The following is a 144,179-nucleotide window of genomic DNA, read 5'->3' as shown; positions in this document are numbered from 1 at the left end:
GAGAATTTAATCCCTGTGCATTGATAGACATGAATTTAAGTGGCATCAAAATAGAATACCTCCATACCACCCATAATAAGACTCCCTTCCAGATAATTCTCCTTCCTTTGAACCTCTAGCACGAAAACTTGACAACACAAACAATCACACCCACATAAAACAATCAACCTCTTCATGCCATGTCGGGGAAACAGTTTCTCCGTCATTGGCATAAAATAAACTTCCTGAACCATCTAGGAAAAAAAAGAAAATAAGAGGTTCAAGTCAACAGGCCGATGGGTGGAGGGAAAGCAACAAAAACAAAAAAAAATAAATAAAAAAAAGAAAATTTAAATACATAAATAGATAAGTAGGTAAAGCTTTTCCAGAATAGCTAACACCCCTAGAGTTAGAAAGGGGAATTTCTAAGAAAAGAAGTTCTCCATGTGTAAACTGAACGCCTGCCTCAGGAACCACAATTAAACTAGATTATGCATAAATTACTGAAAAAGTTACGGCTCCCCAGTGGGAAAAAGTTGTCAAGACTACTGACATTTCAAGGGTGCTTCTTCTATATAATACTCTACATACTTTGGTACAAACCTCTGCTAAGTTTTATATATAACATACATAGTAAATTAGTACTAGCATACTTAAAACGCACCCCATATCAGACAGCTTTTCATGTGACTTGTTGAAACTGGCGATTACCCTTGACCCTGCATTGAGAATCAATCTGTAGAGCTTGGTTCAAGTTCTGCTGTGTCTTCTCCTGATGTGTGATTGAATGAACACCAAACACTCTCTGTGAATAATAAATGGTAAACTATATTTAGCGGTATCTGAATAGGGCAAATTGACACAGGTTTCTGTTTATCCATTTTTTATTGGTGGTGTTCCACCTAAAATTAAAATAAAATCACAATGATTTTCTGATGAGGTGATAATGACCCAACGTGTCTTGTGTCTGGTTTGTGTTATTACATAATGAAGAGTTTGCTAACAGGTGAAGTGACTGGAGAAGGAATTGTCTTGGCTTCATTTGTACTTGGAACAAGGCCAGCATCGCATCAATATGGTATTATAACCACAAGAAATCTGTCATAGCAGGAACGGGTATGTTTTTTCTCTGTTAGGAGGTGAGCATTCATGTGATATCATATAATTAAGTTATGTGTCAAATATGTAGAGTGTGTCTTAAGAGGTCTTTTACATCTGCTTGGGGTATCTACACAATAAATGCTAAACATGGCTGCTGACCTTAGCACACACGAGTGCATACAAATTACGGCACTAGACTGACAACGAGTTAATGTGAAAATATTCAAATGTTATTTGCAATCATCAGCTCATCACTTATGTTGGCTAATTTCATCTGTCCTAAATAGTAGAGACCAAACGTCTGGTTCATGATGACTAATGGATAAGGTAAATGGAACATTCTCTGTATTTGATAAAAAAATAAGACCCCTTACTACTACTGCATTACCACTACATAGTTTTTCCATGAGGAACACTGTAACACTCTTTTGACATTGGCAGTACTTGACAAACTTTAGCTTTAGTATACAATTGCAAAAAAAAGGTCCTGGGAGTGTTTAAAGTAAACTGGTGCCAGTGCATTTGCAGTAGCAAACACACTGCTATCCTGAGTGAACAGAATTAAAAGGGAACTTTATAGCTGTTAGTATAACAAAATCAATTTATTAAAACTGCACGTAGCTTGTGCCTTTAGATTGTTTATCAGTGTAATTGGAGATAAGACAGAAAATTTGTTGTTATGTGACAGATACACTTTAATGACAGAACCTGAGATAGCAGAAAGCAGCCACCAGGCTGAATCTAATGCAAATGTGGATGCTGCAGATGAATCAGGACAGTAAAGCAAACATATTGTAACCAGTTCCTTAAATATTTTTGTTCCTTAACTGCTTTTTGATCCCTCAGCCCTCCAATCTGCCTTCAATGTACTGGCAAGTAATACTAAAGCTGCAAGGCAAGCGCTATTTGTTAGACATCAGGCTCCTATTAGGAATGCAGTAATGTGATAAATGTTTTAGTGCATTCACTTTAGCGGGTAGAGATCTCTAGCTTCTCTGCCACCTTGCTAAATCAATATACTAATGTGATATAGGCAGTTATAGCCTGACAATATTGACAACCTAGAAAACTGCAAAGGGCACCAAAATGAAACTTGGTGAATAAATCACTGAATCAAATTTAGCTCTAAGTAATACAAGTGATTGCTTTTTCAGTATAAACACATTGCACCTAGATCATACTTTACCCAGAACAACAAGAACATTTGAGCTGACACTGGATAGAGGATTTATCAAGGGAGGCAAGGGGAGGCAAGTAAAGCCAAGTTCCGCCAATAACTACGGTCCTCTGGTCATCCTGGGCCCTGGGCTCCCACCTGTCCTTCTCCCTGGTGCACTGGTAACAGAGGCGCTCAGCAGGATCATGCGTGTTAAGTGTCCATGCAGTAGAAGCATGGCATGTGAGAGAATATGCATGTGTATAGTGCTAGACAGTGTGTGAGTGTGTGGTGTTAAAGTCAGTGTGTGAGTCTATGGTATTAGTGTGTTTTAGTGTATGGTATTAGTGTGTGCATATCAGCATATGCATATAGTATTAGAGTGTGTGTATGTTAGTATATGGTGTTAGTTTTAGTCTGTGTGTGGTTGTTAGTGTTAGCATAAGTGTGTGTGTGACAACATATGATGTTTGGTGACAGTAGTGAGTGTAGGGTTACTGGGAAAGAAGAGGAGAGAGGGAGAGGAGGGAAAGGAGATGTGGGAATCGTTGTGTATGTAAGTGTATGGCATTATGTTAACTGTGTGGATATTAGAGAGAGTATGTATAGCTGAAGTGAGTGTTAGTGTATGGTGTAGAGTGAGGGTCTTTTAGAACAAAAAGGTCAATAATTTGTAGGTGGGACATTTTACTGCCCATTCTAGCTGCACAGGATACTGCAGAGATAGGGACACCACCTGGGAACTCCCGCTCATAATACAAGTGTCACTATTTTGAAATAAGGAGGGATACCATAAGCATGAAAATACATTTTAAAGCAGCTGGGTTACTCTGTATTGGCCATAGGAACTATTTCTTTCTTCTGCTTTTATTTTAGTCATTTCTAATATAATATTTGTTGACATCTACTATTAGATGAATATAGACAGAAGAAAAGAGACTTACATGTCTAATATATATATATATATATATATATATATATATATATATATATATATATATATATATGTCATATATAGTGTCATATATATATGACACTGTAAAACCCAAGGAGAGGATCAGTTTGGCATTTGGGTGCAGGTGCTATGCAGATCATACATATGGGTCCCTGGGGTGGAGCAATGTGAGAGCAGGGTGGGCCAATGTTCTGTCCCCCCGTTCAGTGGAAATTCCATGCCGGCTTTTCCAAGAGGTTAGAGTTCTGCAGGATCCGGAATTGTGACAGTGTGGGTGATTTGGTATGTTAGTACATGTGTGTGTCTAGGTATATTAGTGTGGTGACTGTGTTTGCCTGGGTATGTTAATGTGTGTCTGGGTTTGTTAGTTTTTGTGCTTGTTAGGGTATGTGTCTGTGTCTGCTTATATGTGTGTGTCTGGGTATATTAGTATGTGTGAGTGTGTGTGTGGGAGTATGTTAATGGATGTGGTTATCTGTGTGTTGTGTGTATGTCAAGTTGGTGTGTGTCTGGGTGGGTGTGTTAGTGCGAGTGGCTGGGTGCGTATCCTACTGTAAGTGTCTGTGTATCTGGATATGTTAATGTGTGCATATGGGCATGTTAGTGTGTGTATGTGCATGTGTGTTAATTTTGAGTGTCTGGTTGTGTTAATGTCAGTGTCTGTGTGCACGTGAGTAAATATGTCTGGTTGTGTTAGTGTCTGCTAGTGTTTCTTAGTGTATCGTTGTGCTAGTGTGTGTCAGTGTGAGGTGCCCCTCCTGAGATCAGGCTCTGGATCCCCCTGATTGTAATATTAATAATACTACAAAAACCAGCGTTGAAAGATCTAGTTAGAAAGATATATTTCTGTATGATGTGTGATGCAATTTCTTAATGTATGGGAGAAAGACTCGAATGTCTGTAGATCTAGTTATTGTGATGCTGCATACATCACCGATGCAGTAAAACCTCAGCCAGCATAACGAAGGCCAGCCTGGGGAGGTCACAGAGAGCACAGTTTGTTTTGCCAGGAAGAAGTAGTGTCAGGGAACTGAGGAGCCGTATGGATGATCTAGGGATTAGTTACTTGGTACAGCTGTGTCACTCCGGTTCTGATTCATACAAAGAATGCAGAATTATTCCTCAGCTTACACTTCTGCTGGGCTGGAGGGTCACCCAAATCACTCCCTCTTTTTATTTAAGAGTACATCCAGACAGTGGATAATATATTAATTTGCGGTTTGGAATCTGGCACCCAATGATTGCATGACCCTGTATTAACTATGTATAAAGTTTGAATAAAGGATTTTTAAAGAGTTTATTGTGGGACGTATAGAATTTTGCCCTTATGGTACTGGACAACTCTTTACATAAACTGGAAGCTACTTAACAGTGGCGTCTCCAGCTTTCATATTTAGGGGGGGCACATGGGGGGCCAGGGAACAAAATAGGGGGGCCAATTATAAAACGGTACATAATATATATATATATATATATATATGCGTTAGACGTGCATTTTTAACTACATCATATGTACTTATCTCTTTGAAGTGATTAAAATATGATTTTAAAATAACAGCTGAACTGGCAGTTATTTTTCATTCTTTAATATTAGCCCCTGCTGCCAATATATATATATATATATATATATTAGACCCTGCTGCCGATATATAGAAATATTACACCCTGCTTCCGATATATATTAATATTAGCCCCTGCTGCGGATATATATTATTATTAGCCCCTGCTGCGGATATATACTTATATTATACCCTGCTGCCGATATATATTAATATTAGACCCTGCTGCCAATATATAAATATTAAACCATGCTGCCTATATATATAAATATTAAACCCTGCTGCCAAAACATATATACATATTTGCCCCTGCTGCCAATAAAAATATTTGCCCGTGCTGCCAATATATATATATATATATATAAATATTAGACCCTGTTGCCAATATATTTTATAGTGAAAAAATTGGACCCTACCCAAGCATTTCCTTGGGCCCCGCTCAATGCTCCCTTGCATGCAATCACTCCCTCCGCTACCATACCAAAAAAATATATGTGCCACACTGACTGCAGATCAGGAGAAGACAGTGAGAGTCAGTCCTTCTGACTGCACCATGACATTGAGAGGTCCTCTCCCCTGTAATCATCCCTTTGTCCCCTCATTCACTAAACCATACCGCTCTTTTACTTACACCCTGTAGTTCAGGTATAGATCAAATGAACAACACAACAGAATAAGAAATACAAACCCTGTATTTGCAGGTGTACATAAATAATGTATGGAAACATAGCATAGCAGATATGGATCTACAGAATAACACAAAAGCCCAGCTTTGCAGGTAAAGATCAATTGGAATTCACATAAAAACACGGCATTAAAGGTATATTTAAAACCCCCTAAATTACAGGGATAGATCACAGGTTGCACACCCCAAAGCCAGCCCTGGCGTCCACACTGCCCACATAGAACCTGGCCAGCACCCAGATTACACACATGAGATTTGCAATCTGTGTCCCCAAATAGCCCAGCACAAGTCAACTTTGTCCCCAAACAGTCCAGCCAGTGCCATCTTTGTCCCATATACACCCTGCCTGTGCCATCTTGGTCCCCAAGGCTCAAACCTCCTGCTAGTGCCATCTTTGCCCTTCCACAATTATACATCTATGATACACAAACACTTTTACTGTCACTCACTAATTCACACTTTAATTCAGATAACTCATCCACACATTAACTCATGCACTCCCTCATTCACTCAATGCATCCACACATTAACTCATGCTCTCCCTCATTCAGACAATTCATCCACACATTAACTCATGCTCTCCCTCATTCACTCAATGCATCCACACATTAACTCATGCTCTCCCTCATTCACTCAATGCATCCACACATTAACTCATGCTCTCCCTCATCCACACATTAATGCACACTCTTTACTTATATCTACCCCCTCTCCCTCCCCTATCACTTTTTAACCCCCTCCCTCATCACTTTTTAACCCCCTCCCTCATCACTTTTTAACTCCCTCCCTCATCACTTTTTAACTCCCTCCCTCATCACTTTTTAACCCCCTCCCTCATCACTTTTTAACCCCCTCCCTCATTCATCGCTTTTTAACCCCCTCCCTCATTCATCGCTTTTTAACCCCCTCCGTCATTCATCACTTTTTAACCCCCTCCGTCATTCATCACTTTTTAACCCCCTCCCTCATCACTTTTTAACTCCCTCCCTCATCACTTTTTAACTCCCTCCCTCATCACTTTTTAACTCCCTCCCTCATCACTTTTTAACTCCCTCCCTCATCACTTTTTAACTCCCTCCCTCATCACTTTCTAACCCCCCTCTCTCACCTTGAAGTCCAGCGACGGGAGCACGATGCTGCTGTCTTCCTGCACCGCTCGCTGGTGCCCGCTGCTTCACTGTTGAGCGCCGTAATATGACGTCATATTTCGGCGCCCACCAGTGAAGCAGCGGACACCAGCGAGCGGCTTTAAAGCGCTGTCTTCTTTTTTTTGATGCGGGGGAGAACGAGGGGCGCCGAGCGGTTGCTAGGCGCCCCTCTCTCTCCTCCGCATCAGTGTTTAAAAGCCGCTCGCTGGTGCCGGCATTTCATGCAGAGCGCCGCAATATGCCGGCATATTGCGGCGCTCTGCATGAAATGCCGGCACCGGGACGGGAGTAGAGGGCTCGTGGAGGAGAATGAGGGGCGCCGAGCGGTTGCTAGGCGCCCCTCTCTCTCCTCCGCATTAAAAAAAAAAAATGCCGGTGAGCGGCATTTAAAAGCCGCTCACCGGCGCCCCCCTAGAGATGGCGCCCATGGCACGTGGCATGGCTGCCATACCCTATATACGCCTCTGCGCGCGGCCGTTTAATGTACTGCCTCCGCGAAAAAAAAAAAAAAAGACGGCGTTTCAATTGGGGGGGCACACTGGGGGGCACAGCATGCTGTAGGGGGGGCCATGGCCCCCTCTGGCCCCCCCCTGCCGACGCCACTGCTACTTAATGCTTATATAACAATGAGATATATGTGGAACTCTGGATCTATATCAAGATGCCCATCAGAAAAAACACTCACAGTTTTGTCAGACATAGGTTATGTCACTTGAACTAATAAGCTGTTTTCCTGGTCTCTGGTGTCTGCATTTTCTAATTTACTACCCCAGAGGAAAAAGACTGTCTTGTTTCTTAGAAGTTTAATGAAAAGGAATGAGTTTGTCACCGACTGTGTTTGGATGGCACAACGTGGACAGGGGTAGTTTGCCCAGCTGTGACCCATCAAAATATAACACCTTCCTGTGTTTGTGACATCATTTCCTGCTACGGTCATGGAATCCCTTCCCTGACACTTAGATTTCATTCTAATAAACTGGCTGGGGTCTAAGCTTGGGACGTTAGTATGTTCTAATATTATGTTCTAATAAATTCTTATATGGTAGTAAAAACATGATATTCTGAAGCCAGAGATTATACACATGCCTTTGGCTAGAATGGCCATATACCAGTAATAATAAAATACAATATACTGAAGGACAAAAATTAGAAAAAAGTAATATTGCGTAAACAGATAAACAGGTTTGCTCATGTGTAAATAAAACGGCTCAGAATACTACTGTACAAATATTTTCAAAGTACAAAAAAAATTAAAAATCATTATTCTTGATAATGACTTATATATGTGATGAAGGTGAATATCAAAATGTAATTGATTTGCTTGTGTGCAACAACTTTAGATTTTACTTGATCCTCTGGCATAATATCATAATGAAGAGAAAACTTACAGATTTTTTATACTGTAAAATATAAGACAGAGAAGGAAACAGGTTTAAAGCTTTGTAAAAATATTAAAAACTACAAACTTTTGAGGGAATTACATTTAAATAAACTCAAACACAAAAGTGAATGAAGTTAGAGAAAGTCTAATGAGCTTGGGCTGAATTGCTCCATGAAGACTTGTGTACCTGGATCTTAACTTCATGATGATGGATGCTGATTTAACAAGAGGATCTTAAGCCTACCTAATTACACACATCTATCAAATAGCAATCCCTATTCCACTGCCTACTGTCTTATAAATTGGCTGCCCCCATTTCTTATACAAATGTATCATTTTATAATGATTATGAATCATTTATTAGTGCAATCTGGAAAAATTTTAACTTGTCCAACCAGAATCACTTTACGTTTAAAGTAAAATTGGCTCACGTATATGTCTAGATCTTCCATTACAGTTTCTGTAACTTTTAAATGTAATTCTAAATATATATTTTTATATACAGTCTTTTAGCACAAAGTATGATTGATAGCTAAAGTGTTGCCATCCCGTAGTGATTGCGTGCAACTCGTTCTGGAAAGAGCCCTATTCATTGAAACAATGGACATCTGGAATAAAGCTTTAGTAAGATGAAGCAAGGAAATACTGACAGCATCATTGATTGTACAGTACTCAAACACCAGCAAATATTACTACACCATTGCTAGGTTGAGTTAATTCATGTTTAGTTCAAGTTTGATTGTTAAATATTCTCAAAGTTCCTTACAAGCAACCCATGTGCTGCAACTACTGCTACAGTTGCAGGTTTCTAATCATAACGGAAGTAATCAAAAAAATGGAAAACGACATACTATACAACAGTTGACTAACTAATGTAGGATTAAAAGCTTTGACACTGTGGTCACTACGCTTAAACAAACATGTTTGTGTGTACGCAAGTTGTAAATACCGTGTCTATTTTCAACCTAATGGTGTCCACGGTGCCAATGGCATAGTTTGCCACACGTGTGCAAAACAGGTAAGGATGTGTGTGGATTCCAAATGAAGCAAGCGGGGAAGATTTCTGTATAGACATACGGAATCTGTTGGTGCTCTATAAACAAAATGTAACATAATGTAACTTGAGATGATTGCGATGGTAAAATCATTGGAAAAGCTAGAGACATAACACAAAATGTACTGAATATTTTCATAACAGATGGTGATTTTGAAGACGTGCACTAATTATCTAGATACTTTCCTACAAGTTGTTCCTCAGTTTGTTTATTAATTTGCTCCATGTTTAGCATCCTTTTCTTTTTCCTCTGCTCCTTCCACAAAAAATCTAGCCAAAGTGGTCTGGAGGACTTCCAGTGGAAACTTCACAGGCACCACAACACACACGTTCTACACGTGTTTATTTAACATGAGACGTTTTCCTCAAGCAACATTTTTCCAGAGAGGGATAAAAGTAAGGTGCTAAGCTAAAATATTGGAGTCTGCCAGCTACTAGATGGGTACATGCACATTCTACAGGTAAGATATATGCAGAGTCATAGAACATATTGGGTTCAGACTTTCTCTGTTTACGCCACACCAATTTGATAAATTATTACTATTAAAACCATTTTTATCAAGACCATACTGCAATATCCTAAGTTTGTAGACTGGTGGACAAGTGTAAACAACGGTCCCTGGAATAGTATGCAGAATTAGGTGTACTGACATTTAGTTTTAGATTATTTTTTAAGAATATCAGTGAACTGTCTGTGTGTGGTCTGGAGGTCCCATTTATAGCCTTCTGGTCAGCCTTTCACACCAAGGTGGGCGATGTAGCATATGGTTTTGTCCACCATACAACCACGTATGCCCACACCCTGGACAATTCCTTGTGTTTTTGGTATCAACCCTGTGCATGGCTGGCCCTTCCTCTCCAACTAAGTCCTGCTCCCACTTACCTATCTAAAGGCGTTTAATGCTAGCTTTTTTCTCCTCTTAGTTAGGTAGAAGGGTGGGGCAGATGACCTTTTTTTGCAATGACCAGAATACAGTACTAAAATCTAATGATATTTTAAGGATCTTTCTGTTGGTTTGGTTTTGAGCAGAGTAATCCTCTGAAACTGTAAGCAGGTAGAAACAAAGATTGATATTTTTACATGCTTGAAGGAAATAAACATTATTACTGTGATGCACCTTACCTTATTAACTTTGGTTACTTCATGTGCAGAAATTGGGGTTTGAGTTTCAGAGACAGAGACAAATAATACATTGGATGTATTCAGGAAGACCTGGTCAATGTAGTTGATACCAGGAAGTGGGAGAAGACAGAAGAAGAGGCAAGAGAAGAAGTGTCACTGTGACAGAGATGCAGAAGAGTTCCACAGAGAAGGTAGGGAGACTAAGAAAAAGAGTGTGAGAGCGTGAGAGAGTGTAAGAAAGTGTAAGAGTGTGAACGTTTGTGAGACAGGGTAAAAGTGAATGAGAGTATCAGTGTGAGAGTGCATGAGAGAGTGTGTGATAAAGGTGAGACTAAAAAACTAATGAAATGGAAATGAAAATGATGATGAGAAATGGGAGTTATGCTATATCACAGTCAATGTCTGACTCAGTGTATATTGATGAGTCACTCTCTACCACCATCAGTGTTTTTCTCAGTATATAGTGATGGGAGTTATGCTGTACCACCCTCTGTGTCCGGCTTGCTATATAATGAAAGTTGTCATGCTTTACTATTGTCTGGAGCACTATATAATCATAGCAGTTAATCTGTACCACTGTCTGTGTCTGTATCACTGCATAATGATATGAGCCATGCAGTACCACCATCTGTGTCTGCATCATTACATAATGATAGGGGTTATATTGTACCATCCTCAGTGTCTGGATCAATATAAAATGATGGGAGTCATGCTTTACCACCATGTCTGTGGCAATGCATTTATGAAAGTATAAGAGAAACTAAGACTAGGCATCCTAATTAATTGTAATTTACTGAAATTTGTTGCGTGAGAAGTTTTGGGATTATGTTGCAGGAAAGGAGACTTGAAAAGTCATAATTACTTTTTATTTTGTCTACCTGTCTCTACATTTTTTGTCTCTTGTGTATACACTGCTAATAACACTTAAGCTGTAGTGTGTTTCTGGTGGATAGGGGACACTCTCATACTCTATTCCAAAGAGCTTTCCTAAATAAATACATGTTTCCATCAGACAGACAATGAGGGACTGCTGCTTTTCTGATGGCTTCTTCAGATGTTAAACAGAAGCTCTTTAAACGAATAACAATTCTACTGCATGCAAATGTCTACTTAATACCACAAAGCTGTCAACGACCTGTGTGTTTGTGATGCATGAAAGCACTTAGAGTTCCTGTGAAAGGAAAGGAACTGGATCACCATGTCTAACTTGTTCATATACATGGAACAATCAGTCTTAACCCCTGCAGGTATACCATTTGTTAAAACCCTTCTGCGTTTAGATTTGCCTGTCACAGGCGTGAAATTTGCTGCACATGTGGAATAATTTACAAGCATGGGTTGTTAATTTCTGTCCCTTTACAATTGTTTTTTATATATTTTATTGGGGTTTGCCATCTTTTAAGTGATTCTTTTTTTATTAGAATAGTCACCATTTAAATACCTCTCAAGCATCCCTTTGATTTTGAAATAGTTTTATAGGATATTTAGTGCCCTGTAAAATGTCTAAGATATATATCCAGCATGTTTTGATTTCAAGTTATTTTGTGATGTTTTGTAATTTTGTTTCAAATTCTAATTGCAATATTGTTGTAATATTCTAGAGAATGAAAGAAATTGTGTAAATTAAATATTCAAATTACTAGTTAACATTGTTTGGAGCTCTTTGTCATAATCAGACCCATGAGTTACTTAGGCAGTGTAGAAATTCCTGGCATTTGATAATATATTCTGTTACACACTTGTTTGTTTTTGTATATATATATATATATGTATATATATACACTGAATATATAAAATGATGGCGGCTTAATGTAATCCTTTGAGTGCCTAGGACAGGACAGATTTTTCCTTGCCTTAGGACAGTCCAGTTTTGTGTAGTTTTGCTATTGTTTAGGTGACTTTATCTACATTCATGAAGTTTGCACAAAGTCCATGTAGGTGGACAATGTATAAAATAGTAATGCCACAACATACAGTGTATGTGGTTAAAATTCTGAACCTAGTTTGCCAGCTACATACGAGGTAAGTTGATGCCATGGAGATTTTGAGCGAAAAAAGATTATACTTTAGAGGTTGTAGGCTACTATCTTCTGAGAGACAATAGCTGCCTGCTTATAAACAGTAACAGAATTGCCAGTAATCACTCATATTATGTTACCTGTATTGTAGTGTCTTCCAAAGAAGACCCTACCTGCCCTGAAAAAACAAGGTATAATTCATGTGGTTACGCCAAACATGGAAATGGGAAATCGTGACTGAACAAACAGATGGAAAAAATGGCAAACATAGACTCATGGTACCCTAGTATTAGAGATTCATAAACAGATATTAAGTATAATATACTCACCTTCTCTGCATGCATAACTTGGAGGTATGGAGAAGAAATAAATATCACGGCTTTAGAAATCTTTGAGAGGAGAACACAGTAGTTCCTTAGCTAAGCCAGGAAATTAGTGGGAGACAGCTGATCTGTTCAGTTTAGTTCATGAATCTAGTTCTTGGAACCAGTTGTCAAAAACTAAAATAATTGAGATTATAATAAATGTGATTTGGGGAAAAACAAGTTGTCTTCCCATCTGTCAACCAAAACGTAAATTATTTTGGAGGTTATTATATTTATTGACAGAGGTATAAACATTGTTATCCATAAGGGGTGGATGATCAGGAAATCGGATTAATAACATAATAATGGCCTAAAGTTCACAGAGGTGTGTGAAGTGCTATTATTTAAGCAGTGGCCAGGGTGGAATGGCAAAGGAAAAAGGCAAAGACCAAAGGAAACCTTTAAAAGTGTATCTGTTAGGGCTGTGAACTGACGAATGCTGGAGGAACTGACCCACTGGGAGGAATGTTCATCTGTCTGTGTTTGCAGAATGGATACTGTAAAGTGTAATGCCTGTCTACCAACTAAGACTGTGCTAAGTAGTTTAACATACTTCATGTTTCATGGCTGACATTGATACTGGTGACTCTATGCAGAAATGTCTATTGAGTTTATTCTGTGATTGTCCAGGAAGCCGATACTCTGAGACAGAGAAGCGTGTGCCAGGATTGCAATGAGGTCATTTAGACATACCTCATTGCACAAATCACATGCTTCAAACTTCAGAAATGGCAAGGGAGTTGCAGATATTTAGGGGGTCTTATTCTAAGTGACATGCTCACAGATTTAAACGAGTTCTCTAGAAACAGGAGGCCGATTGATTACAGGGCGCAATAACACAAGGTGTCATACCGGTCATATCATATTCTCCCCTTGCCATTACAATTTAAAAACATACCTTTGTGTGTACTCAGTGAGTTACTATAACTTTACAGTCATATAAACCTCAATGTAGTTGTATCAAACTTCAATACTTCCCTATTCTTAGTAGGTCAAAAGTGGAAGCAAAGAATTTGGCAGCAGAAATTGTTTTTCCAGTATTAAAACCTCCAAAGGCACGGTCCTGTCTTATGTTCAGGAGAACCTTATGGCTATTCCATGCATGTTTAAATTAACCTGTACCACTTCTGCTGTTCCATGTATCTACAGTGAAGCAAAAGGTTTTCAGCTGTTGGCAAATTACAACATAAAAATATAACATGTAGCCACTAGACTTGGGCACCAGGGGGCTCTTCGTGTTCGTCTTCGTGCTCGTCTTCGGGGAAAAAAAAATCTTCGTATTCCGCGAATATTCGCCCGTTCCTGTCTTCTCTTCGGGCGAATATTCGCGGACATTCTTCGTGCTCGTTTAATCTTCGTTTTCTTCCTGGTTGCCTAGCAGGGGTTAATACGGGGTTAATAACACATCACAGCAGCAGCAGCTGCCGTGAAGGTACGTGTGTGCAGCTCTATTGGTCGTTTCGGCAGGGGGCTGGTCTGGCATCAACGAGTGAATTGCAGAACTGCAGAATGCACTTCATTCGTTGATGGCAGGCGAGCCCCCTGCCGAAACGACCAATAGAGTTGCACACACATACCGAGGTGTACTGTCCATAGATGTTTAATAAAAGAATAGGGAATATTTTACATTTTTAAATTGATTTTGGACCACTTTACATGCCTAACATTTGCTACCTATTTACAATGGCATACTTTGCAACAACCCAACTTACTTATTGGACAGGACTGGAAAATAGCAGGACTGTCCACCAAAATCTTGGGTGTGTTGGCAGGTATGCTGATGGAAAAATGTTGGACAAGAACTAAAAAATAGCTTAGGGTTAATGTACGGTTATGTTTAAGATTAGTAGCAGTGCACTGGTTTGGTTAAAGATGGATTATGTCTAAATAATAATTTAATTTTAATGTTTTTTTTTTTAAAAAAAATAGGGGTTTATTTAAATTTATTTTAAAGTTAGATTTATTATTTAGTACTTGATTATATTTATTAAATGTTTATAGTAGCGTTACCTACCGAGCTATACCTACCTATGTGTATTTGCATTTTGCATACCTAGTTTAGCTAAATTAGATGGGACAGGACTGGAAAAAAGCAGGACTGTCCCTGAAAAAGTTGGGTCTGTTGGCAGGTATGTGGATGGAAAAATGTTATAGGGTGAAGTGTGAGTTATAGTGTTAATGTAATGCTATTAGTGAGTGAAGGCCAGGGCAAATAACAAGGAAAAGGTCCTTGTGTTTTGTGCATTGTAAGTGTGTGTGTATGTGTGTTATGTGTGATGTCACTGTGTGTTATATGTGTTATATGTGTTATTGTGTGTGTTATGTTTGGTTGGTTGTGTATCAGAAGGAAAATAATGAAATGGAAAAGGAAATGGGAAAGGCAAATGAGTGGGCAATTGGCGACCCGCTCACCTGTTTCACCCCAGGGCAAAGCACCCAAACACTGTCAGTCTTAGACGTTTGGCAGCAGACTTCCAGAGCTCAGACACAAGGCCCTAGCGTAAGCTGGCCACTCCGGCGGAGGTAGCAGGCGTTGCCACACCGCAAACAGAGGCAGCCAGGGGGGAGAAACTGCCCTTACCATTAGGGACATTTTGGGCATGACTCTAGCCAGGAAGCGAACTGGCAGAGAAGAGATGCTGGCACCACCACCAGCAGCAGCATTGAAAAATGGGAAAGGCGAATGAGTGGGCAATTGGCGACCCACTCACCTGTTTCACCCCAGGGCAAAGCACCCAAACACTGTCAGTCTTAGACGTTTGGCAGCAGACTTCCAGAGCTCAGACACAAGGCCCTAGCGTAAGCTGGCCACTCCGGCGGAGGTAGCAGGCGTTGCCACACCGCAAACAGAGGCAGCCAGGGGGGAGAAACTGCCCTTACCATTAGGGACATTTTGGGCATGACTCTAGCCAGGAAGCGAACTGGCAGAGAAGAGATGCTGGCACCACCACCAGCAGCAGCATTGAAAACTGAAAAGGCGAATGAGTGGGCAATTGGCGACCCACTCACCTGTTTCACCCCAGGGCAAAGCACCCAAACACTGTCAGTCTTAAACGTTTGGCAGCAGACTTCCAGAGCTCAGACACAAGGCCCTAGCGTAAGCTGGCCACTCCGGCGGAGGTAGCAGGCGTTGCCACACCGCAGACAGAGGCAGCCAGGGGGGAGAAACTGCCCTTACCATTAGGGACATTTGATTCATGACACTAGCCAGGAAGCGAACTGGCATCGAAGAGACACTGGCACCACCACCAGCAGCAGCAGCAGAATTGGGAAAGGCGAATGAGTGGGCAATTGGCGACCCACTCACCTGTTTCACCCCAGGGCAAAGCACCCAAACACTGTCAGTCTTAAACGTTTGGCAGCAGACTTCCAGAGCTCAGACACAAGGCCCTAGCGTAAGCTGGCCACTCCGGCGGAGGTAGCAGGCGTTGCCACACCGCAGACAGAGGCAGCCAGGGGGGAGAAACTGCCCTTACCATTAGGGACATTTGATTCATGACACTAGCCAGGAAGCGAACTGGCAGAGAAGAGACACTGGCACCACCACCAGCAGCAGCAGCAGAATTGGGAAAGGCGAATGAGTGGGCAATTGGCGACCCACTCACCTGTTTCACCCCAGGGCAAAGCACCCAAACACTGTCAGTCTTAGACGTTTGGCAGCAGACTTCCAGAGCTCAGACACAAGGCCCTAGCGTAAGCTGGCCACTCCGGCGGAGGTAGCAGGCGTTGCCACACCGCAGACAGAGGCAGCCAGGGGGGAGAAACTGCCCTTACAATTAGGGACATTTTGGGCATGACTCTAGCCAGGAAGCGAACTGGCAGAGAAGAGATGCTGGCACCACCACCACCACCACCACCACCAGCAGCATTGAAAAATTGGAAAGGCGAATGAGTGGGCAATTGGCGACCCACTCACCTGTTTCACCCCAGGGCAAAGCACCCAAACACTGTCAGTCTTAGACGTTTGGCAGCAGACTTCCAGAGCTCAGACACTAGGCCCTAGCGTAAGCTGGCCACTCCGGCGGAGGTAGCAGGCGTTGCCACACCGCAGACAGAGGCAGCCAGGGGGGAGAAACTGCCCTTACCATTAGGGACATTTGATTCATGACACTAGCCAGGAAGCGAACTGGCATCGAAGAGACACTGGCACCACCACCAGCAGCAGCAGCAGCAGCAGAATTGGGAAAGGCGAATGAGTGGGCAATTGGCGACCCACTCACCTGTTTCACCCCAGGGCAAAGCACCCAAACACTGTCAGTCTTAGACGTTTGGCAGCAGACTTCCAGAGCTCAGACACTAGGCCCTAGCGTAAGCTGGCCACTCCGGCGGAGGTAGCAGGCGTTGCCACACCGCAGACAGAGGCAGCCAGGGGGGAGAAACTGCCCTTACCATTAGGGACATTTGATTCATGACACTAGCCAGGAAGCGAACTGGCATCGAAGAGACACTGGCACCACCACCAGCAGCAGCAGCAGCAGCAGAATTGGGAAAGGCGAATGAGTGGGCAATTGGCGACCCACTCACCTGTTTCACCCCAGGGCAAAGCACCCAAACACTGTCAGTCTTAGACGTTTGGCAGCAGACTTCCAGAGCTCAGACACTAGGCCCTAGCGTAAGCTGGCCACTCCGGCGGAGGTAGCAGGCGTTGCCACACCGCAGACAGAGGCAGCCAGGGGGGAGAAACTGCCCTTACCATTAGGGACATTTGATTCATGACACTAGCCAGGAAGCGAACTGGCATCGAAGAGACACTGGCACCACCACCAGCAGCAGCAGCAGCAGCAGAATTGGGAAAGGCGAATGAGTGGGCAATTGGCGACCCACTCACCTGTTTCACCCCAGGGCAAAGCACCCAAACACTGTCAGTCTTAGACGTTTGGCAGCAGACTTCCAGAGCTCAGACACTAGGCCCTAGCGTAAGCTGGCCACTCCGGCGGAGGTAGCAGGCGTTGCCACACCGCAGACAGAGGCAGCCAGGGGGGAGAAACTGCCCTTACCATTAGGGACATTTGATTCATGACACTAGCCAGGAAGCGAACTGGCATCGAAGAGACACTGGCACCACCACCAGCAGCAGCAGCAGAATTGGGAAAGGCGAATGAGTGGGCAATTGGCGACCCACTCACCTGTTTCACCCCAGGGCAAAGCACCCAAACACTGTCAGTCTTAGACGTTTGGCAGCAGACTTCCAGAGCTCAGACACTAGGCCCTAGCGTAAGCTGGCCACTCCGGCGGAGGTAGCAGGCGTTGCCACACCGCAGACAGAGGCAGCCAGGGGGGAGAAACTGCCCTTACCATTAGGGACATTTGATTCATGACACTAGCCAGGAAGCGAACTGGCATCGAAGAGACACTGGCACCACCACCAGCAGCAGCAGCAGAATTGGGAAAGGCGAATGAGTGGGCAATTGGCGACCCACTCACCTGTTTCACCCCAGGGCAAAGCACCCAAACACTGTCAGTCTTAGACGTTTGGCAGCAGACTTCCAGAGCTCAGACACTAGGCCCTAGCGTAAGCTGGCCACTCCGGCGGAGGTAGCAGGCGTTGCCACACCGCAGACAGAGGCAGCCAGGGGGGAGAAACTGCCCTTACCATTAGGGACATTTGATTCATGACACTAGCCAGGAAGCGAACTGGCATCGAAGAGACACTGGCACCACCACCAGCAGCAGCAGCAGAATTGGGAAAGGCGAATGAGTGGGCAATTGGCGACCCACTCACCTGTTTCACCCCAGGGCAAAGCACCCAAACACTGTCAGTCTTAGACGTTTGGCAGCAGACTTCCAGAGCTCAGACACTAGGCCCTAGCGTAAGCTGGCCACTCCGGCGGAGGTAGCAGGCGTTGCCACACCGCAGACAGACGCAGCCAGAGGGGAGAAACTGCCCTTACCACTAGGGACATTTTGGGCATGACTCTAGCCAGGAAGCGAACTGGCAGAGAAGAGATGCTGGCACCACCACCAGCAGCAGCATTGAAAAGGCGAATGAGTGGGCAATTGGCGACCCACTCACCTGTTTCACCCCAGGGCAAAGCATCCAAACACTGTCAGTCCTTGGCGTTTGGGAGCGGACTTCCAGAGCTCAGACACAAGGCCCTAGCGTAAGCTGGCTACATTGGCGGAGGTAGCAGGCGTTGCCACACCGCAGCAAGTGCAACCAGGGGGGAGAAACTACCCTCACCATCAGGGACATTCGAGGCATGACACTAGCCAGGAAGCGAACTGGCATTGAAGAGAGACACTGGCACCACCACCAGCAGCAGCAGAATTGGGAAAGGCGAATGAGTGGGCAATTGACGACCCGCTCACCTGTTTCACCCCAGGGCAAAGCATCCAAACACTGTCAGTCCTTGGCGTTTGGGAGCGGACTTCCAGAGCTCAGACACAAGGCCCTAGCGTAAGCTGGCTACATTGGCGGAGGTAGCAGGCGTTGCCACACCGCAGCAAGTGCAACCAGGGGGGAGAAACTACCCTCACCATCAGGGACATTCGAGGCATGACACTAGCCAGGAAGCGAACTGGCATTGAAGAGAGACACTGGCACCACCACCAGCAGCAGCAGAATTGGGAAAGGCGAATGAGTGGGCAATTGACGACCCGCTCACCTGTTTCACCCCAGGGCAAAGCATCCAAACACTGTCAGTCCTTGGCGTTTGGGAGCGGACTTCCAGAGCTCAGACACAAGGCCCTAGCGTAAGCTGGCTACATTGGCGGAGGTAGCAGGCGTTGCCACACCGCAGCAAGTGCAACCAGGGGGGAGAAACTACCCTCACCATCAGGGACATTCGAGGCATGACACTAGCCAGGAAGCGAACTGGCATTGAAGAGAGACACTGGCACCACCACCAGCAGCAGCAGAATTGGGAAAGGCGAATGAGTGGGCAATTGACGACCCGCTCACCTGTTTCACCCCAGGGCAAAGCATCCAAGCACTGTCAGTCCTTGGCGTTTGGGAGCAGACCTACAGAACTCAGACACAAGGCCCTAGCATAAGCTAGCTACACCGGCGGAGGTAGCAGGCGTTGCCACACCGCAGCAAGTGCAACCAGGGGGGAGAAACTACCCTTTCCATTAGGGACATCTGAGGCATGATTTCAGCCAGGAAGCGAACTGGCAAAAGATACTGGCACCACCACCAGCAGCAGCGTTGGAAACGGAAAAAGGTGAATGAGTGGGCAATTGACGACCCACTCACCTGTTTCACCCCAGGGCAAAGCATCCAAAGACTGTCAGTCCTAGGCGTTTGGGAGCGGACTTACAGAGCTCAGACACTAGGCCCTAGCGTAAATTGGCTACACCAGCGGAGGTAGCAGGCATTGCCACACCGCAGCAAGTGCAACCAGGGGGAGAAACTACCTTAAACATTAGAGAGAAAAAATTTAACTTTCCAAGCTAAGAGCTGGGTAACCCAATTTGGGCAGATTGAATTTAAGAAAGGCAATCTGCTCCATGAGATGAGGTGCCATGCGTGAGCGCTGTGGACTCAGTATGTTTCCAGTCATAGAAAACACGCGCTCACTTTGAACAGTGGTTGGCGGACATGATAGAAGCTGCTGCGCAACCCATGAGAGTGCAGGCCACACACTCTTCTTTTCATCCCAGTAGCTAAGAGGATCAACATTAGGAGCAGAAGGAACTTCACAGAGGTAAAGTTTGACCATTTCAGCAGCACTACTCTCCTTTCTGCTGCTAGCTCTGTCAGATGGTCCAACTATACTGCCAAGTGCCTCTTCCCAAAACGCAGCTGCTCCACTCAGCTGTGTTGTGCTGCTTGTGGCACTGCTGCTGATGCTGCTGCTAGGGGTAGCAGACCACATCATCTCTTCCTCCTCCTGCACCTCACCCTCCTCGGACAGCATTCCCATTTTACGCTGCCAGTCACGCACCTTGTTGACCAATTGCTCCCGGTAGCTACTGAGAACATTGAATTTCAAAGCTAGCTTTCCCTTAATTCTTGGATCACAAAGGCACGCTAGCATCATTTCGGGACTCTCTTCCATTCGCTTGCGAAGGTGTACTTTTAGCAGATCCTTCAGCTTCCTGACTATGGCTGCTACGTCAGGATGTAGAGTGCCACCTTGAACAGCCTCACGGTTTCCAAGGAACACATCCATCTTGCTGCCTAGATGGGAGAACACTGGGATTACCTGGGCCAGACTGGCAGTGTTTGAGCTTAAATTTTCTGTGGCATCCCTGAATGGTTTAAGGACTGCCACTAGCTGGGCGATCACTGTCCAATCCTCCCTATTCAATGGAGAGGTAATCCCTATATTGTGCTCTGAGGCAAGATTATGGATTGCCCTCTGCTGCTCCAAAATCCTCTCTAGCATGTCTAACGTGGAGTTCCACCGTGTACTGACATCCTGACGTAGGCAGTGTACGGGAAGACCTGACCTCTCTTGCTCTTCCCTCAAAAGTTGGCTAGCCTTAACACTATGGTGAAAGTGCCCAGCGATCTTTCTGCAGCGGGACAGAACTACTGCTGCCACATTAGTTCCTTCTGACATTGCTGCCTTCACTACAAGATGGATGATGTGGGCTGCACAGCGCACACCAACAATATGACCATCTCGCAGCGCTTTCACCATATTGGCACCTCCGTCAGTTACCACAAAACCAACTTCAACATTGGTGCCCGCCTCTGCTCCCACCCAAAGGCTAAACATTTTCCTAATCGCATGCAGAATATTTTGGGAAGTGTGCTTTTCATCCATCACTTCTGCATGGAGAAGGAATGATCGGTAGCCTGCTGCAGCAACTTCCTTAGACACACCGGGCTGCCACCAGTGTGCTGTCAAAGAAAGAAAGGCATGCTGGGCGCTAGGTGCACTCCACAAATCTGTAGTGAAATGAACACACTGACCAGCAGCCTTGGAAAGCTCCTCTTTCACTGCTGCAACACAGGACCGATACAGCGAGGGGACAATGTTCCTGCTGAAAGTGGAACGTGACGGAACTGTGTATTGTGGAGCCACAGCCGCCATCAATTGTTTGAAAGGCTCCCCTTCAATCATGGAGAAGGATGCCCCTCCAACAGCAATGAACTGACCAATAAGTCGCGTTACTTTATTGGCCTGCTGTTTGGGCATCGTTCTCTTGGAGTGGAATGCCCCAAATTCTTCCAGGGTGGGCTGGGCATGCAGTGCTCCAACCTGCCTTGGTCTCTGGCTGCCAGCACTAGTTGCTGCTGCTGCTGCTGCTGCTGCTGCTATTGGCTCAGAAGAAGAAGCTGTTGGGGTTTTTCCACGGCCACCAGCTATGCTGCCTGCACTAAGTTTTACCTCTGCATCTTTCCCCAATAGCACAGCGTTGTGTTGAGTGCTGAGGTGATGCTTCATGCTAGCACTGGTAAAATGGCCAGACACTTTCCCTCTGCTTATTAGCTTCCCACAATGTTTGCACTTTCCATAGCGCCCTTCTTCAACATTTTCAAAGTGCTCCCAAATTGGGGCGCGCATAGCCTTGGAGTGTGCCTTGGGTGCTGCTCTTACTGCTCGGGGTGGATGAACAGAGGCAGAACTAGTGGTGGTGGGACTGGTGGTAACAGTACTGGCCATAGTGGGACTGCTAATTGCTTTAGATTTGCTAGGTTTTGCTGCTGCTGCTGGTGGTGGTGATGGTGATGATCGTAGCGGAGAAGGTGGAGGCTCAGGGGAAAATTGTGCACTAGTCATTTGGACACTGCTCCCTGAGGAATCTGATTCCTGACCACTCATCTCCTCTACTTCCTCTGGCTCATAGTCTAGCTCTTCATTAGCCAGATCGAATGGAATTCCTGCTAGGCTGGAGCTAAGACTGATATCGTCGTGAGACTCGTGACTAGTAGTAGTGCGAGCAGGAAGAATAGACTCTGCACTTGGCCTCTCAGTCTCAGGCTCCTCTGCTACCTCGCTAGGTGGAGTTCCACTATGTGTAGCCCTCTCTCTAACTGTCTTTACAAAAATTTTGTAAGGACTTGGTGGCTTGCTAGAGGTACTAGGAGGACATGGCGTGGCGGTACCAGTGGGAACAGTAGGCGCAGCACTAGTGGTGGTAGAGGCGGTAGAGGTGGGGGTGGTGGTGGTGGTTTTCCCTACAAAGGAATGAGATCGCTTTGGTTTGGGACCCCTCTGAGTCTTGCTGCTAATTTGGCTCTGCTTGGTACCTTGCATGCTGCTGGTGGATGGGGAAGATGCTGCTTGGGGCAAAAGGCACTTCTTTTTAGTCACTGGGCTGGTACTACTTGTGCTACCCTTTAACTTTGAACGTGCTTCTGGTGCTTTAGGCTTTCCGTAAAAAACCATAGAGCTTGTGGGCCTAGCCGCACTACTACTGCCTGCTTTTGGTGCCTTTCCTTTACTTGATGATCCTTCAAGCAATGCTTCCCCAAATGATAAGCGAGAGCTTGGCCTACTTGGCCGACTAGACTGACGCAAAGGCTGCATCTTAGAACTGGTGGTGGTGCTGGTGGTGGTGCTGGTGGTGGTGGTGGTGGTGGTAGATGGAGCTTGTCCCTCCTTAGTCCCAAAAGGAGGATCCATTTCAAATTTTGTGTTGTGTGTGTAGTGTAGTGTAGTGTAGTGTAGTGTAGTGTTTAAAAAACTATAAAAAAAAAATAAAAAAATAAAAATAAAAAAAAGGAAAAACGAATTAAAGACAAAAAAATTAGAGGAAGTTCTCTTCAGTGCTACTGCTTAAAAAGTAAAACTATGCACTACTGCACTGTGCTGTGTGCAATCTGCCAAAATCCTAAAGTTATTTAAATTATTAACTCAAGATTAACTATTTAATAACTAGCAGTATTTTATTTTTAATTTGAATTTACACGGGCCTAAGAGCTTAGCCTACTACTATGCTAGCCTAAAGCTATATTTCCTTACTATAAGTCTACCTCTAGGCAGACGCTCTCAAACCCACTAAGCTAAAGTGAGGTTAAATCAGATTCAGTATATGATTTATTAATTAATATTAAGTTATATAATATTAATAGATTAGAACTAATTTACTTATATATTATGTATTATAGATAGAAGAATATAGATTATGAATTAGAATTTAGAATTAGAATTACTTATATTATAGATTATGAATTAGAATATTATTATTTATAATATATTATAGATTAAGATTAAAGAAGATTAGAATTATTTTAGTACTACAGCTAGTAGCTTGAAGCTTTGCTTAGTACAGCTCGTCACAGTCAATTTTTCTTGAAAAGAATTAGAAATAAAATAAAATGTCACAGCAAAACAGTTATCTTCACTGCTTGCTGCACTCACTAGCCCAACAAGTTCACTTCACTGATGGACTGAGGTGAGCAAAACACTAAGGGTACTTTTAATAAAATTGAAATAAAATGTAAAATAAATGAGAAAATCTTTGCAAAACAGTTAACGTCACTGCTTGCTGATCAAAAAAAAACAGCACTTATGCGGCTGCACTCACTAGCCCAACAAGTTCACTTCACTGATGGACTGAGGTGAGCAAAACAAATGAAATAAAATGAAAGATTAATTAAGAAAAATTGACTTGGTCTCTTACTGTTGCTAAAACAAAGCACAAACTATAGAGCTGCAGCACCAGTACTAATAAGATTAGCTGAACTATACGCTAGTAGTAATTAATTAATATTATTACTTTTATTTATAGCTAATTTAATTAACTATTAAGATAAGAAAGAATTAGAGAATTATTGATATTACTGATTTTAGATTAGACACTAGTAGATGTTCTGAATGTCTACAGTACACTCTACACTAGTATACTATTACTAACTATAACTGACAAATATATATATTTTATAATGAATTCAATTATTAATTATATTAATTAATATTACTGATTTTAAATTAGACACTAGTAGATGAATGTCTACAGTACACTCTACACTAGTATACTATAGTATATATATATATATGACTGACAAATATATATATATATATAATATTATAATGAACTATTAAATTATAGATTCTATTAAATTGTAATTTATAAATTCTATTTAATTTATTTAAGCAGGACAGGCAATAGGCACTAGTGCCAGCCCAGGGCAAGGGCACCCCAGTGCCACTGAGGCACTGGGTGCACTGTCAACTCAACAGCACTTACACTAAAGTTGATGACAAATTAATTTTAAAAAAATTAAATTAATCAAATTATTATTATTAAATATATTAATTAAGTAGCACTGAAGTGAGGATGAAGTACACAGTGAGAAATGGCAGGCTAAGGCTTACCAGTCTCACACAGAACAGAACAATCTCTCTCTGTAACGCTCGGATGCAGCACAGCAGTGTTGCCAAAGCAGTCACAGCGAAAAATGAATGGATCTCTCAGGCAAGCTCTGGTCTTATAAAGGCGCCTTCAGAATTCAAAAAACAGCAGCACAGGCATTGGACGAGACCCTTAGCGTTACGTCACAAGAGTGAGCTGATTGGACAGACGAGGATCAGCTCACTCCTGTTTGAAATTTTGGCGGTTGCGCGGCAAAAACGAAGACGATCACGAAGAATCTTCGATTCTTCGTGATTGTGAGTCTTCGTCTTCGCCTACGGTTTGCCGGCACTGTATTCTGTTCTACGTTCCTTCGGAACGAACAAAAAAACGGCCTCTTCGTGCTCGTTTTCATGTTCGCCCGAAGACGAATGCACAAGTCTAGTAGCCACACACATCCAGCCGGCGGCTTCACTTGTGTAATCAGACGGTCGCTGGCCTTAAAGTGCCAAAGATGCTTGATCATCCTTAGTCCAGACCTGGGCCCATTTGTTTGAACAAAGAATGTTCTCTCTAATGCTAAATTAATCACTTAAGACAGTCTTGTCATATTGCATATTCACAGTACGTGCATACATTGCTTAATTAAATGGGTTTTGATGTAGCAGAAAGTAGAATTTATTAACATGGCTCAGAGCCACATTGAACTGAATGTTTTTAACATAACATCAGTAATTTTAACAGCTGAATTTTATCAAAAATATGAAATGCTAATAAGTAGGGTCAGCAATAGCCATGTTTAAAATACGTTATTCAGCAAGACATAGCACTGTATAGAGATCATGCATCCCAAATTTTCAAATCAACAACCCTGCCAAGCTAATTACTAGTTATAATTAATATATTAACAAGCATTTGGTATTTATCTCATGTGTCATTTTCTGATTAGTTGCTAACATCTAAAAGACTTGCATTCTTGTTTCAATGGTCAATGAAACAGCAATTACGGCATGTACGTATACTCAGCTATTATGAAATATAGGCACCAAGTCTGAGTGGTTTCTTAATCAATATCCAGGCAGCTAAATGAAACAATCAGAATGTCAGACAGGAGTGAAAAACATACTACCCCTGGGACCAGTAGCAGACCAAGAATTAATTACAACACACAATTAAACACTAAGATGATTTGATTGGTTAATTAGATAAATCCCCAAAGTCTATTTCAGCCTATCATCAGATCTTTAAAAATGTAAACCTCTGATCTGCAGCGTAACAGAAGGGTTCATTTATGAAAAATTGTATGATATAACTCAGCAGCAACTGGTGGCAAACATTGTCATCTAGACAATTCACTAAGGACACAATTGTTTGAGTTCCCTTGGAATGTATTTGTTCGCTTGGAGTGATAAGAAGGCAACTGCGTTCTATGCATCTCTACCTCATAAATTACTTTTGTATGACAGGGGTTTTAAGTTGGCTTCCTTTCTGATGTAAAGCAAATTGCACCGAAAGCTCTGGATTTTTTAAAATCAAAAGTAACCAAGTTCTTCTATTTTATGCAACTTGACCAACCTCATTATAAAGGACACACTCAAGTATGGTGAAATAACCCCACAACATAGGGAGACATTCTGTCATTTCTGTACCTGCTAGGTCCCGGTCTCCAATTTACAAACATGTCCTGTTTTACCACCCGCTAAAGAGAAGCATCCTGCCTAAACGCACCTCCATGTATAATTAGTCTTACATACACCAGCAGTGGCGTCGGCAGGGGGGGGCCAGAGGGGGCCATGGCCCCCCCTACAGCATGCTGTGCCCCCCAGTGTGCCCCCCCAATTGAAACGCCGTCTTTTTTTTTTTTTTTCGCGGAGGCAGTACATTAAACGGCCGCGCGCAGAGGCGTATATAGGGTATGGCAGCCATGCCACGTGCCATGGGCGCCATCTCTAGGGGGGCGCCGGTGAGCGGCTTTTAAATGCCGCTCACCGGCATTTTTTTTTTTTAATGCGGAGGAGAGAGAGGGGCGCCTAGCAACCGCTCGGCGCCCCTCATTCTCCTCCACGAGCCCTCTACTCCCGTCCCGGTGCCGGCATTTCATGCAGAGCGCCGCAATATGCCGGCATATTGCGGCGCTCTGCATGAAATGCCGGCACCAGCGAGCGGCTTTTAAACACTGATGCGGAGGAGAGAGAGGGGCGCCTAGCAACCGCTCGGCGCCCCTCGTTCTCCCCCGCATCAAAAAAAAGAAGACAGCGCTTTAAAGCCGCTCGCTGGTGTCCGCTGCTTCACTGGTGGGCGCCGAAATATGACGTCATATTACGGCGCTCAACAGTGAAGCAGCGGGCACCAGCGAGCGGTGCAGGAAGACAGCAGCATCGTGCTCCCGTCGCTGGACTTCAAGGTGAGAGAGGGGGGTTAGAAAGTGATGAGGGAGGGAGTTAAAAAGTGATGAGGGAGGGAGTTAAAAAGTGATGAGGGAGGGAGTTAAAAAGTGATGAGGGAGGGAGTTAAAAAGTGATGAGGGAGGGAGTTAAAAAGTGATGAGGGAGGGGGTTAAAAAGTGATGAATGACGGAGGGGGTTAAAAAGTGATGAATGACGGAGGGGGTTAAAAAGCGATGAATGAGGGAGGGGGTTAAAAAGCGATGAATGAGGGAGGGGGTTAAAAAGTGATGAGGGAGGGGGTTAAAAAGTGATGAGGGAGGGAGTTAAAAAGTGATGAGGGAGGGAGTTAAAAAGTGATGAGGGAGGGGGTTAAAAAGTGATGAGGGAGGGGGTTAAAAAGTGATAGGGGAGGGAGAGGGGGTAGATATAAGTAAAGAGTGTGCATTAATGTGTGGATGAGGGAGAGCATGAGTTAATGTGTGGATGCATTGAGTGAATGAGGGAGAGCATGAGTTAATGTGTGGATGCATTGAGTGAATGAGGGAGAGCATGAGTTAATGTGTGGATGAATTGTCTGAATGAGGGAGAGCATGAGTTAATGTGTGGATGCATTGAGTGAATGAGGGAGTGCATGAGTTAATGTGTGGATGAGTTATCTGAATTAAAGTGTGAATTAGTGAGTGACAGTAAAAGTGTTTGTGTATCATAGATGTATAATTGTGGAAGGGCAAAGATGGCACTAGCAGGAGGTTTGAGCCTTGGGGACCAAGATGGCACAGGCAGGGTGTATATGGGACAAAGATGGCACTGGCTGGACTGTTTGGGGACAAAGTTGACTTGTGCTGGGCTATTTGGGGACACAGATTGCAAATCTCATGTGTGTAATCTGGGTGCTGGCCAGGTTCTATGTGGGCAGTGTGGACGCCAGGGCTGGCTTTGGGGTGTGCAACCTGTGATCTATCCCTGTAATTTAGGGGGTTTTAAATATACCTTTAATGCCGTGTTTTTATGTGAATTCCAATTGATCTTTACCTGCAAAGCTGGGCTTTTGTGTTATTCTGTAGATCCATATCTGCTATGCTATGTTTCCATACATTATTTATGTACACCTGCAAATACAGGGTTTGTATTTCTTATTCTGTTGTGTTGTTCATTTGATCTATACCTGAACTACAGGGTGTAAGTAAAAGAGCGGTATGGTTTAGTGAATGAGGGGACAAAGGGATGATTACAGGGGAGAGGACCTCTCAATGTCATGGTGCAGTCAGAAGGACTGACTCTCACTGTCTTCTCCTGATCTGCAGTCAGTGTGGCACATATATTTTTTTGGTATGGTAGCGGAGGGAGTGATTGCATGCAAGGGAGCATTGAGCGGGGCCCAAGGAAATGCTTGGGTAGGGTCCAATTTTTTCACTATAAAATATATTGGCAACAGGGTCTAATATTTATATATATATATATATATATTGGCAGCACGGGCAAATATTTTTATTGGCAGCAGGGGCAAATATGTATATATGTTTTGGCAGCAGGGTTTAATATTTATATATATAGGCAGCATGGTTTAATATTTATATATTGGCAGCAGGGTCTAATATTAATATATATCGGCAGCAGGGTATAATATAAGTATATATCCGCAGCAGGGGCTAATAATAATATATATCCGCAGCAGGGGCTAATATTAATATATATCGGAAGCAGGGTGTAATATTTCTATATATCGGCAGCAGGGTCTAATATATATATATATATATATATATTGGCAGCAGGGGCTAATATTAAAGAATGAAAAATAACTGCCAGTTCAGCTGTTATTTTAAAATCATATTTTAATCACTTCAAAGAGATAAGTACATATGATGTAGTTAAAAATGCACGTCTAACGCATATATATATATATATATATATATTATGTACCGTTTTATAATTGGCCCCCCTATTTTGTTCCCTGGCCCCCCATGTGCCCCCCCTAAATATGAAAGCTGGAGACGCCACTGTACACCAGTTATATTGGATGTGTAATTGCTGCCTTTGAGCCACTGGTCTAATCTTATGACAAACCATTACACCAAATCTAACGGTAACCTTACTACCCATTCTATGAGCTCTGTACTCTATGGTATGGTATTATAAGGTTGCATGGTAAATCTATTGCTGTCCCCAATCAATAATCGCAAATATCTTTGCATAAAGGCCATTAGAAGTAGTTTCATTAAAGTTCATTATTAAGTTATATTCACTCATTTGTAACAAAAAATAACAAAAAAATGCTACCCTGTATGACAGATTCTTCATAAACATTTTGCATGACATAAAATAACGCCTTACAACAGGTTGTCCTTAAACCCATTAAAGTCAATGCATTGTGAATCCGTACATGTACGAGCTTTGTCGTGAAGGGGATAATCTGTGCCCATTATAATTTCAAAAGTGTAATTTTAGTCTCTGTGAGGATACGTAATCAATATTGAATACTTATGCTGATCTGATATTAGTTTATAATCTAACATACATCCACACCTAGGGATAAGTATCCAAAGCATCCTACATTTTACAGCATGCAGCATATGCTATACAAATATTCCACCCCTTGTTTTCAATGAACAGGCCAAAACTGAGATCATGGTAGATTTGTGAGAGCTCACACCTAGACATGGAAGATTATCAAATCCAAGCATAGTTTGGTCATTGGATACCGGACATAACCTTATGGGATGCTGGAATAATGCCCAAGTGTTTGATGCACAACTTGCCCATTTATGTCAAAATGCCTGGGAAGGCAATAAACCGTGGAAATGTTCTGAACAGTTCTTCTACCTGGGAACCCAGAGGCTCTGCTTGCAGCTCTGCTTCTCCTGGCCTATGGGTCAGTTTCTTATTTATTTGGGCAGAATAAGGACATTTGGGCATACCTGTTCGCTTCTCAGCCACATATGGCTATCCCTGTCCCTTCCTGGAGCCACTCACCAGAAGAGGGAGAGCTCGAGGTAAGAGATGCTGCGAAGTCCTCAGGTTAGCAGATTCTTAGCCCCAGCTCACTTTGGAGGAACTAAATGAAGACTTTAACCATAAGGAGTATATACCTGTCTTGTAATAATTAAAAGAATAAGGCCTCCAATTAAACTATAATGCATCAGAAATCTGAACATGGACAACATTTGAGTTTCTCAAGCAGTCTTTGAAGAGATTGAGGTAGTTTAACCTTTATATTATGTTTAATTCACGATTAGATCATGCAAAATACACTATGAATTTCCCTCGAGCAAACCGCGAGCTAGACTGAAGATTTACAAATTCAGTGAATAACTTAACCTTTCATTTATTTTGATGAGGTGATGTAATGTGCACTTAAATGAATAGTTTGTTTGCCTAAATGTAAAGTATGTGTTCATTTTATGTGCTCCCCATGTTCCAGGATAATTACAAACATTTTACCCTGTTCACTTTATAGCTCACAGTATTAGTGTTGGCACCCAATCAGTGCATTATGTTATTACATTTTATTATACTTCTGCCAAAGCCTAAATTATTTTCATTATATAATATAGTGTTTCCATTTCATCTGTATTACAATGTTTGTTAATCTCTCCTTCTAAAGTGTTTGGTTTTTCAATCATCACGAGAACATTAGTAAGTGAATGGAAATGAAAAAGAGCACTGTTTGAGAAAAATGAACTGCTGTAAATGGGAAGCGGTTGTAATTGTCAGGGTTTCGGCCTACCTGCACTGGCTTTCCTCCTCATGGCTCTGTGTTTGTTAGGCCACGCCCCCTTCCTCTTCCAACTTTATGTCCAAGTTAACCCCTCCTCTTCCTGCAGGCTGTGACTATATTAACCAGCTAGTTCAGTTGCTGGTTGCCCTTTTGTGGTTCCGGACCTGTGAGTGTGCTTCCTTCTAGTGTTTGAGTCTTGTGTATGACCCGGCCTGTCTGACTCCCATTCTGGTGCTGACTCCTGCCTACTTTTGGACTACGTGGATTTCTGGACTCCTGACCTTGGCTCGTGTGACTACCCGTTCTGGCTCCTGACCTTGGCTTGTTCTACGACCACCCGCTTGTCTTATGTTTTGGATTCTTGTTATTATTTTATTTTAATAAACATTTTGACCAGTGCCTTTTTGCCTCCGTCCTGATTCACTGGTACCCTGATGGTAATATTTCAATCCAGTTGCAAGTAAATGGGTGATAAAATACAATGTAACTTTGTCATCACTGACTCAGATCTGAATTGCTGTAGAAAAGCCCACTGTTTTTTGTGTGCTTCTGGTGACTTTGGTGTTAATCTGTAGTGGATGGACTTGGACATTCCCTTTGTAATATTTTACGTGGCCCACAATAGTTATTTAAAAAAAAAATCATGCCAAGTAATTCTTTACTGACCTTCACCAGGCTTAATTACTTTCAAAATGTTATGTCTGTCTGGTGCTTACTGCTTCGAGAGAAACTTGCTGATTAGTAAAGTTATTATAATGTGGTCCATATCTTTATTCCCATTTTTAATGTCTTATTTCTCAGGATTTAGCAGAGCTTATCATACAGGTACCAAAGAAATAATTTTATATAAATGGTAAGGTCCCTCTATTCGTAATGAATAATTGAGGGTATAATAAAATAAAGGGACTTGAGAATTGTAAACTGAATTTTGTTTATTGAGTATATATATATATAATACAAACAATAATTAATGTGAATCCAAACATATATCTATAAAGCAGAGTTCATAAGTATAATGCTTGCCAATAAAAAAATAATAATTTGCAACATACCCATGAGATACAGTCTCTCAGTAAGCGCCCCCCAAAAACTTGCAATCTCGCCATCTTTATACTTTTGTCTTAGCCAAAAGTTGGCATTGCCCCATGGGATGACGTTGACTATGCCACTCAAAATTGTTTACCACGAACGGACACCTGCAAACTTGGATATGTCACTCAAAGTTGTTTACCATGAAACCCACCTATAAGATCGTGACACATAATATCTTAGTTTTATAAAAACAAAGCACAAAGCTCAAATGTAGACAGTTGATCATCGTACGTTATGACTGCCTGATATCTACTAGTATATACTTACAATATTATAAATGAAAGTGTGAGTACACTAAATCTTAATAGATAATTATATATTGCATTCATCTTATCATAAGCCATTACATTAATCATGGCAAAATTAAAAAGTAAATATTTTATCATAAGCCTATAACAAAGTAAGATCTTGTGCAACTCCCTGATGCTCCTACAGGTGGTCAACAGGTAACTATAAGCAATTGTTAATTCATGTAGATGTAACAGAAAGTTGATCTTCTTAATCTGGATCAGAGAATGATCAGTAAAAAGCAGACATTCCACATTCGAAACAGCCCCTGTAACTGAAGAGTATCAGGCTGTAATAGTCTTGCCCCGAGAGGATTGTATTATAAATATTGAACTGATATTAAACTGAAGCAAGCAAAGAATATGTCTTTCATATATAAAAGTCAGTATATAAAGTGCAAAGACAGGGAAAACACCTGTATGACACCCAGACATTGGTCATCTTGGATGGGGTGAATGGTAATATTGTAAACTGTAATGTAAAAGGAGATAGTTGTGCTCAGTGTGGCATCAATAGAAGTTCTGTCTTCACCATATAAATCCTTCTATGGCATAGGGCCATCCAACATGTAATTATGGATAAACAGTGATTTGGTTTGGCTTACCAAGCAGGAATGAGTTCATGGGCAGTAAGGTAAATGTGTATTTTGTGAGCTTACAAAGGTCATCTAAAACCAAAGGATGTTTAAGGTAACCTTTGGAAAGTAGAGTAAAAACACAGATTACTTCCTGGACTCATAATTGGCATACACCTGGAGTTATTTACAAAGAAATGTATCAGGCATCTAGTAGAGATATGAGCTTCTTAGACATCCCATTGTAAAACTAGCCCCTGCTCCCTTGCAGATAGAACAGCTTCCATTCTTCTGGAGAGCCGTGACAGTCCATCTGGTTACAGAGAGGGAGCTTGTTTGGGAACCTTCGTTTTAATACCAACCGGGGCTTACACAGCCGCGCATATGGAACTATCGCTCAGGGTCCTGCTGTCGGATCACGCCTCTTTTTGGACCATATAATTTTCGGAGCCTGAGCTTTCCATTGGTACCGCGGGATTGAGGGCGCTCCCTCTGAGTCAACCGAAATAGTGACTCTTTTTCAGATGGGCATGGCCATAGAATTGTATGGCGGAACCAAGCTGTCTGATGGTTGATGAGATTATACCCTTAATGCTATCATGTCTTGTGTATAAATATATGTGCTGACTTCAATAAACTCAATTTTGTTTTACCCCTACACTAAGTCTCGGCTAATACGAGATATGAAGGGTTAATCCCTTGAGCAATTGAGCATTCATGGCAAGGAGGATTTCTACTCAGTCCAAGTACGGGTATCCGCACAGGAGGGTTTCCACAAGATTGTGGAGCATGTCTGTGGAAATGTGTGCCCTTTCAGCCAAGAAAGCATTTTTTAAGTCAGGGACAGATGTAAGACAAGAAGGCCTGGGTTGCCATTGCCGTTCCAATTCATCCCAAATGTGTTAAACCATATCTTTATGGGCCTTGCTTTGTGGACAGTAATGCTGGAACCAAAAAAGGCCTGCTCCAAACCGGTGCCATAAAGTTGGAAGCATATAATTGCCTAATATTGCCGCATATAAAGGACTGTACTGTAGAACGCCTGGTCGAAGCTCTGGAGAGCGAAAGGCGTAGTGCTTTTTATTTGTATACAATTTTAAGAACAATCTTTTTAATCAACTTAATATCGAAATAAAATAAATATATATCTTTTTACCGTACTTGCCGTCCTCTCCGTTCAGAGTGTCTGTGGATTGGGGTCCGGTGGTGGTCGAGAGTCTCAGAAGGGATGCCATTGATGAGCCATTTTACACACAAAGATATCGATATATATATACAGGTCTTGCAACCATTTCATTTATATTCTGTCCCACAGTAGAGTTACACTGAGCGCACTTTATCACTTTTCTTTTTTATGTATGGTTTGTTGGGTTACTGGCATTGTATGTGGATGGGAATTTGGTGAACGTTGATAAGTAATGTTGAAGCTTAGACCTGATGTCAGTGTAAGCTGCCAAGAGAACCATATATCACTCTTTTCCCAAGTTGCATTCTACCGCTAGTGGGTTCCTTTCTCTTTGACCCATAAGGACCAGGTTTGTACAAATCTGGTTTACCCATAAGATCAGTGAACCATTGGAATGCTGGAGGCAGTCTTTTTCCCAAACAGAGGTGATGGTATGATTAAAAAATAACACAGACAGAAAGAGGCACAGTGAATCAATAAATGAGACACCATATGGTCACTTGGCCTGAAGAAGGAGACATTATCTTTTCATTATGCTTTTGTGCCATGCCTTTTAAATGTATGTTCTTTGTTTCTGCTGAAAATACTAAAAATATATATTAACAATAACACTTTTGGGCAGTATTTTTAAATATGGATTGTTATAATTATTATACCTTCATAAAAAACATCCCTCTATATTTATTGTGTATACGTAGTGTATGTTAGCTTCTTATAAATAAAATATAATAAGGAGTTAAGGTTGCTTTAGTAAATAGCCTCTCTGTGATGCCGTATGATTTCAGAAAGATCACTATATCTTGTTTTGTGTAATTTAGGTGTTGTCAAACCCTAGTTGCTTCAGAGTTAAGATACATAGTGTGATCTGATTGCATATGACTAAAATAATCCCTATAACTTTGAGAGAACTTGATACCACTGACTCTTTTTAAGAATGCCTTCCCCAATGTGCATGCTGTAAAATGCACTGCAGTCCATGCAAAATAAAGTCCAATTTGCATTAAAAATAATAATACCATTCTAGGCACTAGATTGTCCCTTCAATGTGAGAACTTGCATCCAGTGTAAAGACCAGTCAGTCCTATAAAGCTGTCAGAACCAGTAGGTTTAAAGTGATGTGTTCAAATGTACACAGTTTGGGGACTATGGACAAGTTCTTCTACAAAACACAGTAGAACATTGGATTACAATTCTCAGTAAGGCTAAAAGGAAAAAGGAAACCACTGTGGTATAGAGCAAAAGTGGTACATATATAAAAGGAGAAGAAAGTAGCATATAGAAACTATAAACGGACTAAGAATGTGGAAGGTAAATGCAAACCTAGGCAAAATCTGTTATTAGATGCAACAAAGCACACACAGAGTAATACAAAGAAATAGGTTTTGGATATATATATATGAAAGCAGAAAATTGAACAAAGTATAGTTATACTGATGACAAAAGAAAACAGTTATATAAATGATGATATAAGTCTAGCTAACTGGATAAATGCTCAGTTTTTACTGAGAAATTGAAAAGGACAAACAGTAAAAACAGATAAATCAATGGGATACACCCAAAGCTATTAAAAGAGCTGTGATGTGTTCTGGTAAAACAGTTACCAGAATTATTTAATCAGTCACTACTTACAGGAGTAGTTCCAGAACACTGGAGGCTGGCAATTGCACTCCCACTTCACAAAAAAAGAAGCAGCAATGACAGCCAACTACAGGTCTTTCAGTTGTGGTGAGAGTACTGGAGTGGAAACCATGTTAAAGGAAAATATTGTGTTGAAAGTATTATACCTGGATATAAATACCTGAAAATGTCATGTTTCTATGGAAAATGGGGAAGGAGTCTGCCAATAGGCTGCCCCACCCCACATGTTCTCATAGCAGAACCTTTTTTGTGTCAGTAACCTTTCCTTCAATTACCCCCTACTCCTCATCAGCACCTCTTCTCTTTATTTGTCTCCTTGACAGTCCACTTCTTCTTCTAGTCTCATCTAAGCAACACTTCACCTCCATCTCAATGTCCAACTCAATCCACTCAAAGGTCTCCATAGAGCAATGGGTGTTGAAAGCAAAAGTGACCTATTGTGGGCATGTGATGCATGAACACTTGGCAGCTGTCAGCTGTCGGTTCAAGACCTTGAGAGCAAAGCTGTAGTTGATTCTGGTGACTCCAATGTTTACAGCAAAAGTACCATGGACCATTGACATAATATGACCTACAGATCTATAGACTAGGCCCTAGGGGGTTAATTTAATCCTACTCGCAGGGGACCTCTGCTTCCTCATACAATGGTGAGAAAAAAAATAAAAGGTTTTCCAAGCTAAGCAAATCAGACATGGCACATTTCTTGTTAAGTCAAAGGAGACTAAACTTGAAGAAATTTGTGGAAGCCGTAAGTTATTATATTTATTATTATTATTACATTGTATTCATAAAGTGCCAGTAATTAGATAAATAATGGCGCATTTCCACGTGGTGCTCAAGAGCTTTTGCTGTTGTGCTGATTACATTCTAAGTTCTGGGCATTTTATGAGTCAAAAAAGATTCCCAAAGTTTGTTTACAGTCTTGATTTTTCATAAATATAAATATATCCTGTTTGGAACACAGACACTGTAAGTATGTAACTTAAGACATGCCAACTGCATTCTTCTAGTGAGTCAGGGTGTGAAGCCTGAAACATTAGCGACAGGCACAGGTGAAACCAACAATGTCTTGCATCACCAGCAATTTAAAACAGTCACTGGAGATGTTTGTCGGCTAGGGAAATGGTCCAACTATATCCACATGGTTTACAGTGTTGTTCCTTTCATCGCTGTCTCTGTCTTGGATGTAATGAGCTGAATGAAGTTGTTTGTATTATACAGCGATAAACAAATACTAGGAGTTTTTATGTTACCAAAGATTACATGACGTCCTATTTCTATTATTCTAACATGCTGTGACTGTGACTGTGTAATCAATACCAAATGATCCATTTAGGAAAAGTTTAATTTCAATGTGCATCATGATTACTCTATTCTACTCCATAAAAAGCCACATGTTCCTTTCAATGGTAGTGGCAGTTTGTCACTATTATACTTTTTTCAGACTAATTTTGTGAATAACAATACTGCAAACATTCTTACAGCAAACACATGAAAGCAGTAAAAGCCACTGAAATTCGTGGATATGAAGCTAGTCACATTCTCGGTAATAATGTACAATACAAAAAGGATGTCAGAGATCCCCAGTACAGAGGATAATGTGTAACCAAAGTCATCCGGAGGGTAGCACACTGAACTGCTTAGGGGATTTTTTTTAACGGGGACCATTTTTAATGTAACGCCAAAAAATATTTCTATATATATATATATATAGTAACTTCTTGCGGTCAACCTGAAAATAGGTAAGTCCCTTTTTCAATTTTCATTTGTGATGTGTGTTATCTGTGGTGTGATAAGTTAATGTGGCGAGGGTGAGCAGGGAAAAAGTTGGGTACTGTAACCTTAATATGGATTGGTGAACTGGGATGGGATTAAATATAACTATGATGAGATATACCCGTATGATATGAGAAAAATAAAAGTTATGTTGGGCCAGCTCACCCCCTCTTACTGGAGGAGACATGCTTGGTCCTTCACAAGGCATTAGCAACTTGGTGTATTCATATGATTAATTCATAAATACATAACACTAAAGTACCAAACACAGACACACACATTAGCATACACACAAACTAACATACCTAAACACATAATCACACACAGCTCACTAACCACAATGAAGCCTAAGCCTGTCATAGTGCAAACTGCCACACTACTACTGTGACCCCACTCAATCCTGCCTCCTCCTTGAAGTTAAGGGAAGTACATGCTGGTACAGGGTGGCTGTAAGTGATGTGCAGACCCCATATTGCTGGCAGCATCAATACACAAGGGGGCAGCTAGCTAGGTTTCAGCATGTACTGGCTGACTTAGCATGATAGGAGTGTGATTGCTAACAGCAATCACAGTCCCATCATGCCTAGGTTCCAGCATTTACACATCCATGCTATCACACACATACTCATTCATTCATATACTCATTCATTCACAGATTCATTCCCTCAATCACGCATACTCATTCAAACACCCTCCCCACCCCCTTACCTGCACTGCAGCTCCTCGATGCCGCTCACAGACTTCAGCAGGGGGCACGGCCTCCCTCTGCGTTCTCTGGTACTGCACAGAGGAAGCAGGACTGGAGCAGTCATGTGATGTCACGTGAACTCTGCTGGGTTCCGCTTCCTCTGTGCAGTACAGAAGACCCTCCCACAGGTAAGTAGCAGGGCTCTTGTTGTAGCAGGGCTCGAGGTACGTCCCGCGTAAGATCGGTTGCAGCGTTTCTATTGGGGGGGGGTTCCTACGGCCCTGGGGAGGATTTCTACATTATCGCCCCCCCCGCATGAGTTACTGGGGGGGATCTGTCCCCCCCGTCCCCCCGGTTCCTACGCCCATGCCTGCATATCCCTGTTCCTCTATATGCAGGGCCGGCCCTATAATGGGGCAGACTGGGGCAATTTTAAACTTCGCCCCAGGCGGCATTAAGTCTTCGGCCGGCCCTGTCTATATGGTGCTGACAGGAGTCTCGTAGTTATCATGCTCACTACTTGATACCCATAAGAATGTCAAGGTCATCATAAAATGCATATAAAAATGATGCCTTACTACTGAATTCAGTACATGTTTTTCTTGGCAATGCACACACACTGTAGGCTTCACGAAACATGCAAACTTCATCTAACAGGAGAAACCTATTAGTAGCAGTGACTGGTAGCTCATTTTAGTCTGTGACTTTACTGTTTATACGTCCATGCGCGAGCATTGGTCCTGTAATGTTACACTGACACACTAACATTGTTTATTTTTAAGAAAAAATCAGATCATCTGCAGAGTGAATGCATTTGTGTCATAGCAAAAATTGGAGAGCACTTCAAAATTAAATTTTTATTTTATATTGTTTCAGCTAGTAGCAAGCTGTTATCGGTGATTGAATGTGATGTACATACCTCAGGGCCAGATTGGAGATGATGAGACAGTGCTGGCACTTTAGGGCTGATGGCCACTAATGACATAAGTGCAGCCGCCGGCTGTACATACAAAGCTGCGTGTTATGTTTTTATGCTCACGTAGCGCGTGGCAGGTCAGATCCAGCCCGTGGCTGCACAGTGCAGCACCCAATCTTTGGTGGGTATTGGGCACTGTTGGCCAGCAGCCCACCAAGCATTTTTATACTGCAATACAAACAGTGCAGAATCTGTAATTTACAGAATTTAAGAGAAGTCTAGTCCCCATTTTTATGCATATTTTTCATGGATTCTAGTTCTTTTCCCATATGCAAATAGCTACATGCATTCTTTGGCTATTAGAGTTAAGTATTTCGATGACATCTTCTTGAGAATCATTTCTTAATACTTACAGTTTATTGCAAAATTTTGACAAGCAGTTGAAAATGTAAGATGTATTGGTATATAATAAATTAGACCACTTGTAAAAAAAATGCTTTTATGATGATCTGGAGGTAAGTCATGTGTTTTGCAAGAAGAAAATGCACAGGACACTTAAATAACTTAAGTTTTATAGCTTAGAGGAAGAAAGTCAATAAGAGGATTTTTACTTAAAAATAAATATCTTTGCCATCTGTAAGTCGGTGTAGGCAAAAAAGGATCTATTTCTTTTTCCCTGTCTTTTGGCTAAGATCGCGTGAGTACCTCTGAAAGAAGGAAAACTTGATCTTCTGACCTTAAGGTCAAGGGGTCCAACCTGGGCAAGTTCCATGGTTTTGGAACACTGCGTGATTACTCCAGACACTGGATGCGTTGAGTTTCCACCACTCACCTGCCCTGGCTAGTGAAGGTAGACTAGTTATAATGCAAATACACATCTTATTATACTATGTAATATTTTTTTGATATAGCTCCGAAATTCCACTTTTGCTTTTGTGCACCTTAAATGTGTTTGATCTTGAGGTTTTTTTACACTGGAAAACTCTGTTTTTTGGTGGAGAAAGAACAATGGCTTTTTGATCCCTTTTGGAAGACTTTAGTGGTTCTTCTCTTTGGTGGGTGACAAAGAAGATCCTGCTTTCCTACTGGTTTCCGCCATGGAGGGAATGAAGGGGCCGCATATTCCCAAGGGGATCCGCTGGGGCCTTTGCACTGGCACCTTTTCCTCAGTGATGATTAGGAGCATTGAACCTTGGGCCTTGGAAAGAAATGAAAAAACATCTACTTTCTTGTAGGATAAATTTGGGGCAACTCATGCTGCAGTGTTTTCTGGATGAGGACTAAGGCTGCATATTCAGCTGCCTGCAGAGAAAACTGATTTTTTTTTATTACTTTCATCTGCTGCTGCCACAGGCACAGTTGTTTTTTGCAGGGTCATTTTTAGGACAGCATACAACCTAAACACATAACTTTCTTAGGCCACCCATGAGATGACATATTCTGCAAAGTAGTTATGTAGCACATCTGAGTGAAATCCCTAAAGGACTAGGCTCTGGAGTATTACTCCAGAGATCTTTTCTCTAAAGACAGGGTTTAAGGAAGAATTGAACACTTCGACTTCTACTTCACGCTGCATTATCAAGGGTCAACCCCAGTATGCTTCTCCTGCAGAAGAATCTCACTGGAGGTTGCCCTTATAATGTATAATGATATCAAAGGGTTAATACATATGCCTTAAAACACTACGTTTCTTTAATGTCAATTTATGATGAATTTTCCCTAATTAAAAATGTCCTAACAAGTCAAATTAACTACATTTTTAATCTTACGAACACAGCTCAACCTGCTGGAACAGTTTAAATTGCTTCAACCAACAAAAATGTGAAGTTATGGCTGGAAATCTTAAACATAACATACAGATTTCACTAACTACAAATTTGTCTTTCCTCATGTAACCTATCCAATTTCATTAGCAATTTCGTTTTTTGAATTCGTAGTCACAACTTCCCCTGTGAGCAAATTCCTTAGTCTGATTACTGAGTTTTAAAAGAAAAAAAAATCTTTTTGTCATTAATATGGAATTCTCATTTTCCTCATGGCTGGCAGGCAGGAATCTGTGATATATCTACTATAAATAGGTTAGATTTCCACGTCATTTTCTACATTAAATACAAGATTGTGGATTGTATCCACAGTGTCTAGCTGGAAACATGCCTATGTCACTACAAGTGCTTCCATCATTTCTAGAGTTTACATCCAAAAACACAATATCTATTTGACATCAGTGCATCTGTATGTACAACGCAGAAAGGAATATTATTCCAAAAATATAAACAATTCTACATCATGCAGAACACAAAATGACCTTTAATCTTCTGCTATGCTCAAGCAACACCACATATTGGGAGGAACAGCATATTGATTGAAATGTCAGGGTGTTTTTCCCCAAATGCTGCTCCAGCCACCCAAATTCATCATTTTATTTTGAATGGAAACATCAAGCTATGCCAAAAAGACCTCTCACCACTCCACTCATATCCTTTCATATTGTGAATATGCTAATTTGGTAAACAATGTCAAATCTTTATCAGCCCTACTGGGTAGTCTTGGTGGTCAGCGAACTTGACTAAACTTGACTAAACTCTTCAAAACTCTTTAAAACAGTAGATATCAATGTCTCTGGAGTGCATTTACGATGAATTAATTTACGATTAATATGTCCCTTTAAGTAGTGTTGTGTGAAAAATATTACCTTCGCAATTTTTTGGTATATTTCCTTAAGCTTATCAGAGAAGATACCAGATTTTCATCCTGGTATGCAAGAGACTCACCATCTATATCAATGTATATTTAGTGTAAAAATAACTAAACTAAACTCACTGTAAATTGTACACAGCTATTTTAAAGTGAAAAAAATCTATATATTTTACCATTCTAGGTGATTGTTAGTGCATCCAACAGCTTGAGGATGTTAAGGGTGCAATGTGATCTTCAATATTCTATAACTTTTATAACTAATAACTGAGAACATTTGATTACTTGATGCACATAATAATATTGTTTTATTATATACGAAATCTTTAAATTATGCATTATGTTTTTCTCTTATAATCTAGTAATTTAATTAGCTGTCAACTAAACTATCAATATCTAAGGAAGCTCCTAATTTATCTTAGACCTGCATATAAATAACAGTGTGTTACAGTGCAGAGAGTATGCTGAACACATACATGAAAAAGACAACTCATAAGATAACAGCAGTAGTTGTTAAAGCTTAAAGGGAAACTCACCGCATTTTCAGCATATTTAACAGTAATTTTCCTCATTCTCATTTAAAGTCCTTACCCAAACTGTATATATTTGTCCACAAGTGGTGCTTTCTTTGTAAAACATACTTATATCAATACATTGTTGCACTGTTTACTCACTATAAATTGCACACAGCTACTGTAAGTGAAAAAAAATCAAGATATTTTAATTTACTCGTTCACATGCACATATTGGAAGGTTTGAATCACTTTTTGTGAGCTGGAATCTTGTTCCCCTACGCTAAAGGAAAGAGCTTTTTGTTGCTTTTCCCATTTACTTATTAAATTGATTGCTGCCCGTGCGGGAACACGTTTGCATACTCCTGTGCACCAGTGGCCCGCAAAGTAAAGAACCTCCACTTGAATAGGCCCCATAGAATCCAGTAGTGTTCATAGACTTGAATAGTTAATTTGAAAGCTGCCTTCTTTTTTAAACTATTCTTGTCAGTATTAATATTAGTGTGACTCCAAGTGAGACGTCCTCATGGCCACTTGCACAGGGTAAGGGAGAAGCACAATACTGCTGATAGCATAGCGAATGAATGGTGCTGGTCTGGCGAGTGACCTGAAAAGGAGTGCGAGTTGTGATTCCCTCCTTCACTGTACCAACTATGCTTTTGGTGGTGATTGCTTGAGTAAAGCTGATGTTAATAAGCAGAGGAAATGTTGTTTAAGGTGGCTTAAAATAAGTCAAAGGAAACCCTTATTCAGGACAATCTTTCACATTATAAGGTGCACCCCCCCCCAATTTAAAACTTTAAATTGAGGGTGTGGCCTATAATAGGTTTTTAGATATTCAGAATGGCGAGAGGTGCGTTTTTACCACTTCTATGTTGTTTTAGAGGTTACTTCCGCATAAGGGAGGGCCACGGCATAAGGGACAGGCTCTCCTCTGTTCCTCCAACGAAGGAAGCAGTGGCGGAACTACCGGGGTCGCAGGGATCGCGACTGCGACCGGGCCCTGGAGTTCTGCCAGTCAGGGGGGCCCAAGGGGTGCCGAGCGGTTGCTGAAAACAACCGCTCGGCAACTCTTGGGCCCCCCTGACTGACAGAAATCCAGGATGCCTCCGCTCCCCGCCGCTGCTGCCGCCGTCGCCGCTGCTGCCGCCGCCGCAGCCTGCCTCAGCCTGCCTCAGCGCTGCCCAGAGTGCAGTGTTGGGAGCGTGAGGCGTTTGTCTCGGGTGCCGGCGCTTCACGCTGAGCGCCGGCATATGACGTCATATGCCGGCGCTCAGCAGTGATGCGCCGGCACCCGAGACAAACGCCTCACGCTCCCAACACAGGAGTTGACGGTAAGTGACCTACAAAGGGGGGGTAGGGAGGGAGTGGGTAGATCGTGAGAAGGGGGGTAGGGAGGGAGTGGGTAGATCGTGAGAAGGGGGGTAGGGAGGGAGTGGGTAGATCGTGAGAAGGGGGGTAGGGAGGGAGTGGGTAGATCGTGAGAAGGGGGGGTAGGGAGGGAGTGGGTAGATCGTGAGAAGGGGGGTAGGGAGGGAGAGGGTAGATCGTGAGAAGGGGGGTAGGGAGGGAGAGGGTAGATCGTGAGAAGGGGGGGTAGGGAGGGAGAGGGTAGATCGTGAGAAGGGGGGGTAGGGAGGGAGAGGGTAGATCGTGAGAAAGGGATAGATGGGTTGGGGGTGGGGGGCCTTAACAGATTCTCGCACCGGGGCCCTGAGGTTTCTAGTTACGCCCCTGGAAGGAAGAGGATGTGTGCAGTGGTGCTGCCTTTTGAAGAAGCACTCCTGGAGGCCTGGTCAAAAGAGCTGATACTCTGAAGAAGCGGATGAAGAAAGAAGGCAAAAGTAGAAAAGAGGTTAGAGAAGAAGCAAAGCTGCAGAAAAGGAGACAAGGACACGGAAGCGGTCAGCAGAGAAGTTATGGAGACATTGACAGAGAGTGTGGATGAGTGTGAGAGAGAGAGAGAAATTGTGAGAGAGTGAGAAAATACTGTTTCTACCAATGTTTTTTCCCTTTAAAAATTAAATAGGTGGGGCCTAAAATCGGGACAATATGGTATTAATGGAGATGACAAATTTTAACATTACTATCATTTCCCTTACTTAAGTATCAGCACCTTTTTAAACAGATAACTCATTTATGATTAAAATATTTAATCTAATGCCCATAATCCTTTTAGTTGGATTACAATTTTAATGTGCAAAAAATATAACTGGAAGAATATTGATAAAGAAGTTAGAAAGTAAAAAAAAAGCCATAAGAAAACCATTATATTAGCCATTAATGCCTTAATAACAAAGCCCGTACATGTACGGGCTCAAAATGCTTTGTTTTCAATGGGTTTAGGGACCGCCCATTGTCCTTAAGGAGTTAAATAAAAAGCCATTATATTTCAATAATAACAAAACCCCCAAAACTAAGGGCCAAAATAACTACTCAATCTATTCTTCAAAAAGATAAATGGATATATTCAGGCACTGATGGTGGTATAACTTAACTTCAGTCACTATATACTAAGCTAGACATTGATGGTGGTACAGCATAAATCTCATCACTATATAGTGAGACAGACATTTACAATAGTGCAGCATAACCCCCTCACAATTTAACCCCCTCACAATAAAGTTTAAAAAAGTTAGCCAGGCACTGATGGTGGAACACTATAACCCCCATCACTTTATGTTGAATCAGGCACTGATTGTGGTATACCTTAACTCCCATCACTTTATTCCAAGTCAGGCACTGATGGCGGTACAGCATTACTCCCATTACACACTCACTCACATTCTCCCACACACTTACTAATTGTCAGGGTCCTGACCCTTCCCCCCGCTCCTACTTGCTTTCTGCTTAGTAAACAGGTACACACCTCTACTTGTTAATTAGCCAGCCTCTTTTTGCTATGTTCTGGCTATTTAAGCTGCTAACTTCAGTACCTTACTGCCCTTGTGTGGTTTCAGATCTTGTTGTGCATTCCTGCTGTTGCTGCTTTTAATTCTGTTGATTCCTGTGTATGACCCTGGCCTGCCTTACTGATTCTCCTGGTTTCTGTTCCTGACTCCGCTGCCTTTTGTGTACCTGATCCGTCTTGTCTGACTACCTGTTTTGGCTTTGACCCCTGGCTTGTATTTTTGTCTACGATTGTGCTTACATTTATTTTTGCAATTTTTCTATTATTTAATAAAAGGTGTTTTTATTAGCATCTCCTGTTTCTGTCTGGTTTTCTTGGTTCCCTGACACTAACACATTCTCACACTCCTTACCTTTTCTGTGTTCCTGACTCCTTTCCTGTAGCTCCCCTACAGTGCAGTGGGCATCATATCCTGGCACTCAGCACCAGTAGTCAGCATGCATCGCAGGTGAGCAGGATACAGATCTGTATGAACAGACCACTCACTCCCTTGTTTTTAGGTGGCTAGAAGAATGATCACTCCAACAGGCCTGCTCCTTCAGAGGCAGGCAGTATAGTCTTATACAACGCAACATTGGTGCCCTTCATCATAGATCCTTATTCCTTGTGACTCTACCACACATTGGTCGCCAGCCAATACCACTGCACTTTGTTTTGCTATCTGCCAAAACAATTGGCTCCATTTCAAACGCCCCGATATGCTAACACCTTCTGACAATCTGCACACTCAATATTTGCAACGACTATAGCATGGCCTCGATCTGCACTAAACATCTATATGGAACCTCATACGAAAAACCTGCTATGCTCCTTCACCAACCTCTTCTACACAAAAGAACCCCATTGCATGCTAGTGCATTCACACTCTGCTTAACAGCAGATGATTGGCACCTTTTGGCCTGGGAGGCAGGCAAATCCAAGAGGCACCTTACTCCCCCTCTACACTCTAACATGCAGACACACTTACACACTGTCACACCTACAAGCTCACACTAACATACATATACGCTCATGCTAACACACTTACAGATACTCACTCTAACACACACTCTAATATACACGGATGCCAACACACACTTCTCATACTTTCACATACACAGTAATGCTAGCACTGACATATACACCCATGCTAACACACAAACTCATACTAACATACACACTCATACTAATACACATACTCATTCTTTTACTTACACATTCAGTGCATACTCATGCTAACACACAATCTCTCTCACACATACACACTCATGCTAATACACCAACAATCATGCTAACACACATTTACACATGCATACTTATGCCAACTCACAGTCCCTCTCATAGTTACACAAACCCATGCTAACATGCACACACTCTGTAATACATACACGCGTAGCTCGCTTTTAACATGAAGTTATGCAGACACTTTCAGTCTGATCAGTGAATCCAATCAACAATTAGTCAGCTAAAATGTCACTAATCATTGATCAGATAATATGAATAGTGCTAAACAGCGCTCCTAATACTTTTTGGAGGAACAAACCATGTTTTGGCCCCAAATCCCCCCATCCCTGTTTCTTCTCCCGATGTCCCTCTTTTCTGCTTAAAATATTTGGTTGGTACCATTGTATCACAGCCTTCTACATCCCTAGAAGATACAATAATGCATTGAAAAATAAATTGTGTAAATAAAATACATTATTATTCTTCCAAATGACTTATTTGGTTACAATCACAAAGTCACAAAGTCACTTTTTGGCCATTTGAAATGTTGGAAAGTATGTACAAATAGACTTTGTTTGGCCCCATATAATGTATAGTACATAAAACTTCAGGAAAGTTGTCTTTTGTAAGAAAAATTGTCATACAGTAGCATATTCGAGCATCGGCTGACTCGGTTTAGGCCTACGGCAGGTCCATGAGGTCCAAGACAGCATGGATAGTTTTTGATAATGCATTGCAAAGTCATGAATCTCATACAAACCCCTTTTTAGTGACATTAGTCTACTGTGCCTTTCATTACGAGCTTTACAGTGTTGATAATGAAATGTGCTCCAAAAATCTTTTACTTGTTAGAACATTAATGAAAACTGCAGAACATATTTTTGTTCGCACATAGAGTTTTTACAATCTAACGATTGATGTAGAGATCTTACATGTGATAGATCCACTTAGACTAAAAAGCAAGAATGACCTAAACTTATAGAGAATACGAGTCAGTGAAACAATGGATCATAATGTGTCACTGATTAAATACAGGGAAATCTCATAAGGGGAGTCCCTTATCTTTCCAAAAACAACACATCGCACTAAGCATGACACAGAGTGCCCCTACACCTGTCCCTTTATTGTGACAGTGCTCGTGGAGATGCTCTGTGTCCCGAGCGAGCCCTTCTCACGCTGCAGTTTTACTTTCCTAGATCTGGTTTCCTCTGTCCTGTGGCTGCTTGCCACTCCCGGATTACAGGCTGTGCGTCTATAAAAGACCCCCGCACAGCTCAGCAGTGAGAACACAGCTCTGTGGGACTGTTGGAAACACATACGCTACATTGGTAAGACTGGGCATATGACTGGGGTAACAACAGATTGCTGGCATCGTATACTGACAGTAACTAGTGTGCTTCTTTACAATACCGATCACTGCCAAAATGATACAAGCAGACTTATAGATTTATTTTACTAGTTATTAGTTTACCTATAAATATGTATGTCATTATATATGCTTTGCTTAATGAGTTTCATTTAATTTAAAGTGAGGTATTTAATATGTATAAATCAGTGTTTTGTAAGCATGAGATGAGTTTAATTTGTTATTTTAAATATTTAAAAGTAGTAATGCAAAATATATTCTGGTCACTTTAACATAGCAGTAAACTATTGTAAGTAAACTGTATGTATGTATATATATATAAATATATATCTCAACACACATATATTTATATACATAACATCATTTGCCATACAATCTGTTTGTACTTATTTTTCGCCATTTTTCCCATTTTGTATTTATTTATGAACAAATGTCTTATTTGTAAGATGCAAGCATTTTCTGCAGTGCTGTACATCTTTAGTATCTATTTGCTTATACATTCACACAGTTTATTATACATGGTTAATATATATATTATGTATACATTTTTAATAATGATTTAATATCAGCAACAACAATTTGTAAGGTTGTTTTATATATGAACATACATACATATAAACATGTTACAAAATAATGGGTTGCGAACACGTTGATCTGCAATGAACGTTACACACAATACAATGATCATTTACAAATGTTGTAGGAAAGATTATAATATGATAAAGAAGGACAGCATATTTGCGCAGAAAGAAGGCCCCTGCTGTCAATTTGGGATATGGGGTAAAAGCATGAATCGCAATTTAGAAGAATACCTACAATATACAGATGTGCGAGCTAAAATCATAAATTAAGATCAAGATATACATTTCAGGAATGGACAAACTAGATGAGTTGACGGTATTATCTACTTATCTAGATAGACAGATATAATACATTTCAAGGTTTTCCCTCCAATCTCTGACTGAACAAGTTCATTCTCAGTGTTACACCGTCCGACCCATTTAGACTTTACAGCGACCTGATAATGGTTGGCCATGCTTTGTTGCTCATGTTTTTACTAGTATGCCAGAGCTGAAATCCCTGCTTGAATACAGGTGCACCACTTAAGAAATGTAAAAAAAAAATTACATAACAAAGGTACTAAAATTAGTAAGTTACTGCTTAGAGTCCTTGTAAAATGTAATAACATTAATAGAGTCAATTTCCCAGATGTGATCACAAACACACATTCATATTGACAGATATATGCATACATACAAACATTTATACAATGCCCGGGGGTACCTTATGGTAGTTATTAAGCACATTTTTACTTCCGGTAAATGACACCATATCTACACCATATAGCATAAATAAACACAGATTCATTGATAATCGTCATGGAGTGTATTGGGTTATACAGTGTAAAATCTGATAATGAGGCAAAGTTTGAATACTGATTTCATCACCACTGGGCCAATGTAAAAGCCCAATCAGCAGGAACACAATCTGTTTCGCTTATGTTAAGATCAGTTCTCAAACTTTACACTAAAATAATTATGTAATAACAGATCATGATATGAAAGATGCTGGGTATAAATTGTGGAATTATTATGATGTAACAAGCACCTGAGTCCATTAGTCTTAACGAATCACCTGATTATATATTAACATTTTATGACTTGTAAGCGTAAGAATTAAGTAAATTGATGGCATATCTAATGAGGTCTGGGAAGTTACTGTGACTGATTGAATATTCGTATGGTTGTTTAATGAGATCAGAATTAGCTTACATCTCCAGCACCTGTATCCCACTGACACCCAACATCAGTATTAGTTAAGTGCTAATATATATATATATATATATATATATATATATATATATATATATATATATATGTGTGTGTATATATATATATAATTCAACAATCATCAAATCAACAATTTATATATAAATAGTTCCGAGTCCCCTAAATTTCCTATGAAAAGGTAATATTTGGTTAATAGATTGTTGAATTTGTGATGTCATCTTACATATTTAATTATTAAGTTTGTAAAACTCCCCATGGGAAGTTATGGTAATTTAGAATAAAATATCATAAACTTAGTATTAGTAGGTTTGATTTTTTTAATTGCTAAGCATCTAATGCTATGTGATAATAAGTGGCAAAAACAAAAATGACAAAATACATTGTTCCATTAGGAAAATTTTGATGGTTACAAAAATACTAAAATTCTGAACACAGAGCTTAGAGTTTCAAGACCATCTCTTCATAGTTAAAAACAACTGTGACAAGGTGTTGGGGTGTAAATGTGACATGCATGGTTCAGTTTCAAGTTCCTGACATTTATAGCTGTATAAACAAGTATATTAATGTTCTAACTCAGTATTTTACTGTTAACTGGTAGATTAATTGCTACCTGCAATTCCATTCCACCTTCCCACCTTTCCTCTTCAGGATGAATTCACTGATGTGAAAATTGTGATGAGATTAAACCAATAATCTCAATGCATTTAGTCTAAGCATGGTGGTCCTAATACATTTTCCTAAGAGAACAAAGCCAATGTTCAAAACACACATTTTTGCTTCCTGAATTTAAGCCGCAAGCTTGTTTCAGGTCATTTGCTCCCATATTTATTTTTGTGGTTTTCGTAGGGTGACCACATCTTCCATGAATTCCGAGAAATATAGTGCAGACCAGTGCAGGTAACTCACTTGTAGAATGTGAGATGTATAACTAAATAATTCCTTTCCATTAGTTTATATGAACTGGTCACAAATTATATGTGTCCTGGAAAACATGGCTGCTTAACAACATCAAGTTTCCTACTTAACAACATCAAGTGGTCCTGCACCTTCCCTGATTCTCCAAATAAATAAATATTACATACAGTAAAAAAAATATGCCACTATTGTACAATTCCAAAGTATCCAAAAGTTATTTAATTTAATAAAAATGGTCAGTTTCTATGGCAGAGAGTACATGCAGCTTTTTGTAGATAATTATGCTACCCCTTCTCCATAGACTCTCTTGGTTCTGTAGCAGGGTTTCATACTGGTGTCATTGTACATATATGCCAGGGGCCATAGGAATAGCCGCATAGCTGACATCACTAAAACTTAAAATATGAAGAAAAGCAATATTCATCTGTACACATTACTAAAATCTTTTTTTCCCCCATTTTGCAAAACAATAATAATCTTTATCATTTACATATAAAATACGCTCATCTAGACTATAGCCTTAATCTATGTTGAGTTACATATCTGAGCAATACACTATGTTCAACTACAGAAAGGGTTAAACTAGAAATCTCAGATTGAATCTGCAGATAAAAATAGTTTAACTGCTCAGTTAAACAAATATATATATATGTATCAGCTGGTGAGCTGCATAATTAGTCTGGACTCCTGTGTTGGATCTGATTTACAAGACAGAGTTTTTCCAACAGATGCAAAAACCCTCAAGTAAATGTGAGACCGCAAAAAAAGTATCTTACTAAATGTAGAACAATAGCATATGTTCTAAAGACATCTTTAGACAATTGCAAAGCTTATTACACGATGATGTCACACATGTTCGTGCAGTAAGCTGGTTAGGATGGCTGATGATTAGAAGCCTAGTTAAAAGGCAGCACATTAACTTCATATGCCTCTCTCAATGGATTGTACTTAGCTGGAGTCGCAAACCTGGAGGATTCACATTTCAAGACATTTTGTCAGACACACTTAAATATTTCCTTCCCAGCTTGAGGCTGTATCAAAACTCTTAATTAGATTTCCTATTTGCAAAGCAACCAGCCGATTAAACTCTAGGAATATAAACAAGAAATCCAAAACTATATGCTAAATGTTATTTATTACAAGATTAGGAGAGAATGGCTGGATTTAATCACCTGAGTGACAGTGCTTAAAAATGTACGGTTTATAATTTAAATCCCTGACTAATGCTAATATAGATATAAAGGCTACTAGACTGTGACCATTAAAAAAAGTCTCGTTGTAATCAATAGAAAAAAAACTTCTGATAAGGAAATTCAATGTGGTGCCAGACTATTAGTGTGACTTAAAAAGATACATTTTAACAAGTGTTCTGTTTCTCGAGTGAAAAGAAGTGGAAACAATGTTTGTCAAAAACTGTATACAATTTACAAAAAAAAAAAAATGTGAAATTACATTTTTTTGGATGGTTGTTACACAAAAAGAAGCCACAACACTTACCGCTATGGTAACTATAGCCTTCTAAAATAATAGTGTGTATAATGAGCTTCTGCTTTGGTAGCAAGCTGTGATAACATAGGTCAGGAGTTTTCCCTTGATCACGCGCGATTCAGAGGTAAAATTGGCATTTACTGGTATAAGCAATCTTTTTTTCCAATTAGTGACCTAGGAGTTGAATTTTTACATTTTTTTTGCAAAAGTCTACATTTTAGATGGGTCATTGAAGTGAATACATTGTGTAAAGTTTTCATGTGATTTTGACAGGCTTGGGGTGCTACCAAGGAATTAGGCAATATTTTTGGAAAATGGGGCCTTTTCTGCATTTACAGTGAGGACATTTAACCATGCATAAGCCATATCTATATCTGGAATGTAAGATGAGGCCAATTGTTCATTAAGGTTTGAGACTGCATGAGAAAAAAAGGATGGACTAAATGGGCTGAATGGTACTTGACTGCTGTCAAATTCTATGTTTCTATATGAATCGCTTTAGAAATCCTCTTTTTGGAGTTTATTTAACATACCTTTTAATGTTTCATTTTAAAATATCTTTTGGGTGAGATAGATATTTTTTGGTAAATGTGTCTTATTGTGGCTCTTCCTGTTTGTCACCTTTGATATTACCTGTGCTTTGTCTTAGTGTTTTACATCAGCAAATGCATTAAGTCCTTTGTCGGTAAAACAGTGGAAGAGAATGGATTTAATTCAATGCGTTTGTTCTACTGCTAGTTAAGATAAATCCCTACCTCATATCTGTTAATAACCTACGTGAAACAATCCTTACAAAATAATTTAGTAATAGTTTTGAAATACGCAAAAATAGTTAGAATTTTCATCAGGAAGCTGCTTCCCTCCTTTAGTTGTATGTAATATTACATTGCTTCATCAACTTTCCACTTGAGCAAGGCTTATGCTGGATTCTTGGCCTTTAAAACTGAGAGACCTGAGCCAGCACTAAATGATTTTCTAAACCCTTGGATTTCCATCTTCCGGACAAATTGTGTCCTGAATGTATCTTCCATTGGATATTTGCGTAGGCGTAGGCAAAAAAAGGAGTTTATGGACTTTCCAAATATGTGAGACATAGATGTAAACAGAGCGAAATTGCAGAGGCTCATTCTGTAGACTTGAAAACAGTTAACCACTGACGTAATGTCTATTCCCAAACCAAAGCCTCTCAGCAGTTTGGTTGCCGCCAATTCATATAGGTCAATATTAGCCCATAACATGGTGAATCTCACAAGTCTTTCCTAACCCAAACATAAATACAGTTCTGAAACATTTGACATTTACATGAATATATACGTATATTTACATGAGCATATATATTTCTTTTCTTTTCTTTTTTTTTTACTAAAGCTTGGTCTTTTCTTTCTTACACATGGTAAAACATAGTTGGCATCGGGGACTACATTTGCAATATGGGGGTGGAAATGTATATCCCATAACCACAAGTACATCTGTCCAGAGAATGCTGAAGGGGAAGTCTGGCTGCTGAGAAACTGCTACCTTAAACCATCTGCCAAATAGCTTGATCCGTACGAGACCCTGAAAGTGTTTTATTTTCAGATCTATAGCAGAACAGAGAAAACCTCAACCTCTGTGAAATAAATTATCAGTCATAATTCTGGCACGTACCGGATAGACGTTAGTCCCAGTAGTTTGAAGCTACCGCAGAATTAGATGGCAGCTTCAAACTATTGGCACTACTTCTGGCATGTACTGCGCACACAGCCTAATGGTTCAAATTAAACATTTGTGCTTAATAAACTCTCAATAGATGCTTTGTCATTTTATACTGTTTATTTTGAGCAAAAATGCACTACATTATCTTATTTTTGCTTATGCAAGGGAAAAAAAAAACAAAGAAATATGTGCCCCAATTACCTTTGACGTGATCTCATATAAACACTTTCATTTGTTTTATTTGTGGTTAGTCAAGATCTTTCCCAATCTCAGTAGATTCTCAGAGTCATGCAGTCCAGTACTGGCTGTTCTGTATCCCACACTGAATGGATGATGTTAGTCTTCACAATCAGAAATAAAGCCTCTGTGTGCACACTAATGATAAAGTAAGAGATATCTTTCTTAAATCCTGATTTTGTAGGGGATTCTTGGAATCTAATTTGAGGCCATTCAATTGAAACAATGTATTGCGTAAGATTTAGATGAATGGTTTCAAGTCAGTGAATTTTGTTAAAATGCTTGCCTTCAAGTATATATTACGTCAGTGAAAATGCGGCAGAAAAAACAGCCTCCTTGCAGAAATGATAGAGGGAAACACAGTAAGGGAGTCTTTACTCCAGGAACAACGTGCAGACTAGATGGGGCAAAAGGTTCAGGGCTAACATCAAATTCTACGTTCTCATAACATAATAGTACAAGCCACTATTTAAAATGTCTTAGAAATATAAATTTATGATAATCATGAAAAATGAGGAGCGCGCAACATCTCAGAACTTTATTCCGTAACATTGACCACTGCCTTGTAGAACCAACATGAGCTTATTTTAGTATTAAACTATATATAACTTAATTTTGAAGGGCAGTATTTCTATGTACCATTTATGTATTTTATACATTTGTAGATTACAGGAAATACAGTTTTCAGATGGTGTTTAACAATACACTAACAATGTTTGTATAGGTGATCAGATCGAGTACTGACTGCTGCACACTGAGTGTGGTTGAAGATAGGACACACCAGGATTAAGATGAAATCTGGTCTTCTCGCCTGTCTACTGTTCTTGGAGGTGGTCTGCATATCTGGACAAGGTTAGTACAAATACCGTGAAGTAAACAGGGATAAATTTGTATCCTTTTACAATCTCAACTATTTACATGAGTCACATTTGCCCAGGCTAAATCAAGACTACAGAAGATAAATCTAAGGCTTAGCGAGTGTCGCAGGAGACACATAATAAAGCACCATTATATTTCCTGCCGGTCAAAAGGTTCTAATTTGTCATGGACTTACAGATGTTGAGTCAATGTACAGATGCTGATTGAACGTACATACTTGTATGAACACTCTTAGAGGCTGTATAATGTATACATAGAACCCCACAATTGTTGGTATCAAATTGTGTTTAAGATCTTATCTGTAGGGGCTCAGAAATAGTAATAAAATCAAAAATAAAATTCACTGATGCAATGTGTATTATGTAGAAAAAGCGATAACTTTGCAAAATCAGACGTCTTATAGTGGCTTTATATGGATGGTTGCTATGGTGATAAGATTTTTTGTAAACATTGTACTTAAATCTCTTTAAATCCAAAATCTAATTACAGGTTCATTTTTTAAATTCTCAAATGTAATTTTTCTAAATACTTTTAAGTCTTGAAAAGCAAAATGAAAACAAGTGGAAGTCTTGTGGCAATTTAGATGTCTAAGAACTTTAGTGTTAATGGTAAGCTTTGTTAAAAGAGCTCAGGCTTAGGGCTCACTGGTATGATATGGAATTAAGGCCTTAAATTCAACAGAATTCTTGATGACAAAACCTTTAGAGGGCATCACACATGCTTAATATTAGCACTTATTTCTAATCATGTGATCGGTTTGGAAGATCCTATATTACTTTATTTTATAAATGTATGGTATATTTATGTCTTATATTTCCCCCCCTATATAAATTCATACACAAAAAACTAAAGTGGCCTCTCTGTGCTGTTGAGCATATCCCTGCGATTTCCACCACCCAAGGAATTCACTATTGAATTCTTAGTATCCTTAGAGCTTTTTAAAGACTGACTAACTATAGATCCCCTTGTGCTTAGGATCAGGTTCCTAAGCTGTATTTTGGGAGCCTAAAAATTCATTTGCTGTCAAATAATAGATGAGGAATTGTCTTCTTTGGGCACAAGGAATCCGAGGCAACCTTTCGAAAAGGCTCTTGGAAACTCAAAATAACTGAACATGCATAAACCAAACGCCCAACTCTATATTGAATAAACCTCTGTAAATATGTTATATACACCCACAGAATTATATGTAAAAGCGGATAATGACTGCTTGACTATAAGTCTTTAGGTATATTCCCAAGATACTTATATTGGCCAACTGTCCAATTCATTCTGCCATTTTGAATAACTTTTCATTTATTTAGTATGGGTCTATGTACATCGATACATTAAATTTCCTTGAATTCTTGAATTCCCTTAGCTTAGATAAAAACCCAGCAATAAGCATCCTCATATTTATAGTGACATCACAGTAACAGTCTTTCTTTTTCATCTGTGTTTCATTGCCGTCTTTGTGCCAGGCATATATATATCACTGTAAGTAGGACAGGAGTATTTGCTGCACTGTGGCTTAAAGCCAAACCTTAGGAGTAGGGTTCAAAAAGAACATACATCTGGTATTGATGAAAACTGGCACTTCATCAAAAAAAACAGATCCATTTGCCTTCTAAATATAGATTTCCCTAATAATCTCAGCAGATTTACATATGCAAGATCTTGGTTTTACATTAAAAAATATTACAGCACATATTAACATATACATAGTTTAAAAAAAACCCTGAATGTTCTAGAATATAGCTAGAATGTAGAGGATGCCAAGTCATGAAGTCATTGCACAGCGTATTTCATTTTATTCAATTATTGAACATAAAAAAAAATCATCATTAAACCTAACGTACCTATCCCCTTTTCACATGAATTATGTTTTCTGCAAAATCTTTTTAATCTGTTATGTGCGGAAAAAGATAATTTGAGAGTAACTAACAACTCTACCCCGTTGTGAATTCCAGGTTCCCAGAAACAAGATGCTGTGTTAAGTCAGTCTAAAAGAAGAATAAGAGTGGGGAAGAAGACTGTTGGCTCTTTGGCAATAATCAAGGCAGATGGTATAATGAATAATGTGGTACATTGCAATTGTGTGAATTAATTGTAAACCTTATAAAATATATTGGGTTCTCAGGCTTTTAGTCTACAAAAATACTGTATTTAAGCTTCATAAGCAAAAGAAATGAATTAGTGTTAATAAGGTTCCTTTTACCATTAGATCGTGTGTTAAAATGCTTGCCTTAAACTAGCTAAATTTGTAACCTAAGTGTAAGCTGTTTATAGGTTTTTTCACCTAAATGCAACTGCAGAATTATAAAAAAAATGTCCCACTAAGCATCACATTTGCAAGTAAATAGTCCCAAACTCAACTGCAAAATCAAGACAATTCTTTCCTACTTTTTCAGAAACTGTAAATACACCAGAACTGGCAGCACCCCCCCCCCCTTATTTTACAATGTTATTTAATACCTTTTATTTAGTGCCCATAAGCCCTGCAATATTCAAGTGCTTTAACTAGAGTATCTATAAAACATGGACTGATATTAGCACACTTATAAAATAATATCCCCTGCGCTTATTTTTATTTTATATTAGTGGCAAATTCTTGGATAAAATGGTTTACCTGGAAGTAACAGATGATAGCTTCGGCATCAATTTTAGTGGTTGAAACAAATCAAAGATAAATAAAAGAATGACAAAAATGGGTAAAAGTTCTTTTGTATACATCTGCAACCTACTCTACACCACTCTTGAGTAAAACTAAAGTAGATGTATGAAGTCTAAGAGATATTCTATGTTTAGTCAGACTTCAGGTTTGGATATATCCCTTTTAAATGCTGCACCTCCAAATAAATATAGTTTATTCCTATGTAACAATAAGTCACAGACTCAATGGCTTCATAGGAGAAAATTATTTATTTTCATTTTTTTTTTTTTTTGTAGACATATGTGTATTTAGTCAAAATTAAATTTTAAATCTGTGGGTAGGGATATATTTTTGGTCAGAAAGGAGTTTCAGTATCCCAGGGTCCTTATCCTTTTTGCATTAATCAGCAAGAATGTTGTCCAGTAGTTCCAATGATATTATTTTTCATACTTAGAGCTTCAGGAATGGACCACCTGGTTTAACATTGATCACCCAGGAGGCAATGGGGACTACGAGCGTTTGGATGCTATTAGATTCTACTACCCTAATCGAGTATGCCAGAAACCTCTCCGCATGGAAGCGCGCACTACAGAATGGGTACCAGCAGGGAAGACCGGAGAAGTGGTGCACTACAGCCTGACAAAAGGATTCTGGTGCATCAATAAAGAACAAGTGGAGGGCAGGAACTGCTCCAACTATTCCGTTCGCTTTCTGTGCCCTGTGGGTAAGCTGAATTCCCCATCACTCTTTAATTATTTAACTTTATTTAAAGGGATATACAATGAAAGAACAACTATATGAAGGGCCAAACATTTTACCAGCGCCTACTATAACAACTGATGTAATGTAGTGGGTGGTGAAAACAACACAATATTTCTATTTCCTTACTCTTCAATACTGAATTTCTTTAACATGTCATCACCATCTTTCTTTTTTGGCTGAGCATTCCTTAGATCATCTCTTAATAAAGTAGGATATAAATATAAAAAAATGAATGAATGTGTTATAATGCTATATATATATGCTATATCAGTTATAGCACCCTCTGTTCTAAAAGAGTCTTGGTCGGAATGGTCAAAGTGGAGTGAATGTTCGGCCAAATGTGGAGAGAGTGGGATGCAGACACGGAGGAGGTCCTGTCTAGCAGAAGACAACTGGCAGGAGCACTGTAATGGTCCAACAGAGGAGGGACGCAGGTGTACTGGGAGCTCCTGTGCAGGTAATGCAAATGTGACTTACAAATGTGATTAGATTTCAAATGACATAGTGTTTTAAAGGAGATACCATTACTTGGCTTAAAAATTGAGAGGTCCCTAAATTTCTGTGGTGTCAATTCTGCAGAAAAATGGGCTCGTCTACATGCACAGATTTATGGGCTGCAACCATTACTTCTCTAAGATCATTACTGATGTCTATCCTCCTTAACACACCGGAATGCTCCACACCACCAAACTGCTAAAGCTTTGGCTTTTATAGAGGTAGTCAATTAGTCAAGGGCATTTGATTAGCAGCACATGTCTGCATCTTAATTCCTATGGTAGCAGTAAGGGAGTATTAAGTTTTTCACACATGGCTTCTCCATTTTGGCTTTATTTTTGTTGAATAATTCATGGCACGGTGTAATATGTCATGTGTTGTTGTTCATCTGAGGTTGTATTTACCTAATTTTAAGACCTGCTAAGGAACAGATGAGAAAGGAGATCTGTAAGTGTAAAAAAGGTAAAACATAAAAATGCCTTCGAGTGCCTGGATTTAAAATATGGACAGACATATGATTAGTTTGGAGGACAGGATGCTATTAGTTTAATGATATTTCAGGCAGACAGGGTGATGCTCATACATAAATTGGCATTTTGTTCTCGTCTGCAATTCTTCATTTAGTTAGATAGAGCTCTCTTCTTGTAAGCAGTCAGTTAAACTAATATTTGCAGAACTTATAGCTGACTTTAGAATCAATCTATAGAACAGTAGCACTCTGACTTTATGAATGGAGGTAGCCTCTGACTAGACAGGAATTAATGATAGACTGCCTCAAGTGGTAACCGCAGTATTCCTACTTCAGTCTTTCCATTGAAGGGAAAACTAAGTAAATGGGGTTCTAATTTAGGTGGCTACACTTTTTCTTTTAGGTTTGGCAGAGGGAATAAGACTTTTTTAATAACTAATATTTATAAAAGTTACATTTTAATGGTTAATACCCACATGAAAATAAATACAATGTATGTAGCCTCAATATTATTGAGATCAGCAGGTCCATGTTAAAATAAGTTTTCCATTTGACATTTTATAGATTTCTACACTAAATAAAATTATGTAGCGTTTGCAGATTAAAACAAGCTAAACACATGCATTAGAATGGGTGTTGTAAAACACTACAGATGTTTCACCGATGGTATTGTGTATTTTTCCTGCTGTATAGTGACTATTATTGTTAATCTTAAATAACGTTTTCTTGTCTCTGCGTTTCAGCCTGTGATATCAGCTGTCCCATAGGTCAAGTAAGTGCGGACTGCAGTATTTGTGTGTGTAAGAATCACATCTTGTACGGCATAGCTACACTTCAAGATGGCGCACCTGCAGCAGAAGTCAAAGTCTATGTCATAGGGAAGAAACCCAAACTGGAAGCAGTATCTGATCTGCAGGGGAGGTTCCAAGTAGAGCGAGTGTGTCCGAACAGCACCCTGCAGCTGAAACTGGAAAAGTATGCTGTGATCAATGTAAAAGTGCCTCTCAGCAATGGAACATCTTCATCCATCAAAGTATCATTCAAGAGAAAAGGTAAAATACCCTGAAACAATGTGACTCCTTGCAAGCATAGAAAGAAAGTGCTACCATTCATTTCAAAGGGAGCGCCTTCCTGCCAGTGACTGACTGCTTTAAGCTTTGGCAGAATGTCCAGGAATGTTTCAACTTTACTTTACTTTACTACATGGGCAAAAAATACCACAATAACAGAATATGTTTTAAACTTTAATCTCAATGGTGGTGCATAGTTAACGAAAAATATGGCACTTATATCATTCAAAAGATTAAATCTGTCTATAAACTTGTGCTGCTTTTTCCAGCTTCCTACTGGGCACTAAAATTATTTAGACATGCCTAAAGATTTCTAGACAGTTATTATGTTTTTTTATGGTGTAGAATGTATGTACAATGTATCCATTTGAGTTGTGTTAATACTCACAATACTCAAACACGAATTAATGTAATGCGGTGCTCACACGGTTAACGTGTGTTAACCTTATTCTGCAAAGCCCATTGAGTTGGCTGGGTGAAGTGGTTTTCTATTGCTTTTCAATGTAGCTTTTTGTAACATCAACAGTCTAGATTGCATGATCACAAAAATTGTTTTGATATATTTCAATCACAAACCATGTATTTTAACTACTATTCTCCACAATAAACGTTGAGATCGCTCATTGCATTGAGCAAAATATATCTCCATCACTGATGAGACTTAAGGTTTTCTATATATTACAAGAAAGTGGTTTATTCTAAAAAAATAATGTTTGTCTATTACAGAAAAACCTTATATGGTGGAGAATCCAGAAAGTAAAGTGAGGAGAATAGGGCAGAGTGTGACATTCTGCTGCACAGCTGAAGGAGAGTCACCTGCGGAGCAGTACCTCTGGTGAGTGGCCGCGATGGTCAGTTTGCGCTAATGACCTCCTTAACATACTGTGATGGTATAGTCTAGGTTAAGTGAAGTAAAAGTGATACTTCTGTTTGGAAAACGAGCAGGTTATTTCTTAGTATATTATTGACCGAACAAGATAGACCTATGTGGTTAGATATTTTTTTGGTTGTGCTTCCTGGTCCCATTTAAAAAGAGCAAAAGTCCATCGTTGACTTTACTGTATTTCTTATACAGGGCTCCATTAGCTATTAGCTCTTGCTATGTGTATGCCCTCATTATGAAAAATACATTTCTCACTGTTTGCTCAAATGTCCCCCATCTAACATTACATTATGTCTTTAATATGTGAAAACATTTCTACCACCAACCCCTTCCTCTCATATTCCACCACCAAAGTTCACTAATTCATTTGTTTCTTTTATGTGAGAATCAAAACCAGATGATGTTTCTTTATAATTGTCAAACGTACATTTTGCAGTTTTATGGCCTTTTTAATATTTAATTAATCAATAAGCCTCTGCTGTTAAATTCTCAATGTAGTCAGTTTGCTTAAGATATCATTTTTACTCCTTTTACAACAATAATCTAATTCTTGGTTTGTGGAAGATTCTGTCAAATGCTGTATTTTTTGAGGTTGTTTAAGTATTTTATATCACAATGTATTTTAGCCATGTATCACATTATTATTATTATTATTTTATTTTCATTATTATTATCCTTTATTTTTTGTTAGTCACACAAAGTGGGCCACCCCCCTTGTTATAGGTGTGGCGAGGGGCAAGTCTTTACCAAGACTTATTCTGCGACTATTAATATTGATGAATGTATTATGTTTACCCCTTTTATCGATTATTATCGATTATAGGTGCATATTGATGTTTAGGGCTATAGAACACTTGGGTTGCAAAGTGGGAGGAAATATCCTGAACATAAAATTATATTTATAAAAAAATATTTCTAAAAATGATAACACAGACATCTATCATGGTCTAATTGTAAATGTAAAATCTTCACAGCTGACAACTTACTGTCTGCTTCCTCTTGCAGCATTTTTTTTAAACCATATATATGCCGATGTGCACATTTTAAGCCTATAAGAAATTCTCCCTAAACTTTTAGAATATCAAACAAAATAGGTAAAATGCTAAACTGCAGTGATATCAACTCTCCATGTTTCACATTGACATGTTAATTGTGTTATAATCTCCAAAGATTAGAAGAATACCAAAATGTCTAGTGAGGATTAGTGATTCATTTCATTTTGTGTTCTGAAGGTACCATAACGGAACCTTGCTGAACCAGAACACATTCAAACAAAGCAACCAGCTGATCCTACGGAAGCTGCAGATGAACCAAGCTGGTGAATACTACTGCAAAGCTAAGAATGAGGCAGGATTTGTGAAATCCCAGCCGGCCAGACTTACACTTATTGGTAAGTGGAAAAACGAACCTAACAGTGACCGCATTCTTATACAAAGAGGCATCCTCTGTTTGAATAAACAGAGGGATTTTAAGTTTTGTATGGTACAATGTTTAAAACCCTACTATTCTTTAATATCAGTTTTCATCCTAGTAGGTGGTTTTAATATACACATTTCCTTTTAAATACTGTGTAAAAAAAAACAGCTATAGCAAAGAAGTGGATTATTTAGATATCTGACAATATACGTGAATTCGGAGAGAACTAGACCCTAGTAAGCAGTCTCTGACTTGGACACTCCGTATGAAGCTTTATTAATTGATCATTGACGGTTTAAAGAATATTTTTTGCAATCTTTTTAATTGCCACTTACAATTGTCACTAGGAAGAGAATGCTGTCAGTATCCCTGTAGATTTTAATGATTAAATTCTGAAGGTGTCTGTTCCCTGTGGATGTGTGTTATAGTCTTTAGATCAGTTCCAAAGCCATAATCCTAAAAAAAATATTTGCAACATAAAATAACTTTATCTTAACCCACTAAATCATTTCATGTTTCCAAACATTTTTTCTAACCAACTGCCCCTGTTAACAGATTTTTCAATCATGTTCCCTTATATTCTGACCTGGGAACTTCCTAGTTCTAGCCATTGAGGTATACCTTCTGCTCTCCATATGGGAACTGACTGGGGGGGTGTCTAGCTACAAGTGGTTGAGGAAAAAATAATGTGAATACTGAAATATTAACATGTTATACCACTTTTACAGCTAATCGAGATCTTCCTTGCAATCCAAACCCCGAATATCATGTAATCCGGCTTCCCCATGACTGTTTCCAAACTTCTACTAATTCTTTCTACTACAATGTGGGCAAGTGTCCCTCCAGTGCTTGCCCTGGGGATCTGGACAATGGACTCAGGTGCAAAGACACAGTGCCCTACTGCTGTGGAATTGCAAAAACAGAAGTCAAAGAGATTGCATGTCAGGGTTATACACTTCCCGTTAAGGTGGCTGTGGAATGTGGTTGCCAAAAGTGCACCGAAACCAAAATAATTGTTAGAGGGAGAGCAATTGCAGCTGATACCGGCGAGCCATTGCGTTTCGGTCACATTTACATGGGAAATTCCAGAGTTAGTATGACTGGTTATAAAGGCACTTTCTCAATCCACGTGCCTGCAGAAACAGAAAGGCTGGTTCTTACTTTTGTTGACCGACTTCAGAAGTTTGTAAACACAACCAAAGTGCTTCCATTCAACAAAAAAGGGGGTGCTGTGTTCCACGATGTGCATGTTCTCAGGAAGAAAAAACCAGTGACACTAGATTCTACAAAGACAAATCAGATATCTTTAGGTGAAGTAGAAAACACCGACCCTATAGCTGAGCTGGAAATTCCACCAAATTCTTTCTACAGACAAAACGGAGAAGCCTACAATGGAAAAGTGAAGGCAAGTGTCACATTTTTGGACCCACGGAACATATCAACAGCCACTGCTGCACAAAGTGACCTGAACTTTGTCAATGATGAAGGAGACACCATGCCACTGCACTCCTATGGGATGTTTTCTGTGGACTTTACAGACGAAGAGGCCAAAGAAAGTCTAAATGCAGGTGCAGTTAAAGTGTATCTTGATTCTACACAAGTGAAAGTGCCTGGGCACCTTGAACAAATGAAACTGTGGTCCCTGAACCCATTAACTGGATTATGGGAAGAAGAAGGTGACTTCTTGAAAAAGGGAGTTAGACGTGGAAAAAGAGAGGAGAGAACTTTCCTTGTTGGAAACATGGAAATCAGAGAAAGACGGCTGTTTAATCTAGATGTCCCTGAATCCAGGAGATGCTATGTCAAGGTACGTGCATACAGGAGTGAAAGGTTTCTGCCAAGTGAACAAGCTGAAGGTGTGGTGGTGAACCTGATCAATATGGAACCCGTGTCAGGATTTGCATCCAACCCCAGAGCTTGGGGCCGTTTTGACAGCGCCATAACAGGTCCTAATGGTGCATGTTTGCCAGCGTTTTGTGATGATAGAAACCCAGATGCATACTCAGCATTTGTAACAGCCACCTTAGGAGGAGAAGAACTAGAAGCAGTAGAATCTTCTCCTAAATTTAACCCAAATATAATTGGTGTTCCGCAGCCCTACTTAAACAAACTAAATTATAGAAGAACAGATCATGATGACCCCAAAGTCAAAAAGACAGCTTTTAGCATTAACGTAGCTAAGCCAAATCCAAATGCTGCTGAGGAAAGCAATGGTCCTGTCTATGCTTATGACAAACTACGAGAGTGTGAGGAAGCACCATACAATGCTGCACATTTTAGGTTTTACAGAGTGGAAGGAGATAGATATGATTACAACACCGTGTCCTTCGATGAGGATGACCCTATGAGTTGGACTGCTGACTACTTAGCATGGTGGCCCAAACCTATGGAATATCGAGCTTGTTACATGAAAGTTAAAATTGTTGGTCCTCAAGAGATAATTGTAAGGTCTCGAAATATGGGTGGTACTCACCCACAAACAGTGGGTCAGCTATATGGCATTAGAGATGTACGGAGTATAAGAGACATGGAAGAACCCAATGTCTCCACAGCATGTGTTGAGTTCAAATGTAGTGGCATGCTGTATGACCAGGATAGAGTGGATCGCACTCTAGTGAAGATTGTTCCACAAGGAAGCTGCCGAAGAGAATCCATAAACAGCATGCTGCATGAATACCTTGTCAATCACCTACCAATGGCAGTCAATAATGATACCAATGAGTACACAATGCTGGCTCCCCTTGATCCACTTGGCCATAACTATGGCATCTACACTGTCACGGACCAAGACCCTAGAACAGCCAAGGAGATAGCTCTTGGTAGATGTTTTGATGGAACTTCTGATGGTTCCTCAAGAGTAATGAAGAGTACCGTGGGTGTAGCTCTTAATTTTAATTGTCTGGAGAAGGATCTAGGACAGCAGAGTGTATTTCGTGGGAACGGTCTGGCTGCTTCAAGTGTCGCCAGAGAGGGTGGCAGAATTGGGAGACAGCAAAGAGCAAGTAGAGCAAGTAGTAGGTCCAGGCAGGTGAGCAGAATAACTTCTTTGCCAACACAAAGACAAGGTTAACGCATACCTTCTCAAAAACACAAATAAAAGTGTCAGTACATTGGATAATTACTATATCTTAAAACTCCTACCGTATGTTTTTTTTAAAAGAAGTACAGCAAGTAAAAAGGATTAGGCATTCCTCAACAACCAGATTGTACTGTATATACATGTAGCACATATAATAATAAACTGTTCTGCACATCAACCCTTTAATTCATTTACACATATTTTGTTTAGTATCAAGCAATCAAGTTACATGCTTGAATTAACTATTTCCTCTGTGTGTGTACTTCAGCAGATTTTATTTCATGTTACTTCGCAATATTCAAATATGTTTTTTACTTTATCATCTACTTCTCAGCACCCTGTACTTTTTATTTTAACAGTAATGTTCGTTCCGGGGGAGAGAGTTAATTTCACTTGGGTTTTGTTACTCAAAATAAGTCAGTGGCATAATACTACCAAAGAACAACAGAGTGCATTAATGTGTAGAAAATGCACTTTATAGTGCTTTACATTTAGTGGCATGTAGCTATACCTCAGTCACATCAATGAACACTAGAATCCTTTACTATTTTGTGATATACACCAGATCATATGAATAAAAAATTAGAGGTTGCCCCAACTGAATCACATTGCATCAACCAAGTGCATTACATAGACTACCGTTCAAATGTTTGGGGTTGCTTAGCTTTCATGGAAATAAGGACATTTCTAGCTGTGTAACATCCATGCAAAATGGTTTTCTGATGAGCAATTAACCTTTTAAACCTGGATTAGCTAACACAACGTGCCATAGGAACACAAGAGTGGTGGTTGCTGATACAAAAGAACAATTAAAAAAATATACACTACTGTTCAAAGGTTTGGGTTCACTTAGAAATTCCTTGTTTTCCATCAGTTTAAGAATTCACTTAAAAATGTCCTTATTTTTGAAAGAAAAGTAAATTACCCCATGTTCTCTATGATACATTAGCAAAACAATTTCCATTATGCACGAATCTGGTGCGCAAAGTTCAGATTTGATTTACAGTAGAGAAGATAAATGTATTTGCTCCTCTGTCAGATATAGGAAACATGCTGATGGCTATCTGCCAGAAACCCGACAAAAAGACATGGTTTCAATAAATAATCCATCTGAAATGTGTTCTGTCCATCCGTTTAGCTGTGCACACATGTTTGAGAGCTTCCTCTGGCTAACTAACCTCTCCCTAAGGGAAATGAATACACAAAAGTTCCAGACTATTTCACTATTGTACTTGAAAATGTAAATAGCATTTTATTTATTTCCCATTCCTTATTTTCCTTTTTATGCAATATTCTCCTGGAAGCGGATATTCTTCTTGGTGGGTCAGGCTGAGAAAGAGATTTCTTTTTCTTATTATGTAAGAATCTTTTCGTTATAGCTGAATGCCTACAACATATAAGACAAACGTAAAGTAAAACCATGGAATATTATTTTTTTTGTTTTGCACTTTAATTTCATGTGATACAGCACGGAAATGTAAAACTGAAAAAAATAAAGTTTGAATAGTTTGACATTTCTTGTTCCTACTGTAATCTATTAACAGCTGCTGTGGATGTGCTTATAGTACCAAAAATGTATTGTGTGCCTTAGTTTGAGCCAATATAGTATTCTTGGCTCGGGTTGTGGACAGTAGACCTGTTGAGAGTTAAACTAGCTTCCCTTCCACTGCCCTTAGGGAACCGTATTAGCCAGATGGAGTCTGGCTATGATTGATGGTAGCTGTAGTCAAGGTGTAGCTGGAGAGATATTGACAGCTATGCCAGAAGAGAATGGGGAGAGTAACATGTTACTCTACAGAGCTTCGACGAAGAGTAAAGTGTCAACTTCTAAAATACCCTCCAAAGAACAAAATGGAAAGCTTTATGGAGAATGCTGTACCCTATCACAGTTTAGTACCTTACTTGTACAACTCTTCCCTTTCCTTCACATATAAATAATAAACACCTGTTTGTGGGAATTGGAGTCACTCCTAGAACCTAGGAAGCATTAATACCGTATGCCACTATTGTGCCACAATATAGCAGTACCCTCAGCCTTCACGGTAAGTAACAGACAATGGGTACCCGAAATTATAAGTCACCGCTTCTGAAAGCATGAATTCCAAGAGAAGGGCACTAAAAAAAAAAGCATTTATCAAAACTGCTATCCTGTGAAAGACAATGCCATAATATTCACATTAACACTACAATGTAAGGTAAATAGCATTATACTGTCTTATTGATCCTGACCTTAATACAGTAACTGCCAGAGGGCTGGGAAACTCGTTGATTTGCAGTGTTGTGATAAATGTAATATCTTTCTGGGTCATGAAGAAACCGATCATGAGTTGTTTGTCTAAGTAAATGCAGCTGAATAAGATTATCTGGTTCTCGACTATTAAAGAATACTGACATGAGAGAGTGTAATAGAATGTAGTGAGCTTTTCCACTCAGCAACATGGCGCCACTGAAATGGACTTTCCAGAAGAAAGGGAAATGGAATAACACGTGGCCCTTTGGAGGTGACAATGCATAGAAGCATTCTAGATTACCTACATATTGTTTAAAATTAAGTATACTTGCAGAGCCAGCTTCATCACCTGGCATCCCAGACAGTTGCCCAGAAGCCTGAAACACCTGGCAGCAGCAAATTCTTCCTGGGAAGACAGGAAAGAAGTAGTGGCAGCCCTTTGGGCATTTTACAAAGGGCAGATAGTCCTATTGGGACCAAAACCCTTGAGTTTCTCTATCCTCCTTTGATGCCCCTTTTCAGGGTCAGCATAGGAAATCTTGGGGCACAATACAAGCCTTAAAACAGGACTGCAGGCTCTGTCCTACCCCATCCTTCTGCCACCACTCAACCCCATGCTTCCTCCACCAACCCACCCCATGCTCTTCCCATGTTTTTATATATTTTTTTAAATTAAGTGTTCTTACAAAAGTTGCAAGTGCAAGGCGTTGAGATACTTTGACTAGTTTCTACCTTACATTTTGGCGTAGTGTGTCATGTGAGGTGTACACAGAGTCAGACTGAGAACAAAACACAGCTCTGGAAATAACTGAATATCAGCCCTATATTTCATGGTGCCATTATTGTGCACACGGCACATGTATGGGGTCCTGGGACAAACCATGCATTTGTAAAGAAGTTTTGATGCATAAAAAAACACACAGTAGTTACCACTGTGGCCCATGACATCATGTAATGGGTTAGGACCATCTGGTTGAGCTCCAGTAGAGTCTGAATGATAAATAATATGTATTACTAAAAAATAAAAACATGTGCAAAACATTTGTTAACCAATAATTCATTTTATAACATCCCTAATAACTCTTAAAATATATTTTTCGAAGCTGTATTGCAACTGTCTTAGGTTAAAATATGGAAATATCTTTGGCATGTCATAAAGTAAGAATGCCTCGTAAACAAACAGCATAATAGTTTTGGAGATGAACAAGTATTGTGTTGTACTGCCATATGGTAGTTTTAAGCCTGTAACATCCCTTGCAGCAAGCTGCTTTTGGAAGGCATTGCATTAATAATCGTGTCATGGTTTGGTTCCATCATGGCTTCTTTCTCTATTGACATTAGCATAAAAGCCTCCAAATGCGGTTGGGAAAGGGAATTTGTAAGTCTGTTCAGGATATATTTACGTTTTAAAAGGTTTATTACTGCACTGAGCTTGCATGCTGATAGCCTCCTAGACATAAATCTGCTTTCATTCCTCAGCAAGAGCCCTGGCAGGGATATGGGATAAGGTCCGTAATCGAGGCAGGGAAGGGACCATTTGCTTAAGCAAGAGCCAGTACAACTTTTAAATACTTGGTTTATTTAGTAAGAACACCTGATTGATAAAAGTGATTGACTGGGTGCTTGGCATTGCCACACTGACATCCCAGTTGGATTCTGCTCTGCTCATGTTATCCAGCTTGAAGACAATTCTCCAGATGACATCAGAGGTGTAAAATATGCATATATGTGTACGCATGTAAGCGAGAGCAGGGGAGGGCTAGTTGTATTGTCTCTGGTGGGGAACCACAGACAAATAGCCCAGAAGTAGAGCTGACCCTACCATCAGTCCAGGTGGGTCCATTGGACCAAGCAGCACTTAGTGGTGTGTGTCACTGGCAGGGGAATGTCAAGGCAGGCGCACTGCATCCCATAGTAGCAGGACAGCAGCAGCTGATTACATGAGAACCACACGTGTTACGGAGACACAGAGCCCTCAAGAAATGTCCATAACATTTTTTAGTATTTAGAGAGGGCATGTAAGTGTGTTTTTATGTATGTATGTATTTATGTATGTGCAAGTATATGGCGTTACATTGTGCGTGTATAAGGTATTAGAGTGTGCGCGAGTGTGTATGTATCTATCTATGTGTAAGTGTAGAATTGCCCTTGACCATCATTACAAGCACCCAAATAAGACGTCATATACAGTGTACAGGAGATACATGCACCAATCGGCACAGATCTCTTTTGCGGATGCATATATATATATTCGCATTGTTGGCGCCAAGACTGGCTCCAGGTGAGACGGCCTACTAGGAGTTTTCCCACTATCTCGTTAGGCCAGTCCGGCGCTGAGTGTACACCAAAGGTTTGTAACATATATAAATATATTAAATGCCCAACTTTAAATAAACAAGAGTCCTTTACTCAAATCGTTTGGCCAAAAAATTCTAAAAAGTGACTATATCCATAAATATTTTGTGAGCCCACCTGTGTATTTAATGTTTCTACAAGAAATAATAATAATACTTTTAAGTAAATAGCTGGAAGCTTTTTTCCCATTTAGCCACATAAAGTGGAAGGGTAGTGAAAATTATCAGACCAATATAGACTTCTCCAAATATTCCTTTAAGCTGCAGCTTATTTATGGGACTCAGCAAGTCCAAAGACCCATAATGCTTGCAAATACAGATGTTGAAGTTCACTTAATAAGGCCGGTGTAAGGTCTTATTTCCACTGAAATTGACTTTGACTAAAGAATCTTGTTCCTCTATTCAAAATCTTTAACCAGAATGTTGCAAGGATGATTGCTTTGAAGTCCAATAATCTTTAAATTGTCCTGGTTCAAAACGGGCCTCACATAGAAGCATTTGATCAGTTGGTCGCACAGCTTCCACACAAGAGCTCCATTGGGTGTCACTTTGGGAATGCAATGGACCTCCAATTTCTTCTGTCACAATATACCACCTCTCAGTGTATATAATTAATTAACACATCCAAAAGAAGTGACACTTTTCCATTTTTTATATATAAGTACATACTGTATTAAACATCTTCCTGCCATTAAGTTAGTGGAGGGAAAGAAAGGTACAGCACAGAGTGCAGCATAATTTAGGGTCTAGGTTTACGCAGGCAATAGACAGCCCTGTTCTTCACCTGGGAGAGACAGAGCTGGAAACATCTTAATAGCTTTAAACACTATGATTTATCATGTGCTAAGGTTATTGGATTAAGTTGTGTGTCTGCTTAGGTTCTTATGATACACAAAAGTGCTGACAGTGTCATGACATCATATTTATATAGTGACAGAGACCTCTGTGGCCATGTTTTTCTATTTTAAATCGGAGTCTGGACAGCAGCATGCACTGTACTGATTGAGCAAGATCAGCGTTTAGTAATTTTATTTAACCCCTTTGTTAAAAGAAGTGTCAGCAAAAGAACTTTGCACAGTAAATTAATGCGCAATTCTTAGACCTGTACTCTATGCCAAGTCAAACAAACATACTTTGTCTCACTAATCTTTTCCCTCTCTCACAAAAACATGTCTCATGATGTTTCAATCATGTCACCCTCAAATACTTTCTGGTGTTCTTTTTTCCTCCCACCTTATTCTCTGCCAACTTGGACCTATTCCTTCATCTCATACATTTTCTTTCCAGTGTCCTTACACTTACCCTTTTAAATCTTTTAACCTCTCTCTATCTTACCACTGGCATACTGCCATCATCCTTCAAACATCTAAAAGACACCTTCCTACAGATCCTACATGGACCTCTCTTTAGCCTTTGAGACTGCTGACCACCCCATTTTACTGCAAAGCCTCCATTCTTATGGCATCCGTGACATGGTCGCTACTAGACTTGTGCATTCGTATTCGGGCAAACATGAAAATGAACACGAAGGGGTCGCTCATACGGACCTTTAACTTCTGGAGCAGGCTGGTCTCCCCAGGCCGACTTTCGGCACATGATTTTAAAAGTCTGTACGAGCGACTCTATTGGTCACCAGCAGGTTGCAGAGGAGGCCCCTGCCGGCGACCAGTAGAGTTGCTCATACGGACATTTAAAATCCTGGCCCCAAAGCTTCTGCGTAGTGTGTATTGCGTTAACCCCGTATGAACCCCTTCTACAATAAACGACAAAAAACTATTCAACTTGGACAATGTCTTAGACCACTATTGATAAAATGAGAAGTTTGTCTAAAAAATCTTAAAAGGCTACAAGGGATTAGAAATATCTAGCATTTTGTTAAAAACATGAGTTACAGCTAAGGCATAACAAACTAATAGGTTGCCCTCTGCTGGATATATATAGATATATATGTATTTATTTATATATATTTATTTATATATCTATATATATATCACTATAACTATACAGGGATCAACCACAGCAAGCCATAATTTAATACGTAGAAACCGATGTTTCTGCAGTGTAACATCACTTCCATGGTCCTTTTTGCACCACTTTTGGCTGCTTGCAGATGTTGGCTGGTGAGTAGACTAGGGGCACGCACTGGCAAGCAGGTAAAACGCTTGGTCGAATGCTTCATATGCCAGCATAGGAAATGGGGAAGTAAATTTAAAGGGGGCCATTACATATAAACCCTTCTTGCTTTTACGAGGGGGTGAAATAAACAATTTATAATATACGTATGATGGCTGGAGTGTCATTTTTATTTAGCTTTTGGGTTTTTCTTGAGAGAAGAGCAACGCTGATAGATCAGTTTATACCAATGAGTAACCAAAAGTAATCAACAACTTATGCCTGAGGATCCAGCAGCTGAGCAGTCGAATAATGCCACCCTAAAGACATTTGGAAGAAAAAATTTATACAAATTGTAAAATGAAACTAATCAAAATATCATCTACAAAAAAGAGCACAACAAAAACGCTCTGTCCCTCTTTCCTCCCCTGATGACCCTCTTTTCTATGAGCTCAGACTATTTCTAGGTAAGAATGTATCACAATGCTCTGCATGCAGAATAGATGGGTGGCTGGGGTAAGGAGCCATTCCTTATGAGGGGATTCTACAAAATTCAGCCATGAATTTGCAAAAGGAAAATCACAAACAAGGTGACACAGAACTATAGTATGCATTAAGGGGCATACGATGGCTGGAGTGTCCCTTAAAAGTTGTTACATTTCCAAAAGTATCCCTGCATCTTGGAGGCTGTTGGTCTTGAAAGCCAGGCTAGTATCCCAATGGAACGGACAGGTCGCAGTTGGGTTCCATACTGAACACAATGTGTGAACTCTCAATATCCTGGTCTCCGGCGGTTTATTGAATAAGTTTTCTTGGATTTCACAAAAATATCACACAGTGAAGTTTGTTTTATAGATTCTTTAAAAAAATCTAGAGAAAAAAGTAAAATCTGAATTAAAATGAACAAAAAAAGGCCTATATAGAATTGCAGATGTTTTTAAAAGGAGGAATCTCATCATATTTAACCGGATTAAAGACAAGCCCGAGAATCTTCTACTTAGTATTAGTATTTTGAAAGGTAAACTTTGGCAGTTCTTTGACTGGCCTACAGGCATCTCGCGGCACCGAGGATTGGCTGGAGACTTTAGATGCCATGTTGGGTACTAACAGTGCAGTGCGAGGAACAGCTGCGATACAGCACATTAGGGTATATATAATATATTATATATGTATATATATATAGATATATGTATATTGTTGGAAGTGTGGCTATGGTAGAGTGATTTGATTGAAGAATAATACATTTACACAATTTGATTTATAAGCACGTTTGCTTTATATTACTTATCTCACTTTATATGGTGGCATCTATATAACTAAATAATTATTGATACTTAGTCCACAGATTTTTGGAAATCTATATAGATAACTCCTATATAACCAATTGTATTGCCCTTGGGCATTTCGCCTTGGCAATTATGAGAAGAGGCGGATCTTGTTGTTACAAACTCCGGGTCCCCATCCAGGAGACTGGAGAAGGCCTTAGCAGTAGGGATATCCTGTTCGTGAAAGAATCGTTCTTTTGAACCGTTTCTTTTCAATGGTCCAGATGAATCGGTTCAGTAGACTGAACAATTCATTTGTAACAGTTCAGTATGTGAATCATGAACTGCAGTTATAACCTGATCCTAGAGTGAGTCATCTGCACAGCACATAGACACAGACCTGGGATCAGGTAACAGCTCATCGATTCACAGACTCCTTCAGAGGAACTATGACTCATGACTAGTTCCCCTAAATTAACCCTTAAGACCCCATTAACCATAACTGCCCCTAAATTAACCCTTAAGACCCCATTAACCATAACGGCCCATAAATGAACCCTAAAGACCCCATCAACCACAACTGCCCATAAATTAACCCTAAAGACCCCATCAACCACAACTGCCCCTAAATTAACCCTAAAGACACCATCAACCACAACTGCCCCTAAATTAACCCTAAAGAACACATCTACCATAACTGCCCCTAAATTAACCTTAAAGACCCCATCAACCATAACTGCCCCTAAATTAACCCTAAAGACCCCATTAACCATAACTGCCCCTAAATTAACCCCCACCTCACCTAACTTTCAGCAGCCCAAATATTAATTTTATACTTGCTGTTAGATTAGTTGCTGAGCAGTGTGGCTGCTATAAGGAAAGGGGCGGGACCAATCGTCAGTGTGACTGCAGGGAGGGACTGGGAACTAGTAACTGCTGTGAGTGACATTGAGTGATCTGATTAATCGGATCATGAATCGGCTCATTTCAATGAACGACTCGAAATTAACCGATTCACTTTACTGATCCAAAGTCCGAACTCCCCATCACTACTTAGCAGCTTTGAGGTTATCAAACGAACAGGAAGAGGCGGGGTTTACTTTGCCAGGACTGGGTTACGTGATTCATGTGCTACATGCTGGAGAGTGTGTTTAGCGATAGGCCTTGTATGCCGTGCTGGAGAGGGGCAGTCGCCCAGGGATAACTGCCTCGGGCTACCGCCGCCGGTGGGATGGACGCCGAGGGGTTCCGAGAGGATCTGGTGTCTGCCTTGAAGGAAGTGGTGAGCAACACAAACTGGCAGTGCGTCGGGGAGAAGGCGAGGTTCAAATCTCCCTGTACCAAGTAAGAGGCGTCACATAACCTGACTAACAACCACCGGCAGCGGCTATTCAGCACTGTCTGCTCTGAGCTGCGAATCCCATCACGCTCAGGTAGCCTCGGTTACTGCATTGCGGAGGTGCCCGAGGTTGCCCTTCATTGTTACTGGAGGTTCTCTAATGGAAGTTAATCACATTTGTTATTAAGTGGTGATATTTTTTGTCATAGTTATAAATGCACAAAGGTAGAGGGAATATTTGTTTTTTATTAAGGCATTGGTAGTTATTTTTTCAAGTAATATTCCGCAGCGCTGCACAATAGCAGAAGGACTATCTTTTAATTTTTTATTGAAGTGTTGTTTTTTTTTTTTTTGTTAAGGTAGTTATTTTTTCAAGTAAGGTGGGTGACACAGCCTGAATTCCCACCAGCAGCAGGTATTTAGTCTAGGGCACTGTCTGCTCTGGGCTACAAATCCCATCATGCTCAGGTAGCCAAAGATGTACTGCAAAAGTTGCCTTAAATTTACACTGGAGGTCCTCCAGGGGAAGATAAATGCCTTTATTATTCACTTTAAATGATGATAAAATAGCACCTTCGTATTCTATTGTGGTACACTGATATTGGGTCATAGTATATATAGTATGTTTTTAGGTATGTAATGTGTTTTTTTCTCATTGTTTATATAGTGATATTTAAATAATTTGGTGTGATAAATGACACAAATACCTGCGTGTGATTTTATTGTTTTGTAGGTGATATTCAGACGATGGTGAGCATGAACCTTTGTAACCCTGAACGATACCTCGTTGGCTTTGAATATTTATTATATTGTTTTTCAGGTTATATTCAGAAGATGGCGAGCACGTGGTGCTAATTCACACGCAAGATGACAAGTTCTACGCCATGGATTCTGCGTGTCCTCATGAAGGTATTTTGTTTTGGATGCGCTACTCTATAGGAGTAGTAATTAATCTGGTATTTCAAAATAAATATTTTGTAAGCGGAAAGTTGTATAGTTTTTAAGGGCCTATATTAGATTTCATATTATTCGAAGAAGGGCCCTCTGAGGCCGACCTGTTATGTGTGAATGTTACATCACCCTTAAAAGTACAGATTACAGTCCTGGGCATCGCCACTAAAGAAGAAGGAATTTTTTTTATTAATACATTTCTTTATTGACAGGAGAAAGAACTTTTAAGAAGGTATATTTTAAAATACTTTATTATAATTTTTATATAGCGCCATCAGATTCCGCAGCGCTCTACAAAGGGTAGACGGTGCTCCAACAATTTTTGGCAATGGTTGACTGTTTGAAGCAGCCACTGAGCGGCGGAGAAATCAATGGGGGCTTTCTGCCCATGCTCATTAGGGGTCTGAAACGACCTCTACCCGCAGCATTTCCCTTGCCAGCTCCAAAGCTGGAGGTATATAAGTGCGTGAAGATGTGTTCATAGCTAATAGATGGTGGGTTGGGGTAGGGGCAAATGTATAAGTGGGGCATTTTGCAGAACCCATTAATGCGTTTGCAAGGGAGACGCTACAAAAATGAAAGTGCGTATGATGACTGGAGTAACCCTTATAATAGTAATTAAAGCTGTGTGCTGGGTGGCGTTTAAGTTTTCGCCCAGTGTTGTATTAGTTTTGCTTTGCTGACTGTAATATGTGCTTTATTCTAATAGGCGGACCTTTAGAACAGGGAGACATAGAGGAGCTTTGCAATGGTCGCATGGCAATCACATGCCCCTGGCATGATTTTGAATTCTGCTTAGATGATGGGACATCGTCCTCAGGATTGCAGGTCAGACATTTATATGAAAACAATCTTTGAACATATTGCTTTGGTAAATGAGTCGGAGCTACTCAAAGGGCTGATTTTAAATGTAATTATTAGGTCTGCAACAACTAATCGATAAAATCGTTGCCAACAAATTTCATTATCGATTAGTTAAATTGATTTTATCAAATATAAGATGAGGGTTTTTGCTCTGAAAAATACCCTTTGTTTTATAATCTGACCCTAAATAGAGGTCGGACTGTAACCATAAGATCCAGATCCCCTGCAGCGCTGCAGGGGACCTGAATCGTTCTCTCTGACGGTCGGCTGGCGTCTATGCTATGTGTGCAGACATCCTCCACTTCCACCAGGGCTTCTATGATGGAGCACCGTCGTCACATGACCTTCCGGTGCTCAACTATAGAAGCCCCGGCGGAAGTACTGGCCAGCAGCAGGGGAGGTTGTCTGTGCGCATTGCGCAGCGTTCGCCGGCTGCCAGAGCGCTGCAGGGGACCTGGCTCTTCCTCTCCGGGAAATAACAAGAAATGCAAGTTTGTTTATTCTGCTGTTTGTTCATTGAATTATTTTAAATAAGCACAAAATGATATATATTTTTATCTGATTAATCGGACAACTAATCGATTGTGAAAATAATTGTTAGTTGCAGCCCCAGTAATTATTGCATTTTTCTCAGTGCACTGTAGAATGGTTGCCAAAACCATAATAAAGTAATAAGCACTGTGCCAGTCTGATGACAGTCCTGCTGAGAAACTCTTGTTATCCTGTTCCTCCTCCATATGTGATGTTTATGCTGATGTTTTGTGTTTTTTTGTTTTTATTTATAAATATCTCATCCTACAGAACCAGGTATATGAGGTTAACGTTCACGAGGGGAAGGTTTATATCCAAACACAAAATCAGTTGTCCCTCACACCATGGAAGGAAACTGTATGTAAACACACTGGTAAGTGAACATTATTCAGTTTCACATAAGATCCTGAACTTTTTTGCCTACAAGAGGGATACCGTATTTGCTTAAATATAAGACAGGGCTTGACAAATTTGTTGTGAATCTCGGCTCCAGCTAAAAAAGTTAGGAGCCAGGATTTTTTTAAAACTAACAGTTGGTCAGGAGCAATGTTCCATCTAATTTTTCTTAGTTGGCGTGCGCAGAAAATTTCTCTTGTGCAAAAAGTTTCACAGAGCAAAAATTGTGTGCGCACAATATCCGCGCCACATAAAGTTTCAAAAAATATCATTTTTTTCTTTTTTTGGAAAAAACTGTTGTGCGCACAATTTTTGGACGTGTGCGCTCTCTAAAAAAGCTATGTGCGCGCGCACAAGCGCACAGCTTAGAGGGAACACTGGTCAGGAGTAATCTGATCATCATCAGCCCACTTACTAAACTCACAGCATTTGACCTGGAAGCACCCTGGACTTTCAGGACAGTGCTGTTTTTTTTAATTATTTTTTTGATATATATATATATATATATATTTTTTTTTTTTTAAACTCTTTCAATGCTGATGTTCCATTGGAGCACAGCATTGACTGATATTTAGTCCCCACCAAGCTTGTGGGGACAAATGTTAACCCCTGCAATGCCGCAAATGTGTCATACACATTTGTGGCATTGAAGGGGTTAGCGCTGCACTGTCGCTCTCATGGAGCGATCAGGCAGCAGGGGGGTGTTGGGGCTGGTCTCCGCACTCATGTGGAGACCGAAGAACCCTCTCCCCTGTCCCTGAAGCTGCCTCTGGCAGCTGGGACGCAATTGCTGGTCTATAGACCAGCCATTGCAGGGGGAGTCTCTGATGACTGCTGTAGGCTTCCATGTCTACAGGAGTCATCAAAGGGCTTATGGAGGCTCGTTTTTGCTGTTGCTGGGCTTCCAGGCGGACCACCAGCAGCAGAGCCCCGTACAAAATGGGAATTAACCCCTAAAATGCAGCGATTTGGGGGTTAACGCACTTTCGCTCTCATGGAGCGATCGATCAGGCAGCAAGGGGATGTTGTCAGGTCCCCCACGATTGTGGCGATGTGGGGGCATTTTTGGGGAATTTAACAGGCTGACAAACACCTAGGCGCCTGGGATTTGTTGAGCCCTGATATAAGACAAGGTTTTTTCAGAGCAAATCCTCTGAAAAATGCCACTCATCTTACATTCAAGGTCGTCTTATAATCTGGCTATAAGACTAAGATCCATAAGCCCCAGAGGAAGTTCCGGGCAGCAGCGGAGGTTGTCTAGGCGCAAACGTCGCCCGGCACCCCCCCTCTAGACACTAGAGAGTCTGAAGCATGGGGGACAAGTCGGTGGGGGGGGGGGTGGCAAATAAAAAGGAAATAAAAACAAGAAATGCATTTTCTTCAATCATGGTTTTTTATTGAATATGAAAAAATTGACATGTGAATTAATATTTATTTTTTCCCTATAGGGTAGTCTTACATTCAGGATTTTTTTCTTCCCAAATTAATATTCAAATTGGGGGGTTGTCATATAATCGAGCAAAAACAGTAATTGTATCTTTGTCAAAGGCTAAACAATAAACAATCACTTTTATTTGGGAAAAGAGCCAATATTTAGTCCTTGCTAGAACAAAGCAAAACGGTGAGGAGGAACTACTTCTCTTCGGTTTATTCACTGATTGTCAGGAGAGCTGTGGTTGTAACTCCTTTGCTTCACTGTTTATTATGAAATGCCAACACTGGCAGGTCTCTCCGGCAAGAAGCGCGTACTCTTGCTGATTTAATTATACATCACACAGAGCCAGTCAAGCTTTTCCTTCAGCAGAAGCTCACTTGGATTGGGTTTTCAGAATGTATAGTGAAGTGAACATTATAATCATTGTAATACTATAAAGTTACAATACTATACAGTTACTTGGGTCAGCCTTTTAGATATGTGTTGGTGAAATGTCATGATACTGTTGTGTTCAGTCCTTGACCAAAAAAAACAAACAAATTCTGTGTTTAGTTAATACAGAAACGGTAGACCTTTCTCCAACTACTGATGAGTCCAACTTATGTTACTGGGCCGACAGGATACTGAGGACTGCAGATCCAGAAGAGAAGGTGAGTAGCAGTGTCTCTATGTTTGTGAGGATATTGCTTACTGATTAATGCATTGGACCTGTTTGCATAAATGAAAACTTATTGTTTATTGTTTAGGTAAAGCTGACCCAGCAAGCACAAGCTCTATGGGACACTGGAGAAGTCACAGAAATAGGTCAAACACAACCGCCTACCCAGCCTAGTCGCAAGGAAAGTCTGACTATAGTGCAACCGGGCAGAATCAAGCGAGGGAAAGGGGGCACCCTGGTGAGATCTGGTGTTTCTAGAATCTATCGTCCCATCAGATGTTTGCGTGGAATGTAAATAGCTTTTTTTATTTTTAGGCCAGTAGGATTGCGCTGCTGCACTCGCTGGCTAACATTGAGCAGTGGGCTATAGACCTGTCATGGGACATCATCGCGCGCTTTGCCGGGTTCCGGTTGAGCAATGGAGACCCATTGCCACGAGAATTCTTCTCTGACTTTGTTAAAGTGGCTGGAGATGAGGCAAAGGTTTGTATTTCTGGGTGGTTTTCATTTAAATTGAAATGCGTACCGCACAACGAGTGCAGTTAAAAACTAGTTAACTTTCCACATTGATAAGAGGGGGCAGAAAGGTTGGTAAGAACAGATAATCTAACAGATAATCAAAGATCATAGTCTTCCTTATTATGCTAGTAGGCTATCTTAACAGCTCTACATCTCCAGGTTCAAGGCCACCAATGAAACCACTTTCTAATCCAGTTTCTTGGTATTACACAGCTTCTCATAGCAATTCCTGAAGAAGAGACCTAGATGACCTCGAAAGCTAGCAACCCGTTGTAAGTCAGTTAGCCAACAAAGGGATCATCTTTACCAGATTTTCTTTCTATGTTTAACACGGAACAATTTAGGGGTTCCTTTGTATTTTAATTAATATGAATATTCTTTGGATTCTATTTCAGTATGTTCACTGTTCGAACATTATGTGATTAAAGTTATGTTTTCTACTGTCAGAGTGGTTCAGGATGCCTGTTGGGTCCGCACTTGTATAAAGAAATCTGACAGACTCGTGGATCTCTTTTGGAAATTATTTTGATTGCACATGAATGGGTTTTCTTTTTTGCTGTCACTGCAAAAGTGATCTTGATATCTCGTCTCTAAAACTTTTCTTTTTGTCAGCATTATCGATTGTTGGAGAAGCGTTTGTTAGAGCTGGGCAGTAACTTCGGAGCACTCGCTGTGCACAATGGTATGTGCGGGTTTTGAAGCAAATCAAAGCCTATAATCTCATTTGGATGATTATCAAAGGCGTTTTCACTGTGTTAGCCTATAGTTTATTAAAAATAGTAAACATTCCTTATACGTTTAGGAAATATGTATTTTCAGTCGTCGCTTTTTATGACACCAGAGGCATATTTTGCTGTCAATGCAGTAAATCCTGTGTAAAAGAAAACACAAGTTAATGTACATGTTTGTCTTGTCCTGACTGTATGTCTCCAGGGTTGTGGCAGTCTGCTGCAGACACAGCGCATGATCTTCTGGGACGATTAGCAATTGTGCACATGGTCCATGAAGCAAGGTATGGAGAATCCATTATATGCATATGATTTCACATGTAAAGTAGCTTTTCTCAATGTAAAACCGTGCTGTTTTCAATCATTTCTTGTACCTACAACTCAATTTCCTGAGCTTCTGAGGTACACTTGGCTCCTATTGATTGCGTTGACATCAGTTGATGCTAATCTGGAGAGCAGGGAACTCAAGAGGAATTTAACTCCCCCAACACTGCATTAACTTTACCGACTTTTGTAGGAACCTGCAGAATTCATCTCCCGATGTTATTTTACAGACCTTACCAGATAATTAAATTCAACTGTTCTTTCTGCAGCCGATGTATGAGCTCACATATTCCATACAGGCACACACCCTATTTTTACCCTTCTTTAATTGTGGTGACCATCTTGATATTTCCAGCAAACCATTGGTTGTTCAGACAAAAATCTGAGAGCAGAGAACTAGAACTGTATTCACCGCCAACTTAGGTTGAATGCTGTCGGCCACTCGATATTTTCAATCTTTAGAAAATGTTTTGTATGCCTGAGGACATGAACTGCAAGGCTGGTTAGCATCAATGCAGGCTGTCTCATAACAATTATGAAGAATGTGGATAAAGTGCATTTAAGATTATCAATATTTCATTTGCGTATAATTTTACCCAATGTATAATTTATATTCTCCATGTTTACACTTTGCTGAGGTTGTACGGCTCCACAAATGTTTCAGAATTTTAGGAATGTTTTAGGATCTCTGGCTTTCTCACTTTTTAATGTGCTAATGTTTTCTAGGGGTCTAGATGTCCACCCACAGACACTCCAGAGATTCTTGGCACAGGGAGATGAGAGCTCTGTCAAAGTGCTTGAAGTGATCTACACCGATGAGATTACTCACGTGGCTGCCGGACTGAAATGGTTCACTTACATCTGTGCCAAGGAACAAAAGGTATGGCTTGGAACATTGTACAAACACATGTCACTACGTAAATATATTCCCATTGTTAGAGGAGAATTAGAACTAACTTACAAGTCAGGCGTGATAGTCCATATGAACTATGGAATGCTCGATGCCTTTTACTTTAAGGTTCAACGATTAGAAATCATTTACCTAGATTGAGAAGAACTCGGAATGTACAACTATGGCTGTTGGACACAGATGTTTCAAAATATTTGTGCCCTAACTAGTGGAGATGACTTGTAAGGGAGCTAAAGATGAATGAAGGAAGTGGTATTGTTTATAAGGATGAACAGGAATATTACAGCTCTGGATCCTCTCTGATCCACTGCAGTGGGGATACCTGATTGATTGTTTGAAATTACATTTTCTGCTCACCAAAGTGCTAGAATGCCAACATTTATCAATCTGTTTTGAATCTTATATTATTGGAAGATAACATATAGTACAATGAAAGTTGTTTGGAACATTTATATTATCTGATCTGACCTGTATCCCATTGCTAATTTTTTTTTAAAAAAAAAGCAAACTGTTTTATGTCTTTTTCGCATAGTTTGTAGTACAGTTACCAGTGGGAAAAATAGTAGAAAGAAGACACTTTGAACAGTTATGTAGATTTGCTCAACAGACAGAGCATCTGGGAGAGTAAAGATGTCTAAAAGCAAGTCGTCCAGATTGGGTGTTTCACTATTGAAGTTGAGCAGTTGTGTGCCAGTCAGCTAAGTATGGGCTCTTCTGGTGGGAGCATTCAGCTATAGTCAGGTAGAGTCCCTGGTACCAGCATGTTAAAGGGATATTCCAGGTGTTATACGTCCTTAATACATATTCTAGCCGTCTGGTCCCTTTTTTAAACGTCCATGGTATCCCCCCTTGCAAATGTATGGGGGAATTATGAAGAATCCTATATGCTTTTGCTCCTTTGCCCTTCCCAAGCTATTTTTTAGCTGAACATTTCTCTTTGCATGTAATAGAAGAGTGTTTATTAACGTACCATGTCCTAGCTCTTCACAATTGGAAGTGTTTGGAATTAGTTCTCTATCCACCGGTGCTCATGACAGTCACTGGATGTCTCTTGAAACCCGTGGGATAGGTTGTAGGCTGCAGTCACTACTGTTTTAATGCTAGATGTACTTATAAGAAATATTTGTGTAAGTGAGAATCTATAGCTGATGGGATAAAATGTTATGCTTCTTTCTCTTCTTAGGACTGTTTAACAACCTTCCATGAGCTGGTACCATTGTACTTTAAAGGATACTTGAAACCGCCTTTCAATGCTGAGGGCAGGAGTTCAGCAGGGATGTCAGAGGAGGTAAATGGCTTTCATCTAGTCTTCCCCCACTTACTATAAATATTTAGTAAACATACATATGTAACATACATATTGTTGACCGGTTAAGTTATATGCCATCAATTAATTAGCTAACAGCTTCTATTTCAAAGACCCAAGAACAAAAACATTGCTAGTCGACTTGACCGTGAACACGTCTCCTGCACTGAAAATAGCTGGACGGCGGGCAAATATATATATATATATCTGCAGCATCCCCTCCCCTCATGCGTTTACAAGAGGAACACCACAGAAACTTAAAGGGACCCATAAATCCTATTAATTAAAGTGGGGTTAGGCTTATTTGGATCTGAATTCACTATCCATTTCAAAATGCATAAAGTATAAGTCTGATTTTCTAAAAGATCAAATAAGTACATGATTTCAGGTGTGCCTTCTGTGACTTAAGTCCTTGCTAACTTGTTTTTCTTTGTTTTAGTGGTACTTGCCTTTGGTAAAGCCATCCTGAGTTTACATGTGGCTCTCCGCCTTTGTGCTTGTTTTAAAGCACGGTTGCGATTCCATCAGCGTCACGTGTTCCAGTTGACTTTTAAAGAACAGGATAACAGTTTATTCACCCGTGTTCATCATTCAGTTTCTTCTACATAAAATGTAGACGTGATTTTCAATTGTTTTATTAACAGACTCAATCCAGCCACAAAAATGTAAAATATTCTTCCATTGAAAAATTAATCTTTTATTACAATATTGTATTTTACAAATGTTTTATTAAACAATAGTATGCATAAATTAGAAGTGTCTTAATCAGTTCCTTGTGTGATCATGTTAAAACATTTTCCTTATTGATGTTTCCTTCATGGCATAAAATAGAACATCGCTAAAAGCGTTGATAAAATTAATTTCCCCTGTCTTTTGCAAGCTAGGGCCAGACCTTTGTTTGCCCCCCCCCATATTATGTGTTGACTGTTTTTTATAATATGTTATTGAAAGATGAGGTATGGAGCAGATGTTTTTTTAGCATCAGCTTCCATAACCAAAGATGCTGGAACTCTTGGTTTTAAGCCACGGTGCCAAGAAATGTATTGCTGGTGTTTAGGGCTTGGTAGGGGAGTCCCTTCTCCCCCGACAGGGCATTCAGGGCTCTCTTAACCTGCGCTTGAACTCAGCACACTAAGATGATTTTATTTTTGGCCTCGGATGAAAGCTTTGTGTAAGGACTGCAAGTGAATAGGAAGGGGGACAGTTGTCCTGGGCCAACAAAGGTACAAGTTTAAAAAAACAAACTTGTCAGCTGCTATTTTAAGCAAAAGCTGTAAACTGTGCAGCAACGCTCTATCACTGTCACACATTACGACACGACGTCTGACTCTTTTTTGGGATCTTAGCCTTTGGTGGCAGATATAGTGTGTAAAACCGGCACATTTCCTGCTGGATGTTTGAGGTTTGTGAAAGCCGTTGGTGCAGGTATCCATTGTAAAAATCCTTGGCCGAGAGCTTCTTTTTTAATACTACGGTTCTGACGCCAACCCAGCCATCCTGCCAAATAAAGCAAACAATCGGTAGTGTATTTCAGAATAAGTTTGCTATTGCACACTTTTGCGGTTGTGAAGCTGCTAATTAAAAATTCCTAACTGAAGATTATTCAGCTTTTATTTTAATTTAAGGAAACATCTGATCTACCGCTTCACGTTTTCAAGGGTATCACTCATGCAAGATAACATTTTTATAAATATCACCACTTGAGGAAATTATCCTTACAGCCTGAATATAGCTGCTGCGTTTCTATAGTACTGTGACTCGTAACTTTAGTGGTGCACCTCAGCATGGTGTAGGTAGTCTATTATCATGCCCATCAATAATTCAACGTATGAAGTTACAGGACCAGTTATCCTTCCCAGCCAGCAGTGCCGTGCTCTAGATACTGAATCGCATGCCAATAAAGTCACTTCAGCCTACATTATTATTTTTCGTTTTCTAAACAGGACTTAATAAAGTACAGTGGCAATGAAGGCATATTTCAGATTTCTAATAAAAACACAAAGTATGAAATATAAAAACCATAACCTCTTCCAGCTCTCTGCTAATTCTGCATTGTTTAACTAGGAAATGTTTCTTGTGAGAGGGTTTTAAGGGATATAAAAGGCAATTCTGGTGTCCACTGACAGTCAAGCAATTAAATATTTCTGCTGATCTTCACGAGAGTTGCTACATGCATAAACATCTTTTGGTCTTACAGAAACCTACCTTACAGCGTACCACCAGGATTTCAGGTCCACGAAGATATCTAACCGAACCAGGCACCCCGACTGTTTCTGCAGAAATTTATATACAATGAAAAGATAGTAATCAACACACATGGACAATTCCTGGTTTATATTACATAACAAGCCAAATCCTTACTAGGATACTTTATAGAATATAAACTCTTATCGGACACTTGAGAATTTGTTTAAATCGATTTAGCCGCTGTTTCCATTTTCTTCCCTACCAGGACAGGCGTTTACTATCAAGAAATGCTCACAGTGCATTATACAAATAGTCCACCATTCCGTTCTATATAATATGTATATAGTAAATCGAGTGCTCATTAACATTATACAGTTACCTCTCATGGTGAATTTTGCCAGACTAAGTTGCTACTTTACTTTTGCGAATTGCAATATATATATATATATATATATATATATATATATATATATATTTATATATATATATATATATATATATATATATATATATTTAACTCCTTAAAGGACAATGGGCGGGCCCTAAACCCATTGAAAACAATGCATTTTGAGCCCGTACATTATGTCAAGCAGCTGGCAAAGGGGTTTAAAATATATTTATTGTAATTTCTTTAAAATATATACTATCCAATTTGCTTTGTAATTTTTTGTGTGTGTACTTGCAATTCTCCACTGGTTAATTATTAGAATTCACAAAACTTGAGCCCTGTCAGGCAGCATCTCTCTAGATCTCTAATATACCAGGCAGAACAAAGACGTAAACTAAGTAATACACATACTGACCCAGGACATTTAACGAATCAGGGGGTTCCACAAAGTTTAGCAATTTGACCGGAGATCCCATCCATACAGTCTGCAGTGGCACCTAAAAGACAATACTGGACCATCAAAAAGAGTGACGCAACCGAAACACTGACAAATGTTCCAACAATCTTACAGAGTGACACAACAGATTACAACAATGCAAATACTGTACACGTGGTATCATATTTTGCACCGTGTACAACATTTAAAGATTGATATTTGAAGGTAGGTTTCACAAAGTACATTGCTCCCTGTATAAGAGTCTGGCTATAAATAAACATTTGATACTGATGACTTCTATCGTATCTAGCTATTAAAAGTATAGGAAAGGAAGGATATAGATTTGTCATTAAAAGGCAAACTCAAAGTCTGTGTGCCGAAAAAGATGACCGCAAAAGCCAGACAAAACAAAAGCAAATTATGCTAATTCCAGGATATTCCTCTAAAAGCTGTCCATAGAGTAGCTTTAATAAAATCATGAAAATAAGTTTGCTCCTGACTTGCATATCTGTGATATTATGTAAGACTGATCTCCCTTTTGCTTTAAGTAATCTGTTATTTTATGGGATTGGAACGATACGGATGAATGTCCCTTTACTTACTACAAATCCAATTGCGCGTTCTAGCCGCATAATTTCTTCTACACCTTGCTCTTCCCACCTCACACAACCCATGGCTGGGGTAACCTTGGGAGCTATCAGAAAAATAAGAAAAACACACTGTTAGAATTTAAAATTAGGAGTAATGTATAAGCCAGTCACACAAGCTATAATGCTATAAACAGAGGAACGTACAATGAGCCCACTTCAACGACACATCTAGGCCTTTAGTAGTTGTAACAGAGGTGAATAATGCAATAATGACCTGTGTAAAATCAAATAAATATGCACTACAACATCTAAAAACTGCCATAACTAATGCCAATGGAAACATTTGCACTTCAACAATTCAACAGAGATGAAGACATTTAGTATATGTTGAAGTTATGTATTTAAGTCAGATTTTCTAGACAACCAAAAAAGCAGGCCTAGAAATCTGCAAATGGGTCGTAATACACCCTTTAAATGTGACACCAACACACAGAACATGAGCAAAGCAGTCTAAATAGACTTTAGTGCCAACAAATTAACTCTTTCATTGCCGTGTGCAATTTAATAGGTGCCACCACTGCAATGCAATAGTGATAGGTGTCATTTATGTAGTAGATAATAAGTATTAATGCATTGACAATTATTTTCAAAAGTAAAAGAGGTGCCAGTAGTGTAAGGGTTATTTTAAAAAATATATATATTTTTACTGTGTCAGAATGTTTTTTTGTTGAAGCAATTGTGTTTGGCCGGCCAGCCACAATGGAGTACACACCTTTAACTTTCCTCCTTTATTGGTTTTTGTGTGCCAGCATTACTACAAAATTATGCTTTTTAATAACTATAATCACAAACTTTCTATTGCCGATACAAATCCATGCAACATTACAAGAGGACTTTCACAAACTGACATCGACAAACTAGAGTGGTTTGACGGTGGAAAGTTAAAATCGAACAGTATAAAAGTTGCTTAAAAAAAAAAAACACCTTACCATGTTGCCACTTTTTTTAAAAAAAGTATTCTTTAAAACCTAGCCCTACATAAACTTGTTCTGAAGATTGGCTTTCCAATATGCATTTCCAGCGCTAAATTCCCCCACTTGCATTGTGGATTATAATATTAAATTAAGATGTTTAATGTTTTTGGCATTAATGTTCCAGTTACTCACCAGATTTCTTTATAGTCATCAAATTATATAATTACTATTGTAATTTTATCTAATCATTTTACATATATATGGGGAGTAATTAACTGCATATGTAAATATATAATAAAAAAAACTGCAGAAAAAGAATATCTGGTATATACAAGATGTAATCACTTACTTTTCAAAAATTGGTTTCATTGAAAAGAGATACTGTATGCACCTATATATACACATCAATTACATACAATTATTGGCTTGTAGGCAAATAATTGCGCATGGCATTACAAGTTCAGGAATACATTGATACATGCTTGTTTTAGCTATGGCAAGCATTCCCCTAATACAAAAGTAGCATTTAAAAAAGTCACATACCAAATGTCACACCTTCTTTTGGCTGTTCTCTACTCCATTTCAGGCTCTGGGGTAAATTCTTTAGAACAGATATTAGCTAAGAGGCAAGAACATTGTATTTAATGCCAACCATTGAACAAATCTATAATTTCTAAATATGCTTTTGAATCCTCACCATTTCAGATCCATATCCAGCCAGCATAGCTTCGAGTTCCTTAGCTGTACATTTAGGCGGTACAGGATACATCTGCTGCATCACAATTGGACCTACATCAAACCTACAGGGAGTGTTTGAAATTCATTAAGAAATTATAAAACCTCTATACTCTGGCACCAATTATTTAAGCAGAAATAAATGGTTACCTATACTATCAGTCTGGTTGCAGCTTGCTGTCCAGGGGTTAATAGGGAGGAGGTTTAATTGCACCTCCCCCAGCGCATTAATAAGGTTTTGGTAGCAGTATAAACTGCTTTGTGTGCCCACTATGTAGGAGGTGAGAGTAGGTTCTCACCCTATTGAGAGTGTGCCTTGACGTGGCGGGTGAGCTTAATTATGCTTTGGCCAATTCATATAACCAAAACCTCTCATTTATATTATGTTTATGTATTTGTTGCCAACTTTATTAGGGTAAGAAGCGCAGACAGTTTTTGTTTTTTGTATACATTGTACAGCCAATACACTGTTTCTTGCTGCATGCTTACACCTGTTTAGTAGGCCTCGTATTACACATTTATATTATTTGAGCCTGTGACTAGCTTAGCGCACCGACATTTTTTCTTTTTACCTATACTATTATTATAATTTATTGATTTATATAGTTTAATCATATCGTGCAGCACTGTACTCTACTAGAACTATATATTTGTATGTATATCATAAAAAGATACTGACACATCGGAGAGAGTTCAGAGCAGGGCTACTGAAATGGTAGATGGTTTGCAAAAACTATTAGGGAAGACTAAGGGATCTTTATTGCTTAAAGAAAAGAAGAAAGAGGGAAGATGTGATTGAAATACCACATCCTCATTTATAGGCAAGACCGAGGACTGCATAAGGTCTGAGTCTTCACATCAGGGAATTGGCCTTAAATAAAAAAACTGACTTAATTGAAAAACTGTCACAACTTTAAGCATAATCATCTATAGCTTGTCCATTTGGTTTGCCAATCAGTGTCACTGTTTTGGAGATAATCTAATCTAAAAGCTTACTTACAGAAGATGGGATAAGTGGTTGGCTGTTGCAAGGTCAGCATCATTTATCATTTTTCTGTCCTGAGGTTTTTTCCTCACCCTGTCCTTAAATAATTATAGAGATATAGAGTGCCACGGTACCTCTTTGGTCTAATCTGCATGATCGTGACAGCTGTGTTTTCGTCACCATTCAGTACTGTGTGGATTATTGGAGCCGGGCCTCGCCATCTTGGGAGGCAACTGGGATGCACATTCAAGATGCCGCTGAAAACATTAGTTATGGTTAGAGTGGACTGACCAAAAGCTCTGTTTAAATAGCAACAAGCATCATGATAGACCTACTATGGAAATTTTAAAATAAGGTCCTCACTGAGGAGTCGCCCAAAGGATGCCACCACGCCAATGTCAAATTGGTCACAGCAGCCTGTGCTGGGCCACTCGTGTACAGGGATTCCCTGATCTGCTGCGTAATTTCTCACAGGAAGACCCTTGGGCAGAGAAGATGGTAAGGTAACAACCTCTAGTCTTCCAACTACTGGTTCCTGTGTCCTACACCAAAAACACAAATCAAGATACAAGCCATTACTGACAGCAACAAATGGTTAAGACATTTTGTATTTTAGTGTCACAAGTTATGGTACAGCTTTTACTTGAAGTAGACGGCTGTACAAGTCCCCCCACTGCCATTACATATAGATGTAATCCCCTACAAATATAAACCTGCCTAAAATAACCATGCAGGCCAACTGTCCCCAGCCAAGTCCTGCAGGAAGTATGCAGTAATTCATGGAAGGGGTATATTTTAACGTGTGGGACCAACAATAATATTTTTACAGGAGCAGACGGGGAGGTATTTAACCTTTAAAATTCAGGGAGGGATAACATAAGGATTACAGTGGAGATAATTTACAAAAGATGCAAAGCCAAACAGGGGCTAGGCAAACAAATGACCAGAATTTAGCCATGTTCAGCAAAAACCAACTGAAAAGTCTGGAAAAATTAAATAACGATACTATCCCAACCTATTTATTAAAAAAAAAATTAGTATCATGGCATTTGCCCATCAATACGCGTGTTATACCTGAATTTGTTCAGTCCTTTCAGCGACTCCAGTGCAAAATCATCAGTTCCAAAAAACAGGACATTCCATGGGGGCCGGGATCTCCCTGGGTTGGAAACACTGTCTGGTGTGATTGATGCTTCATGGCTCTGGGAGTAATGCCTCATAGAATAGCCATGGTTCACTAGATGTTTTCGTATGAGCAGAGTCCTGGGCAGGTTTCCATTCACCATTTCTACAATCCTGCATCTCTTCATCCAGGAGATGGGGAGCTGCATCTCCTGCTGCCTGAGGCATCCATCTCCCCTCCAGCCGTCACTGTCCGGTACTTTAAGACTCCTCCACATCCGTGCTGGGGTATTAATCCCATATGTCCAAACCCCAGATCTCAGCATCCGTGTGCGGATACCCCATGCTGTCAGCCCTCTGCGCCTACTTATTCCTTCAGCTTCCTGTAAAGGTACCGCTTCTCCAACAGCCCCGTTACACCGAACACATAACCCGAAACCAGCGTCGGTATTTCCCACTCTAATCGTTCGCTTTAACCTTAGTATCTCCCGAGGCTCTGCATTCACAGCCGTTCTGTGCCCTGCTTTAGCAGGACTGATACGGTCCTTCCCCGCTACATATTCGGCTATTTGGTGTAAACCCAAAGCCTGGATCCCGGCGCCACGGGTACAGCAGTGCTCTCCGCGAAGCAGCCCCCTCCAGGGCTGAATACACAGACTCATGTGTCTGCAATATAGGAAGATTCGGCTTTATCAAGTCGTACAACCTTTCATGCCTTAGCCGATCGTGGAGGCCGCCATCTTGGTTCGAGTATAATTTTGTCCGGAAGAAACAAACACAGCACGCAGAGGTTCCGGTGCTTATGGAGTGTAAACGGGGAGATTATGCCTGTGATACAGCGCAAATGTTGTTCTTTCTGATTGTGTGGAGTTTCCCTAAATAGAGAGGCATATTTTAATAATAGCAGGCTTTATTTCTAGAATCACAAGTTTCACTGGCAAGAAGGGGCAGGTAACCTGTGGGCTACTGTAACTGTAATATCTGGTTTCATGAGTAGAAACTTTATTTGTGGTTTATTGTCCCCCAAAAAATATTTTTATTTTTAATGCACATTTGAACCAAGCTAAATCAGTGTATACATTCTTTATTTCCCGTTTTCCAACCGACAGACCGAGTTTGCTGCCTTGGTGTCACACCTGACTCATTCCTCACATCCAGTCCCTCGTGAAATCCTTCCGCCTTCACCTGAAAAATATCTGCTGAATTCGCCCAGTCCTTGCATAAGAAACAAACAAAATACTAATCCACTGCCTTGTGATATCCTGCATGGATTATTGCAACTCCTTTACAACTCTACCCTCCTATCCAAATACACCCAACCACTCTCATGACTTGCGTCTCTCTTCTACGTCTTCTCACTCCCGCTGCACCCCCTCTGTGGAATTCTCTTCTCCGTTCCATCAGACTTTTTCCCTCATAAACTTTCAAAACCTCTCTGAAAATCATCCTTTCCTCCTAACACTCTCAGCCATCATCCTCGTCAAGCCATGTGAATGATCAACAACTTCCACTTCATTCAGAGGTGATCAACTCATCCCCATCCATGCAATCCTCTCCTATTGTTTTACTTCCCCTCAACCAATGACTAGATTGTAAGCTCACAAGAACAGCACCCTCTTCTCCTTTTGTACCAGTTTGTTATTGTGTGTGATTTTCAATTATTTCACTGATTGTAACAGCTCTACAGAATCTGCTGGCGCTATATAAATAAATGTAATATAATGCAATTGAGTTTATTTAGTTCTGTCTCATTTAACACCTTCCCTGGCTGTCTCTACTGAAACCTTTTGGACATGCTCCGTAGCACTCTCAAAGAAGTTCCTAAAGCAGCAACTGCTTAAATACTGTTTTACAGAGTAAGGTAATGGCAAGGGGGGCACAATTAGCAAAAAGAAATAGGGTGATATGTAAAACAAGAGTGTTTACAGAGGAAGTAGTAAAAACAGACAAATCTATAGGGCCTGATGGGATGCACGAAAAGTTATTAAAAGTGCTTCAAACAGTTCTGACAAAACCATTGGCAGACTTATTTAACCAGTTACCATTGGCAGGAGTACGACATCAGTGGAACCGCCGATGTCAGTGGGCAGTCCTGGCCGCGTCTCGCAAGGGAAGGCTTCGGGTAGCCGGAGGCCAAAAGTTCCCAGGTATGCAGGAGTAGTTCCAGAAGACTTGAGAAGTTGGGAACTGTATTACTACTTCACAAAATAGGAAGCCAACTACACAATACAAGCAATCAGGAAATACTAATGGATAATGGATCTTAATATGTATAGCTTGGAGGAAAGAACAGAGGGGAGACGGAATAAGAACATTTAACCAGGCCAGGGGGTTTGAATCTTATGCATCAGGAAAAATTGGCAGGACTGACTTTAATATTAATTGGAGCCTGGGAAAGCATTTGTTTCCAGGTCAAGCACAGCTTCTTCATGTCAGTTTCTTCATTGTACGGGTAAGGTCATGCCCACTCCCTGCCCAGGTCCCTAACTATGCTGCGCCCACAACACCTTTCTACCAATGGAAGGCTAACTGGAGCTAGCGCTACTACTTAGTGCACCTAGAAACATTGAATATAATGGCAGATAAGAAGCATTTTTCCTATTTAGTCTGCCCATTTGAAATAAACTTCCCTCCGTACTTTCTGAAATCCCTTTAAGTATTTAAATGGTTCTATCACATCTCCCTTCTCGTCTTCTTTCATTCAAACTAGCCCCACTTCTAGAAAGAAGCAGCTTCTCCAGAAGAGGAAGGATTTTGGGCAACTTCTTAGTGCAACTACCCAGTCACATACATACATTGTATAATATTGAAAAGGAAATTCATAGCAAAAATGTTCATTACTAACACCAGGTTATGCCTTGTGGCAAATGATGGAAAGTCTTAGTCAGTGTCTCAGTGACTTTCTGACTAATGAACGTCTGCGGAGGTAACTATTTTATTGGACAAGCTGCGCCATAACACTCAGCTTAGTGTGATGTTTGAACAAGGAAAGTCACCCAAAATATCACGTTACTGACAATGATGGCAGTCGTAAGGTCTGCAAATAAGAGGAAATTAAATAAAACAAGGTTTTTTTTAATGCTCCCCTTCATCACTGCATACATATCATTTTTCTATGACACTTCACTGAGACAAATTACCTAATTGGGGGTTTATCTAGTAAAAGCTAAATTGTAGCTACTGCTTCAACTGATTTATGGTGGAAATCAGACCAGCTCAAATCCAAGTTCTCAGTGAGTTTTGTAACTGCCAAGCACTTAAGAGCTTTTGTTAGTTGATCCTGCATTGACCTAAATTGTGACTCATCTCAATAACGACATTTTTTGGAAATTTGGCAGGTAAGGGCTTCCACCAAGTTCAACTCAGGTAGCTCTTAGTATATTTTACAGATGGATCATCATCAAAGTTAATCGGAGACAGTAGCAGACCTGATGATTATTAAATCATACCTAATTATGTTTTACGTCCTTCTTAATAATAAAGTATTGATAGATTAATTTAACAAATATGTAGAGATGGTAGGAAACATATAAGACAAGTATATACTAGTCAAGATCATAGCGTTTCAGTATAAAGCAATTCTCTTGAAATAAAAACTGATAATGATTGTAAAAAGTTGTTTATAAAGTTGAAGTGGTTGTAAAATAGTTTAATTATACTCCCCTTTACGCCAGACTCATTTGTCTGCACAGCGCATGTAGCAGACGAGGAAAGGTGAGTATTCTATCCTGGGGTTTTGCACTTCCAATGATAGATATATATGCACTTGAATAACTGAATACAATTAAAATGTGTACGTCTAGATATATAGTGTATGGGTAGAAACAAATCGGTGTTACTAACCCCTGAAATTCAAGACTTGAATAAAAAATGAAGCTGCATTGAGGCTGTATTATAGAAGTAGGTAGGAACCGGTAGTGATTGGATTGTTGAAAATAGCCTTCATCAAAGAGTCTCGTAGTTCTTTAGCAGTGAAAGGGTGTATGTCTGTGTTACATTCAGCCACTTTCTGTACTGCGGTGGGGATGGGCTGGTTATAGTATAACCAAACGGTTGAGGTCAAAGACATGCTAGGAATCAAAAAGTAATTACACAAACAGATAAGGTTTACATGCCAAGGGCATGGGGCATTCCCTCCTAAAAATATAAAACACAGAGAAAGAACTAGAACTGTGCCAATGACACCTACCAGGACCCACCAAACAGATCTGAAGGTACAGTCTCTATGCATGTAGTTTATATTCATTCTCTTCATCCATTCTGGGTTTAGGATAGCTGTTTATGGGATACGATGATTATTATTCTTTGATATGTCTGTTTTCTACACCATTCAATGTTCATTAAATCTCTACAAAGGGGATTAATGCTGATCAGGAGTTAATAACCTAAGCAAAAATATCCCCATGAAATCAGCAATTTCATATTCAAATATATTTTATTTTCAGTTATTTCGTAAAATATTTGAACGTATGAAATAATTGTTAATGTAATCAAAATAACCTGTTTTAAACTGGCAGTGTTACACTGTTCATTGTTGGCCATTAAGTACAAAAATAGTGTTGCCATATGTAACAAAGAACAAAATGTAGTTATTTTATTTGTGACATAAAGTGGTGACAAGTAACAGGTTGCAAAATCAGTGTTATGCCTACTAGGGTTAACCCAGCTGTTAATACTGGGAGTTTTTGTGGACACTGTTCCTTTAAGGTCAGCATCCCTGCACTGTGAATAGGTTGCTTTTTAAGACAAATGCATATTCTAAAAGAATGTCATTTTTTAATAAATAATTAATTTAGTTTTTACGTCCAAACGTGTGCAGTTTAGGATCTAAAGTTCTGGCAACTGATCAGAAAATGTCCCATCAGAAAAGAGTCTAAACTCTCAAGTTATAGAGTTCAGGTAGTTGGCGCATTGCAAGGTATCACAACCTTTTACCAACATTTCCATTAGGTTTTGTAAACGGACAGAAACTGAGTTTCCTTTTCCATGCTGATAATAATTACCATTGCTTAGGGGTGATAGATAAAGTCTAGAAACACCTGACTACATCTGTGTCCTTTTTTCATAGCCATAGACATTTTTATAGACAGATGTATTAAAGCAGGCCCTTAAATCATGCTTTTTTTTAAGGGAAGCTAAAGGAAACTATGTTTGCTCCACTATCCTTAAGGAATTATATCACTAAGAACGAACGCTTCTTTAATTTTCTGAAAGCTGCTTGCACAATTTCAGAAACAATACATACAACACTAAACCTACTGGCAAGATGTGATATCATTGGCATGGAAGCCTCCTTGGCCGTTTGATGTACGATATCAGTAATAGGGTAGGGGCCATACAGGCCATACAAACTGGGGGACTCAAATATTTTTATTCTGCATTAACTTAATCAAAGAAAATGACATGGCTTCCGTTAAGTTATTGCAGAAATATGACGCAGGCAGAGTAATTGACTTTGTGTTTTCCCAGTGCCTCCAGTAAAGCCAGATGATCCTCGCACCCCGGTCTGTCTGCTCTTATTTACTGCCCCATTCCATTTGTACTGTAAACATTTGTCTAGTAAAAGTGGTAAACAAGAAAAATTGCAGCATATAGAATTTATAATGGGGAAATAACAGCTCATTTAGTCTGCCCATTTTTTCCTGCTGTATCACAACGTAAACAGGTTGCTTGGTTTGGGACCGTAACTGCTGGTTTAGGTATTCATGATTTGGAGGTTACACCGAGGATATAGGGTATATTTAAATAAATGCAGTTTTCTGGGTTGTATGGAGCAGCCATTGCAAAAGGGTTCTGAAAGAGAACACAGGCTTCAAAGTATAGTTTTAATCAGGGAGTTGCACTAGACTGTACAATGTTCACTGTGACATCCCTGTGTGGGAGTTTCAATTTCTGCGAAACAAGTGGTGAACGTCACTGTGTCCATTCACCTCTGGCTCTGTTTACTGGGATAAAGTAGCAGAAAGAGAGTATGTGACCTGAGGGACAAGCACTCTGTGACGCTCCGCAGCACCCACAGGACACTCAGAATCAGATAAGTAAGTGATTTGAGATCAGTAACACAGGTCCAAGCGATAGTGGGGGAGGGGGGCTGACACAGTTCTTTTTTCATATCATTACTATCATTAAGTAAACAGAGCTTTACAATAAATGAGAGTTTTTAACTTGGCTGTCTTGGTGGTATTTGACTAAATTCTGCAGAAATTTCCCAAACAGAATATGAGCAGGGGGATGGGAATTTTCCCCTAGTAGTTGGGTAAAGGACTAAATCCAGACATGACCCATCAGACTGATATACAAAATAAACTATGGTCCACAAATCGGATTTAGTGCATCTGAATGGCTTCTATACCAGCATAACAGGCAGCATTTTTACCCCTTCTAGGTCTTTTTTTAAACCTGATACCACAAACACAAAGAGAGTATAATTAGATTAACAATTGTATAAAATGATCAAAGATATGGATTTTTTTTATACATTTCTTTATATATATATATATATATTTTGTAATGTCTCTTTCTGGCAAATAAAATTGGACATATTAATCTGCTATATTTAATAGATATCCTAAGGCTTCTTTGGAATGTGAATTCTGCACATTATTATATGTGTATATATATATTGTATATATTGTTACACACGTAATATAAGTATAGTGACTAGTTCCACCCATGATAGAAACATTTCAGTTCATAAAAGGATTTAACAAAGCACAGAAGAAAATTTAATTTCAAAGGTGATAAAACATTAGAGCAATAGGTCATGATCTAAAACTAGAGGGTCACAGGCTTAGTTTATTTTACTGAGAGTGGAAGTGGAATATTCTCTCACCAAAGTAATACAGAAGCTGATACAGTGAGGGAATTTTTTAAACATGCATGATATAGGCTTAAAACTTTCCTAAGTATACGACAAGGCCAAGGACCAATTACGTCTTTACATCAGGAAAAATGGGCAGATCAGATGGGCCAAGGTTCCTATCGGCCATCAAAGTGTTCCATCTGACAGTACTTCATGCTTCAAGAATGAGAAGCCCATGAGCCAGCTCTTAAACATGAATCACAAAACTAACATGAAAATATTAATTTTGTGCTAAATTTAGTTTAATATGTTGGACCTTCTCAAATATATATATACTTAACCTGAGATGTTTTAAGGATACTGTACTGAGAAGCAGAGGGAAACAGGATTAGTCCTTAAGGATCATGGTCTACAGTAGGAATAAAATGGTAATAAAGTATTCAGTATTTTATTTTTATTTTGTTCTGTGTTATAGAGTGAAGCCAAGTAACTACTGTTATTTTGAAACATGGGCGACTCAAGCACTATAGTTGAAACCACTCCATCTGTACAGCAGAAGAAGATGGAGAAGGCTCTTTGGTTCTTCCGAACTGGAGATCGTAAGTAAAATCAGCCTACAATCAATCCTACAATAATCCTCAATAGGCTCCAAGTGTTAATATGTCTTTTAGAGTTTCCCTGTCAATATTTATCCCAATCCACTCATTAACCCTGCGCATTGAAGGTTGACTGTATCCAATAGGCACAGTCAACCACCATCAACACATTTGTAAGTTACTGCAGGAGCAGGAGCCAAGTTATGACATTTTAATCCAACGCCCTCATTTTACCAACATCCTTCTAACCAGGAAGCAGAAATAGTGAGATACATGGCCCTTCCTGCATAGAGCTCCATGCTCCCTACAACAGTGGAGTTGACAGGCTGTCCGTCATACGTTAGGGATCCGGATGTAGCTGCACATGTTATCATGTTAGGTCATTAATAATTATAATTAAATACTAATTCATATATATTACTGTCCTTCATTCATGCAAACATGGCGAATGTTGAACCTAATCATTGTGCTAGCCAAATTGCTATAAAATGTATAGATCAAAAGTAAAGCTTTTTGCTTACATCTCTGTGGCATTATGATAGGAATGTAAATGACAATAGGAATGTGCATGCGCCAAAATACCAACATTTGCTGTGCAAGGTGATATGTATATGTCAAACACTGAAAAATGGTGACAATCAAAATCCTGCGAGAACATCATGCATGGCTGCAGATAAAGAGGATTTCCAATGAAACCTGATTAGGGATTGTGTAGAGCCACCTGCAGGGTGGGATTTTATAATACAATCTCTAACTATGTTGCTGACTTTTTAGAGCTGGGCTGGAAAAATGAAACATATTTCCACTTTTCTTCGCAGTCACCGCCTGGAATTATGCCATCCTTGCTCTTGCATTTGTTGCATTGTTTTTGGGAATTTTTGTACTAGTCCGGAGTATTTTTAACAACAGGTGAGCTTCACACTATATATATATATATATATATATATATATATATATATAGTACTTTGAGTAACAAAAAATAATACTTAGAACATTTTGCTCAAAATACTGAAATCCCTCTGGTTTAGGAATCTTTGTTTGAATATAATTGTTAATTTTCTCGCTACCCTATTAGTGATAATGGATCTGAGGGCACTCTATAAATAAAATGTAATGTAACAATGTTTGTTTTATATATGCTACCTTTTCGTTCACAAAATGTGATATAGGAAGAAGAAGATGATTGCCCTCTACCAGAAGAATGCAAATGCTGCTCTATCAGTGGAGGCTGATGGCAAACAGGCTGTAGTCCACCTGGAGAAAGACACAGCATCTCAAGAGGACAACCTTTTGAAAAAGGAACCACAGCCAGGAGATATCACAGTGCAGTGGAAGGATGGGCAGATCACCTCCCTCTATACAGAAGTGCCAGAGGAGGATGTTTAAACAGAAAGAGGCATTTTTATTGAAATGACCAGGGAGAAGTGCAGAATGGTGGAATGGCTGGGAAAGGGCAACACAGATGTTCCACATTTTAAGACTGTCTTTTTCAGAACCCCTCTTTCCTACCTGTGCCTTAACCTGTTAGTAACAATTCTCCCTGGACTGGAAAATGTATATTGCTTCACTGTTATTTAGAAAAACAGATTAAGGTACATCATTGTTCATTTCCAGTTAAAGAAATGACATCTTCAAAGCTTGTGTAACTCTAAATCTTCTTTTTCCAAGACCAAACACTACTGTTACCGCTGGCATTTAAAAGGTCAGTATCTCTGTACTGAGATATACTAATGGGGAATCCTTGCAAACATGCGGTCTGTTTTAATTTTAATATTTAATATTCATTTCTTAGTTATCTTTTTTGTGAGTGACTTCAATTTGTACTTTGAACAGCTGATGTAGAGAAATGGCCTTACAGATTACCAGCCTCTGACAAGCAGCCCTTTATTTACTTAAATATTTGGATACATTGTAATTCATTTGTTTTTGATGTTTTTTCTTTTTTTAACAAAAAAAAAATATGCTGTATGGCGTGGACATCCCTAAACACACAATTTGTATTATAGTCAGAGATAGTAGTTACATAGACGTTTGGTGGGTTATTTGGTTTTATATTCATTATACCTCCACTTGCATATCTTTAATAAGGAGATGACTTCATGACTGTTTATTTTATAGACAATGTTAATTGCTACCCCAGCCCTGTTATAATTTATATCATAGACATGGACATGTGACAAAATTTCAGCCCTTGGCCCATTAATAAAGCAGCTATCAATGGCAACGGAGTCTCGTCTAAACTATATGAAAGAACAAAATGAAATGCATAAAATACATAAAGAGAACAAATAAATGATTTAGTCAATAAGTTTGTTATTCTCAAAGCCCTTGTTGCTTCAGTTTATAGTAAAGCTTCAAGCAGTGGGCCAAAATCTTTAAATCAGAGCAGCCTAGGAGGCAAGTTATGAAGGAGGCTACATTTTACATGATTATTCTTTAGGACAAGCTTGTTTATTCAGGAGTAGTAGGGATGATAATTCTAATGCTGTATTTTATTATAGTAGTGCTTAATTCAGTAGATGGAACAGCCCCATTCAAATATATACCTAATGTGCGAGTCCTTACACAGTGTTTTCAATATCATAACTACTGATTTCAAGCTTACATTATATTTCATGTCCGTTTCTATGGAAGGGAATGCATAGACATTTTATCTGATCAGATTTTGTTATATCCTGTGTTAATGCGATGTCCCAAAGTTTTGTTTTCCATTTTCAGCCAAAGTTGGAATCCAAACACCAGCTTGTTCTCCATAAACAGCAATACATTAAATGCGCCATGTTTAGGAACACATTAACAAAAAGGAAGGCAGAAAGCCATGTGCTGAGTTCACCTTTGCACAGTTGGAGTTTACTCATCACTCACGCACAGATTCATTGATAGGGAGTTGTCTTCTTGATCCGGGTAATTTCTCACCGAGGGTTATATTTTGGACATGTAGCAAAAGGGTTAATTCGCCATGGAGAAAGAGTCTGTTACATTCCGTATTAACTGAAATGTGATATGAGTTGCTGGGCAAATGCATTTTGCTGTCTCTGTTTTGACAATGACACAATATTACACCAGGACAGCTATCAGACTGTAAATTGGTGTGGGACAGGATCATGTGGATAAGCAGATTATATTACATGAAGTGAAATTCACAATTTTCTGTCTGAAAAAATCAGAGAACATTTGAAGATGAAGCGAATTACATGACACATTCATCAGGGACAAGAGAATTTAGACCATTGCCTCTTAGGAAAGCAGACTTCTAAAGCATGTAGATGGACAAGGTGTGGGTCTAAATGAGACCAGGAGCGATAGGCTACTTATTCACTAAGGGTAGAGGTAAGTTAGCCAACCTATGGCATGACATGAGCTGTACACTGTACATATTGAGTTACTGCATTGAAAACCTAATTGGTCATTTACAGTAAGGTCTCTGTAGATGTGAGGACTAAAACCCTATAGAGAAGATGTTGGTCTCAAGACAGCAATATTGAAGGGCCCATCCTAACAATTTTCCCCTGCAAGGAGGCTGAGCTGGCAGATTGCAAAATTCAATTTGCCAAATTTCATTGAAGATTTACTATGTATTAAGAAGGGTAAACTTGACCTACCTCAAAGTAAGCCATCAATGACACATAGTGAAGCTGTAGAGATCAAATGTTGCATGATCTTATCTCACAATGTAGTGAGTAAAGTTTGTGTGTGATCTCTGATGGAGAAGCATGCGGTCAGGGCATAGTAGAGGCATGGAGGACATGAAGTCGCCGGGCATTTAACACGGGATCAGAGGTCTCCCTTGTGAGTAGCTATTGAGCAACGGTGCGCTAGGGTGCCTGTTTTCAAAAGAGCACTGCTGCCTTGGGCCTTGGCCAGAATACACCGCTGTACATGCATGTCTTTAATATGAAACAGAAACCAGTGAGACAAGCAGTCTCTGTCTATCCAAAACCAGCATATGTGTATAACAATTCTGGTAGTGTGTGTTTACATTATCTGAGGGCAGCGTTTACAAATGGATTTCAGCCGAGGGAAGCATGAAAATTAGACAGAGAAAAACATAAAACAAAAAAAAGAGTAAACTGGGAAATAAATGCATGTAACCATCACATGCTGTTGTGTAAAATTAGAATACAGAGATGCCATGGTAGGTTGGGTGTGTAGCATACAAACAAAACTTCAGAAGTGTAAGAACACAGCAAATATCAATAATAAGGAAACACATCCCATTTTCAGAGCAAGCTGTATCACAAAAACAGTATATTTTATCAAATCTAGTTCTTGGCACATCTGAAACAGTGTGTCGCGGTTTCGTGATTTAGTCTGGTACTATGTATTCTTAAGGAACAATCCTTCCTCACAATTAGATATTGTATCATCTGGGGGCTGTTGTTACAAAGAACAGATGAACAAGCACATTGTGTCCGAAGATCAGAAGGCTGGAACCTTGCGTTAGCCTGAACATTGTGTTCTTTGACTGGTCTTTCAGTTAGAAAATGAACTGTTGCTGAGGAATAAATACGCAAACGTGGACAGGGTTGGAAGCTTTTTTTTCAGAAGTACTACTTAAAGCTTCTTCGTTGTATCTTTCACAGACTAAACATGTCAGCCTAAACACATGATAAACTTGTCCTCTTATATCTGTTGTGAGATCCATAATTGTAGGCTCCCAGAGTTAGAATATCTTGAAACCTTTGAGAAGTGTCAAGGTTGGTGCTTTGCGTTTGCTCTGTGCCCTGGAAGACTTGACGGTGACTAGTTTGGCTTGTGCAACAGAAGGAATCTCCTTGTAGCTGAGCGGGGAGAGCGTGCTGAGGGTGGGTACACCATGACGTGTGGAAGATGCAGAGGATGAGGTGGGAGGCAGCCCAAGCAGAGCTCTCTCCTCACTGATGTATAGTGGCCGTCTTATAGTGGCTGACTTCTCTGCTTCTCTCCTTACTTCGTGTATGGCATCGTAAAAAACCTGCTGTACCAACCGGAAATCCAGGCAGGCTGATACCTCTCGAAAAAGACACCCATGGCGCATAGCTAGAGCTGAACCATCGGCTTTGCTGACCTGTCTGAGAGAGTACACAATATAAGGTCTAAATGCAACTGCTTGGACAGCACACAAATCTATAGTGTGACAGCAGAAAATATATGCTTCTATTACGTTGATGATTTTAAAGAATGCAACATCTATACCCTGTGACATGAAACTAGGCCATCGATTAGGACTAACGGTTATGAATACATTTGGGAAATTATTAGAGATCCTATTGTTTATATTTCAAATTCAGAATTGTTAGTGATGTCTTAGTGGACACAAAGTTCCACTTTTAATTTCCTTGCAGCAAAAATAAACACAAGAGTATGATGTAATAAAACAAAGTAACAAAACTATACCCTCGGAAATCATGTTTTATGCAGGACCTCTCCTTGAAAACGGAGAACATTCCCTGATAGAAATAGTTTGTAGTGTTACTGACAGCAGACAGTACAGTTTAGAATCCAGAAGGATGCGCAAGCAGGAACATGGGAAACAGGAGGAACACCAGAGACATGAGGAAAGATGAAGAGATCCTGGAATAAATATAAGAAGAAAAGAAAGAAAAGCAAGAAGCAATACTGTAGTAGGGGTGACAACGTTTCATATCTGAGGATACGTACAAAGATGTTTCATATTCTTATTGATGTATGAACTAAGGATGCCCAGAGCACCCAATGACTACCATTGGGTTCTTTTCTTTGGCCCTCAAGGGATGGTGGAGTATAGAAAGAAGCATGAGTTACTATTACATATGGCATCATATGCAGTCACACCACATCAGCGGGTGATGTGGCCATGAGCAAAGTAGCTATTGCATAGACCTCCAGGCTATAGTGGCTGGTAAAGAACCAAGGTATAAATGCCGCAACGCCCTAAGGTAAGCCTGGGCCCATGACAGCATGACAGCTGTCCCTTTTGCCTTGTGTTTAAGACGGTCCTGATTCCATGAGTACATGTAAAGATTAAGAATTACTGTAATTAATTCTGATTTGATTTAAATTTTCTTCTCATCACTCACTTTGCCCTATTAACATGTCTATTTTTTAAAGCATTCTTGCTTTACAGCATTTTACACCTGCCCAAAACATTTGCACAGTACTGTATACAGTATATATATATAAAATGTATCCTTGTCACACCTGTATCTCTCCATGTCCAGCTTGTTCCCCAGGAGCAGAACTGGGCTCTCGTGCAGCGCTCCTTTGTTATAATGAGAAATAATATCCAAGTACTGGCAGCAGCCCTCAAAACTCTGCTTGTTATCAATGCTATACACTACCAGGAAAGCATTTGCCCAGTGCAAATACCGCTCGGGATTCACAGGCCCTTCCTGAAGTGAGACAAAAGAAGAATGTAATACACAAACAATGATGTATAAGTAAGTGAATGAAAACAGTATACAGATTTTACAACAAAAGGAACCTAGAGTATCCTAGAAAACTCTTATAATAATGTATGCCTAGTGCCCCCCTCCTTTGTTTTTCTGTCCTGATGATTAAAAGGGTTGTGTTTATAGTTATGATCTTTACATATGAAGAGGGTATTCTTATTGTTCTGCCACAGGGCAATAAATCTATCATTTTGCAACTGCTGGCAGGGTTTTAGCTGTGTTGCTTACTTCACTTACCATAACAAAGCTACGAGAGCGAAGCCATCTCTAGACTGCATAATCATTTTTTATGCTTTAGGATCACACTATATTCTGGTCACTGAATCTCCAAACAAGGTCATTGGGTTTGAACAGAGATAGCACATTTCATGCTCTGACTGGCTTGCACGTTACCAGCTAATATAAAAATCCTGATCATTTTTTGTAACTCACTTCAAAAGCCCCTTTGAATTTGGCCAAGACTTTATTCAAAAGATTCATTGTCCAGAAACAGGAGAACTTTGTCTCATAACCTGCACAGCCAGCCAGGTCCAAAGCTGTTAGTACTATAAAAAAAACAGCTTTCCATCAGAGAAGGTAGATTAGAAATGTAAAACTCTGTTAACTCATTTGTTGCTAAATTATCGCACGGCACAGAAAAAATAACGTAGCTTTTAGAGGCAACATACAGTTTTGAAAATATATGACAGCACTAAATTGTTTCACCTGAATGATATATTGGACCTCTAATCTATACTGTACTTACTCGATAGAGGTTCCTTTGATCCACAAGATGCTTGTGACCGAGAAGATTCTGTCTCTGACAGTCTATATGGGTTTCCTGCCTGTATTTCACTTGCTGCACAAACCAGCAAGGGTAAGGTTAATTCCTCCAGAGTAAACAGGTATTCTATTACAGGTGTGGTGATCAAGGCCCCATAAAGCCTCATAGACAGAGGGAAGAAAGGTTAGGGAGAAGTACGTTTTATGGACAAAAGTATTGGGACACCTGACCATTACACCAACAGAGACTTTTATGACATTGTGTTCGAAATACATAGACATTAATGTGTAGTTCATCCCCCGTTTGCAGCTATAACAGATTCCGCTCTTCTGGGAAGGCTTTCCACAAGATTTTGGACGGTTTCTGTGGGGATTTTTGCTCAATCATTCAAAATGTCTTGGTATGTCCCCTTCAGCAAACCAACACATTTTGGCGTTTTCCTGTCCCAGCATGACTGTGCCCCAGTGCACAAAGCAAGGTCCATAAAGACATGGTTGGATGAGTTTGAGGTGGAAGAACTTGACCGGCTGCACAGAGCCCTGACCTCAACCCCATCGAACACCTTTGGGATGAACTGAAATGGAGATTGCGAGCCGGGCCTTCTCCTCCAACATCAATGCCTGATCTCACAAATACTCTACTGGATGAATGGGCAAAAAGTCCCACAGAAACACTCCAAAATATTGTGGAAAGTCTTCCCAGAAGAGTGGAATCTGTTATAACTGCAAAGAGGGACTAACTTCATATTAATGTCCCTGTTGGTGTAACGGTCAGGTGTACCAATGCTTTTGTTCATATTGCATATGTTGTATGCTTTTGAGTTCCTGTTCACAAAAAATAATCTCTCCTTTTAAGCTATCTGCTCTGTAAATACTTCATGCCATGTTTTGTGGGGTGTTTGATCTAAATCACATCTAGACCTTTATATAGATTGCTACTCTGCTCCAATACATAAACCATAAAACAGATACATTCTGATCCAAGGAGTTAGGAAACAAAATGTTTCTTTTGTTGTCTTTTACTTGCTTATGAGAAGACCCAGGAGCGCAGGACAGTAGTATCTAGGGGTCTCAAATAAATAAGACCCAATTCCGAAGGTTTAATTTTATATAGACTTTCAATCCGACCATAGTAAATCAACAAATGGTTGGAGTTTTTCCCAACTTTTTGTGGTTTTTCATTGTTGTTTACTGGCATCGACTGTAATGATGTAATATATCCGTAATTATTGAAATGAAATTCTTCCCAAAATATTCTCATAGAGGCTGTCAAAATATTTCATTAATCCATAGCCGCAGTCAACCAGATCATTTACTATGCCTTTAATATAACCTTTTCTAATAAGCTAATTTGGTTTTCGATCATATGATCCATCGAATAAAGATTATTTCAGTAAAAAGAACATTCCAAGACAGAAAAACATGACCACATATTGATATTTCACTAGATAACGTGAATAACCCTGACACTTATTTTAACTCACCTGATCAGCTGTGTCCATAACCCTTACAAGAATTGGATGCTGGTCTACAATCTCCTCTGATGTATATGTGTCCTCTGCAAAACATGAGCAAAAGTGGGTGTAAGAAAAGAACTGTAACTTGTATGACTGAAAGCTGAGCAAGTATTGACCAAGAGCTCTACTCATCTGTTTTCATATGGTTAGGTCACTATTATAACTATCCTAAGAAAACATAGAAACTAAGAGTAACCCTGAGAAGGCGGTCCCATTGATTTTCATATACAGTATATCAGCGAACAGGGATTTAGAGTCTCTATCTGTATTTCTGCACAGCCATATACTCATCCTAGCCTACATGAACAAACCACTAGACAACCAGACGTAGCACTAATCCTCTAACCATGCTGACATAGCTGTATGATAGGGGACAATGAAGGATTGAGTAATGGCAGGGTCCCCTATTATTTTTGGGGGCCAGTGGACCCCCATTAAGCTGTGTTGATGGTAAGGCTTTGATGATAATGACCAACAAAATGTCCACTGCCATCAACAATAAATACAGACTATATGGAGAACCAATGGCAAAATAGGTAAAAAAAAAGAAAGGTAGCCTGGTGTAGTTGTATGGGATCACTTATAGTGGGCCTTAAATGGACACATATGATTGCGGAGTGTCCCCTTTAAATCAATGTTTTCTCCTTCTGGCAAAAGCATAGAAGAATTCAGCAAAATCCCCCCTCCCCAACACATTTGCCTCTTTCCTTGTCCCCAGTTCCTTGGCTTGCAAGAGCTCTGAAGCGGCAGCTTCTCCTAAAGGTACTAAGTACGGTACTTTCTCCTACAGGTTAAAGAATGCATACAGTACTTACAAAGTGATATGCATTGGGTTGTACGGGACACTAAGTTGCTTGGTTTTGCCTCATTTTCACTTTGCTAGAATGTTTTTTGTACCATTAAAAAACTATTATACATAACTTTCTCAAATCCCTGATTAGGAAAGTTTTTACTTCACTGAACATTATGAAGCACCAACCCCAGTGAGCATCTACTTCTACTATGATCTCACCCCTCATAATGTATAGATAAATAAATTAAATGACTGCATTAAACATAATACAAAATCATATATTAGATGACTATAATAATAATAATATTAATACCGGTAATTATTTCTAATACAAATAGAGTGTATTGCTTGTTTAACCACTTAAATAAACTGTAAAATATGTCAAATTTGTGCTTATGGAAGTGACATAGCCTCATCAAACCATCCATTCTGTCAGAGAAATTTGTATGTTTAACCCCTGCTCTGCCCCGGCTTCACTTACTATACCTCTGTACATCATTGCAGCCAGTCTTAAGAACCACAGAAATTGAAGTGCAGCTCTATGCATACATACTGTACATACATACATACATACATACATACATACATACATACATATATACATACATACACTGCCTTTGACCTCTTTGGAATATGGGGTAGTTGGTAACATGCTCCATATGTGAGCTTTGCAAAAAATCTACTTTGTGTGTATGTGACAATCCCACCTGGAATCTATTAAGGTTAATAGAATAGTCATTAGAAAATGATACATTTCATCTCAGTTTACTTAATCAGGCCATTTATTTAGATAAAAAAGACTGAGCTATGATTGCTCTTTACTTTAAAGGAGAACTCATGCACACTTATTGTCAGCAGTGTTGGCTAAATAAGTGATCATTTGGTGGTGCTTGACAAAATGTCTTATCTTCTATTAAGTCATACTGGAAAATATATATATATTTCTGATGAGTGCTGGTTCCAGATAAATCATATATGGCTGTTTGCACATATTGGTGATAAAATTATGCAATGAAACTCTGCCCTCTTACCCAATGTATCGGTTTGTCTAAGTCTGTCAATTGTTGGTTTGTCATACCCCTTGAATATATGTATTGTATGAAGTCTTGTGTAAATTGTTGGCACTAAATAAATAAAATAAAATAAAACTCATTCACTGGAAATCTGAGAGAAATCTTGTATGGATGCTCTGTTGATGGTATATGCTGAATACTTTCAAATCCATGAATCTTATATTGGGGTCATTGGCTAAATGTCTCAAAGCCAGACAGTACTACTATCAGCCTTCTGGCTATTGCAGATCGCGTATGTTGATGTGTAATGACTGAAGGTAGTTCATTCAAAACATATGGCCAGTCTGACAAACAAGGTGTCAAGAGCACAAATTTATCTGTGACCCAAAACAGCAGAATTTTTTCCCAGTACCATCTCGCGAGGTGACCCAGCTTTAAATTGGGCCTTTTTCAAGCTCCAGTGGAAGGATTAGATGGGTAAGGATTGTATTACACAATGGTGAGAGATTTTCTGCACATTTACCAGCACCTTTCTATAAGAAGGAAAGGAAGCAGGATGTCGAGAAAACTCTAGGTGCATAAAAAGCACACTTTAAACCAGTAGGATACATCATAAATGAAAGATAGACCAAGAACAATCAGAGACCCCTGACCAATATGTGACAAGATCGTGTGAATTTGGGCCTGATGATTACATGATTCATTAATTTGTGACTGCATGATATTATGATCAAAAGCCTCCAGCAGAAAAAAAGAATGCTCAGATAATCAGAGCTGACCTTGCAGAAAGCTATAGATGTGTACAGAAGCAGTGACCTCAGGGGCATGCAACTGAAATCACCACCAGCAATGCTGGCGCAATACATAGCAAACAGAACAACTGAACAGTACAAAAACCAAAAGTGCAGAGCCACAAAGGATCAGACCGAAGATCTCAAGATGCCATTGCTGTGCAAATAAATCCCAAGCATTTGGACAAACCTGCAGAAAAATGTTAAAAATAAAAAAACAATTTTGCATTTGCAAGGGTGTGTAAGCAGAGAGCAAACTCTAATTGAAATATAACACACAGAAGAACCAGAGCAAGATGTTTCAGATGAGGCTCACTATTATACATCAAGCAATGCAAGTATTGAAAGAAACAATTTTCTCCGGATGGAGGATACTTATGGCATTATAAGAGAATATCGGCCCTACAATGATGAAATAAGTCGTCAGAATTGAATTTATGAACTAAGGTCCTAGAGTAGTAATCCCAAAAGCTCTGCACTCTAACATAACAAGAATTTATGCAAATCACCTAGGAACAGAGGCTTGCACTCATAAAGCCAGGGGTGTGTTATTCTGGCCATTAATTCGCAGCAAAAAGATGCCTTGTAGCACTAAATACCTGAGTAACCAAGCAGAAGAACCTCTAAGGACACAAAAAAATCCTATCCTGTCATGGATCAGACATGACATGGATCTCTTCTCTTTACCAAGCCAGGACTTTCTAATTACGGTGAACTACTACTCTGATTTTTGGTGGATTGAGGAAGTCGCAGACATCACCACAGAGACTATTACAGAATTCTGCATGGCACTGTTTGTTTGCAATGGAATTGAGAATTCTTCAATAACTGAAGCTGCAGTGAAAATTGCAAAAAAGACAGCTGTAAGAGAGGGGAAAGACCACTGGAAAACTATCTTGGACTGGAGAAATATGGCAACAGAAGGCACTGACAGTAGTCCAGCCCAGAGACTTGAGTACAGAAGAACAAGGACAATGCTTCCAACTTCACAAAATCTGTTATTTCTTAAAGTAGTAGAGAGTGTTGCTGGGCAAATAATACAGAGACCATGCAAAGCCAAAGCTTACTACAAGCGAGGAGCCAAGGAGTACTGGGGAACTGAGAAAGTAGAGTTTGATGTATTCGGTATAAGGAACATTACCATAGTGGTATGAAAGTTACAAGCTCTCTACTCCCATCACTGCTGGTAGGTGGGGGAACAATCCAGGGAGCAATTTAGTGGGGGCTACTTTCTGCAAGCAAATGCAGAACTTTCCTTGCAGAAAGTAGCCCCCATTGTAGAAGCAGATGGGCACCTGTATAGGAGGAACATGATATTCCTCAGAACTACTACAGAAATAGGAGAACCAAGCTCAAAAAATGAGGAGAAACCAACAGTTACTGCCAGTGCAGATGAACTGCGGATGAGAACGTGAATGCAGTTGTCTTAACTCCCTCTTTTTCCACTGTCTCTGTTTTATTCAGTTCCCTTTCTTTTTGTAACTTTTCTCCTATTTTAACCTGTTCTCATCACTTAATATTTTGGGACACTAAATTGCTCCCTGGATTGAATTGTTCCCTCACCTACCAGCAGTGATGGGAGTAGAGAGCTTGTAACTTTCATACCACTATGGCAATGTTCCTTATACCAAATACATCAAACTCTACTTTCTCATAGTCTTTTAATACTGCTAAGCTAGTAAGCCAGAAGATTACTGGTTTGCCCAATGAGTCCAGCGGCAGTAAAGCAACCAGATGACCATTGGCAAAGGAGGGAAAGCATTATGCTAAGGGAGAAAATTACACCAACCCCAAAGTGATGCCCCCGTCAGCCCTGGACTGACCACTGATATCGGGCCAATGTGTTAATTGCAGAAAACTCTTAAATGACAAGGCCTAATTTTGATCCCAGTCTGATAACTGAAAAACAAAATTTGGACTTACTGCCCCTTTAGGATCATTTAGCCATTGCATTACAAATTTCAGTAGTCCTTTTTGTCCATTCTTTAGGCAAGTTTTTTTTTAACTGAAAATGTGGTTTTCTGAAGTGCTTTTGCTGCTACATACCAAAATATTTTAGGTTGCAAACTCCAAAACTTCTTTGCGCCTTTGTCACTGTCGTTTAACTATCATTTTAAATCCATTCGTGTTTTTCCGTTGTTGTGCCTCGAATGTAAAACTTTCAGCTTTTTTTAACCAACATTATTCATTTTGTTTACTACCTCTGGTGCATCAGAAAATATTTCTGTGTCATCTAAAAAAAACGTAGGATCTCCTCTTACAGACTTCCTTCTGTACCTGTGTCTTGTCAGACTTGGCAATGGCCTCGGCTGGATGACGATGACAAACGCATAGACAGACAGATATAGTATGGCTGAAGAATTTTGGCAATGGAACAGTTAACCCATTTAACTGAAAATGAATGTTCTGGGCAGAATTCAAAACTACTGGCAGAAAATGAAATACATTTCCTCGGAGAATATTTGCTCCAAACGCTAAGTGAAAACATTTACTTCACAGCCTGTCTGGGCACTTGGAGCTTTTAGCGAGCATCAGAATAAGATTCATATCTATTTAATCTCTGTCATTAATCAGCTCTGATTCCTGACTGAGTCCTGGGTCTTTTCATGTTAATGAAGACAATTATTCCCCCAAGACAGAGTCCAGATTCCTCTCTCCTTGTCTACAATCACTATAATATCTCTGGCATCATTTGCCTTCCAAATATAACTCATTTTCCATCTTACTTGCAAGCTATGTGATGTAGGAACTATTCTGTGTGGATTCTAGAATACATAAGAAATAGCCTTCAAACTGCTCTTTAAATAGGAAATATGTAATTATGGTACAAGACTGCTGTATTTAATAGCATTCCTTTTTTTTTTAGCATTTTCTTTTTTTCTTATCTTTCTAATGACTGTGCATTGATACAGAGGTTTCCCTGCCATTTTTAAATCTTGGTTAATAAGAAAAATCTATTGACCCATCCCCAAGACTCAGGGATGCCTGAATATAAGCGCCTGGGGGAAACGGGTCAATTGACCATTCCACAAGTCTATAGACAAATTACATTACAAAAAAAACCTCCTTTTTTTGCTTTAAATGCTATTAAAGGTATTTACCGATTTACTTAATTAGATATCTCTCAAAGATAACATCAGTAATATTGAATGTAATGAAAATAATGAAGTTAAATTCTCATTAAGCATCTTAATTAATCAATTGTGTAATATAATATGCGCAACTTACAGGCAAGTAAAAACAGACTCTGTCTGAAATAAGATGGCACAGAATGTTCTATATCTGGTAACGGATTCCCAAAATATGCAAAACCAATAAACCTACATTATGATCATACATTATCAATACCCGATATACATAAAATAAGCTACAATGCTGTCATGTTAGAACTGATTCCTTACCTTCTATATCTTGTGAAGAAAAGTGAAATTTATTTAATGTGAATGTATATGAACGTACGGTATATATGTATATGAACGTCTTCAATGCACTCCTGCCACCCAGCATCGTTAAAAGAATATGACTATTGCATCTAGTTTTTCAGTGTAATTGTTTTACAGATATGTACATTAAAGTTTAATGACCATTAAATGACTAGTTAATTTCTTGACTTGAATCCACCTGCCTTCTCCTTATCATCCTTCTGAGGATCACAGCACTTATCCCCTTCTACCACAAGGGTGGAATAACATCCCAGAGGTATTTAACATGGCTTTGTATGTTTATTTATGGGCATAAATTGTGATCCTAGAGCAAAACATAAACGTTTGTATCTCAGTGGATCTCATGGTTCCTGAGACTCTGACCTTTTGAGCTCTGTTTCTGCTTGTTTTCAGACAATGGCTATGGACCAAGTCTTATTCCCATAAGCCAATAGGATGTTGCCATGTCATCTAAGCACACCACACGAACACGGAGCATCTCAATGGAATATTAAAATTCTATTTTATACAAAGTTTAACCCACAAACTCTTAAACCAGACAATACACTGAAGTTTTGATAGGAACACTAATGGATGAATCCAGTTTAGAAATAAAAAACTGTCAGACTCTTTTTTCCCCTTTAAATATTGGAGCTACCATTCCCTAGTTAGAAAAGACTACTGAGCATATTCTGATTCTGCAGATTGAAAACAAATGTTCCTTAATTAGCTCTGCCAACATTCCTGTCTTTCTAAAAAGTGGGAGAAGATGAATGGTGATGTCTTAGGGGGCTGTCAGCAGATCATTAGAAGGAAACTAGGCAACAAGAACACTGCTGGCTAGAAAAGGGAGAGTGCGGGCAGCAGAGAGATGACATAAGATAAAAGGGACATTACACGAGCTTGTAATAAAAATTGTATATTGTATTAAAACAACATTCTGATCTGATATGACCCCAGTAAGGCTTTTGATATGATCTCATGGTCATGTATGGAGCAGTTCTTCAAGTATCAGAAGTCTGTCTCCCTTTTGAGCACTTCTTTAGGACCACTTTTTATGGTAACTGTGATCGGCTTAAACTCTTTATCTCTTGTGGGGATAAGACAGAGGAGCAGACCTGTCCGTCTGACTTGCACATACTGAAACTCTGAAACAACAGATCTTCCTATTGATGGACCTATCTACCTACTGATGCTGAGCTCCAGGAAGCCCCCGTAATTAACATCGCTGTACTCTGCGCTGTAAGGTAGCAGAACAAGGTGACAACCTTAATTAGCAGCATTGGAACCCAAAAAAACATACGTAAGTGATTATGCACTATTTTCTAGCAGAATATGGAGGACTACTTGTTCCTATGCCCAAAAGTCAAATGAAATAAGAATTAGGAAACACTCACCTAAGAAGGGATCATATTCACTTATAAAACGTCTTGTGAGGAACTTGACAGTTAAAGCTGCAAAAAGATACAGTGTGGTTATATTATATCCTATTTATCTAAGCCTCTTGGTCTATGCTTGCCTATTACATATTATGAAGTAAATTTCACTGTAGGCCTTGGTTTACATTTTATAACTGTGGAGTTAATATGATATTTAGTTTTACCCAGATTGTTACCCCACATAAGATAAAAGGTACAATATGTGGTGTGAGCCTATAAAGAGGAACTTACAGCAGCCGTTAGCATATTTAAAACCTTTATTAAAACTATCCAAAGTTTGTGTCTTTTTTGCCAATTAGTGTAATTGTTTTGCTAATATCTAGTGTCAAGGTTCGCCATATGTAAAATTAGATCTTGCGGCTGTATATGACCTAATCAGTTTCCTCTTCTTTTTTTTAATACATATATGTATAACAAGTACAAACATATAAAAAGACAAGAGATCATCCACTCCTAGATCTTAAAATTAGAAAAGAAAAAGGTCAAAATCAATATTTAATTTACCAAAATGATCTATCGAACAATCATACAAACGGCGGCAAATTGGTATTATTACGATTTAGTAAGGTGCATAGGCCTTCGAGGGGGGGGGGTAAGGTAGTAGTAATTGCCAATGATATAGGAAATCTCTAATAAGTTAAGCCAATTGCAGATATCGTATTTCGCCATGGAAGCCAAATTGTATCATATTTTTTGATACTGTTGTGAGTTCTAAAAAATGTTTCTCCGTTCTATATTGATCATTTATTTGAGTAAGAACCTGGGACCAGGGGCGTAACTAGAAACCTCAGGGCCCCGGTGCGAGAATCTGTTAAGGGCCCCCCCATCTATCCCTTTCTCACAATCTCCCCTCCCCCTCCCCCCTTCTCACGATCTACCCTCTCCCTCCCTACCCCCCTTCTCACGATCTACCCTCTCCCTCCCTACCCCCTTCTCACAATCTACCCTCTCCCTCCCTACCCCCCTTTCTCACGATCTACCCTCTCCCTCCCTACCCCCCCTTCTCACGATCTACCCACTCCCTCCCTACCCCCCTTTGTAGGTCACTTACCGTCAACTTCTGTGTTGGGAGCGTGCACCCGAGACAAACGCCTCACGCTCTCAACACTGCACTCTGAGCAGCGCTGAGGCAGGCGGCGGCGGTGGCTGCAGCGGCGGCAGCAGCGGCGACGGCGGCAGCAGCGGCGATGGCGGCAGCAGCGACGGGGAGCAGAGGCATCCTGTATTTCTGTCAGTCAGGGGGGCCCAAGAGTTGCGGAGCGGTCGTTTTCAGCAACCGCTCGGCACCCCTTGGGCCCCCCTGACTGGCAGAACTCCAGGGCCTGGTCGCAGTCGCGACCCCTGCGACCCCGGTAGTTCCGCCACTGCCTGGGACCATGTTGGGGGTTGCTCCATTTTCCAATTCCGTGCGATGCAGATTTTAACTGCGGCCAGAACATTAATGGCCAAATATAGATTCGATTTATTTTTAAAAGGTATATCAACATGGAATAGAAAAGTTTCCTCTTCCAAAGTCCCTACCTTCTCCTTGAACCTTTTTATCATTGTATTAGTTTATCATTTACCATTGTATTATAACTCAAGGGGAGAGATAATGCAATGGGGAGGAAAATCCATGCAGATCATTACAACAGGAAGTTAAGATGGCTGCTCCCATGGTTTACACACGATGGGTTTATAATATATATATATGTAGTGCTTATTTTCATTAGAAAATACCATTGCATGTGTGCTTATGTACTAAACAGAAACTGTATGTATCTTTAAAGGGACTCTTTCACAGAAACGTCCTGAATTGTAAAATCCATTACATAACTTTATCGTGTGTAAAATATGTAACCTCAGGTTCTATTGTTAATACCCTATATCATATGCAGGGAGTATCGTATATTGTGCTATAAAGGCTTCTTCAGTTTCCTGCAACACTTCTCTCACCTGATTTGCCAGCCCCGCGACATCCCAGAAGGACAAGGTTACATTCGGAGTGCACGTTGCGTTCATTAGTGGCGGAGAAGTTAGAAACATTGAGAGCTCTTGGTTTTCCAAACATCAAGGACATTGTCTGCTATTAACAATGAAAATTCCATTAGGGAAAGGAACACACAGGAAAAGACAGAACACTGTGATGGAAAAAAAAACTTAATTTCTAAAGTACATATTCACTAACGTTCAATTTGTCTCTAGACGAGCTGGGTGAAAACGTTTGAATCTTGAATTAATTAAGCGCTACGGAATCTGAAGGTGCTCCATAAATAAAATATAATGTAATAATAAGTGCCCATGAATCAACAATGAAACTGGACAGGGATGGACAAGTCAGCTGGGGATACAACACAAAGCTTAGCCAGGGCTGTGCTAGGCCCAGCGCTTGACTTGTCGACAGGGCCGGCCTTTGGGGTGTGCGACCTGTGCGACCGCACAGGGCGCCACACTCCAGGGGGCGCCGCCGCGGGGTCCGCTGCCGCCAGTAGCGTACCTAGCGGGGGGGGGGGGGCGGTCCGCATCAGGTGCCGCTCATCAGGGGGGCACCCGGCACCCCTCCAGAGACGGACAGTAATGTCCGCCGCTGGAGGAGCAGGCTCGCAAGGGAGCGGTATCGGAGGTCTTTAACAGACCTCCGGCTCCCTTGAGTGACTTTAAGCCGGTTCAAGGATCTCCCTTGAACCCGGCTTAAAATCGCTCAAGGGAGCCGGAGGTCTGTTAAAGACCTCCGATATCGCTCCCTTGTGATCCGCGCGGCAACAGCTGCTGTGCGCCGGGGTTTGTTGTCAGATCTGTGGATTTGTATATGTGTGGATTGGTATATGTGTGGATTAGTGTACGTGTGGATTAGTGTACGTGTGGATTGGTATACGTGTGGATTGGTATACGTGTGGATTGGTATACGTGTGGATTAGTATGTGTGGATTGGTATGTGTGTGGATTGGTATATATGTGTGGATTGGTGTATATGTGTGGATTGGTATACGTGTGGATTGGTATACGTGTGGATTGGTATACGTGTGGATTGGTATACGTGTGGATTGGTGTATGTGTGGATTGGTATGTGTGTGGATTGGTATACGTGTGGATTGGTATACGTGTGGATTGGTGTATGTGTGGATTGGTATATGTGTGGATTAGTATATGTGTGGATTGGTAAGTGTGTGAGAGTGATGGGTGTTATGCTGTACCATTTCCAATGTCTTTTTCATGATCTAATTATGCTCTAAAAGTACATCATAACTCCCATCACTCTATACTGTTCCATACAATGGCAGAGCTGGGAGGCAGAGGCCTTGCACCCCCACCGCAGGACTCCTGAAAGGTAAGTGAACTTCAAAGAGGGAAAGGGTAGATAGTTAGGAGGGGGTAGATGGGGAGAAGGGAGTGAGGCAGGGGAAAGGGGGTAGATAGGGAGAAGGGAGTGAGAAGGGGTAGATAGGGTAGAAGGGAGTGAGAAGGGGTAGATAGGGCAATCATACTCCTATCATGCCAAGTCTGCGAGTACATCCTGGAATCTGGGTATGCCTGGGCATGATAGGAATGTGATTGCTGTTAATCATATATATATTTATATATATATATATTTATATATATTTATATATATATATATTTATATATATTTATAAATATTTATATTTTATATATATTTATATATATATAATATTGTTATTTAATTGTTTTGTCCTATTTTGGTGTGTTACTTACTTTAAATAAAAGTGTTAGATTTCTTTATGGTGTCGGGGGCTCATATTCGGTTTTGGCCAGGTAAATGCTGCACTTTCGGTTTCAGTCCAGAATTCGTTTCGGTGCATCCCTACTACTAAGCCAGACAATGAAGTGGTAGGCCTACACCACATCAATGTTTGGCGTAGTATATAGTGATTGGGGTTTTGTTACAAGTTTTTATTCCTTTCTTTTTTTGGGATGGGGGGGCGCCAGAGGAGTAGTCCGCACAGGGCACCAGAACACCTAAGGCCGGCTCTGCTTGTCGACACGGTCACCTTAAGCATTACAAAAGTCCAAAATAAGACTAAAATACCTTCCCTATCAATTTTTTACTCTTCATGAACTGGGCCAAGCCAGGGTTGGGAATTGTTGGGTAGGGGTGTGTGTAGGTTGGGCAGTGCCAGAGCCAGGGGCAGATTAACAACTGGGAAAATGGGGTGTTTGCCCTAGGACCTGGAGCAATGGGTAAAGCAATACAATGCAAGTAGAAGCTTGGATCTGTGTTTATGGCAGTCAGTGCGTAAGTTGACATGGCCATATCTCTGTATGGATGTATGTGTACTAAGCATACCTGTGTATGTGTGTGTGCGTGTGTGCAGTGATGTATTCTGGCCTAGGATCCTGGCCTAGCTATCTTTCATGCAGCTTTGTGGGAAAAAAACTTTATGTGTGTGTAATTATATATACAGTAGACCAGGTAGACACCAGGTAACCTATACTATGAAAGCTATGCCAGTAAGGCAAAGACCTTCGTAGTATAAATGGGATGTTGCATCTCTGATCTCAAAAAGTCACTCGTTGGGTAGCAAGTCTAATGGACAAAATGACAATCTAGCACTGTTTTGTGGCTGCTGCCACCCTGGACCTGCTGCTCTAGGTGAGTTTACACCTTTTGTATTGGCGTTGAACCTTCTTGTTCGCCTTCTTGTAACATTTTAATAACTTTTTAAATTGCTGTTAGCCTAGGTTGCGGTCACGTAGCCACAAAAGTATTCCGTACATTGTAATTATGTGTTATTCAATACACAGTGAGGCATTGTGTAACAGGCAAATCTGAAAGGACTACTGTGCTCCTTTTTTCTAGGTGACGGACTTGTATGGCGGCATCTATTCTACTGCATCTGAGACACACTTTAAATACTTCATTCTCCTGCCTTCTTCTAACATTTTCTTTGTTAAGATAATATATGATACTAAATCCACCTGTGACAGTCTTGGTGCTGTGTATGAGTAAATCGTACCACCTCCACCTTCAACAGAGAGAAACTTCTCAAAGGTAAGAGAGAAAGGAGAGGGTGCATCTGAACGTCTCAGGGTTTTCTTCATTTAACTGTTTCAGATATAAGATCTGTGTCTGTGTGTTCAAATCTGCATTTGTCAGTAAAACTTATTGCACGGCAATGCTGTTAGAGCTATATCAATAAAAAATATGCTACATATCTGTGTAATGTACTGGTCATCATTGCATTATGTAATAATATTTAATGAATTTTTAAATATATAAATATAAACATAGAATTTGATGACAGATAGCCCATCTAGTCTGCCCATTTTCCCTGAAAATCTTAATCACTCTTTTTTTAGATTTGGGATATGTTAAGCCTATTCCACCCATGCTTGTTAAAATTTGCTCACTGTATTAGTCTCTACCACGTCTGCTGGAAGGCTGTTCCATTTATCTACCACTCTTTGTGTAAACAAATATATTAACATGTATGTGTGTGTGAAATCTTTTATTTGCCTTTTCATGATTTTGTTAAGGAAAATACCGGTATTTATAATACTGCAGAAATATGCTGAATATTATGGGTGTGAAGGGTTATCTGTCTATATAAATATCAAGCTACACATAATTTGCTGGGCTGGAACACGTTGTCAAAATGCATAGGAATTCTAGGAAACAAGTAATTAAGAAATATATCCTTATACCAGCATATGACTGGTCTTGACATTCTCACTCCTACATTAAATAAGTAAAATATGATATTACAGCTTAACATTTCAAAGTATAAGCAGAAAGCAAAGACTTGATGTCCTTCACCTTGCATGGGGTGGGGAGAGAGAAGTCCTGTTTGAGATCCCTGTCTCCAAGATTCAATTAACGTTTTGTAATCCCATCAGCAGTCTGGGAAGGAGCATTCTGTAGCTGGAGGTTCACACGCGATCTGCTGTCCTCTGGATAGAGAAGGTCCTTCTAGATCCTACAATGCATTGACTTCTGCAGAAACCACTCTTAATCCTCTCTAATTCCGAGCTTCGGAGACTTCCTGAGGATTTCGGCTGCCGCAGCAGCAGATGCCTTCTCCTCAACAGCTGGAATAAACGCACACAACTACATCAAACCCTCCCACTATCTGCAGCTCCTCTACCAACTGTGCTGGGTCCCTGCCTCAAACCCCCAGGTCACCTTATAAGCACCGAGGCTACCTCTTGTGTTCTATACATAGGTTTTCCAGGAGCTGTGTGATGATTGTGGCCATTCTCCAAGTTATAAGTCCACCAGACTCTGTTTCAGAAGACCCCTACACTTCATTGTTCCTCTTTGTGGCATGTCCCACTACCTCCCTTTATATAACCCTGTCCTGGACTGGTCCCTTCTCACTGTCTTTCTCCCCTTCTCTCTCACTCCATCTGCAGCTGGTGAAATACTGTTCTGGTCACACTGGTTGTCTGCCAAATTCCTTGTATGGGAAGTATTTCTCAATGCCCCAGATAAACAGATTGAAAATGATCTTTCTTCTGTCTCAGATCATCCCCTGACCCTGAGAAATGTCCAGAAACTACTACAACTATGTGAAATTCATATTTTTTTGCTTTATGGTTAAACAATCTTAAACACCCCCACTTATACAAAGACTGCCCATTTCCTCTCATTATGTGTTATGTATCAACATCTTACTTGTAAAGTCTTAAAATATCATCAGTAATCACAATTTTTACAATGCATTTTAATATTTGCCGCCCTGTCCTGCTTCATTGGAGAAACTAGTCTTCTCATCAGGCCTTGGTTTATATGTGAATTATAGCTATTTAAGTAAAGATGACCTGTAAAGGATATAATTACTTCCTTTATTCCCTTATTTTACCTTTATTATTTTTCACGTGATTTTTTTCCACTTAATATTTGTAGAGGATATAATAAATATAATATATTGGATAAACTTACACATCAATGTTATAGATGCATCTTACATACATTTTCATGTTGTTTCTCCCCCAGCTCCTTCATTGCCTCTTTGCTTTTCTGTAATAATTAGAATTTATAGCTCTAATGGATAGCACATTGTCACTTTTTTTGTACGTCTGGCAAACTATATTGTGGTAAAAGTAAATCCTGCTGAGGATTTTTAAACCTGGATAGGTATGCATCTAAGTATTCAAGAGAGTCTGAGAAAGATCGAGGCCATGAAAGCATCTTGAAGATGAAGAATGCATTCTGGGTCACAAAGCATCATTAAATGTGTTGAAATATTACTGAAAATTAATATTTTAGTGAAATGGTATGATTTTTTTTTACTTTTGAGATAAAAATATCTTTCTGTTCCTTTTGTTTCACATAAACTTATTGTCATGCATTGTTTTGCAGGAGTGGCCTTTAGTGGTCTATCTGCTGGATACATGGTCAACGTTTCATATTGGAGAACTGACTTTAGGGGACTAAATTGCTCCAGTTCTGGTCACTACTACAGCCTCACTCCATATTTTAAGTTAATCTTTTTCCAGTACAATGCCTAACATGAGATACAACCTCAGCTTTATTCGACATCAAAGTCTATTCTTGTATTATCCAATTTGCTAATAAAAACTGTCTTTACACCCCATAGATGCTACGTTTATCTAGTTTTAGAACACAACTTTTTAATGTTACCGGTAACTATTTCTGGGCAAAACAATGTTCCTTCAGCTCTACTGTCCTGGTAAACTGGGTCTCTTCAGGGGTCAGTAATCTAATCATTGCTGTGTCTCTTAGTATCAATTAAACTAGTTCTGCCTCCACTTTCCAATCAAGGTGGATCACAGCTGGCATTTTATTGCTGGGTATGCTGGTCTGCTGCCCTGAGAGCTGCTCTGGGTTGAGGACCTAGAGCCATTCAACGACCACTTTTGCTTGTGCTTTAGTTAGACTTAAAGCAGTATTTTCTGAATAACTGGATCCTTTATATGCTCCTTTTGTGGACTTTGTGGTCCAAAGTTTGTGGTGTAGAACACACTAGACCGGCACTTTTGAAGGATGGAATCTGTGTGTATTAATATAGGAAGAAATACTTGAGTATACTTTAGTTTGTCTGTCTGTGTCCATTTGATCCATTTCCATCTTTATACAGTTGTTTTTACCGATTGCAGATGATTTTCGGTGTGTGAGTCAATGATTACGCATTTTTATTAGTGTCTGTATTGAAGAGCGTCAGCCTATGATTGTGGCGGAATACAATCCTCTTATCATTGCCACATAAATATTACAGTTTACATTACGGTAATTTACGTTGATCCATCATAAATCACAAATACAAGCAGCAGCAGATGAGGCCTTGGATGTTAATGGCTCGAGTACTGAAGGAAACAAAGCTGAACAGATTGAGGAGAGAACAGAAGTATGTAAATGTTTATACCATTTAAGTGTTTCTCACAAAGAAGCCCTTAAAATAACTAAGCGGTTGATGTGGGGGTGTGACGAAGACTTTTGTTTGGATAAATCGAGCTGTACCCTGGCAGTAATAAGAACCTGTGCTGTGAGTTGTATATTTGACAGTTGTGGAAGTGAGATGCAAAAACTGGCAGCTATTTTTAGTTTCATGTTAGTACACTAACTCTAGAACAAGCCGGGGTATTTAGTTCAGGCAGTGCCTGAAAGGGTTAATGACTATACGCCATCTCCAATTGCAGCTCCGCTGAGATTAAACAAGAAGATGGGGGAAAGTAACACGGCCAGAGATTTGGGTCAGGATACGAGGGATTCTAGGATAAGCTACAGTCTAAACAGGCTTCCTAACTGCTGTTTGGAATGTGTATCTTCTTTAAGGTGCTGCGCTTAACTTGCCCGTTTGGTAAATTTATTGCATGTTAAAACCTGGAAAGTGAAAAACTCTTATTTAGCTTCGTTTTGTGCATGAATGTGTTGCAGAGAAGAAGGGAGTGCTGATAAGTGATACTGCTAACAGTAATAATAAGTATTGTTAATATTATTATATAATAATAACAATAATAACATTCTCATTCTTCAAATTTCCACATATGAAGACCTACAAGTGTCAGCTACAAAAGTTTATGAGCCTTGGCTACCTACCTCCTCTGTTTCGCCTAACAATCCTACCACCCGGTCAAAAAAAGACAAACATATTGTGTTAAATTTGACACAATGCTGTGTTATAAGCAACTACAAGGAGCCCCAAGCTGTCCCCTCCATGGCCACTGTCCTGATGATGTGATGTCCCAGCGCTCCATGTCTTAAAGGCACACACCACTTTGTAGTGCATCCTACATAGGCTGTGCTGGCTCGGCATAACCTCCATAGTTTAAATGAGCCGGTTGGAGAGATCCCTCTTTTAACTGGCCCATTAAGCAGCGGCACAGTAATGGAGCAGATCACACAAGAGGGCAATCTGTTACTTGGTTTTGCGTGCAAAGTTTAATTTGTGGTGTTATCACCATAGCAACCAATGGAGTAGTCCTGTTGATTGGACCATTCCATTCGTTGATATGGTGATAAGATGAAAAATAACTAAGTTGCCCTATATAACCTTATAAAGAACCCATGGAGACATTCAGCCAAGTGTGTGGAATAATGTCGTAACATCTGGAAAGGTTAAGCTTCTGTACTGTTCCTGCTGCTTTGAAATAAACAAGCCAGCTGTTTAGAGGACAAAAAAAGCAGTATAGTATATCACCAAGGTTCAAAAGAACAACCCAGCGTGGGTTTTGAAGCTACAATCTTTATTGACACCAAATCATATTAGTGCAACAGAGCAGGAGAGTGCAAAGAAATCAAATTTAGACCCAACCACCCGTGCAGTCACGGACAAACACCCATTACCTTTTCTGCTTTGGCACAGTGTGCGCTCCCATAATCACTGAATTTTGAGTCAGAACAGAAAGCCTTTTTGGCGCAAGCTTAGAGCTCAACAGCCATGCTTGTCGTTTTTATATGTATTTTGTTGGTGTCAGTCTGGCAGCATAATAAATATAAGCGCACTATAAATATATAGACTGTATAGGTGAAATTGTGACGCAATAATGAATACTCCTTTCTCAGATATTCAAGATAGGCGCTATGTTTGAATGTACAAAGTGCATCAAGTTTTATTATACTTGCATTTCCTTTTACTGGCCATGACAGTATGTGTTTTACTTTTCAATTCACATACCAAGTTTCCACTGCCTTTCTTCTGGACACTTCTGTATGGCTGCTGCTTCTCTCTTGGTTAACTGCATTAGATGACATTGGAATATGCTCTTTGACAGCCTCCTAGTTGCCATTTGATTTACATTTTTTTGTAGTATGTTAAGGTAAAAAAGTAATCTCCAATGATTTATGATATCCATCTAAAGATGATGAGCTGGAGGTTTGCGGAACTCCGTTGTTATACATCTGTAATTGTTGTTTAAGAACCTGCTTAAGAACAAAGCAAAATGCCATGTAATATGTTGCCACTGGTGTATATGAGTCTGTGCTAAGTTAATGAACGCAAATCACTTTTTGACCTCAATGGACGAGGCATTTTGTTGAGTTGATTGACTGTTAGCTCTTTCTTTTCAGGTAACCTGAGGAAGAACGTATGCAGCTGTCCTCCCTTACTAAATCCAGCTTTCTCCTTTGTCGGTTTCCAAGTACAATTGTCTACCTTGTAGATCAGAGTTAATGCTCTGTTCAGGGTAAAGACACTGTCCCCACGAATCACAGCTGTAAAAAGGGCTCCCTTGCTGTTGACATACTGCCCAGGCAAAGTTGTCCACTGCTGTGTTGTAAGGTTGAAATTTTCAATTGAACAACGGAGAAAGTCATCCGATGGTCCATTCCTCATAATGTACAGATTATCCCTGTGTCCTACCATACAATGACCATAACTCTGCACCCTCTTTAGGGAGGTCACTGGGATCAAATCGTCTTTCATGGTTTCGTACTCATAAATGATGGTGGTGTCTAGTGGCTTCCATAGACAAATGAAGATCCTACCCATTGCCTTTGTGGCAGGTGGACCTGCTGCAGACTGAGGTAGCTCTTTTCCAAAAGTCCAGGTTTCAGAAGATATACAATATTTCTCTACAGATGCTATAGGAACTCTTTCATACTCTCCTCCAATGGCATACAGGTGTCCCTCATGTCCTATAAGCGTCACCTCATATCGAAGCTGATGTGGACTATCAAAATCACTCCAGCTTTGGTTGTCAGCATCATAGCAGAAGCTCCTTTCTACCACTTTCTTGTTGGCTCCTCGGGCACCCCCAACAATATAGACCTTGTTTCCCAGAGTTGCAACACCAGCTAGGAAAGTGCTGGCCTCATCTGGAATGCAGCCTAGACTCTCCCAACAGTTCTCTTTTTCATTCAAATAGCACATGGTACGGGAGACGTCTTGAAGAAACTCAAGCGCTGGGGTGTGTGCGCCCACAGCTACTAATTTACAAGGTAACAGAGAATCCACATACTCCAGAAGATCAGAGGGTAGAAAATCCAGCTCTTCTTCTAAATATTCATAAATGTCTCGGATGTATAAAGCTGCAGCATGGAAGAGATCAAGAAGTCCATAGGCAGAGGCTGATTGGTACAGCACTAGACAATTCTCTGAATCTATTAAGTTAACCAAGTGTTTGGTCAAAATCTCTACATGCAGAAAAGCTGCACATTCCACAGCTTGCACAATTTCATCACAGGTTAGAAGTGGCCTTTCACCTTCCATCACCCTGAGTGTGATCAAGAATCCTAAGGCACCCAAGTTCTGGAGATGGATTTCATCCTGCGTGCTCTCCTTCATTCCAGACTCGAAAAGGGCACGGAAATATTCACTGTGGGTCACAAGCAAATCCTTGTCCGTGTCAAATAGTGTCCCTTCCACCTTCACATGCAGTTTAGCCATAACTTTGGCTATGTTATACTTTTCAATGTTCGAGCTTTAAGGGATGTCTGCTTCTTTAGGTCACTGCCTCATTTTCCCTGTTGTGGTCTTCTGTGTTTGAACTTCAGCTTGGAACCTGTTACTTGTCTCTTGCTAAAGATAGCACTGCTAGTGTTGTGGTATTTGCCAAGAGAAACAGGCAGCTGAATACGTCATGCCTGTCATTCTGTTCATCAGATATCACGTTATAATAGTCATGGAATCGGGATGCTTCCTTACACATTTACATGAGTGTATATACATTTTTATAACAATAATAATTGACCATTAGAGCAGAACCTGAACATGCTTTCATTATAAAGCTATAAAAGTTCATGCGTCTTGTCTTTATTTGCGCTCTTCATATGTTGAGGTCCCCGTTGGCTACAAGTTAAAATGGCCAGCATTGTCCAAAAGGACAACTGTAAGCTTATCTGAGCTTAGTTTTTCCATTCATTTGTTCCCTTTGCTTAATGCCAGAACAGAAAAACCTCCAAAATTAGGCGTTATCGAGTGGGACTTTTCCTAGCCTACAGAAGAGGGGTTCTTATGTGGAAATAAAATTAAGCTATTCCGAAAGTGGTTGAATTTTCTCTTTATGAGGCCATACGACTTCTGTGGCTCAAGTATCAAGGTCACACACGGCTATGTGAAAGCTTCCCCGTGGCTATGTAAAAGCCTCTCTGTAGCTCAGCTGAAACATAAGAGCAAAATATTTGGAGGGCTGTGGATATGAGGGAGGTGCTAGACCTCAGAACGCTGAACATAACGTCGTCTTCACAGTGCTTTGTTTTATGCCGTTGTGGTTAGAAAGGCTGTTATTTTGCCTTTTCCATAATATGAAACTCCATACACATGTAAAAGCTAAATCAAATGGTCCTGACAATGTAACAAAATGATTAATAATAACAACTTTCAATGTGCATACATTACATTTGGAGTGTATAGTAACTTGTAAGTCCACTAAATGAACCCATGCAGCGACGTTTACAGATTAAAATAAGCAATGCGTACGTATAGAACAATACCATGGGAGCAGCCATTGTAACTTCCGGTTATATGGGATCTACATGATTATTCCTGTTGGGGGTGAGAAGAAGGGAGATTACTATTATTAATAATTAATTTATATAGTGCCATCATGTTCTGCAGCGCTGTTTAGTAGGTAAAAAGGACTTAAATAAGCTCACAATCCAGGCAAGGGGGGCAATATGTTACACAAGAGGTGAAAGTGTAAATGTTTGAAGTCGATCGGGTGCACACCTACATCCCAGTGATGACTGAAGATTTATTAACATGCTAGTTTCATAGATTTTTTTTGTAGACTTTTTACGTGACTTTGTGACCCATTGATAGGGAGAATTTTCCCTTTACTGCTCTGTGTAAGAGGTACGAGGGGGCAACGGGCAGGGCGAGAATACATAGAGGAAAAACTAGCTGCACATAAGTTGGCCTGGCCAAGATAGCATGGAAGGTGACAGTAGTGAGTGGAACTTGCATGGAGGGCGCTCATGGTTAAACTTCTATACTTTCATATACAAACATAATTTCTGCTGTTTTGAGCACATTTTGACAGAATTGTAGCCTTAATGAGTTATTTTTTGTTGCCGTGGCTCTGTGCTATCTTCTGCCGTATGAAAAGGTAACACTGTATGAACTTCAAATAGGTAGATGTGGCGAGCGATACTGTGATGCTGTTTATAAAATTTATAAACAAGATTTTAAGGATCTCAGACTTTGGAATAATGAAACTGATAAGTTATTATTTATCCTGGATGCACACTGTGTGTGCACTGACTCGTTTCACTTTAGAGATAGAATTATTATTTTTTTATTTATTTTTTTCAGAAAATAATTTCCAGTAGGAAATCTGCGCTTAACTGGTGGGAAGCACATCCACAAAAGGGTTTACGATTGAAAGACCCATAGGACGCGGTCAGCTGCGGGTTTCCCAAGGTCTGCTATTCTCAGCCAAACACACACAAATAAATCGTATCTATGGACACAGACTCTAACCCACAGGGCTCCTCGTCCTTCTTACTTAGTAAAGGTTCTTCAACTCTCATCGGGTTAACTATTCCACTGCCAACAAGGACATTTAAAGGACAACAACATAACAGTTTTTCCAAGTATGTTTGTTTGTGTCAATAACTAACAGTAATATGTCTTAATATAAACATCCTTGTGTGTGAGACTAGAGGAAAACACCAAAAGTGTGTTTGTAAAATACTTTTGTCAACTGTCCATGTGTGACCTAGGACCCTACTATAAGCTGCTTAAACTCAAATTACCCCCCTTTACAGTATGTTTATGTATGCTATAATATGCTTTCAAATACAATAACACATTTAGAGAGCTAATGTGGTGTAAGAAATGGTATATTCTACGTCTATCAGATGTATTTTTTATTGATTGTTTTAATGCATGAGATGGTCTGGGGCTCATGTAAAGCTAAGTTCCCCCTGTCCTTCCCCCAACCCTTACTAACACACACACAAAAACACACATATACTTACCTTGCGCAAGCCTGAACCGCTCTACCATGATCCAACTGAGCCCATGGGCAAGCCTAATTTTGGCCTCTGGTCAGCTCTCCTTGAAAAATGAGTACTGGTCCGGGGTGGCAATTGCCTCCCGGCCACCTGGGGAAGCCCGCCTCTGGATTTCTTGAAGAGATTTCTTGAAAAGCCATATGGTTTATCTCTTCTTTTCTTCTAAAAACTCCCATGTTAGTGAATGCACCCATTTGCCCTGGTAACAGCATCTCACTTTCTCCATCTCTTCATTATTTTTTTTCCTGTAGCCAGAATATTTCTCATCAGACCTAGTAACTGTTTCTGCTTCTTTCTGAAGGTTCTATGGACCTTCACAAACCTTGCCATGGACAATGGTGTCCTTGTACGGACAATTTGCCTATCCCCGTCAGCAGGTAGCTGAAATACAATCTACGGAATAAACTATTAAAGGGTTAACATTTGAAAGAATCTTAAAGGTCAGATAATTCTAAGGGTAAAGTTGCAATGTATATGTATGAAGGGTACCTTGGCACACCTTTAAGGGGTGGTGGTAAGAAACACACCATAGTGGCTGCCATTAATATGGTAATACTGCCATAGTTTTCATGTTATAAATTGGAGGTCTTCTCACCATAATATAATGCAATCCAATGGAGTGAGTAATATGATTTTAGAGATCTTCTTGCTATCCAAATCCATAACCACTTTTGATTAAAAAGTTATACTTTGTCTCAAGGGAAAGACTGAGAAGTGACTAACTATTGCTTTATATTACATTTTTTTATTAACAAAATCAAGGCTTTCAAGTATATGAGTTCTAAGAATCTGGGAACCCATCCCGTGGCTTTGACATCTGTTGACCTGTATCTGAGTCATTAACTTTTTTTCTTACAATAAGATGTCTCTAAGAATCCCTGAGAATAAGTCTGTCCAAAATGTGCATAGGGTTTAACATTGTCATCAGAACAACTGCAGAGGATGACTATTACCCATATATAACATTTCCAGAGATATTAAATCCATAGGAACTTTCTTGTCCTACAGCTGAACTATATATTGACCCTAGGTACCCAGGCACCAGCCTAAAAAATACTTATCAACATAATGCAAAGCATATACCGGTAATGTTTTATTTTTAAAATTGCCAATTGCTGATTTCTTTTTTATATGAGCTTAACACATTAAACCTTAGAATAAACAAAAAACAGTTGCCGATTTGTAACTTTGGCCAGCAATGTAGCTACAATGTTATTCAAGAGATACGTATAATTTTACTGAATATATTCGTGCTTTGTTTATGTGAACTTGGGAGGAAGGCTATTATGCAATATATTTTCAGATATGTTTTGCCCCCCGACTCCATGTCATCTGTATTTGTTATTTGGGATAGGGTTTTGTAGCACTTATCCAGATGACTTCTTTAACCAGAGCCACTTAAAACATGCATCATCCAAGACAACCCTGATGTGAGTTTGATTGACAGGTCGATGTGAAGGCGTAAAAATGTTTTCGCTCTGAAAGTACTAAAAGGCCACTTCGGGGGATATGGAAGAGGAGAAATTAGAAATCATTATTTTGAATAGTGTGACGCTTACTGAGGAGCGGGATTCGTATAGATGCTGCTTCCATTCTGCAGCTGAACCCACAGCTCTGAAAATATGAGTTCTAAATTTAGACTGAGATTAACTGAGTTATCCCTTAAATGGGAAGTAGACTCGTGGCATAAGTGCTGATTGTCTTCTGGAAGAACAGACTTTATATCACATTTTATATTAACATAAAATATAACTTCTGGGAGCAGCCATCTTGTTTTCCAAACAGCGGTCATAAACAGACCCATAATAATCACTGTACAGAAAACAAATAAACTGCTCTTTGTTTAGGTGATGACACTATGCACACTACATTAAATATTGTTTGCCCCCTCTAACATGTTAAGAAATTAAACCTTAACAGATCTGTAATTTTATTATTTTCTTTTAAGGTCAGATTACATAAAACACAAAACAAAGCTTGAATTCAGTACATACCTAGCAAATACCATTTTAAAAACCCTAAGTCAATGCTTGTCAGGCCCTAGCTAATTTTTCACTGCATTTCTATACACATTATTGTGACTTTTACAGATGTAGAATTCTATAATGACCACTATTGTACAAAAGAGGGAAGAGAGAGGGACAAAGGGGGTTGGGGGTCTCTTCTAAAGAGGGACACTCGGGATGTATACACCTGTGTGAAATGTATATTACTTTGGAAAATGGATTTTATGTATGCGGCATCTGGTGATCTAAGACACAACATCTACCCAGCAGAACAAATTCATCACAGGCTCACCTTAATTAAAAAAAATAAGACCCTGAGGGTCCAAAACACCCTCCACTGTCCATTTTCCCCTGTTCTGCAAAACAAGCCAAGAATATGACACGTTGGGCAGAACACTATGCATCGTTTAAATATAGTTTAAACAATGAGTATTTATGAGTAAATTCATTTTTTACATAGTGTTCTCAGTAAATATTTATTACATAATTTAATGGAAAAACACTGGAAAACAGTTCCTAGATTTCAGCTGTAAACATATTGGTTATAATTGCACAGCGGGCGGTAAATCCTGGGCCTTTGTCTTTCAGAGCTTCATCTAAAATAGATTTTAAGCTTCTCTGGGGGTTATTTACGGATGCCTCCTGGCTGCTACAATACAATGAAATTTCTAAATGAATCATACTACACACAAGACATCTTGATGCCTCAAGATTTATGGGCCAAGTACGTAGGGCCTGGGGAAATAAAGAAGTCACTGCATATAGGGCTGGTCGTTGGGTCTCAACACCATAAGGTGCTGTCTCTGGAGCCCCATCCTACACGCAGTTGCTTCCTGATGGCTTTTGTCTTTATGGAAAAGCAATCCTATAACTGGAAACATCATGGATTGTTAGCTCACATGAGCAGGACCCTCTTCTCCTTTTGTACCATTATATATTAACACGTTAATTGTATTGTTGTTTAATATCAATTTTAATAGTGTTATGTAGAATATGCTGGCGACCTATAAATAAAATGTAATGTAAAAACATTGATATAATCTGTACTATGTGTCAAAATGAGGAGAGTGTGACTTCCAGGTTATCGTACATATGTCATGTTATAGTTCAAATGTTCCAATCAAAAACTTTTCACTTTCAGTTAAAATTACTCCAACTTCTGGTTAGAATGTAGTCAATCCAATCAAATCATCAATAAAGATTCATATTCGCTTTAAGCTAGCCTATTCCAGGGTTTTGAAAGCACTAGTGATGTATAGCCACATGAAGCCCTTTCCATGCACCATGACGCAGTGACAGAAATAAGAAGAGGAGGTGGTGGTGAAGAGCAGTAGATAAGAAGAAGCAGCTGGTGACAAACGTGCCATGAAATAGGTGGCGAGGAGGAGGTGCAGGTATTTGCTCTTTTATTGATCTAATATCTGCATGGTATTTTTGGTAACCTTGGTTTAAAGGTTTCATTCTCAGAACTAAAGTTGTGCTCCAGAGCCCCTATGCAGCCCTACCAATCAAGAACTCATATTAAAGTGGCGTGGAGTGGAACCTTATGGAGCACCTGTGCAGTGGCAAGCCATCTCTTGCAAGGTGGGGAAAGAGGACAATGTATAGGGGGTGGGAGGTTCTGCTAAATCCCCCCACACCAGGGACAACAAGCATTAATTTAACAGGGACACAGCCATCATATGCACTACAGAGCACATAGCAGCTGAATTATGAAGAGACAATACAGGCCAGAATAATCTTTTTCAGCTGTTACCCCCCCAACCCAGCAAACCTTTGCTGATGGACCTCCTATTGAACAGACTGCGTGTTCCTTAGAACAGAAAGTGGATGTAAAACAGGCTGTTAAGTTCTACTTCCCAAAATCTAGGGAATCTGCGTTATTTTCCAGGAAGAGTAAGACACAATTACATTACTTCTCCCTGCGGAAAAGATATTTTTATGACTTTATTTCAGCCGCACGGCATTACATAGGGGCAAAGATGTCCGTGAGGAAATGGTTACATGGCACATAACCGTCTCTGACAGCAGTCTGTTAAAATTCAACCTGTGCCTCGCTTTTATCTCCCTGAAAGTTCACATGTTGAAACTATAAAGAAGTGACCTCATCTTGGCATGAAAGATGCTGAGACTGGACTGGCCATATAAGGGCCCAAGCAATCCTGACACGGAAGGAGGAAAAGTATTCTCATTTGGGGCTGAGGAGGAGGGGGTACAGAAATCAGCAAATTCTTCAAAGGAAACTCCAACGGCCAAAAAAGCACAAAAATTCACTAACATTACTATCAGCCATGTCTCCTGGAAATAGCCGTGTGCTGATCATTCAGCTGGATTCATTTATGTCCTTGAAGATGCTAGAAACTGTACTTCTGGTCACCATTTGAGGATTATGGGAGTTGTAATCCAACAATGGCTGAAAGGGGTGTCCTCAATTTTAAGTTTTTGGTCAGTATTTGATTGTAAAGTACATATGTCACTTATTAATGTAGGAGATGTACTGAACAAGATGCAATTTTTATTAAAAAACATATATCTTTTTAAAACAGTGTTTTGGTAATACTGCAGATGTGGCAGATTACTATGTAATGTCTTTATTAGCAGATCAGGACTGGCCATTTGATATATAGGACAGATTACGGGTGGGCTGCTGTCCATCTACCCCCATACTCACCTAGTCTGCCACTCTAGCTGGCATTAAAAGTAACTTGCGGCCGAGCATTTCCAGCCATTGGCCACAAATACTTCATCAAGCGGCTGCTGGACGACATCGAGTGCCAGGAAGACATCATGATCGTCAATCTGGCCCTGTTTGTAAGAAAAGCATCTCTGACAAGGAATGCTTTTTGGATGTTTGCTGTAAACAGAACTTCACCTACCCCTAGAGCTGGGACTAATAGGCTAAACCTAATAAACAAAATAGCATTTGTCCCAAAATTAGATGACCCCTTTAACTGTGCAATGGTGTTTCAGTGGCATTATCAATATAGAAGTTTCAACCTGTTCACTTGGAGAATTTAGTAAAAACAATGAGACTCGGACACTTAATTCCACAGAATTTTATTTAATAACGATGATATATATATATATCCACCGATAATTTGAAGCACTCACGCAGTAAGCAATAAAATTGCTATTATTGATACAAGACCCGTGAGTGTTTAGAATTTTTGGTGGATATTTTGTTGCTGTTTAAATACATCGGGACACTGAACATTTAAAGCAGGAGTGCTGTGAATATGGGTTAATATATATACATATACATACAGTCAGTATATATACACAGTATGCATAGTCTAAGTCTTTACATCGGGGAAAATAGGAAGGCTAGATGGTCCAAATGGTTCTTATCTGCCATCACATTCTATGTTTCTATGTATATTTATGAAAAGCAAATATATGCTAGTTATAGAGGACAGTTCTATACATTTGTAGATACAAAGCTAAGGAAAGCGTGTGATTTTCCTCATTAACTTGCTTTGGCTGATGTTCTGTATCTGTCCTTTACTGCCATCGTAATTCACTGAGCTGCCCTCCTTCTCCCAGGGTGGTTCCTGCAGACAGATGCTGGGGATTCCTGGTGCTTACTGAGCTCTCATCATGAGTTCCTCCAGAGAGCGGTCTCTGTGATTGTCATAGATCAGGAGAACCTCTTTGATGTCATCCTGTTGGAAGCCCATGTCATTAAACTGGAGCAGGAGACGCAGGAACTCCGCAGCCTGTGAGGATCACAAGGATTATTCCGCTATTAAACATCCGTTTCACACAACTCTGTTTAACAAACTAAACAATCCTTTAATTTGATCTGGCTTTGCAAGTGTTATGTTGTGTGCAGTGATTAGTACTGGGCTGTCTCCATTCTTCAATACCTAGTTCCCATACAGTGGTCCTCACAGAGCCCCCAATGAATTGTCTATAGACAGTGCAGACATACTGGTGCAGAACTGGAAAAGGCTCCTAATGCCATAATACATATGTTTCGCTTGGTCAACATAAAAAAGGCTACACGAATGTGAAAAAATACCTGCACTGCACACTTATGAAACTGTCATGACTCCAAAGCAGAACATTATTCACCTTAATTAATAAGGATGGAAGTCACTTACATGATTTGGGTTGCATGTATTCATGTGAATAACTGCATGCTAATGATGTAGGGATACAAACAATAACCTGGACCTTTGAATAAAAGTACAGGGAGCCTGGATTGCATTGAAGGGATGTGGAGTAAATACGACCCCATGTGAAGATCTGTTGGTTGGGAGGTGCACATATAAAGTATTAACCCTTAAGTGTGGCGAAAAAACACAAATTAATTGATTTACGATTTGGGAATTCTTTCTTCACTCTGCATAAATTTAACCCATACCTCCAATTGGCATGAAGCCCCCCCCCATTTAAGATCACGTATAAAAATGGGTCCAGATGCAAAGTTTGAAAAATGGTTGTATTACCATCCAATATTCTTGCTGATCATATCATTCCATCGGTTGCTATGGTTATAAGGCCCCTTTTAAAATTGTGTCATTTTGGTGCAAAGGTTTAAACACAGTCATATCACTATAGGAATCAATGAAGTATGCCAGATGATTGGAGTATTCTGATGGTTCCTATGGTAATTTATAATTAACCAATATGTGTTGAGAAAGTGTCCCTATACACTGTGTTGGCCAAATATATGGATGGAATAGTATGTCACATACGTCACATCTCAAACATTTCTAACTCTATACTGCCGTATACATCTCTCTCCGTTACATACACCCACCCCGCGTTTCATACCAGCGCTGTCTCTTCTGAGTTATTCTAGGTTTCTTAGAAAAATGCTGTTACTAATATTGGAATGCAAACCAATTCCCTCCACCACCACCACCACCCTCAAACTATTTTAAGTAACCCTACAAAAGCCTGTTCTGGAAGCATTTCATTTGGGAGGGAGTAAACCATTTTTAGTTTATGTTACCAAATCAAGACATGTGCATGGCTGCACGTTAACTCTTTAAGCCATGCAAAGAATATATGTGTAAACATAAACCTTGCAAATATCAGGGTCCTCTAGAAGTCTTGGGGTTCCAGCCCAATAGGTTCTAAAAAGGAGCGAGGGGTGAGGATGAAGTGGTGCAGTGGTCCTTTTTTAGGCTTTTAGGGGCCACAGACAAAAATATTTGAGGGGCTCTCCTACTGGAGTTTTGATAAAAATATTTTATATATATATATATATATAAATTAAACAATACTTTTTTTCACATTACTGGCATTATATCGGTTCATTTTTATGGGAAACTTGTCACAGTTATAAAGTCTCCCCCCACTGTGTGCTTTGTGGGGGCTACATAAGACAGTAAAGTACAATAAAGCAGCAGGTATCGCTGCATGATATCTGAGGTTCTGCTTGAAACGTATTGAATATTATGCAAAAACATTATTTTAATTTTAGATACATTTGTTAGCGTTTCTCCCCAGACGCTCCTGGGGGTTTAATGTAATTTCTGTATACCCAGTATAGGTATTTCTGCCAAATGAGCAGATCAAACATCTGCTAATCTAAAAAAGCAATCATTCCAATAGACCATGAAAAAAAGGCTCTGGTAATTTAGTATTATTTTATGTAAGTATAACTTATAAAAAGTGAGCATATGTATTATTGTTCTTAGTTGGCCCCCGCAAACCTCTTTACTTCAGCCACCTAGAGTAGATGGATATTATTTGCGCCTTCCTTTCTTCTATCTGTGCTGTTGTTTCTGGATGGCAGCAGGTTAAATCCTGGCTAAAGTCCCTGGATTTTGGCTCTAATGATTTTCTTGATGGACGGTCTCTTTATAATAAGTAATAAGTCCGCTTCTAATAACAGCACTGAGTTGGGGATACTTTAATTGTGAGTCACTGTGCATGTCTGAAATATTTTTAACTGCTTATCTTCTGGTTGCTCTGCAGATCCAGTACCATGTACCCTCATCATGTTGTGCTTTTGTTAGTAACCCTTTCTTATTCTTATCATTGACCAGGGATTACATTTTTGAGGTCTGGTCACGGGATCACTAGTATTATGACAATCCTGACCTTCCTTTTTCTGTCATGCCTGGAGGGTCTAACACAGGACTAGAAAGAGTCCTTTACGGTGTCCACCAACTAGATTGTAAGCTCGCCAGAGCAGGGACCTCTTCTCCTTTTGTACCGGTTTGTTATTGTGTGTGATTTTAAATTATCCCGCGGGATACAGTCCTTTTTCAATAATAATTCAATAACCTCACGTTGCGGGGTGGGATAAGTTTCCATGAGATATGGGGCCTCTCGCACACCATCTGCATTTCCATTCTAAGCTTGACCTCGGATTTGTGCTTCACGCAAACAGGAAATGAACATTTTTCCCACACTTGTCATCGTGTCATTAACCAATCTGACACAGGATGATGACACCAAAGACTGAGAAACTAGTATAAAAAAAGTCAGCCCAGCAAACCACAATAAAAATCAATGCTTCTAATCATATAAAGCTGCGCAGGATTTACCAACTCAAGAAGTAGAAGTAGGGTTTTCATGAGTGTAAATCTGGAAATCTTTTATATAAATCTATTTAAAATCATTTATAAATGAACCTAGTTACTGGTTACTTGCTGGAACAGCCTCCCAGCATAAGTGGTAGAGGTTAACAGAGTAAGGGAATTTAAACATGCATGGGATATGCTTATGGCTATCCTGAATCTGAGAGGAGATCAAGGGCAGATTAAGGTTCGAGTTTTAAGAGCAGAACAAACAGGCAGACTAGATGGGTCACAGGGGTCGCAGCTGCGGCGGGGCCCATGCCTCTAGGGGGCCCGGTGTAACCCCAGTGACCCCTTGTTCCTGTCTCCTAGTACCGGTTCAAAATGAGCCCATCTTCAAAACACAGAGGTGAAGGTTTGTTCTAAAATGCCCCAAACATGGTTGATAATATTACATATTCTTAGATACCTTTATCTCAGAATTCTGAAACATTTCCATAGCCTCTTCTACCAGAGCTTCTCCATACCCAAGCTTACAAAGGCGGTCAGTGGCTCCAAGGTACCCTAGGACCTAAAGAAGCAGAGAGAGAAAAAGAAACCTGCGGTCAGACTTCAGTCCTTGAGGGACGGTTACAATCAAGATTTCAGACTGCTCCATCTGCCAGGAGACAGGCAGCGTTATACAAAAGCTCTTTGATCCCCGTGCCATTTTACTGCATGCAACGTGGTATCGAGCATATCTCTGCACACTGCGTCATAAAACCCAGATAAAGTTTTTGAGGGACCTACCTTTAAAGGTGTTGTCCCATTTTCGTCTGAAGGTTTATACACAGAAAACAGCTCATCATTTTTGAGAAGCCTTTTCAGTTTCTGTGGAAATTCACTACATTTTTGTTACATTTTGTTTCTAGGCAAAAATAGTTGGGAGACAGTATTAGGAATTATGTTTCCAGTGCTGCATAAAAAAGGCATAAATACAGAGTTAGCATAAGTTACGCCTTTGGAGTATGGATTCAGATCTTCCTTTCTCCCGATTAATCGTGATTAATAGGCTGATCACCTGTTGTCCCAATCCCACCCACTCAGTGTCTTTCTGTTTAAAGCTGGATCACTAACCTGAGATAAAACACGGTCAACGGGCCTTAATTGAGTATGGCTACTAACCTGCTCAAGGCTCTGTCCTCCCATTTTCTGTAATGCAAGCATTGCCCTGCGCAGTGGGTATCCAAATGATGTCACAGCCTCAATGACCTCTTGTTCTTCCTGGCTAAGAGCTTGCAAAACATCCCCTGAAGTGTCTTGGAGACTCTTCCTGGTAGGTGGTAGACAGCAGTATGGGCTGAGGGTCTAGAAAACACCAATAATTTATCTTATGTCACCAAGCCTAGAGTAGAATATCACTCAAATTAAAATGTATCCTAAGGAAACATCTTTATGTTCTGAATCCTAAAGTATCAACAAGGGAGTTTAATGATGGAAAGATGTATGCTTCAAATTCAGATAATCTGCATAACAGATACATTAGTGGCCACCGGTGTCATCACAATCACATCACAATTTTTACCCTGTTTAGTTACTAATGCCCCGGTGCTAAATTGTGTGCATAACACCTACTTCTCCTTTCCTCTTCTCTCCATCTCAGGAAATATGTTGACAATATTCTTGAGAGAGAGTTTAGAGAAAGGTGCTAAAAATGGAGTGAACAAGGGATCTTAATATGTATAGCTTGGAGGAAAGAAGAGTGAAAGTATAATAGAAACATTTAAATACTTAAGATGACTTAAAGTACAGGAAGGAATAATACAGTATTTCAAAGAAGGAGAAATGCTGCAACAGGTCACAGTCTGAAAATCGAAGGACAGAAGCTAAGGTATAATGGAATGAAGTTTCACTGAGAGGGTGGTAGATAATTGGAACAGTCTACCAGCATAAATGGTGGAGGCTAATACAGTGAGAGAATTTAAACATGTATGGGATAGTCATGGATATTCTGATTTTAAGACAGGTTCAAAGATTGATTTTGAGTTTTTAAAGCAGTTTCTTATCTGCTGTCAAATTCTATGTTTACTTAGCTGTGCATAGTGTCTACACCCAAGAAAAGTTCACTTTTCACTTCTTGTGAAAGAAAATGGATATAGCCATAAAGATCCCACACAAGAATCTTTAATTAGGACCTGTTACAGGACCAAAATGGGGAAAAATGCAGAAGGATCCTGAAGACAGGGGTCCTGAAAGCTTATGTGATAGTACACGTTGTCTCCATAAAAAAAATGTAATAAATTAATTTACAACAAGACAACCAAGGAGCGCATATACATGAGGAGAAAAGCAAAAACAACACTAATAGTGTAGTATGTATGTAAAAATGAAAAATAAAAAAGGGTGTAAGATCCACTCACAAACTTGCTGAATAAGTCAGGCTCATCAGGGTTCAATGGTAGCAGAATTTTAATATCTTCTAAAACTCTATAAAAATAGAAAAGACCACAAATGGTGCAGTATCTAAAACAAGTCCACAGAGAGGGAGGTCTGGATACACTTACAATTATTGCAGGCACAACTATATCGTAGTGTGCAAAAACGCGTATAGAATGAAGTCCCAGATCTTTTGTAAGTGTATCCAGACCTCCCTCTCTGTGGACTTGTTTTAGATACTGCGCCATTTGTGGTCTTTTCTATTTTTATAGAGTTTTAGAAGATATTAAAATTCTGCTACCATTGAACCCTGATGAGCCTGACTTATTCAGCAAGTTTGTGAGTGGATCTTACACCCTTTTTTATTTTTCATTTTTACATACATACTACACTATTAGTGTTGTTTTTGCTTTTCTCCTCATGTATATGCGCTCCTTGGTTGTCTTGTTGTATCGTTGAACACCTTGAGGAAGAGTGTTTTTTTTGGAAGCTGCTATCTTGGGGAGTATACATTTAATTATTGTTATTTACACTGCACACGTGATATTTGGATCTCTGTTTTTTGTGGTTTATAAATTAATTTACCCCAGTCATTATATTATTATATAATATAATAACTTGATTATTTATTTATTTTTATCTCGGAAACAAACACAGGCCATTTAGCCTAATGGCAAAACCAGTGCTGCCAGTGAGTCTGACTACACATCTTACCATGGTGGTGGGTTTGTGGCAGCGTATAGGTGGGATCGAGCCAGCACTGTAGGGTCTTTTAGAACAGCAACAATGAGGAGGAGGAGGAGGCGGCAAGGGTGTGAAGGACTGCAAATAGCGGCTACTCCTAGTGTGTTGGCTTTGTGTAAGCCCCCTTCCTTCTGTGACACCCTTGTGGGGATGGACCAAAGCTGCAATCCTTTCATTAGCTGCTTCAAGCTCACTCTTGGTGCTGTTCAGTAGGGTTAATGACTTCCTCTTCTTTTTGTTGCAAGGTGGAGATTCATGCCTAGGGCAGCGGCATTTGGATGGAGGGCTAGGCACAAAGGGAGACGTTTGAGGCCGTGGTGCTCTCTGTGGCTGGGTACTCGACTTGCAAACTCTTGATCTGGTCTCTCTCTGCCGGGCTTCTAATTCACTGTCCTCAGAGGTAGAGTACTCGTCATCCTCAGAGTACCCATCTTCCTCAAACATTCCACCATTCTCTAAGCCTTCCTGTGTGATCCAGCTATTTCTTGCATGGATAGGATGGACATCTGAAGCACTAAAACTCCTGCATCTATGCATGGGCAGGACCGACCTTTGTTGAGGACTGTTACGTCGAGGAGGGGTGATGCCTTTTCCATTTTGGACCATCCAGTATGGTGGAGCTGAGGGCCTGACATCAGTGGTGGGGATGTTTCTTCTGTAAATGCCATGCACCCAGTCCAGCACCTTTCTCTCCATTGAGAAATCAGGCTATAAATACAAAGAACAGAAATATTCATTGAGATAGTCGGTTAGACATTTATCATCATGTCTGCTCCTAAAATCCTACATTTTACTTTTCAGTGCCCTTCATATGTGTAAATCAGTTGAAGGATGAAAGGTAGGCTTCATACATCAGCCACGTTTTCCTAGGGTCATTTGATTTTTAGATGCCACCGACCACCACCTATAAAGTGCTTCCCACCATTATGATGGATGTATAAACTCACAAAATTAAATCACTTAAACTAGTCTATTCATCCATCATGCAGGGAAGCACTTTACAAGTGATTGTCAGCAACATGTAGAAATAAAATGTTTCTTGGAAAAAGTGGCCCATATAGCAACCCTAGTTAGACCCTCTGAAATCACAATTTGCATAACATAACGGCGAGTTTTGGGGACACCGCACATTTTATCAAGCACATATATTTCAATATAATGTCCCTGACAGCAGGAGGAGCTTTGTAGAGCTGTGTGTTAACTACCATGAACTGCATATGCCCCAACATTTCAGAAAGGGACACTTTTGTTTTTCTGGGGCTGTAATGACGTTAGACAGGCAATGCTTTACCAAGAGATTTTAAATGTGACTTTGTGACTTATTACTAGTTACTTATGCAGCTAAGACACATAAAAAGTTTTAATGTATTTTATTTCTAAATATTTTCTGTTTTTCTTTACACGTTATTGTTACTTTTATTGTTGTAGAATACTTATATCCAGTAGCCTGTAAGCTCGCAAGAGCAGGGCCCTCTTCTCCTTTGCACCAGTCTGTTATTGTATGTGTTTCTAAACTGTTCTTCTGACTGTAACAGTGCTACGTAATCTGCTGCCGTTTTCTAAATAAAAGTAATGTAATGTAATGTAAACATACTGGACTAATAAAAAAGTGGGATTTCACGGATTTGGAATAAAAACATACATTATATCAGTTAAACCACATATGTTTAGTGACCTACTCAACCTTCTATGAAAGAAAGGGGAAAAAAATCACTAAAACACATAATCTTTGTTTTCAAAAATTACAATTAATTACTATTATCATATTTTTCCTGGAAGACATACTTTTCATGTATAGGATCTCAAGCTAAGCTTCTGTTGTTGAGTCATTTCAATTACTGACAAATGAGAATTCTAAAAATGGTCAGCGAGCACAGATTATATCATTATTATTTAATGTAAGCATGATGGCGCCACCTACAGGTTAAAATGGCTGTAAAAAATACCCTATTTAATAAGTGTCTGTCTAATTGTGGCAGTTTAAAAGGAGCAAATAAATATTCAGGCTTCACACTCCAGGAATCAATATAAAATGTCTTAATGTGCAATAAGCTGCTGGTATTCATGCATAAGTAAGAAAGAAGAGCACAGAGCTTAACGCATTTCAATGTCCTACCCTAAAGTCACCCCCCACACATGCACATACACCTTTTCAAAAGCAACCAACACCAATATGCACTTTGATAACAGGTGAAAGATCACACGATCAGAAAGATCCTGAGAAAGTTAAGATACCTTTCACCAAGTTGGCATTAAAATTCAGTTGTTCAACTTAGAGGAAACCTGAACACTCCTATATGTAAGTTATCAGCAGTTATCAATTCAGTTGCAGGTAAGCATGGACTCCACAAAGTTCAGCTAGCCAGTGAATATACCTTGAAGCAAGTGCTTCTGCGATTACCGGTAGAGTAATAGGAGTGTTAGCCGGCGTGCAGAAAATAGTTCCTAATAGTGCGCGGTTTTGCTCACTCACCACGGTGCAATCTAATATCTCGCTGCAGTCCGGCACATTGATGTCCAAAGGGGATAGAGACCGGTCTTCAGATGAAGAAACCTGATTAAGTCCATCATGAAGTTTGAATGGGACATCATCCAGGAAACTCATCATCTGAAATCTAAAGCTGGACATTGAAAGAGCCCATGGTAGAACGCCAAGTATACAATTTTATACATTTTGACACCATAGTATCAAAAAATGATCAGTATAAGGATCAGTATAAGGACCACATAAATAAGTGTTAGAATTGTAATGATTGAGACTGGCAATATTCACCAGCTTCAACAGCTCAATGAGAAAATAAATGACCTTCAGTTGACTGCATTACCAAGATTGCTATAGTCAATATGGCAACGTCCTTGACACCCAATTGACATTATTGGTGACATATAAAGATCTCAGCAGATCAATTGTGTCGACAATAGTTCAGGGCTCATCATGTATGACGGTCTATATTTCACTACCTCTGTATCACAGGGAAATGGTCTGCATTCTGTTTTTAAATGAAACCATCCTTAAGCAGTAATCAGACACTCTTCACAGCTTGACCTAGATGGGGACACCACTGGGAAGCTCATCAAATGGAAACGTGCTTCCTATTTAATAGCAACAATATACAGTAAAAATACATTGGACCCCAATGGAATCAAATGCCTATATCTTTCCAACTTTTTTGACTTAGAGAAATCTAAGATACTTATTACATCCCTTTCATATAAAGAGGTGGGACAGATACATATCGATGGTGTGCAAGTCACATGAAATTTAAGAAGATATTGACGCATGTTGCTCAAAGAAAGATAATAAATGGAACAGTCTCACATCGGGCCAGAAAGTCCTTTAGCGTATATCATTTGGTCAAGGAATTTAATATAATGTAGTGTTTTAAATGAAATTCATTCTCATGGCCATGAGCATAAATAAAGCTTTCCTTGTCCTGACGTGCGTGTGAACAGGCTGCGCGCTCGGATGTGGAGTTCTTCAATGGCGGACTTACCTATCTACTTAATTAAATATATTGCATGTGGAGACCTGTGCTGATGTGAATGTATTCCTGCAAAGCTATTGAGGATCTTTTTTGAGGGCCATGCCTTTAAGACAATATGCTTAGATTATCTCAATCAGTGAGACGGGCAATTGTTGTTAATAGAGAAAAGATGCTATTTACACCATTAATGTCATATTTGGGAGAAAAAAAAAAGCTTTACATACCCTTTGTAACGCCTTGGCAGGATTGCACAGGGCGACTGTGCCTGTGGATTTGCTAAGATGTTGGAATCAGAAAGCTAGGTGTCTGCGGCAATGAGACCGCTCATCAAGGCTGCAGGT

General features: G+C 39.8%; 7 protein-coding genes across 9 annotated transcripts; 3 read left to right on the top strand and 4 right to left on the bottom strand.

Moving 5' to 3' along the window:
• The first annotated feature begins 47,578 nt into the window (after nucleotides 1-47,578).
• CILP (cartilage intermediate layer protein) lies at nucleotides 47,579-65,650 on the top strand. The gene is made up of 9 exons (XM_053465565.1): nucleotides 47,579-47,624; nucleotides 54,512-54,639; nucleotides 56,616-56,711; nucleotides 57,753-58,022; nucleotides 58,332-58,517; nucleotides 59,768-60,076; nucleotides 60,821-60,929; nucleotides 62,210-62,367; nucleotides 63,122-65,650. Exons 2-9 carry the CDS (start codon nucleotides 54,579-54,581, stop codon nucleotides 65,461-65,463), a joined length of 3,531 nt encoding a protein of 1,176 aa, XP_053321540.1. The 5' UTR covers nucleotides 47,579-47,624; nucleotides 54,512-54,578; the 3' UTR covers nucleotides 65,464-65,650.
• Nucleotides 65,651-74,622: 8,972 nt separating this feature from the next.
• LOC128492857 (uncharacterized protein HI_0077-like) lies at nucleotides 74,623-84,144 on the top strand. The gene is made up of 12 exons (XM_053465575.1): nucleotides 74,623-74,777; nucleotides 75,593-75,681; nucleotides 76,433-76,551; nucleotides 77,389-77,491; nucleotides 79,502-79,599; nucleotides 79,696-79,845; nucleotides 79,923-80,090; nucleotides 80,739-80,808; nucleotides 81,060-81,138; nucleotides 81,905-82,058; nucleotides 83,272-83,376; nucleotides 83,834-84,144. The coding sequence occupies exons 1-12, from the start codon at nucleotides 74,665-74,667 to the stop codon at nucleotides 83,861-83,863; spliced, it is 1,278 nt and encodes a 425-aa protein (XP_053321550.1). The 5' UTR covers nucleotides 74,623-74,664; the 3' UTR covers nucleotides 83,864-84,144.
• A 501-nt stretch (nucleotides 84,145-84,645) lies between these two features.
• Nucleotides 84,646-91,556, bottom strand: MTFMT (mitochondrial methionyl-tRNA formyltransferase). The gene is made up of 9 exons (XM_053465567.1): nucleotides 90,764-91,556; nucleotides 90,025-90,231; nucleotides 89,824-89,946; nucleotides 88,667-88,769; nucleotides 88,513-88,588; nucleotides 87,008-87,099; nucleotides 86,385-86,466; nucleotides 85,600-85,667; nucleotides 84,646-84,891 (listed from the first exon to the last, which is right to left on the bottom strand). The coding sequence occupies exons 1-9, from the start codon at nucleotides 91,471-91,473 to the stop codon at nucleotides 84,697-84,699; spliced, it is 1,656 nt and encodes a 551-aa protein (XP_053321542.1). The 5' UTR covers nucleotides 91,474-91,556; the 3' UTR covers nucleotides 84,646-84,696.
• A 3,318-nt stretch (nucleotides 91,557-94,874) lies between these two features.
• Nucleotides 94,875-100,472, top strand: SLC51B (solute carrier family 51 subunit beta). Of its 2 annotated transcripts, none has more exons than XM_053465573.1 (4): nucleotides 94,875-95,025; nucleotides 98,089-98,212; nucleotides 99,028-99,118; nucleotides 99,379-100,472. In XM_053465573.1, the coding sequence occupies exons 2-4, from the start codon at nucleotides 98,122-98,124 to the stop codon at nucleotides 99,593-99,595; spliced, it is 399 nt and encodes a 132-aa protein (XP_053321548.1). In that variant the 5' UTR covers nucleotides 94,875-95,025; nucleotides 98,089-98,121; the 3' UTR covers nucleotides 99,596-100,472. The 2 variants fall into 2 exon arrangements, with proteins under 2 accessions (XP_053321548.1, XP_053321549.1); XM_053465574.1 differs by lacking the exon at nucleotides 94,875-95,025 and adding an exon at nucleotides 96,717-96,849.
• A 1,954-nt stretch (nucleotides 100,473-102,426) lies between these two features.
• RASL12 (RAS like family 12) lies at nucleotides 102,427-120,376 on the bottom strand. Its single transcript, XM_053465571.1, has 6 exons — nucleotides 120,109-120,376; nucleotides 116,292-116,418; nucleotides 114,315-114,371; nucleotides 106,866-106,939; nucleotides 104,369-104,559; nucleotides 102,427-103,260 (listed from the first exon to the last, which is right to left on the bottom strand). The coding sequence occupies exons 2-6, from the start codon at nucleotides 116,413-116,415 to the stop codon at nucleotides 102,873-102,875; spliced, it is 834 nt and encodes a 277-aa protein (XP_053321546.1). The 5' UTR covers nucleotides 116,416-116,418; nucleotides 120,109-120,376; the 3' UTR covers nucleotides 102,427-102,872.
• A 3,605-nt stretch (nucleotides 120,377-123,981) lies between these two features.
• KBTBD13 (kelch repeat and BTB domain containing 13) lies at nucleotides 123,982-126,284 on the bottom strand. Of its 2 annotated transcripts, XM_053465569.1 has the most exons (2): nucleotides 126,159-126,217; nucleotides 123,982-126,068 (listed from the first exon to the last, which is right to left on the bottom strand). In XM_053465569.1, exon 2 carries the CDS (start codon nucleotides 126,035-126,037, stop codon nucleotides 124,736-124,738), a length of 1,302 nt encoding a protein of 433 aa, XP_053321544.1. In that variant the 5' UTR covers nucleotides 126,038-126,068; nucleotides 126,159-126,217; the 3' UTR covers nucleotides 123,982-124,735. The 2 variants fall into 2 exon arrangements, with proteins under 2 accessions (XP_053321544.1, XP_053321543.1); XM_053465568.1 differs by having other exon boundaries at nucleotides 123,982-126,284.
• Nucleotides 126,285-134,237: 7,953 nt separating this feature from the next.
• On the bottom strand, nucleotides 134,238-142,958 carry UBAP1L (ubiquitin associated protein 1 like). The gene is made up of 5 exons (XM_053465570.1): nucleotides 142,827-142,958; nucleotides 140,324-141,061; nucleotides 138,359-138,541; nucleotides 137,664-137,765; nucleotides 134,238-134,431 (listed from the first exon to the last, which is right to left on the bottom strand). The coding sequence occupies exons 1-5, from the start codon at nucleotides 142,956-142,958 to the stop codon at nucleotides 134,297-134,299; spliced, it is 1,290 nt and encodes a 429-aa protein (XP_053321545.1). The 3' UTR covers nucleotides 134,238-134,296.
• Nucleotides 142,959-144,179: the final 1,221 nt, after the last annotated feature.

Source organism: Spea bombifrons, chromosome 4, assembly GCF_027358695.1.
Source record: "Spea bombifrons isolate aSpeBom1 chromosome 4, aSpeBom1.2.pri, whole genome shotgun sequence".
NCBI classification, from domain to species: Eukaryota; Metazoa; Chordata; class Amphibia; order Anura; family Pelobatidae; genus Spea; species Spea bombifrons.
Note: the sequence above shows the minus strand (reverse complement) of the source record. Positions and strands in the feature narration are given on the sequence as shown.

Coding starts and splice junctions, on each gene's coding strand:
- CILP (XM_053465565.1), top strand. CDS start 54,579: ATGAAATCTGGTCTTCTCGCCTGTCTACTGTTCTTGGAGGTGGTCTGC. Junction 58,518..59,767: donor TACTGGGAGCTCCTGTGCAG/GTAATGCAAATG, acceptor TCTGCGTTTCAG/CCTGTGATATCAGCTGTCCC. Junction 60,930..62,209: donor CCTGCGGAGCAGTACCTCTG/GTGAGTGGCCGC, acceptor TGTGTTCTGAAG/GTACCATAACGGAACCTTGC.
- LOC128492857 (XM_053465575.1), top strand. CDS start 74,665: ATGGACGCCGAGGGGTTCCGAGAGGATCTGGTGTCTGCCTTGAAGGAA. Junction 82,059..83,271: donor TCTGTGCCAAGGAACAAAAG/GTATGGCTTGGA, acceptor TTCTCTTCTTAG/GACTGTTTAACAACCTTCCA. Junction 83,377..83,833: donor CAGCAGGGATGTCAGAGGAG/GTAAATGGCTTT, acceptor TCTTTGTTTTAG/TGGTACTTGCCTTTGGTAAA.
- MTFMT (XM_053465567.1), bottom strand. CDS start 91,473: ATGAGTCTGTGTATTCAGCCCTGGAGGGGGCTGCTTCGCGGAGAGCAC. Junction 87,100..88,512: donor AAAAGAAGGTGTGACATTTG/GTATGTGACTTT, acceptor TTTTTCTGATAG/CTCCCAAGGTTACCCCAGCC. Junction 85,668..86,384: donor TGATTCGTTAAATGTCCTGG/GTCAGTATGTGT, acceptor AAATTTCTGCAG/AAACAGTCGGGGTGCCTGGT.
- SLC51B (XM_053465573.1), top strand. CDS start 98,122: ATGGGCGACTCAAGCACTATAGTTGAAACCACTCCATCTGTACAGCAG. Junction 98,213..99,027: donor GTTCTTCCGAACTGGAGATC/GTAAGTAAAATC, acceptor TTTTCTTCGCAG/TCACCGCCTGGAATTATGCC. Junction 99,119..99,378: donor CGGAGTATTTTTAACAACAG/GTGAGCTTCACA, acceptor AATGTGATATAG/GAAGAAGAAGATGATTGCCC.
- RASL12 (XM_053465571.1), bottom strand. CDS start 116,415: ATGTCCTTGATGTTTGGAAAACCAAGAGCTCTCAATGTTTCTAACTTC. Junction 104,560..106,865: donor TTATGGACACAGCTGATCAG/GTGAGTTAAAAT, acceptor GTCTCACTTCAG/GAAGGGCCTGTGAATCCCGA. Junction 103,261..104,368: donor CTGGACATGGAGAGATACAG/GTGTGACAAGGA, acceptor GTACTCTCTCAG/ACAGGTCAGCAAAGCCGATG.
- KBTBD13 (XM_053465568.1), bottom strand. CDS start 126,139: ATGGCTAAACTGCATGTGAAGGTGGAAGGGACACTATTTGACACGGAC.
- UBAP1L (XM_053465570.1), bottom strand. CDS start 142,958: ATGAGTTTCCTGGATGATGTCCCATTCAAACTTCATGATGGACTTAAT. Junction 138,542..140,323: donor GCCACAAACCCACCACCATG/GTAAGATGTGTA, acceptor GGTGTTTTCTAG/ACCCTCAGCCCATACTGCTG. Junction 137,766..138,358: donor GAGGACAGAGCCTTGAGCAG/GTTAGTAGCCAT, acceptor CTGCTTCTTTAG/GTCCTAGGGTACCTTGGAGC.